The sequence below is a fragment of the Pantherophis guttatus genome, chromosome 2 (genome assembly GCF_059756535.1).
Source record: "Pantherophis guttatus breed Tessera chromosome 2, ASM5975653v1, whole genome shotgun sequence".
Classification (NCBI taxonomy): Eukaryota; Metazoa; Chordata; class Lepidosauria; order Squamata; family Colubridae; genus Pantherophis; species Pantherophis guttatus.
The window spans coordinates 226,051,442-226,171,080 of NC_142064.1; the positions used below are offsets into that span (position 1 = coordinate 226,051,442).

At 37.4% G+C, this 119,639-nt stretch overlaps 2 protein-coding genes and 2 long non-coding RNA genes across 5 annotated transcripts; 2 read left to right on the forward strand and 2 right to left on the reverse strand.

The window, feature by feature from the left end:
• The first annotated feature begins 547 nt into the window (after nucleotides 1-547).
• LOC117673867 (uncharacterized) lies at nucleotides 548-68,888 on the forward strand. Of its 2 annotated transcripts, XM_034431534.3 has the most exons (28): nucleotides 548-620; nucleotides 2,103-2,320; nucleotides 4,907-5,072; nucleotides 6,685-6,891; nucleotides 7,473-7,634; nucleotides 10,020-10,100; nucleotides 12,725-12,887; nucleotides 16,032-16,106; nucleotides 17,518-17,670; nucleotides 19,003-19,093; nucleotides 25,928-26,024; nucleotides 29,363-29,568; nucleotides 31,412-31,494; nucleotides 32,040-32,114; nucleotides 33,297-33,429; nucleotides 34,411-34,565; nucleotides 36,726-36,900; nucleotides 38,815-38,882; nucleotides 41,466-41,540; nucleotides 42,613-42,717; nucleotides 46,193-46,262; nucleotides 55,461-55,492; nucleotides 56,686-56,708; nucleotides 59,231-59,299; nucleotides 60,275-60,399; nucleotides 64,302-64,437; nucleotides 66,140-66,280; nucleotides 68,512-68,888. In XM_034431534.3, exons 1-28 carry the CDS (start codon nucleotides 595-597, stop codon nucleotides 68,636-68,638), a joined length of 3,237 nt encoding a protein of 1,078 aa, XP_034287425.2. In that variant the 5' UTR covers nucleotides 548-594; the 3' UTR covers nucleotides 68,639-68,888. The 2 variants fall into 2 exon arrangements, 1 of the variants encoding a protein (XP_034287425.2); XR_015732670.1 differs by lacking the exon at nucleotides 56,686-56,708.
• On the reverse strand, nucleotides 35,342-48,669 carry LOC117673869 (uncharacterized). The gene is made up of 3 exons (XR_015732671.1): nucleotides 48,590-48,669; nucleotides 38,823-38,868; nucleotides 35,342-35,380 (listed from the first exon to the last, which is right to left on the reverse strand). It is a non-coding gene; the product is annotated as an uncharacterized LOC117673869 (long non-coding RNA).
• Nucleotides 68,889-77,263: 8,375 nt separating the features above from the next.
• On the reverse strand, nucleotides 77,264-78,377 carry LOC117673870 (uncharacterized). The gene is made up of 2 exons (XR_004593595.3): nucleotides 78,129-78,377; nucleotides 77,264-77,850 (listed from the first exon to the last, which is right to left on the reverse strand). It is a non-coding gene; the product is annotated as an uncharacterized LOC117673870 (long non-coding RNA).
• On the forward strand, nucleotides 78,195-111,105 carry LOC117673868 (carbohydrate sulfotransferase 11). The gene is made up of 3 exons (XM_034431535.3): nucleotides 78,195-78,508; nucleotides 106,564-106,646; nucleotides 109,971-111,105. Exons 1-3 carry the CDS (start codon nucleotides 78,415-78,417, stop codon nucleotides 110,814-110,816), a joined length of 1,023 nt encoding a protein of 340 aa, XP_034287426.1. The 5' UTR covers nucleotides 78,195-78,414; the 3' UTR covers nucleotides 110,817-111,105.
• The last annotated feature ends 8,534 nt before the right edge of the window (nucleotides 111,106-119,639 follow it).

Genomic DNA, 119,639 nt, shown 5'->3' on the forward strand with positions numbered 1-119,639 from the left:
GTTTACCCTCCCATCAAAATGTATGTAATTATATGAATATATTGTCCAAGCCATTATTTTGAGATTAGTTTATCTTTCTGAATTGGTTAACAAAGTGTATCATATGCTCACCACAGAAAAACAGGTATGGGTGAAATGTAATGAAGGTAGCTGCTGTTGCCATGAATTCAATATTTTTTCCACAGATCTCAGGGATCCTTGGTGCTGTCTAAGCTTGGTTATTTTCTTGCAAGCGTTTCTTTACCCAGACTAGGTAACATCCTCAGTGCTAGCACTGAGAATCAGAGCACCAGAGACCCCTCATTTCAACCTTGATCTACAATATTCTCCTTCATTGGTATTACAGATCTCAATAATAAATTCTTTTAAAAACCATAAATGATCTGTAACTTCCCTATAATCCCATTATGACCCAGCACTGTGTTACACTATTTTTTCTTAAATTTCTGGATATCCACTTCAAATATCAAATCATAGTTGGTTTATTTTTATGTATATTTATGTAAGCTTATGCATATATTTATATTTCTTTCTGTCTTTTAGACTTGGAAGTTTAAAGAAAAGAAGCTCCCACTTGACTTTAATCCTATTCCAATGTATAACTACAGTCTTTTCCTTAGGTACATTATTTCTCTGAGCTTTGAACGACATATTACGTAGCTATGAGCTAAATCTCTGTATATGTGTTTTATTATATTTTGTCACAAATTATGTAACTTAAATATATGGGAATGCAGTATAATGCTGAGAAAGCTATGTCTAACCATAAGAATAGGAGACGAAATTAAATTCCTCTGGTCATGTTATATTCGCTAAGTGTGCAAAACATTTTGAATTTAGAACCACCATTTTGAGTATTCTGACTTTCAAAACAAATCCCGGGTTTTTCTCAGAGTCTTGTTCTGATCTTGCAGTTTGAATGTTGAGTACTATAAAGTCACTACAAAGCGGAGCCATTCCCAAACTTGATATTAGCTATTTCATGTATTCTGTTCCAGTGGTGAAATCTAAAATTTGTTACTACCGGTTCTGTGGGCGTGGCTTGGTGGGAGGGTAATGTGACTGGGTGGGCGTGGCCACTTTTAAAAAACTTTTAAAACCATTTTTTACATGTAAAACCATCTAAAAAATGCTTTCAAAAGGCTCTGACAATCCCAGCTGAGTTGCCTGATCGTCAGAGGGTTCTTAAAAAGCCCTCTGATGATCAGGCAACTCAGCTGGGATCGTCAGAGCTTGGATCATCAGAGCCATTTAAAAGAAAAAAACTTTTTTTCTTTTAAATGGCTCTGACGATCCCAGCTGAGTTGCCTTATCGGCAGGCAACTCAGCTGGGATGTCAGAACTTGGATCGTCAGAGCTTGGCTCTTCAGAGGCCAAGAGAAAGAAAAAGAAAAAAAGTGTCTGATGATCGCATGGCTCAGCTGGGCGTGGGGGGTGGGGGCAGGGATTTTTGCTACCGGTTCTCCGAACTGCCCGCCGCCATCGCTACCTACTTGCCCGGAGCCAGTCCGAACCGGGAGCATTTCACCCCTGTTCTGTTCTCTATGCAACACGTATACTTTTCAGAACATTTGTTTCATGCTTAGGACAAAAAACACTTGAGCTGTTTCAGATTTCGTTCTGTCAGAACACAATCAACTCAGCTCAGTTCTCACCAAATATTAGTGAGAAATTATTGGTATTGTTTTCTCATAAAACACTGTTTATAGGTTTGTAGAAAAATATGTTTTTTAAAAAATAATAACTTTTTTGTCATTGTACGTATATACACAGTGTACCCATACAACAAAATTCACTTAACGCCCAAAGACCAGGTCCAACACACATAACAATCCCCAAACACTCCCCCCACGCACCACAAATTCCCCACCCCTAAACCATCCAAACATCCACACAACAGACCAAGTAATGCTGTCCAACAGCTCACTGATGGTGGCCCTTTAGTTCATTGCTGAGTGCAATTATTTTACTGGTTAAAATGCTGGGACTCTTTCCTATCTGATTGAAAGAGTTCTCTTTTTTTGTTGTTAAGAAAAACAGATTTAAAGAATGTTTTACGGCATTTTCATAATTTGATATTTTGCAAATATTTTGAATTGTAGTACAGCATATCCACACATGGGGAAGAAATGGTGTACAAACATGGATTTTGATATCACTATGCAAAGATATTACTGCTTTTCTGAGGGCCACTTCTTCTGCTATGATATCAATGGGAAAATGCTACTTGAGATACTCAATGCACACGAACGTTCTATTCTCTCTTGTGTCTACTCATCTAATCTTAACATTTTGCTTACTTCTTCAAAAGGCAATGAAAGTAAGTTGGCACCTCAGTTATTTTAATCCACTTCTAATGATATTAACAGAAAGATGTTCATTAATATTATGGAATTTACACTACTTAAAATCAGCAATATCATAAAAACAGAATTTATATTTTAATGTCTTTAGTTACCTGTAATTTTTTTCAGAAAATTGTACAGGGTGACACTTCAAAAGATACTACTTTTTTATGCAATGAAGACTAGCAGATGTATAAAAATATATATGTAAGATTACCTTTAAAAGGATTTATATGCTTGGCATGGATTAGATTGAATTGATTTAATCTCAGCTGGAGCTAGTACCCAAATGTTTGAGCTTGCTTTCTCCAAAGAGAAATGTATTTGTTTGTTTGTTTACTTATTTATTTATTTATCCTTTTAACTGCCTGCTTCCCTCCCAAATTCCTTAATTCTCCTAACTATTCTATTAAACCCATGAAAGAAATTTGCAATTTTAAAAATCTGTTTTATTCTATAAATTCTAATGTGCAATTAATGCTTAAAAGGAATATATGTTACAGTTACCCCCTAAGAAGATGAGATTTCCTCCCATATATATTTTCCTGTAATTTGGAGATGGGGGGAAGGGTCATCTTACTTCCTGTGCTAAAAAGAGAAGAAGTTACTGAAAATAAAGAGCAAATTACGTACTTTTACTTGGAAAATTGTGGGTATTTTTTCAACATTAGTCTAAAGATTAACTCCTGCTTGGAAGAGGGAGCTGTCCTAATTATTATTAAGACTTTATTTAACATTTAAATAGGGTTCCTGTTTTTGTTTCTTCTATCCATTGATCTCTTCCTCTCACCTCAGCCCTAACCGGTTTTGTCCTGCCCCCCTGCTCCTTTTTGCCTTCCCTTCCCTGGACAGCTACTTCTTCCTCTCATCTCACCTGTATTGCTGCAGTTTCATTTCCACTTCCTTTTGGTAATTAATATATACAACAGGAAGGGAGAATGTAAGGAGGAGTATAAGGAGGGAGGAGACTATGCATATACCTGTGTATCTGTCTGTGAGAATAGTTTGAATATTAGAGAGAATGGCTGGTGTTGCAACCAAGTAGTTGTGCGTACAAGAATAATTCCTGCCATAGGCACAAGGAGTTCAATTTGAGGAGTCTGGCTTTTCAGGGAGGTTTCCACTGTGACTTGGAAAGGGGAAGGGTTGCTATCAGAGTTCAGTTCTGCATTCAAGAGTATCATTCGTACAGGGTACTTAACACTGCTTAATAAGGAAGGAGGTAGGCCTTGGATTTTTACTTCGCAAAAAATTTCAAGGAATAGCTAAGGGACACTCCATTGAGACACTCCATTCCTGCACCTACTCTTTGTCATGGGTTCTTTTAGGTATATCTAATTAAGTGGGCTCAAAACACAAAAGAGCCAATGCAACATTGGTTTCTAGACCACACACGCACACAAGCATTCACAAGCTATTACAGCACACCACAATTCTAGTCTTCTCTACTGCTGCTACTCCAACTACTCCTACTTGTGAGTCTTATTATTCCTACTCCTTGTGCATACTGCTAGAGAAAATTATCTCTTTCTAGCTGTTTCAGGCTTGTTTACATCTACAAGGCTGTTTTACAGCACAGTTTTCATAGCCAATTTGTAACACCAGCTGGGGAGAGGGCTTAAAGCAGCATGGGTGCTATCCATTTCTCTCACACCTTTGTCAAAATCCAAAAATGTTGTTAACTACAGTATTAGGGCCATAGAAACCTCTGATATGTTTTTTAATGAAATATTACTTATTAGCTACAGTTTTAATTCCTCAGAATTGACAGATACAAAAAAATATGTATTTTAATATTGAATACAATATCTGTTTCAAGAGTGAATGCCAATTTATTGTATTCTATTAAATGAAGACCATATATTTTAAAAGTGATGCATAAAACAAAAGGGTCATTAGTCATCATTTTTCCCCCATTGGCTTCAATACCTGTTGGTTAACATCAAAGCACATACAGTACAGGCCGGGCTGTGCTTTTAAGATACTGAGAGAAACAAGTTGAACAATCTATAATGCAAACTAGCTGTCAGCCCTGCTCTTCTTGTTTCTTCTTCTCCTTTATGTTCATTAATTGTAAGCATGATTAACTGAAGGAATTTCTTAACATGGAGGGAAAAGCATGAGATTTCTGTTTGCTTGGATGCTGACAACTTGCAAAGACATATGGTGAAATGATCTAGACTAATATTTCCCACTTGGACAATTTCCATATATATTGATTTCAGTTCCTGGATTTTTCAGCAATTAGTAGGTTGACTGGTGACATCTGTGCATTGACATCCAAATACACAGAAGTTGGCCAGGTTAGAAATAGTGACCTAGTTAGAGGTGCCATGCAATGGGTTTGGCAGTATGGAATAAAATATTCCTTCATGTTTTTCAAGGAGAAAATGTCTTATAAGATAAGCTAGCACCTTTTGCATTCATTGATTGTCATTCAAGTATTTATATACGGAAGTTTATTTCTTTGTTCAATGCATATAGTTGCCAATCTCACATACGTGGATTCCAACTTTATACCTGTAACTGAATCTATGTTTTTCTTATCTTTTTTAATCCAGTAAAATCTTGGAATGACCAAGGCTGCTTGCTCCATGTATTTCAAGGTCATTCCAAAACGGTTACAAAGCTTCTACTGCATCCAAACACTACTTCTTTATTTATCTCTGGATCTCTAGATGGATCAGTCAAACTCTGGTCATTTGATACTATGGATGCTTTTTACAGGTAGCTGGAAAAAACTTTTTTTTAAAAAAATCTACATATCTCCTGGGTTGAATCCAAAGACAATGTTATAAAGAAAGTTTCCTGAGCATCAGTCCATATGTTTCCTATATTAAAATATGCGCTCTAAAAAAAAATCAGGGTACTTCAGAGACTTTTTAAAAAAATCTATACCAACATTCACAGTGCTACAATTATGAGTATGCTTTGCAACTCTGGAACATGCAGAGAATGTCAGATTATCATTGTTTTCTCTTGCTATCTTGGAGGTAACCAGTATCCAAACTCTCCTTTGAACCCACTGTTAGTACATCAGTTTATGAGTTAACAAAAACTCTTCATTCCCTTTCAACAATTAAATAGCCTCTAAACTATACCTTAATTTTTAAAAGAAATACCAGTATGGGGTACCTTGCCAAAAAAACCACATATACATAAAACAAAACAAATAAACTGAAAGGTAAAAGCACGGGAATTTTTAAAATATAAACAAATGCTTTTAGATATGGTGATTTAGATATGGTGTGCATTGAGAAGCCTTTTGGTAGGAAAATGAAGGAAGAGCAGCTATAAAAATGCATATAAAAATATCAGGGTATAGAAATTCTGTTACAAAATACTGACTTCAATGGAGCCGTGGGGAGAGGATTGATTGCAGATAGTATTACCTGCTCTGATTTCAGATGAAAGTAAAATGGTGAAACTGAAGACAAGAATCAGGTTTATGGTGAAAAAAATAATCCTGGGAAAAGCAGGCAATTTTCATGAGCTAGGCAAATGTTATGGAAAATTTCACTGATAGAGCAAGAAATACAGAAAGAGTAAGCTGTACAAACATCAGGTTAGAAATGAGATAGTTTTGATGTCATCAAAGCAATTGAGACATTCTATTGGCAGTTTAAAAATATTCAGAAGGACTTAGGGTGACAGGATACCTTTGAATCAATTTTGTATCAGTTACATACAATAAGTAGGCTAGTATTAAGCTTTTAGTATATAAAATATAAATAGAATATAAAAATATAAATAGAATATAAATATTAAAGTAGTGCAAAGCAGGCTTCAAAGTAAGCTGGAGTTAACATAGATATGAGTACATATAAAGTTGTTTTGAATTAGTGTCCATAAAATAATTTTATTTTTATAAAGATGTGGGATTTTTCCCTTGCACAAGTCATTGTAAAACACCTCAGTGATGCATAACTATAGTAGCTTTCAGATGGAGTTAAAAATAAAAAATTTGCAGAATGTGTTCTGCATTTTTCTGTGTGATCTTCTGTGATTATACAGAAATTATTACAGTAATAATGTAATAATTTAATAAATTATGTAATGTTTTCATTTGTTGACAAAAGTACAGCCTTCTTCAAACAAATTACCTCAGGTATTTAGAATATAATTCCTATTCGTTTCAGCCTTTCTATTGATCAATGATGGGAGTTGTATTCTAAAACATCTATGAAGACTCTGGTTCAATTGTACAAATTATCATTTTATGAACATGTTAAATGTTGTTCTATCACACATTTGAAAGTGGTTGCTTCAGGAGTACATAATAGCTGACTTCCTTTTTTCTTCTTACATTTGGTCTATACTGCTATTCTTCTTCGTCCAGTTTATCCCTCTTCCAAGAAGGAATACTTTCGATTGGCACTATGGAAGATAAATTTCTTTACTGCTGCTCTGCTCGCAATGTTCATATTTATGATCTGAATTCATTCACCAGCTTTTGGAGTCATGTCAACAGCCCAGTAAATCACTTCCACATCTGTAGTGCTGTTGGGAAATCCAACAGGGTGGTGGCAATGGGTATTGATAACAGGTATGTTAAAACAATAATAAAACTGGCAATCTTCCTCTAAACCTTTTTATTTATTTATTAGTCATATTTCTATGCCGCCCACTCTCCGAGGACTTTGGGTGGCTTACACCAAAGACAGTATACTAAATAGCATATTGCCCCCAACAATCTGGGTCCTTATTTTACCCACCTCGGAAGGATGGAAGGCTGAGTCAACTTTGAGCCGGTGAGATTTGATCCGCTGATCTGCTGAACTAGCAGTCAGCTGAAGTAGCTGCAGTACTGCACTCTAACCACTGCGCCACCTCGGCCCAAACCTTTTTAGGATTTTTGTTAGATATTATTGTTTTTAATATGAACTAAACTCTGATAAGAACTGAAATAGTCCCCAAATAAGTACTCTTGTGGATAACAATAGCTGTTACAATGTTACCATATACTGTATAACTAAAACAAACTTCCCTAATTTATGACGATTGACTATATGGAAGCATTGTATGACAACAAAATCTTTATTTAAGATTTATTTTATGAATGTTATAACTGTGAAATGGTTTTTTAAATATAATTTTTACTAAATTTTCTCTTGTTTATTTTCAAAGTTTAAGAATATTCTCTGTTCAAACTGGGAAGAAATTATGCACTGTTTTGCCACCTCCTTATCCCCCTATGCTGCAGCCAGTTCTCAGCTTTACCTACAACAGGACTTGTGGAACTGTTTATTTTCTATTGACACCTTGTGAAATATGGATTTATACAGCAAGGTAATAAGACACCTCTATTTTAATAGCAATTGAAAATAGTTATTATTTTAGGAGAGGATAATGTGTTAGATGTGAAAAATGAGAAAAGTTGAAGTTGAACATAAAATATAGAATAAGACACAGAATAATAGAGTTGGAAGGGACCTTGGAGGTCTTCTAATCAATCCTCTATTCGAGCAGGAGACCCTATAGCATTTCAGACAAATGGCTGTCCAGTCTCTTTTTAAACACCTCTAGTGATGGAGCACCCACAGCTTCTGGAGGCAAGCTATTCTATTAGTTTATTGCTCTCACCATTTTGAAATTTCTCCTTAGTTCTAGCTTGCTTCTTTCCTTGGTTAGTTTCCATCCACTGTTTCTTGTTTTGGCTTTCAGTGCTTTGGAAATTAGTTTGACTCCCTCATCTTTGTAGGAGCCCCTCAAATATTGGAACAATGCTATTATTATTATTTTTTTAAAATTTGATTTATATGCCGCCCTTCTCCGGAGACTCAGGGAGGCTTACAATGCGCTAAGCAATAGCCTTCATCCTTTTGTATATTTATACGAAGTCAGCTTATTGCCCCCACAACTGGGTCCTCAATTTACCTACCTTAGAAAGGATGGAAAGCTGAGTCAACCTTGAGCCTGGCGAGATTCGAACCTGCAGTAATTGCAGGCAGCTGGTCTTAATAATAGGGTGCTTTAGACCACTGTACTACCAAGGATCTGAGAAACCAACAAGTGCATTACGTCTCTCCTAGTCCTAAATTTTGAAAACCTAAGAGGGAAAAATGGCAAATATTTTTTCTATAATTGAAAGTATAATATGTGGATGGAATTGATAGAATTAATTTATAGAAATGGGCCAAGAAACTTATAATATCAGAATGTTGTAGCTTTTATTTCAATGAAAAAGAAATACTCTTTGTTTTCCTGATATATTTCAGAACTAAAATGAAATACATGTACATTAGCTTTCAGCTTCAAGTGTCTTAGGAAGTAAAAACATTTTAACAAATGTAAACAAAGCAGTGGCAAAACATATGTGTTTGTTTTTGCATCTCCATTTTATAATTGTGTTGTGCCAATTGTGTCGTGTTGTGTTTTTAATTAATAAAAATAATTGAAACTGTTAATTTGTAAAAGAAAATTAATATATAAGAATATGAAGTTGCTTCCAATTCCATAGTAATATGCCATCTTGAAATCTATGATACTATTTATATATTTTTCCCAAGTATTCACAGTTCCAACTTTTGATTTTCAATTTGCATTTGAATATGGGAAAGAAATAAGGAAAATAACAAGATATCATCTGAACAACAAAACTATCATTAAACTGATTTAACTGAACAGTATTTTCTGATATCTTTGCTGTCTAATATATGTGCCTGCTTAGCTGAATAGTTAGGATGACCTTTTTTCTTAGGCGATCCTACCAGGTATATATATTCTTGACATACAGTCCCTGTATTCTCTAGTCATCCCCTCTAGGAATAACAGCCTTTCGTGATGAGATAGAATACCAGGACTTGAGAAGAGATAAATAGTAGCTTCATGCTTTTGGTTATAAAACAGTTCTAAACCAAAATTGTTGGCTAAGATAAGAAAATCATAATATTACTTTAAAATTAATTATAATTTTAATTCCCATTTGGTTTTTAGTCAGCCCTTCTGACTGGCCCCACTTCCCTATTCTTTTTAAACTGGAGCCTTTGGTTGTTATATAAAAATTATTGACAAAAATGGATTGGTTCTGACAATGTGCTCAATGAATATTAGTTTAAACCTCAGTTCTGATTATTTACAGATGATGTGCGTCCTTAATTCCTAAAAAACAGTTTGTATCAATTCTCAAAAGATCTTTTCTTTGCCCATTGGGTGAGATAAAAACAGCTTTGTAGTTTTTGAAGCGCTTGAAAAATAATATTTAAAGGGATGGGAGTTTCTGGCACAAAATTTGAAAAAACAAAACAGACTTTCAGTTTCTTGTATTGTGTTGCAATCTGAAGAACAGTTGATTGGATATTCATGTCAACATACAGTATGCAGCAACAGTTAAAGTGAGAACAGGGAATATATAGAGGACTATTTTTCCCCCATTGTTCATTCAAATGTGAAAAGCTAATGAAATCAATATCAAAAGATAACTCAAGTAATTTCCCAAATGAAATTATCCGACTTTTTTCTGCTTTCAGTGTCAAAGACAGGTTCCTATATTTCATCTTTATTGTTACGATAACAAACTTTTTAAAAAAACATTCAAAGCAGCATTTTGTATGCAATATATGTTTTTGGTGTGAATTGTTTGCTGTTCCTAATACAATAGATAATTTCAATCTAATCTTCGACCCATGATTATTGCTATTGGTATTATACACCTGAGGTTGGTTTTGATTTTAGGACTGATCCTGCTTGTAGAGCAGCAGTATGGACCACAAGGGAACTACAAGAACATTTACATCGAAAACACCCTTTAGCTTCGCAAGTATCTTTAATTTTTGTTGTAATTAAACCAAATTGTTGGACAGCTTCTTCATATGTTATAAAGACTTTCATGAAAAAAATTGGTTTGTTCAAAACAAGACATTTTGATGGTATTAATGCACAACATTAAAAATATTGGGTTTATATACATAACTCATTCTTCAAAACATACCATAATTTTGTTTCACAAATTTGTAATACTGTACAGTGATCTTTATGAAAATTATTTATTTATTGTATTTATAATTATAATTTTCTATTCAAAAAATGCAGAAGATAGCTAAGGATAAAAACATCTTTAAAATTAAAAATCATAGGTCTAGATAAACAGGAGAGTCTTGAATCTTTGGCAAAATAGTAGTAGCAATTAGTGGTATCTCTCAAGAAAATACATCCCTCAGAACTGGAGTAACAACCAAAAAATAAAAGCATTTTTAAGAGGGCTTCTCCAGATATCAGTATCAGACATGATTCCTTAGTCAAGTCCTAAGATATTTAGGTCAAAAGCAACATTATATATTGTGGCTAGAATAAAACTGAAAACAGTACAGGACTTTCAATATAGAGATAACATGTGCATAGTACTGTGTTAGTTAACAGCACACTGCATCCTTAGTATGTATCAGCATTAGAACATTACATATACCCCAGTGGTGAAATCTAAATTTTTATACTACTGGTTCTGTGGGCATGGCTTGGTGGGCGTGGCAGGGAAAGGATACTGCAAAATCTCCATTCCCACCCAACTCCAGGAGAAGGATATTGCAAAATCCCCATTCCCTCCCCACTCCTGGGGAAGGATATTGCAAAATCTCCATTCCCACCCCACTCTGGGGCTAGCCAGAGGTAGTCTTTGCTGGTTCTCCGAACTACTCAAAATTTCCGTTACTGGTTCTCCAGAACCTGCTGGATTTCACCCCCAATATACCCTCTTGGTGGTGGGATGTAAAATACTCTATATTGACTTGCAAAGTACTCTTTATGAAGAAAACATGATCTAATCCAATGGAAGAGAGTTGAATGCATGTAGGGATGTGAGGGTGTAGATTTAATTACAAATGAAAAGGCAAAAGTTTATGTCACCGTATATGAACTGTGATTTTAGGTCGTTTAAGGCTGTGCATGAAAGCTTAGAATTGTTATTTCTTATGCTTCAGTAATTGTTAATAATGGAAAAACTAGGTAGTTTCTGGTTCAGAAGGAAGATGGTCTGATCTTGTGATAGTCCCCATCAAATGGATTTCCAGAGAATAGAGACTGGGCTTTTTCAGAAAGCCTTTCATAATCACACAGTTGGAAAAAGATCTGAAGAATCAGAAAGAATGAACAAAGAAACAAAAAAAAGTCTCAGCACAGTGTTGTTGGAGAAAATTGTTAAGGCTACCTTATTTAGCTCTTTGGAGCAGCCAGATCAATGTTTAAGGTATCACAATCATTCAGTAACATCTTCTGGACATGGTCTGAAAGTAAAGAATGAAAATTGCTAATGGCTGATGCAAGCCCAGCTGACATTCTACAAAGAGATCAAAGATAACTAATAGGACTGCGTTCTCCTTATCCTTTTCACATCACAATGGCCAGAGCAATCTCAATCTTACATCCAAGCAGAAGCCTATTTTTGTTTTATAAAAATTAAAAAAAACATGAAAAAAGAGCTTTCCAATTACCTTTTTGGAGTAGCTATAAGACCGATCACAATCAGATCCGATCAACTGATTGTGTTGCCTGTGTAGAGATATAAATACTTACCTAAGAGAGTTGGCTGACTGGCTGGCTCTGTCAGTCATATCATGAAAATACAGTTATTATCTGAGAACTTAAGTAAATGATTGAAACATCTGATCAGAGCAGAAATAAAAATTAGAACTCTGGCTTAAAGTGTGCATCTGTTATCTTTGTAAGCAGTAAAGAAATCAGAACAAGTCATAAACCAAAGATTATACAAAGTAGTAATGATGGTTACATTTTTATATAGAGGAAATATTTTCTTTTTGAACTGTGCAAAGATTAACTAATCAGAACAAAGGATTTTAGAATAAATTTTTAAATTTTAATTTTGTTGATGGGGGAGAGTATGATAAACAATAGGGTAAATATGCCTCCAAGGAATAATATCTCAAAAGAAGAAAGTATTCATGAAAATGAAATAAGATTGATGCAGAGATTTTAACTAAAATACTGTATAAAGATGTTTCTCTTTGTCTACAAATGGCTGAAATAGAAATGATCCCTGACCATGGGCTACTACATTTCCCCATGCAACCTCTTAAAATAATAATAACGAATTATTTAATTTATATGCTGTAGACTCTCAACAACTCAGGGAAACAGCTTCTTTGGGAAGGGAAAAAGCTACTGCCTAACATGTTGAAATAGTAATTTGCAGGTGTCTGCTCAATTACTATTTCAACATGTTAGGCAGTAGCTTTTTCCCTTCCCAAAGAAGTTGTTTCATTGTAGAATTATGATGTAACAACTGATAATTAATAGTTTTGTCTGGTAAATGCATAACAACAATGATCAAAATCGCTTTATGAAAGCGTTGTCTCTTTTATACAAGTAAATTGACTTACAACTGATAGATACTTATTGATTAAAAGGTATCTTATATATCTTCCTAGATGTACTGAGAAAAATGGATATTTTCAACATACACAAAAAAGGAACTTTAGGACTTCAGTGAAATGTGAATGCCTCTGCAGCTTGTCCTCACCACTATGTTACTTGGTAGATGAAGGAATGGTGTATGCAGATAATGAGGAATTTCTGGTTCTCGGTATGCAGGTAAAAATCCAGCAGGATATAGATTTATGTATATTTGCTATTAGAATTTATTTGAAAATGATAACTTCGGCATGTTTCACAAATATTACAAATAAAAAAAAAATCCTCCTTAAATTACTGATCATTAAGAAGGTGGTACACACGATCAGAATTGTAAGATTCTGTTATTATAGTCAATCCTAATAAAAGTAATTTTAGTCTTCCTGTTGAATTGACTTTATAGTCTGGTTTACCTAATAGAGCTCACATATACTGATATACTCTAAAGCAGGAGTGTCAAACTCATGACCCGTGGGCCGGATGCGTCACATGCTGGCTCTGCCCCTGCCCAGTTTAGCAAAGGGGGAAAAGTTCCGATATGTCACATGACGCCACCGTGATGAAGCAACGTTGACACCTCTGCTCTAAAGTATCATCACGCATCAAATTATATTTTTCGAGAAAGTAATATGAGTCACGGTGTCTAATAAAGGTAAAGTATCAGATATAAAAATCAAAACTGGATCAGTGTGAGAGAAAAGATCCTAAACGAAAAGGCACGTTTAGTCTCATCTAACATATTGGTTGATATGAAAGGTGAAAAGTTGAATATGAAAGGAAATGGGCATTGAGACTGAGGAAAGTGAGCAAACTCACTCAAGGAGATGAAACGGAAAAAAAGGGGTGACCACTGCATGGAGATTATAAAATACTGTGTTTCCCGAAAATAAGACATGTCCGGATAATAAGCCCAATCGGGCTTTTCAGCGCATGTGATAATATAAGCCACCCCTACAAAATAAACCCCCCCACCAACTACTTACACGCATGCGCAGCCAGTCCTGCCATTTCCTCTGGTTGCTTGCTGCACAACCAAACGAGTTCAGGAGGCGAGGTCAGAGGGGGGGAGGGGGGACATGTCCTCCCCTCCCTGTTCTTCACATTGGCTGAGCGGCCCAACACGTCCCACCCTACCCCAATGGCAATAGCAGCCTGGCTGTTTCCCTTCCCCGCTGTCTTTTTATCAAGAGAGGTGGCAGGTGGGGTGGGGGAGAAGTGAGATGTGTGGACCAAGACATGGGTCCCCTTGCCGTCTCTTCTCCCCCCCTCGCTGGACAGGGCTCCTGCCCCTTACTTAGCCATCCTCCCCCTTTAGGGATGCAATTTGGGGGTGGCAGGTGGGGTAGGTGAGAAGTGGGACACAGGTCTTACCTTTCAAGCTCCGTCACTTTCCTCCCCGTTGTGTCCAGTGAAACACGCTATAAAAGAAAACCTTCTCGCGAGTTCAATCAAACTTCTCAAACTCACGAGGTTTTTTTTTAAAGGGGGCGGGTGACTAAGCAAGGGGCAGGAGCCCTGCCATGCCCAGCGAGGGGGGAGAAGAGACGACAAGGGGAGCCATGTCTCGGTCCACGCATCTCGCTTCTCCCCGACCCCACCTGCCACCCCTCTTGATAAAGAGAAGGTGAGGAAAGGAAACAGCTGTTGCCATTGGTGTGGGGTGGGATGTGTTGGGCCACTCAGCCAGTGCATAGAACAGGGAGGGGAGGTGACAGCAGCGATGGGACATCCAAACCCTTATTTGGGGGGGGGGGTGTCAAAAGAAAATAAGACCCTGTCTTATTTTGGGGAAAACACGGTAGTATCAGGCAGGCAGATAGCATTGACAAAATATGTCCATAGTATTGCAACCAAAATTATAAGCATCTGGAATTCAAAAAGCTATAAGGAATGATTTGAAGTGTTGGCTGTGTTTAGCCTGGAGAAGAGAAGAATATGTAGACACATGAATGCTATCTTCAAACATGTAAAGAATTGTGATATAGAAATGTTCAGGATTGTTCCAGAAGATAGGAGAAGAAACTGTGTTCAAACTGCAAGCAAGTAGATTTTAGCTTAATATCAGGGCGGGAAATCCTGTTGATAAGAGTTGTTGGGCAATGGAGCAGATTGCCATGAGAAATGGTGGGCTGTCTAATGATGGAAGTATTATTAAAAAGAGGCTGAATGCCCTATGCCAGAGATGCAATATTAGGGTTTGCCTAACTGGATTGCCAGAGTCCCTTCTAAACCTAACATTCTATGATTCTAGGGAACACTGTAATTTTTCTAGGGAATATTTAAAATTCATTCAATCATTTAAATTATGATGTTGAATTAATAAATCAAAGTTTATTGGGAAAATTAAAATTTAATAAAATTAAACTTAGATGTGTTGATTTAGATGAGTTTATTTATTGGCCATAAGTTTTCATAGTTTTATATTCCCTGTCTTTCATGCTAGGTGACAACCCGTAATTATATTTGAGATGTATTTTGAGCAAGTATAGTAATTAATTAAAGTTAGGTATAAATACATATTTTAGTTGGTTCAGGTATTCAGGCATTATCTAAAATGCAGTATGAAATGTTCAGTTTACTTGTTCAGTACCTTAAAAGAAACCTTTTAACAGTGTAATCAGTATACAAAATAAACTTACATACATCATTTTGGAATTACTGAAAGCAAGGATAAGCAACTCTGTATCTCATTCATTCATTAATATACATATGAAATGTGAAGTTACATTATTTCAATTTGCCACAGAGTTTTGTACAACATAAAATGTATCTCTATGTTATTGTAGAGTAGTTCTCTTATATTTTGATAGTTGTGACTCAAAGATTATTTTTTTTAAATCTGAGGTTGCACTTAAGATTTAGTCATTAGATTTTTATTTGGTGACTTTTATTAAACTGCAAATATCTATAACAAGGGCTTTGAACTTTTTCAGGCAGCAGTACTTGTAAGTTTAAAACTTCCCAGAATCCTTGATCAAGGGACAATACTCTAGACATAAAAAGTTGGCGGCATTTGAATGTTTTTACTTGCCATTAGTCTTTCCCATCAAATTCTTCAGAAATGCTAGAGTTCCATGAAACACCTTTGAAAAACCCTGATCTATAAAACATTTATTTTCAAGGATTTAAACATTCTAAGCAGTTTATTCATATAAAATGAATAACACAAAATCATTGCCTCCAGAACACAGTGCTATGATGAGAAAGCATCCCATAATACTCCCACAAAAAATTTCCATTTGTGAATTTCCATATATGTGTGTGTGTATGTTCATGTGGTATAGCAGATTTTCATCATATTGGGTATAATATTTCTTTTAAAAGGATGGAAGAATTCTATTTCTCCATACATCTGTTCAAAACTTGGTATATTATGAGATGGCTACTTACGAAGATCCTGTAAGTGCATCTTTCCTAATATTTCTTTTAATGTAATGCTAAATGTATGCATGTCAGGTACTGGACCCAACTGTTCCTCTTCATCATCAACCACCTCCAGACCTGGGGGCTGTTGACTCTCCATCTGAGAGCTGATGGATGGCCCAGGCTCCACTTCTGTCTCTCTCTCCCTCTGCCAGCTCCATTCCCTCTTCCCCCTCAAAGCTCCCAGATTGCCCTGATGCTGACCCTGACTCCCATGCCGCCTCCTCCTCTGATTCGGCTCTGAGGCCAGTGGCTGACAGGCCACAACAGATACATCAAAGCAGAGAAAGGAACAAAGGAAAATCCCATTGCAAGCATAATCCCAAGCCTCCCCCACTCCCACCAGAATGGCAAGGTCCCAATAGAGATCTATGGGACCTGAAACATATATTCAGTTTCTTGTTTCAAAATTAGTCAGTTTCTTGTTTTAAAATGCAATATATTGCCACTTAGAATTATAAATTTACATGATCATGATTTTCAAGTAAGGTTTGGTTGTGTGAAATGGATATCACTGGGATCTGCTATACTGGACAGATCTTCATCCATTTTGGAATGTTAAAAGCTGTGAGGAAAATTTCAGTATAGTTACGCAAAAATTACCATTTCAGTTATCAAAAGCTGCTACAAGAGTAATCCTACATGTTATAGTATCTTAATTTGCTGTGCCCTTTTGTAATAAAGGTTGAGATACAATTGTTTGATCTATGCACAGAAGGTTGCATATATACACAGTGATCTGTATTGCACCCAAAGGATTCCTTCAGAAGGGATTTTTTCAACCACAAAATTCCAATATTCATTAACACTTGTTTTACCAACTCCTAAAGTGTTATGAATTAAATCAAATCTGGCATGATTTTTTCCATGACTGGTACTTCTGGAATTCGGGAGTGGGGGGGGGGGTGGGGGGTTGTTACTGAAATTTCTAGAAATGGAAGTAAAAGGTTGTCTGATTCACTGAGTTTAAATGTCATGATAAGCATAAAATCAATAAAATGCTCCAGACCCTATCTGACATTTATTTGTTTCTATAAAAGGAATATTTATTTACAGGGCTTACATAGCCACTATCTCTTACAGTGGAATTTTGTGAATTTGGAAAGTCTACCAAGCAACCATTCTGGGTGAGCCCATGTGGTTTTAATAACAACAATAATAAAAATTTACAATCACATTTGTGAGTTTCAAATTTGTTTTGTAAGAATTTGATATTATTAAACCTGTATTTAAAAAAACTCATTCATTAAATATTAGTGTTTTGTTCCCAAAAACTATATAGAAATATTAACCTATTTAATCCAATAACTTTTCACATTTGCTTTTATTTTTAATTTATATAGTCACTTAGAAATTGTTTTTATTCAAAAATACTCTCAACATTTAGGTCATCCATTTGCAACATGATATAATCCATCACCAACTGGTAATCATGTGCCAGAAACCAAAATACAAATTGATTCACTACAGGAGTCTACCTGCTCTGGAACTGGTCTTTCAAGTTTATTTGCCGAATGATGCCACCGTTTTCACAAGGCTTGTGAGTAATAGGAATAGTTGTATAATATTGAGAGTGTAGAGTTGAATGGCATATCATTGAAAGAACTATACTTATTTATTCATTATTACTGCTTGTTTCTTTATGGTTCCTCTAATCACATTGTATGGATCCTATATGCTGTTGTTTGATATACAGTTGGGGCATCATATTTTGTTTGATATACTGGCTGGGGCATGTCGTGAGAATGGCTGATGGTTGGATTCCGAAAGATCTCTTGTATGGAGAATTAGTGCAGGGAAAGCGCCTCAGAGGGAGACCACAGCTGCGATATAAGGATACCTGCAAGAGGGACCTAAAGGCCCTGGGAATGGACATTAACAACTGAGAAACCTTGACCTCTGATCATTCAGCTTGGAGGCTAAAGACGCAGCATGGCCTTCTCCAATTCGAAGAGACACTTGTTCAGCAGGCTGAGGCAAAGAGGCAGTCCCGGAACCAGCGAAATCTGGGGGCTGGGCAGGGGACAGAATGTATCTGCCCTCAGTGTGGAAGGGATTGCCACTCTCGAATTGGCCTTTTTAGTCACACTAGATGCTGTTTTAGGACCTCTTTCCAGAGCACGATACCATTGTCTCTTGAGACTGAAGGATGCCAATGATGATGATATACAATATCTGGCTATATCTCTGCAGCTAGTCATATAGGAGAAAAAGGTTCTAATTGTGGAGGCATATGTGGAGATTTTTAAATATTTGTACTGAATTTATTATCCCAAGACTCTTGAATGATGAGCACTTCTATTACACACAAAGTAAAAAAAAAATGGTGAAAAAATGGTGAAAAAATGGTATAAAATAGATATGACCAGCTATCTTTCAGCTTTCACTATAGATGGAGACTTTTCCTAAAGTAATATCATTCTTGCCAAGTTGTCTTTTAGACATTCCCATCTAAAAAAAAGACATTCTTTTTTTAATCATGATTTTGGACTAATGATACTGAACTGCCTTTACTTTGCATAAAACAATGCTGTTAATAGTGAAAATGTGGAACAATACCAGAAAATATATGGGAAATGGCATGGAAAACACTTTTACTAATGTTTATATGCTTAACATTTCAGTTTCATGTACATAGTTGTTTTGATTCCTCTGTGTCAGGAAAGAGAAAAACCAGGAACAGAAGCTGTTTATCTGAAAACAGACCCATTTTTAATGTTTTTATTAGGTGAAAAAGCCATGATTTGAGAGCTATGATAAAGCTGTTGTTTATTCTGACCCCCCCCCCTTTTCTTTTTTTAATGTGGACTAAACTATAAACAAAGTAGGCAACTTTTGTGTTCAGCAAACTAAAATAATTCGCATATTTCAGGACAGATCACTTTTTATTGGCCTGAAATCTGGCATCGTGGATATTTTAAGTATTCTAGAGGAAAACGATGAAGTGACATTTCCTGAAAAAGGTATGAAATTCATTGTTAATCATTTAATGTACAAATAAATTAGAAGAATTAAAACACAAATCTCTGTATTATATATATATTTTTCTAGCATACACCACTAACACAGTTTTCCCCCTTACCTGGATACATGATTCTATGGCTGGGCTCAAAACAAACAAAGTAAGAAAAAAAGGAATAGTTTATTTATTTATTTATTATTTATTTATTTATTATTGCGATTTATATGCCGCCTTTCTCCCTAGGGACTCAAGGCGGCTTACAAAATGACAAATTCCAATACAAATCACAATGAAATAAATTAAAATCAACAACCCTATTAAAAACAGTTTAAAATTATAACAGTATATCCCCAAATGGATCAGTTGAATTGACGAAAGAGCCACGTCTTCAGCTCGCGATGGAAGGAAAGAAGGTCGAGGGATATCCTGAGCTTATGACAACAGTTAGAGTTCACATATGTTCAGTTAAGAACAGAGGATACCACATTAATGATTATCATGCTGTGTAAATCCATCTGATTGCAAATAGGTGGAGTTGATTGCTCCATTTATTTGCAGCAGATGCACAATTTAATTCACTTAGGTTGTCATAATAACAATCTAGTTTCTGTTCCTTGATGAGTTCTATCTGTAAATCAGATTCTTATTGTTTAGTTGGGCATCATGCCCAGAAAAGGCAACTTAAATATTGTGCAACCGTTATTTAAATCACAAGGCTCTTCAAATAGATAAAATGACTATTAAGTAAGTACATGAATGCAATATCTATAGTTAAATCCTCTGGGCCTAATTATTCTAGTTTTCTTTCATTTTTAGATCTAGTTTTGTCTGGTTGTCATATTATTGTTATAAGAGAAATATTCATTTGGCCCTTAATTGATAACTGCTGTATAGATCATACATATGTAATCCCCAAAAAAATCAGTCTCTGTTTTTTTTCTGATTAAATATTACTAGGAAGAGATGGGCTAAGCTGATGGTGATGCCAGAAAACTGAGTAATTTGTTCATAACTCACAAGACATCTTCCCTGAATTAATACCTTACTGTATAGTACAGTTCTTGTTGCCTATTTAATTCCACCCAGAAACATTCCAGTTAGGAATTCTGTAATCCTCTTCAAATATTTTACACAGTTTAACTTTTGTTGTCCAGATGCTTTCAAGTCTTCGTGACTTGTTGGACATCATGTTGCCAGACTATCAGTAACTGGAATTACAACTCCAGTTAATTAATATTTATTTTTCTTTTTTTATTTATTAAATCTTTTTGAATAAACGATTAAAAACAAAGAGGGAAATCCCAGTAGTTTACAAAGACATGATGTATCTCAACTATCTCATCCGTAACAATAAATATTAAATACTTATTTAAAATATGAAAGAATTTCTCTCCTGAGCAGTGTTTAAGCCCTAAATGAGGACCTACATTTTCTGCCTGGAAATTTTCTTCCTTTCTTCAGTATTTCTATTATATTATTATTCTGCAGCCAATTTCGGAACCCAGAAATGAAGACAGAGAGAGAACCCACAAGGATGCAATTAGCTAATGTTCTTTAGTTTTTAAAATGGGCACTTAGAATACATTCCAAGCTCCTTTTATTGTGAATCAGTTCTCATGAGAAACAGACCACTTAGGGATAATTTTGAAGATCAATCTTTAACTGGAACCAGAGCGTCTCTTGCTAGGACTGATATATTAACAATTAGAAAAGGGCACTTGAACAATTATGAAATATTTGTAATGGAGGAATGGTTGGTAAAGATGACAGAATTAACAAAAATGGCAAAATGATTTGTCTGATTAGAGAAACAACAGTAACCTCATTTATTAGTGAGTGGAAACCCCTTATGGTTTTTTTGCTGAAGAAAGAAAGAAAAAAGAAATATGTGAATGTATGGGTTTGATAACTAAGAAGAGCTAGATTATGGAACGAAGAAAATTATATGTAATCTTCAAGCAAGAGTTTCCTTGAGATGGGTGGCATATAAGTTTGATAAATAAATAAGGGAGCAAAATGTAAATGCATTTATAACTATTGTTAAAAAGGTAGGAGCTGTGTCTTTATCATCTTTTTCATTTTCTTTCTTATCCATTCATTATTTTTCTTTTCTCTATTTCCTCTTTAATGTTTGTAATGTTTTTACTTTGTTAAAAATTACTTTAATAAAAATTATAAAAGAAATGGTAAGACCACCAACAAAGAGACAGGTAGCTTTCCTATGTTTCCAGGAAGGCCTTTATTGTATAAAAATTTATTTCCTAATCTCTGCCGTATTATTTTTCACCAACCCTATGCCATGTTACAGAATGTGTGATATATACTGTATCTTTGAATAATTCCTGTACAGCCCTATGGGCAATTCTATTCTGCTTTTTTGCTTGAGCTTACAACAAAATTGTTAGCTGTTGCTGCCAGCTGCTCTTGTGAACTGCAAAATTATCTTTGCATGGTCTCTCAGTCTATCCTGAGGGAGGGAGGGAGGAAGGAAGGTGCTTGACCAGACACTGACTTGCTGTAGGCTTTCAGTATCTCTGCTGGTCTGATGAGGCTGCTGAACATTGCTACCCTTTCAGCTTATTTGCTATTTGTTGAAATTCAAGCCTGCTCCTTTTTTTACTATCAATCATCTCCTAAGTTGGCTGCTGCAAATTCTAATTTTCTGCTAACGAAACATACATTTTCTTAGGGGGGGGGAGGGGGGGAGGGAGATTCTATCAGAATTTTTCTTTTATAAATAGAAACTAGGTATGTTGAAACCAGGTGTGTTGCCTTAAAGTCAGTGGCCCCTGCTGGCCACTGGAAAGAGTTCCCTCCCCACTTATCTGTTTTTAGCTGTTTTTTTTTTTTAAATAAATATTAGATTTTGGAAAGAAAAACCTTGAAAATATGCTTTATATGCATCTCGATACTATGTAAAAGAGAAGAGTAATTGCTCTACATATGGAAATGAGGTACAATAAAGGGTTGATGGATAGTTCAGTGTTACTTCCTTTTAATTGAGTCATCTCTCACTATTTAGTCATCCCTCTGCACTCCCAATGCTTTCAAGGAAGACATAGGCCGCTGTAATTTATTGTCTCATTTAACTTTCCAATAGATTGTAATGGAAACAAGTGATATGTTTAAGAAGGCAGTTGAGTCAGTTTCCCATTTAATTTAATGCACAATTAGCACATGTACTGTTTATGAGTAATGTACTGCTACTACTGTTATGACAGTGTTAAATTCATAGCTTATTGCATGTTAAAAGGCTTTCCTGACAGAGTTTAATGTTAGCCAACTGCACCTGCCAGATACAGTATGTAAAAGCTACCACCATCACCAGGTTTGTAGCCTTTATTCTATGCAGAACATAATTGGCACATGGAAAGTACATGAAAAGAAAAGGTGTTTGATACCTTTCATGCAGTCGATGCTGTATTAAGATCAGTCTTTGCACAACAAGAATATGTTGTCTTTGGCCAGCATACTATGTAGCAAATTAAAAATGTAATGATAACAAACGTTGTAATTATAAATATTGCCATTGAGTTTTATCATTCATATATTCATCTCTTAACACAGAATATCTTTTTTTAAAAATTGATCTTCATCAGCTATCAGTTGGTCCAAAGTCAATATCTCTGCTTCCATCCAGTATTTCTATATGATCATTTTCCTCCCATATTTAAAATTGGGCTTCTCCAGAAAATTAATTTGGCATGGGAAAAAGGGTCAGATCTTTCTTTATTAGATGGTACATAACTTTCTAACTGATGTAATTGTTTCCAGAGACAGTAGAGTTTTAATATATTTAGATCCTGGCCATCCAACCAAAAGTGCTCTGTCTGCATGTACATTCCAAAGTTGCCCAAATTAGAAAATTAACACCAATTGTTGTTGGTTTTCAGTATTTACTGTAATGCTTGACAATCTGTAAGCATGATGATATAGCTCCAGTTTTGAAAAACTGATGAGGAAATTTGAAAATTTCCTCATCAATTGGTAATTGCACTTTCTGTAAAAATATTCTCAAAATTGAAGAAACCCACAGAAATTATTTTTTGAAAATATTTTCTAGATATTTAAACTGGAATGCCCGCAGAATATACATTAATTTAGGAATAATATTTATTTTCAGAATGTTCTCCTTTCCTCAAAGGGTTAAGATTGAATGACAAGAGACATCTATTGATTTCTGAAGAAATCATTCCACGTATTTTCTTTCTATGTTACTAACTGAACTATATCCTTTAGTACACACATACAGTATCTAAATGTTTAATGGATTTGGAACAAATATGGAATTCATATTCTTTAAATAGAAAGTAATCAAATGTTCACCTATTGACCCAATTTTGATTTGGATTGGTTAATACAATATTTAATGTTTAATTTAAATTTCCATTTAAATTTTATAGATTTTTTTCTTTTTCACCTCTAATAATTGGAATCATAGTGCTTTCTTTCATTTTAAATGATTAGCAAAGATCTTACCAGCTCTTTCTCCATTTTTCCAATATCTCTCATAAACATGTTAATATAAATTCTGTCTGCTGTAATAGTAGTTAATTCATATATTTTTTTCTATATTTCCCTTTAGACAGCTGTAGCTGGGCATCTACCATCTGTGTCCATAATGTTTCAGTTCATCTTTCAAATTATTTTCCCTTTTATTTTTAATCTTATTTTTGATGCATAAAGGATAATTCTACCTTGAAAATATGCTTTATATGCTTCTCATTTAAAAAAATATTGAATTCAAATCAAAAGCTTTATCAGTCAATAGGGAAACATTAAAACACTAATGTCTTGATACCTTAGTGGGTTTCTGAAATGCACATTTCAAAGCCATTGTACAATAGGGTGATAGAAGGTCAATGTTATTAAAAAGTAATGAAGCCTAATAAAATTCTGGAGGACATTTAAATAAAATAAAATGTAGCCTTTTAATTGCATGCCAGGAGTCTATTAAACTCAGTTCTTTCATATAAATCTTAATCTTCATATAAATCTTATAAATCTTACTAATGATTTTTTGGAGTGGCAGTATATTTCTTTCAATTTCAGTATCCAATATTTCATTGAAATTTAAATTTGATCCATAAACATTAACTATAATTACTGCAATATCTGTTATTTTAGCCCATAAAATTAAATAGTGTCAGTAATGACTTCTATATCAATTGGGAATCCAAGCCCATTAACGATTATCAGAGATAATATGTCTATTTTAACCTTGATCATTCCTTTTATTTTTAACAATCTTTATTTTTTTTCTAATTCCTTCAAATAATGTCCTAAAACTGGATTGCTTTTCAGATTTTTTTTTTATCACTTCTCATAAAATCCTTCAAAACTAGTCTCTTTTGTAAATACAGTATAGGGAAGTTATCTAGGTCGGTGTTTTTTGTTGTTATTTGCAAATCTCTTTTAATTACTAAGACATCAGCAGTGTAGCATATTTTTCCATATCATTCTTGCAGCCTGTCATTTTTAAATGCACTTTCAAATAAGTCTCTGACTTACCTGGAAAAAGCTGTTCTGTTTCCATGATATTCATGATATTTTTAAAAGACAGTCTATCTATAATGGCAATTATAATCTTAAAATTAACTTCTGTGAAAATTGTTCACAAGTATCCTTTAATATGTCCATTGTTTAATCATTTTTCTGTGTATCGGTAAGTCAAATGTAAGTGTTATTCTTCTTTAATTGTAAATTTTAGTTCCTTCTGATCCCTCTAGTATCTAACGTTGATAATCCCATCCTGTCATTTTTTTTTTTAATTCAAAAATACAGCAAGGATGGAAGGATTCTTAATTTCGAAAACTTATTTCAAATCCATCTGGACCCTTAGTCCATTTGTAACTTTCCAAAATTCCATGCTGTAATCACCCTTTTGCTATTTATTTCAAAAATGAATTTTTAAAATTCCTTAGACTTATATTTGAAAGTCTTTTTGCTAAGGATTGAAGGAAACTCATCCTGTATTATAAAACTTGTTGTAGGTTTCTATTAACTGAAAAATAGTTAAGAAACACTTTCTGAAAGTGGTTAAGAAATGAGGCTGGGCAAATCTTAATCACTGAGTTACATTTGGGAATCTTATGATTTCTCCTTTTTCTGGCAGACTTTGCTGGGTAGAATTCATTGTCATGTTGCTTCATGATCTTCACAATGCCATTCCTGCTCCTTCAGGGACACCTAATTTGCTATGAATTCTCAGAAGTTTTTATTTATAATATTTGCACCGTGTCTTGAAATAAAGCTTTCTTGGACAATTACGCTAAAATAACAGGCCACATGCATCTTTAGAGTTCGGGGAACAAATAACAACTGAAGTTAAAACTGTTGAGAACATTTGCTGATTAAAATAAGCAGAAACAGGGCTATACCAACAACTTTTCTGACCTAATTTAGGACAGACCCTAGCTCAAATAATTTTTAAATATTATCTTATATACCAGGAGTAATGCTTACGCATTGAAATACTCATTGGGAACTGTTTTGACATTGAAAGATGCATTACCAGGACTTACTGTATATAAGGAAAATTGAAGTGCTTGAAAAAAAAATCCGGTGATTTACAGTATGTTAAAGTGTAAGTGTGAATTGTTTTTTTTTTATTATCGAAGGGTATTCTTCGATACAGGGCACTCTCTGTAAATTTTAGTCATACTATGGTTTGTAGTATTATTGTACAAAACTAGCCATACAGCAATTAACCAATCTATAGAAACAGAGAAAAATCCTGTAGATAGTATTAAAATATGTTTTAAATGGCAGGTATATTCAAACTGTAGAATTATGTACGATAATTGAGAACTGATGCTTACGTTCTATCTTCAAGAGAAAATAGAAGAAAAAAATCTTCCGGCAACCTACCATGAGGGTCCTGTGATATCAGTGGATTCCTGCAAGAGTCTTTCTGTCTTTCTGAGTTGTGGGTAGGTAAATAAATCAATGTTGCCCTTCTATAAAATAAGGTCATAAAGTGATGAAATAGAGCAAAGATGATTGCAAACAAACCAGTGCCTCTTGTTTTTAAAAAAATGAAAGATTGGTACTCTGAAAAATAAAGCTTGGCAGGGTATTTGGTGGCTATTCCTTAATTTTCAATTTGGATTTTTGATTAGGAGGGCTGCCGCAGCTACTTCTAAAACATTCTTACTGCTATCCAGCAACGTGGTATTGCCTTTTCCTTTAGAACCTAACAAACTCTACATTATAGGAAGCACCCATGGCATCTTATCCAAAGCCTTTTCAAATCTAGTACTTACGTCGTATTTCAGAAGAGTTGCTTGTGTTTCATAACATCTCATTTTCAGTTTTATAGAAATGCATGGAATCGCATTGAGAAATTCTTTTTAGCTACATTTACTTAAGACATTTTATTTTTAATTCTACTTTTGTTGAAAAGTAGGATAATTGGCATGTCATGGGGTTCTTGAGCAAATGTTTCACTGAAGTCAAGATATATTGTGCCTATAACAACCCCATGATTTATCTGCCTAATTTGCATTTGGTTATTTTGTCCAATACTTTGCTGAAATCAAATATATTATGTCTGTAGTGTTCCAGTAACCCTTTAAGGAAGTTAATAAAATGTACACTGTTTAAAGGCAGATAAATGAGGGAAATCTACATATACAGTTAATTTAAAATAATAAAACAACACAATAAAGTTAATATGGCAAGATTTATAGTAACAAATTGAAGTTGATTTCTGGTATTTTTAATGTGTATCTTTATGACTTCCTCCAGAATCATCCAGGTTTTGATGCCTGAATGCAGTGGCAGATTGAGGCTTACTGGTGCCCTAAGCATTGGCAAATCTTGGTGCCCCCCTCCTTTCAATGAAGAACCAATCTTCATTGTTGTTGTTTTTTTCTTTCTCAACTTTGTGGTGCCCCCTTTGGGCCTGGTACCCTAAGCACGTGCTTAATCTGCTTAATGGTTAATACACCACTGCCTGAATTATTGGCCTGAGTTTGCCTTAATCCTCTATTTCCTCTTTGTTCTCCTCCAATCATGTGGCCAATTCTCCAGGATTTGTCCACGATTGGGCAGATTATAAATTAATTCCTCCATTGCTTTAGGATGCAATGCATTCAGTCAAGGAAGTTTCAAGTCATGCAGAGTAAAGAGGGATTACCTGATCAGATTTAATCACACTATCTTCACAATTTCCTGTTGGAGGTCTGAACTAAAAAAAATTGAATACCTCTGACTTTTTTTTAAATGACATATTAGTATTTTATATTCTTCACTGAGCAACTAGTATGCTGATTTTTTTTCATTTTTCTTTTTGAATATAAATTAAAGAAGCCATGTGTAACCACTGTGCAACTCGGCTCTTCCAATGAAATAAGCTAGAATTGTTTCGTGTTACAATGAGGAATTTAGGCAGAGTCTTAGATTCCTCTGTGAAATTCCATCTTATTTCTTCTCTTTGTTCCTCCATTAACACTGCTTCTTTGTGGCCTAACCCTCTTTACATTTTTTGTAGTTTTTTTTTGTTTTATTTCTAGACCTTCTTTAAGTTTTGTGTGTACAGTAATGTGTCTTCTGAATCCTCATTTTTTTTCCTCATAGGAATCAGATGCAGTTGTATTTTTATTATCTCCTCCTTTAGGAATTCCCATCCAGCTGAGAATCTTTTCTGATCTTGTTGCTCTTGCCTCTCTTTGTTCTTTTGCATCTTTTGACCTTTCTCCTTCTCTTATTGCTCTTTCTTCTTGTTCTTTTGTCCTCTCTCTTGTTTTCTCTTCTTTTTCTTTCACGGCTTCTTTTTGGTATCTGGTCTCTAAAAAAAAAAAAACCCAAGTCGAACAGCCTTATCCAACTGCTTATTCCAGGCAAAAAGTGAAAAACAAAAAAGTAAAAACAAAAGACAAAAGAGTAGCTACAAAAAGAAAAGAAAGAAACAACAATTACTTCAAAAGTAGTAAAGGTAAATAAAAAAATTAAAAAAAACTAACAAGTAATTCCATTACTTCAATTTGAAAAGATTTTTTCTTGTACAAACTTTCAAGAGACTCACTGTTCAGCTAGTCTTAAAAACAACACTCCCAGTGTGCCTCTCTTTCTTAAACATCACAGTTTCTTATCAGTCCAGCCAACCTTGTCAGGGTCAGCCTTATTCTTGTTTAAGTTATTTAGTTCAATGTCTTTTTTCTAGTGCCTCCAGATGGCGCTGCAGTTTATTTTCAGTCAGCAAAAAGAGAAAAAGTTTTTTAAACTAATTTCCTTCTGTCATTTCTATTTAATTCAATTCAAATTCATTTTAAGTTCATTTAATAATAAAAATACTCAATCAGGCTTTCTATCTTCTCCTATTTCCAAATCAGTTCTTTCAGTTCATTCAATTTTCCCCTTTCCTTGGACCTCCTCACTTTCTTCGCCACTATGATGCTAGAGGCAGAGAGCCGACACAGGCTCACTCTCCCCTCCTCTTTTTGTGTCGCTTCTTTTTACTTTGTGCTAATTCCAGGCGGTTATGAAAGGAACTGTATATATAAAAAGCCAATTTCTCACCCAGATGATCCACTCTGTCTTTTGCTTTCTCGCTTCAGTTGTGGCTGTCCCAGCTTCTTAGCAGCACTTATGGCCACTTTCTCAGCCATCCGGTATGAAAGGCTTCTCCCGATTAGCTAGGGAACTTGCAACTTCCCTGTGTTAGCCAGTCCGTGCTTCTCTTGTTCACTGTCCCTACAGGACAGTTTCGGTCAATAAAGACCCCAAATGGATGAGATATCAATGGTCCCCCAGGAGCTCCCGAAGCACACATGTTTCACCACGATGCTGGCCATGCCCCCGTCCCGAAAATGTGAACTGTATGTAGAAATGTAAAAAAAAAAAAATAGTCATTTTAATAAATTTAATCTGAAAGTTATTTGACAAAATTAAAAAAAAAATCATTTTATTTGAATTTTGAAAAGGAAGCATTTTTCTTTATTCATCTAAGGCAGGGCTGTCAAACTCCCGGCCCACAGGCCATATGTGTCACATGCTGGCCACACCCATGCCCGGTTTAGCGAAGGCGAAAAAAATCCCAATCATGTGACACCGCCATGACAACATGAGTTTGACACCCCTGATCTAAGGTATTGAACTATTCCCTCTGTAAAACACAGTTTTGGGATGAAATTTGATTACAAGCTAAATTGAAACAAAAATGTCTATACAGTTTGCTTCCTATGTATTTTAGTGGTATGTGAATTTTGCACTTAAGCATTTGCCTAAAAATAAATTCTGTATTATGATTATTTCTTTTATTTTCTAGTTCAGATGCTGCAATAAAACTATGGAATATTCACAAAGACCTAATAGCTGACATCACACTTGATAATACTTTAAGCACCGCCTGTTTCCTCAATAGTTCTGGTGATATTTTACTGGCTTTCAAAAATGATATTTATATCTTATATCACAGTAAAATGTTACACATTTTGAGAAGTAGTATCCAAACTGCCAGAGTTTCAGAAGCAGGTAAACTTAATTATGATATTAATTGAGTAGTGTTTTTTTTTAATCAATCTACCCCAACTCTTAATTCAGATGCATACATTACTACATTTAATGAAATTTAAGACTGTCTAATATTGCAGCCTCTTTGTGTCAAGTGATAAGTTGTTCTATGTGTTATTAGGGAATTCGTTATTTGGATTCTCAGATAGCTAAAGAATTTACACAAAAAATGGAGGTAACAACAAATTTTGGGAAATTTACAGAAATATGAACTGCAGAAAAATAATTACATGGAAGGGGAATTAAAAACATGAATAATGTTTGTGCATACCTACTGAACATGGAAGTTATTATACATAGCCTATTTCCAAAGACACCCCCTTACCCCACTTTGACACATAGCCATAAGATTGCAAGCATGGAAACTGTACATATCTCTGGGGGAACTGGAGGAGCTATTTCAGACGGCAAAGCCTCAACAGAGAAGTCGCACTTCCTGAGTCTGCAAGATGACATTTAATTGAAGGCACCTGGATACACCTATTCTCCCTGATTGTCCTGAATGGGAAGAAATAAGTAAAGACAGGTAATCAGGTCCCATGCCATGAAGGGCTTTACAGGTTTTGACCTGCATCTTGAATTGCATTTTGAAGCCAACTGGTAACCAATGCAGTTTGTAAAGCAATGTTGAGACATGGGGATAATGAAAAAAACCCATACTGCCCACACTGCATTTTGAACCAGCTGTTGCTTTGAGATGATCCTCAAGGATAGCCCCATGTAGAACATGTTGCAATTTTGAAGGGACAAGAACATAAATGATCTTTTTGGGAACTCTTCAAAGTTTCTTCAAGGATTACCTGCAAGTCCAGAGGACCCTCAATTACTTGCCTGCATTATTAATACCATTTTTGAATGCGTACTAGTTCAACAAAGCAAGTTATTTGCTGTGAAAATCCCAGTTGGCAAAATTGGGGGTTACCAAAACTCACAAACTAGTTCTTTCTTTATAAGAAGTGTTTCCAAGTGATTCATGCTTAATGCTACCCATCGAAAATATAATATTGCCATTCCACTTTTTTCCTTAGCAAGGGATGCAATAACTATTATTAGGAGAAATGATAGTTCCTTTCATGAGTAAAGTTCATGACACATTTACATATCTTTATAATATGAGCTATGAATAGTGAAGTTATTTGAAATAGTAACTCCTGGTTATGAGCATCTGCAGCAAACCAAGATTACATCAAAATGGTGACATACACCTGGTAATGTCATGATGCAAACCCCCTAGATTCTTTTAGATTCTTGTGTCATTGCAAGTCCTAAGTTGTGGTATTTTATCATGACATCTATTTTGTTACCTGCTCATACCCATGCTTCTGATTAAATGTAACAAAGGAAGGACAAAGTGCTTCATACTATTGAATATGAGAAGCTGAACTTATTTAAGGCTGGTCCAAATTTTATTACACGTAACCTATGTCTCCAAGAACTCAAAACGGCACCAGGTTTGGCAGGGTAAGGATTTAAGAAAAACAAATTGTGTTCGCTACTCATTTGAGCAAAGTACAGAAGAATATCAGTAATGCGTAGAAGAAAAACATGATATTATGAAGAGAGAGAAGTTCCCCAATGATGAGCTCCAGCATGAACCCGAAAGCTTGGAAGAATAAACCTTTGTTCCTGGTGACCAGCTCAGATTGGATCCTGCAACATTATCTGGGACATGTTCATTCACAAGAAAAGCAAATTAGGTTTCCTTGCTTAATTCTAATTTTTTTTAAAAAAATTAAGTGTTTTTTTTAAATAAAATACTTTATCATGTAGCGTACAAGTATCTCCATTGTGATCTCTTTTCTAGAATCCTATATTTTTGAAAGCCAGCTTTTAGATTATCAATACAAAATGGATGTCCCTAAATCGATTGAGATGGCTTCATATCTGGTATGTACTCTTTTGATATTACTTTAATCAGCTGAGCACCTGAAACCACACTGAGTATTAAAGTCATAGACCAGTAAACTAAACAGCATTTAATATTAGATGCAAAGTCTGCCACCCTCTGTTAGCTGTACTCTAGCATAATAACACCAAGGGGAAATTCTAGTTGTGGGATTTCTTTAGAATGTAAGTTTAGAATATGGTATTAACAAAAATATTTTTTCTGTATCATGTGTACAAGTATGTTCCTACATGATGTTTTCTGTTTTTTTAAATATTAAGAATTCAGTAGATGCTTAGCTTTATTTCTCATCATATTTCACTTTTCATACAGTGCAAATCACTTAATTCACTGAGAATTCAGTCCTTTACTCACCTTAGCATAAGCCTCATTTCATTAATTAAGAGGCAAAATATACAAGACAGCATTGTAAATCTTATGTATAAAACTTTCTAACACAGATATCAAATAGCTACATTTTCATGTATATTAAAAGTTATAGTGCCATAGGTATATTTACTGTTTTTGTTTGTTTTCTTTTGGTTAGGTGCCTTATAAGGGCTATGCCTTTACTGAAGATTTTACATCAGAGCTGGAGGTTTTGCCAGTGAAGAAAGGAATGGTAAGAATACAAATGGCCTGCAATATAAAGAAAAATTTGCTTCTATCCAGTCTTTATGTAGGCCTACAATATAAAGAAAAATATACTTCTATCCTATCTCTACAAGATTTGGCTAGTGTGATTTAATGAATAAAACTGTGAATGGATGAATTAATTAATGATAGTCTCAAAGCAATCAACTTCTTAAGAGTATAATGTAATTATAAAAGAAACAAAATTATTTCCTATTTTACTAGCTGTTTCTTATTATTTTATTGAAGATAGAAAGGAGTTTCAGGGGGGTGCTTTCTAAGTAGCTTTTGTTTTCTTATTTGTCTCATTAGGTGGCTTTTGTTTAGTCTACCTCAGTGAAGTTCTGAAAATAAACCTATATATATAGAAGGGAAAATCACTCACCCTGTAATCACAAAACCTCCAGAACCGTAAAGCCTACAAACTTGAAATTTGCCTCATATGTTCCTCTTGGCTTCTAGGTGCTCACTAAGAAAGGATTTTTTTTAAAGGACCATCAGAGCATTAGTATTTCCTATATTATTATAACACGCTCTGATGGTAATTAGTTAGACGTTCTACTCCCTCTCCCAACTTGAAAATAACTCTGGAGAGAAGGGGATAGCATAGGACAGGCTTCTGTGGGCCAAGGCTGAGGGAGAGAAGGGGAGAGGAGAGGCCAATCGTTAACTACTCATTAATTTTCAAGCTGTGTCGATTTACCGTATCAAGCCCGATCACATATTTTTGTAGTGAAGCACGGTTATCCAGCTAGTAAATCTATAAATGGAGTTCAGAAGGTTTACTTGAAGGAAGGGTGGGATATAAAGTAAAATATAATATCAGAGCTGTTAAATGTTTAATTATTAATCAGTGCAGCGCAACTTTAATAGAGTTGAGAATTAAAGGTCACACTTCTTTGCTTTTGAAGTTGTCATGATTATGTTGTGATGAATATAGCAGGAAAGGAAAAAAGAAAATACTTAAGGTAGCCTACCTTTCTAATAACAATTGCTAATGTATCATTTAGTGAGTCAAATCATAGTTTCTGTAGTGTTTAAAGGGTCCTACAAATAGTGTAAGATATATCCAAATTTGTTTGTATATAATTAATAAGCAATTAATAAAAGAAGTTTGATTTTTTTTAGCATATTACAATCCCAATTATATCTTTTTTTTTTCATCTCTTAGGGATTCTGGCAGATACCAGTAGCTCCCTCAATGATATACTTGTCTCCTTGTACCTCAGAGGCATCTTTAAAAATGTTTGATTTCCTTCTCCAAGCTAGAACTCATGACTTAGAAGAACAAGATAAAGCTAAAAGTAATGTTTTTGAGAATTAATACATTTCTGGCATGAGTATAATACCCATTATTTGAAAGCCATACATTTTCTGTCTTATGAAAACCTATCCCAGACCAACAAGCATACTTTTTGTAGCTTAACAATATCCTCATTTAGTTTGATTGGTGTGCACTAAAAGCTGAATAATGGAGAAAAATTGGGAACTATTATATATTATGATTAAATAATTGCCAGTGAAATGCCCTGGTGCAACACAAAAGGAAAAATCAATTGTACATTTCAACTTGATTATATATGCTTTGTTTTCTTAATCTCATTTATTTGTCCTTCCTATTCCTCCTTTTGCTGCAGTTTGTTTCCACTTTATAGTCTCTTCAGAGCACTATATAGGTAGAAAGATGCGCCCAGCAAGTTAGCTACTTATCACTAACCTGTGGTTCCCAATTCATCGTTTCTGAGTTGTAACAAATTATTGTGGTAGATCTAACAAAAATTGTTATTTCTAATTGTAAGAGGATATCTTGCTTGCTTTGGAAATAAAACAGGACTAGCAAAAGATTTTTGCATATTAAGTAGGACCTCCAAATTTTGTCAAATAAATGGTTGAAACTGTGTAAATTAGTATACTGCACTCCAAATTAGAAACTGAACAATATTTATATGTGTCGAATATTTCCTTTCACATAGTGCAGAGGGAAAGCAAACATCTAAGGTGGACACTGAAGCAGCTGCCATTTTAAGAGATAGAGGGCAGAAATACTATATATTACCTGCCTTTACATACTGTAGAACACTAGAGGTAGATAATTCAACACTACTTCAAATAAAGAAAGAGAGGATGGAATCAAACAAAACATTAACAATTTACTTTAGTTAAGGAACATTCAGTTTCAGTTTAAACTAGTAAAGCGTGCTTTTTCAGCCACAAATTTCTGATTTAAATGATAGAGACTAAATGTGTCGTCTCAACAGATAAGACAATTTGCTTTATTTCCACAGTGTATGAAAGAATGATTGTGACCAAAGATATGAAATATATGCCTGAGCCAAAACCTGAAACACCAGCAAGGTTGGAAATGCCCTTCTTCGGTGTTTCTCCAACTCCATCTTTTATTCAAGTGCCACTTGAGACAACTAAACAGGAAGAAGAGCAGGTTTTTGTGATATTTTGTATAGTTAATGTTAAAACATTACAGGAACAATTCTTTAAGCAAATAAGCTGCAGCTGAATATTTGTGTACCTTCTCCATTCCAGTTGCCATGTATGATTTTTGTTTGTTTTTATATTAACATATATATTTTATATGTTAAGTGTGATCAGAATTTCTTCAATTCTTCTGGATGATTCATGTTACCTGTGTGGAAAATAAGTTTCTCTCAAATCATCAAAAGACACTGAAGCTTCACACCCATTATTCTAGCAGTGATTTTGCCAGGGTCCTAGGACTGTTATCACATCTTTTATTAGAAAAAGCGAATAGCACATGACAACAACAATACCAATGCCTTTTCCCTACCATTTTGCTTTGCCCAAGCTAGTCATCCATTTCCTGCAGCATTACAGCTGTCAGCAAGAAGAAGATAGAATCCTAAACAGGGAATTCTTTGCAAATTAGTATCATGAACTACAGCTATGTTCAGTTCTGACTTTTCTTCCAGTGGGATTCTTTTCTTTCTTTTCCTTCTTTCATTCTCTCTTCAGTTTTCAGCCTATTTACCTTTTTGCTCCCTGAATTTTTGGTCCAATATTTTCCTTTTCCATTGTTTCTTCTTTTTATCTTTTCCCCTAATTCGCTGTCTCGCTTTTTTCTTCTAGTCCCCTTTCCATTTTCTTTTTACCATTTTCTTGTTCTAATTTTTGAGTTTATTGTATTTTTATTTATTTACTTTATTGCATTTTTATGCTGCCCATCTTCCCTACAAGGTGACTTATTTTCCACCATCTCAAAGCTTTGGAGTTCCATTTTCACTAAGGAGGCAAATTGGGTTAATGTCTTTATTTGTCTGGCAATTTTCTGGAGAGCAAAACATCTCCCTCTGGTTTTCCTTTTATATACAGGTAGTCCTCGACTTACAACCATAATTGAGCCAAAAATTTCTGTTGTTAAGTGAGACATTTGTGAAGCGAGTTTTGCCCCATTTTATGATTTTTCTTACCACAGTTAAGTGAATCACTGCAGTTGCTACGATAGTAATATGATAGTTAAATGAATCTGGCTCCCCCATTGACTTTGCTTGTCAGAAGGTCGCAAAAAGGGATCACATGACCCTGGGACACAGCAATGCTCTTTTTTGTTTTTGTAAAAGTTTATTTATTTTTATATTTTACACAAACAAACAAACAATGCATTTTTTCTGAACAGAGTTTTGGCCAAGTCACAAATTTATACAATTTTTAGTTATCTCCAACACAATTTATATATTTCACTTTTTGCCATAATAATCTTTCTCTCTAATTTTTATTTTCTTTTCCTTGTTTCTTCTAATAACCAATATTACCATTCGCCCTAATCTCTAATCTTAATCAAATTTAATTTTCCCTTACTTTCTCCAAGTTAAAACCCTTAAATTCGAAATCAATCATTTTTCTAATAGTTAACCTTAACTCTAAATCATCCTATTCAAATATTTCCCCATTGCATCTTTTTCACAACATAATATAATTTCCGGTATTTCCCTAAATTCCATTATTCCAATCACAAATATTTTTCTTTGTCAACTTATCCAAATATTACAATCCAATATCTTACTAAAAGTAACTTAAATATATAACATTACAATCATTCATTTCTTTTCCACTGCTTTTTCAAATATATATGTAACCTCTTCTTATTAAGCGATAAACCAACCATCTCATATATTAAACTTATTTGTATTTATAAGTCTTACTTCAGTTTAAACAGAATTAATTTTCAGCTTAATTTCAAATGTTTTAGTTAGTTTCATTATTACAATTAATACAATTGGGACAAAGCAATGCTCATAAGGATGAACCAGTTGCCAAGCATCTAAATTTTGATCATATGATCATGGGGATGCTGCAAAGATCGTAAGTGTGAAAAATGGTCATAAGTTACATTTTTCAGTGCCCCTGTAAGTTTGAATGGTCATTAAATGAACTGTTGTAAGTCAAGGACTATCTATTTGGGAAACTAAAAAAAAAAAAAGGGAATTGCTACATAAGCCTCATTAGCTGGATATTATAATATCAAGTTTATGTTACAGTCCTAGGATTGCCAGTATTTTCAGTCTTTCATTTTCAGTGGGTATTGTACTTCATTCGTGACATCTAATACTGCTTTATTGTTTTAAAGACAGTTGATAACGTGATTGCATTATCCATAGAGGAGCCATTAAAAGAAACTTCAGATAAAACACAGGAGCAAACTTGTGAAGAAGCTTCTCCAAAAGCAGCAGAAGCAGAAATCATTCCAAAGCAGCCTTATTGTTTGCATAAAAAGACAAAATCAGACCCAAATATTTGTAGATGTGAGTTTTCATTATCTACATGAAATCTCTAAAAATAATAGATATTATTTTGGGAGTCGGTGTTGAATTTTGTGGCCACATAACTGTGCTAACAGACGCATGTCAATATATCTGTTCTTTCCTGAAAAGTAAAAAGATGAGTTTTGGATTGGATGCCAAATATTTAATACATTTCCTTCTGAAATTTGTTTTTGCTTTATAGAGTTAAGGTAAAGAATGTAAGAATGTATTCTAATGCTGTAAGATATAATTCGGATTGAATTCATTGGGATGTCCTTCTAAATAAAACATATCAAAGTAATGCCGTATATCATTACAATAATTGTTATATATAATAGATAGATAGATAGATAGATAGATAGATAGATAGATAGATAGATAGATAGACTGTATAACAAGTGTTCTGTCCCCCGTCCTCACACAGACAAATGCAATATCAAACACACCTGCCAATAATTTATTGTATAAACAGATCAGAATTCCTGGCAGACGAGAGTTCTGGCATCTAACTGTAAAACGCCTGCCCAGTCCAATTAGTACTCCCAAAAAACAGGAGAGGCCTTTTCCAGTCCGTTTCCAGAGCAACAAATTATCCACAAGAGTTTAGTCCAAAATATATCTGAGCCGAAGTGCAGGATTCACGAAGTGACTCTTTAGAGTTTAAACTTTTGTCCGTCACAAAGCCTGCCAAGCAATCACACCCCCTTTTATCCCTTGTGGGGCGTGGCTCAGTGACTCAGTTCAATCCCTGGCCCTCCCACACCTCTTCCTTTGCTGCGCACGCTTCTCCCTCTGACGCTGCCTGGGATCAAGCCATCATTATCACTCTCTATCAATGGGTGCTCTGAAATGCCTTCCTCCTGGCCCATCCCAGGCTGTTCCTCCTGGCCTTCGGATGGAACCTGAGGCATTGCCAGAGAGGAGGGTCCTGGAGACGGAGGCCTTGTCAGTTCCTCCCCCTCACCTTCTGAGTCCTCTTCCTCCATGAGGACAGGCTCAGGAGTCGGAGTCACAACAACAAGTGAACTGTGTTCCACTTGTTATATATGTTATACTGCAGCATTTCCCTCCCACTAAAGCAGTTTTGGCACTCCAAAATAGTCTTGAGAAAAGAAGAGGAAGATTTAAAATGCTGCTTAGTCAGAAAAAGAAATTTAAAAACCCTCCAAATCATTAGAATTGAAGCCCCTGTGTTTGTAGGGATTCGTGCTTCATAATTAAAAGCCCATAGCTAGAGCTTGCATGAACAGAAGCATTATCAGAATTGCCAATTTCAGAAACTTCCAGGATCCCTGGACTGGCTCCTTGTTTTTCTGAACTCCATTTAATCATTGACCTTGATATTGTTGCCTCCACATTATCGATGCTCCAATTCCTGCTCTCGTTCAATTCTGTTACTGGATTTCAGTTTGACTCTCATTAGTTTGAAGAACTAACCATTCATAAATAAAGGATTTCTACTGATACCATTTTAAGACTCAAAATTTCCTTTGCCTTTTTATTATGCATGACATATTCAAACATTTTTTAAATATTTCGCCTTCCAATATAAAAGATTATTTGGATTATTGCTGGCAGAATGGGGCATTTTCTACATTTGTCCTATCTATTTTTTCCCTTTTGGAAGGCAAACCTTATTATTCTTGCTATTAGGAAGCTGAGTCACTGTCGTGTCCCCTGTCTTCAGGCCATGAATTACAAACAAGAAATTACGATGACCAGCTGGATTTACAGACAAATTTGGCCTATGATAGCATGTGTACCAATGGATTGTAGTTCGAAAAGCAACAGAAAAATAACTAACAATAATTTCTTCTATGGACATTTTTTAAGATGTTGCTATTTCCATATACTTGATACCTGCAAATAAAATTATTGCATTAGTTTTCACATTTTATTTTTCTTTTTGGTTAGATACTTACATCTATGAAGGAAAGTTGGAAAAGGATCCTGGAAAAGACAGACTGCCTAGGAGAGAAACGGTATCATCTCACAATATAAAATTACTTTAAAACTTACTGGCTTTAATAGGAGAATAAAACATTTCTGTAACTGTCACTTTAATAAATAAGCATGCTTAATTTGAGTTGTTATTATTATTGTTAAACATTTTTCTGATATGATTTTTCAGTAACTTACTATGAATACTTATTTTCCCAAAGATAAGGAATAATAAATTAGATTTAGTATTTACTGGGAAACTCCTCAGAGTCAGGAAGAAGAGATCAGTGGTGGGTTCCTCCCGGTTCGGTCCGGTTCGGCCGAGCCGGTAGTGGTGACGATATGATGTCACCGAACCGGTTCTCCCCCCTGCCCTCCCACCCCCCCACGTTATTCTTACCTTTTATTTGGTCCCACCCCCAATCTATTGTTGCCTCCTGAGTCCCAGCTGATGACTAGAGGGAAAAAAACTGTTTAAACTCTTGCCGCGGGGCTTCAAAGGGCCATCCTACAGCTGATCAGTGTTAAAAGCAAACAAATGAGTCAGGTCATAAGTGCGAGGACCTTCCAGAATGACTCTGACCAGCTAGCCACACCCACCTAGTCACATGACCTCCAAGCCACACCCACAAAATAAGCCACGCCCACAGAACCGGTAGTAAAAAAATTTAGAACCCACCCCTGGAAGAGATGCACAATGTTTCTAAAGTAAAGACTCAAATAATTAGAAAACAGCAAAGCCTACATCAGGAATAAGGCAAGAGAAGAAAGAGAAGCATCAGAAAAAAAGTAAAACAAGAACAAAAGAGCTACATTTGATCCCTCTGATCATTTTCTTTTTAACTATAGAGCAATCAGCCTTCTCTCTCCTAATGCCATCAAGATGCACGGGGTTAAAACTCCCAAAGTTAATCATGGCATAGGTCAGGAGTGTCAAACTTGAGACCCGTGAGTCAGATCCGGCCTGTAGGCCCGTCCTGGAAACAGCAAAGGACTGGCTCATGGTGCCTATGCCAGCGAAAACAGAGCTGAGGAATGCCACACGCAGGTCTCCTGGGCTCCGTTTCCGGCCACAATGGCCTCCTGCAGCCCTCTGCCAGTGAAAACAGAGCTTGGGAAGGCTGTGTGCAGCCCTCCCAGGCTCCGTTTTCACTGGCAGAGGACTGCAGGAGGCCGTTGTGGCTGGAAACGGAGCCTCAATGAGTGATGTTGAGCTGGCCGCACCCACCCTGGCTACGCCCCCCCCAGGTCAAACAAAACCCTGATGTGGCCCTCAATGATATTGAGTTTGACACCCCTGGCATAGATCATGGTCTATTTTAATATAACTGGAGAACACTAAGTTGTGTATCATAACACATTTTTGTGTTCAGAAGCATCATGGTAATATTTTATGTAAATCATAACAGAATGTTTATGTCAACATAAATTAATTAGTCTTCAAAGGTCATGGTTAACATTAGTTTTTGTCCTAATTGGATTTCATTGTATTATTCTGTCCTTGCTATGCAGGAAAGGCTGCTTATATTTAAGTTGCTATTGCTTTGCAACTTCATAGAGACAAGAGAATTAAATTAAATTTAAAAAGTTGTGATTGTGTTAACTGGACAGGAAGTGAATTCTTGAAAGATAAATTAAGCTCCCCATGCCCCACCCCCTCAGTCTTAAGAGAAAATCTTCTAAACTAGTATCTTGATTTTTTTAAATATAAAATTCATAGTTATATATACGTGTGTGTGTGTTGTGTGTGTGTATTATATAGTATATACATAATGGATCAAAAGCTTGCCTCTAGGATCCATCACGCATGCAGACTACTTCATGCTGCACTTATGCTGTATCATATGCGTGCCTCTGTAGTACTGGATTTGGAGGTTCCTGTATTTCAGAACATTCTTATGAATAGGTTAAATTTACATGGACTAGGAACGTTAGTTGAGGTTAGGCTACAAAGTGAAGTTAGTATTCTTGGTCCTTAGCTAAGGCTTACCAGGCAGGGGTGAAATGCTACCAGTTCGGACCGGTACTCCCAAACCAGTAGTAAAAAATGCTACCGTTTCGGGTGAACCGGTATTTCCAACAATCAGCTGGCCGACGATCAGCTGTGACGCACGATTTATATTAGCTAGGATTTCCTGTTTTCTAGTTAATCTACATCGCATGGCACAGCGGATTCCCCCCCTCGCTGTTCTACTTACCTTTGCAGACTCGGAAGGCTTCAAAATGTTCCTTTTTTAGTGCTGCATGGGCGCGCCTCAGGTGCGCATGTGCGCGCTCAGTAGCAGACTCACAGAACCGGTAGCAGACTTCAGAGGATTTCACCGCTGTTACCAAGTTGCATGTATTCAATTTCTTTATTAGTATAACCCATGGAATTTAACATTCAGGATTCTTTTTTCTTTCTTTGCTGTATCATTATAAATCAATTAATACCACCAGGGAATTGGGCACAGTTGCGTATATATAGTAAAATAATTTCGATGTTCAATTATGTAAATAGATTATTGGCCACAGCACAAAAACAAATAAGGAATCTATGACTTATTTCATTTTGTAATGATTAGATTTTTGATCCTGGTTATTGTTTGAATGCGGTTAATTAATTAAATGTATTTGCTTCCTAGTATCCTAAGGAGAAGATGCTGTTTGAAGAAAAGATCACATACTCAAGCTTGACAGAAATACAGAAAGGAGTGAAGGTCTTTGAGCTTTATTTTTTCCCCCCCAATACTTATATTTTGACTTCTGGAGGATTTTGCTCTTAGAACATAGCCTAGTTCAAGCCTGAACAAAAATGATTGCTCCTGAGAATCCAGACCTGATGACTGAGTGCTGCATCATTTTCTAGCATTAGCAGCTCTTTTGTGTCTCAAAATAGATACCAACAATTAAGATTATGCTGCTCAGCGCACTTATGTCATGTAACCCAAATATGGCAGCAGAAATGCAAATTTCTAATATAATAATGGAATGATTTTTTTCTCTTCTTTTCCCCAAAGCCACTCTGGTTCTGTCATTATGTCATGATTTACATCTTTTGGGGCCAATTTTCTCAAAGGAAATTTTACAAAAATGTTGCCCCTGCTTATAGTATTTTAAAGGCACAAATGCTGCCATCTGCTGGTGACAAGTGTGTATTTTCTAATTATAACAATGGTTTTGTTGCTTGGCTTTTTAGAACTATTGTCATTAAGTTTCTATCTTGTACTTTTAATATCATTTATTTCTTCTTCTTTTTGTAATTTATATAGCAACCATTTCCCTAGATTATTTGTACATTCAATTTCTTTTAGATTATTTTTACTTCAACTTGTCTCATTAAAATAAAGAACTGCTGATGTAAACGTTCAATTTGTCGTGTAATAGTTTGCTTTTCTGGGAATTTTTTTTAACTTCTCTTTATAATGTTTCTTTTTATAACAATGTTTCATTCAGTCTCCAGCTAAAGAAACTAATTTTCTTTTTGTGCTCTTTTCTGATGTGGCTATGTTAATTGATATTTTATAGTTTTCTATAAACAGTAGTGCTATCTGGGTTGATGTTAAAATCCTTTATCTTACCAAGCTTGAATGAATAAGAAAAAAATTATATATTAATTTTCCATATCCAAATTTGATAAGGCTATGCTGTATTTAAAAAATAAGTATTATATGCCTATATGGAACACTGTCTCCTGTCTCTAGGGCATAGATGTACTTGTTGATAAGGGCAGATGCTTGAAATATATAATTATTCTATTATTTCTATAATTATATTATATGAAATGTTTAGAAACAAGAGCACAAGAAGCATAAGTCAAGGAAGCTAGGCAAAAGAGGAAAAGTTCGTCTCATGAAGAAGTCACTGAACCATAGAAAACCTTTTTCTGCAACAATGGTAATTATTTTTCTATAAATAAATCTGGATTTTTATAAGGGAAATGCTTTTTGACATTATTGTTCTTTTTGCTCTTCTAACTGACCAATTGCTGATCACCCTTGTTTACTATCCACTGATCTCCCCTTATTCCTCTTTTCCATCTCCTTCATTGTTTGTCTACCACAAATTCTCTACAAGGTTTTTAAAAAGCTAACCAAGTGATTAAGTGAATGTTGAAATGTGTGCATTGCATTTGGAGGCCACAAAGAATATTTCAGTAATGTATGGAATTTTGTTCACAGAAAAAAACGTGCCAAACAAATCAACTTTAAGGTATTTCTAAGTGGGACTCAGCCAAATTGCGGATCAGATGCATTCCATGCTACTTATTTATTTAGAATTCACATTTTTAAATTTGCCAATATTTTTTTGACAGCTCTGAGCTTCCCATTCTCAATTTAGATGTCTAGGACAGGGTCTGCTATTATGTTGAAAGCAAAAAACAATGCCTCCTCTATTTTAAAATTAATCTAGCCCTTCTGTTCCATTAGATATACAGGAAAATGCATGAGGAAATAAATAGGACTTCAATAGTCCCTTCCCTTCCCTTCCCTTCCCTTCCCTTCCCTTCCCTTCCCTTCCCTCCCTCCCTCCCTCCCTCCCTCCCTCCCTCCTTCCTTCCTTCCTTCCTTCCTTCCTTCCTTCCTTCCTTCCTTCCCACCCACTCAATAAACAACTGAAAGCAGGGGTGTCAAAATGGTGGCCTGTGGGCCAGATGCATCATGCACAGGCCATGCTTACCCCAGCTCTGCAAATCGGGAAAATGTTGCAAAACGTCACGTGATGGCAATGTGATGTGGTGAATTTGACACCCGTGATTGAGAGTCTTTCTTAAAAAGAAGTATGAACATCAAAACAGAAAACTAACACATCAATAAAAACATTGCACCAGGGTCAAAGAAATGCCAAATACACACCATATTTTTACATATGGGCAGTGGTGGGATTCAAATAATTTAACAACCAGTTCTCCCAGGGTCAGGTTGGCTGTTGTGGGAGGCGTGGCCCATCCCTGTCCTCCAGCTCCACCGCACATGTGAGACTAGCCTCCCGTGATGGCCAACTTGACCCTGGGCAAATCGGTTGTTAAATTACACCCTCCCCCCAGCTATCAAACTGGATCCTGGGTTGCAATGGAGAAACGGGCAACGGAGTGGCTGGCACGAGGGAAGGAGGAGGAGCAATGAGAAGAAAGAGGGAAAGTGGCAGTGGTGAAATCTTCCCCGATTTGCCACCAGTTTGCTGCCCGCGCTGCGCGCCAAATGCAATGCACACCAAACGCATCCTGTTTGTGCATGTGCAGTGCGCATCAAACACACGCACACACATGCATAGTGTGCACCAAACTCACATTTCACATGGAAAAAGGAGGCTTGGGAAGGTAAATAGAATAGTGAGGGGGGGAACAGCTGTGTCACACGATTTAAATTCACTAGAAAGCAGGATCTCCTGCTTTCTAGCAATTTTAAATTGTGCAGCACAGCTGATCGTCGGAAATACCAGTTCGGAGGAACTAGTAGATTTTTTTTTACTACCGGTTCACCCAAACCGGTAGTTTTTATCACTACCAGTTTGCCCAAACCAGTGCAAACTGGTAGCATTTCATCGCTGGAAAGCAGCCCTCTCCTTCTCTCACGCTACCCACTCGGTTGCCCATTTCCATTGCACCGCAGTGCCCAGGATCCACTTTGATAGTGGGGGGTGGGTAATTTAACAACTGGTTCACTCAAACGGGTGAGAACCAGCTGAATCCCATCACTGCACATGGGAGACCCTCTAATTTAAAAGGGAAGATTGTTCTGCACAATGGACATCACAAAAGAGAATGCCATCTGACTGAAGCCCAGATAAATAAGTATCAATACAGTAGATCACCGCACTGCAGGTAAAGCATTCTTAATAGAACACAATAACCTGAAATGCCTGGATGGGAAGAAGTTTCTGAACTACTTAAAGCTTCATATGGGTAGTCCTTGACTTAGAACCACAGTTGGGACCAAGATTTCCATTGCTAAGTAAAGTGGTTATTAATTAAGTTGCACCCAATTTTACAATCTTCTTTGCTGTGGTTGTTAAGCAAATCATTGCAGTTGTTAAGTGAACCATGCCGTTGTTAAGCAAAGCTGGCTTCCCCCATTAACTTTGTCAGACCAGCAATATCACTTAAGCTTATATACCGCTTCACAGTGCTTTACAGCCCTCTCTAAGCGGTTTACAGAGTCAGCATATTGCCCCCAACAATCTGGGCCCTCATTTTACTGACCTCAGAAGGATGGAAGGCTGAGTCAACCTTGAGCCGTTGAGAATCCAACTGCCGCACTGCTGGCCACCAAATTAGCCTGCCCTACTGCATTCTAACCACTACTCCACCACAAATCTGGTTTGGAAGGTTGCAAATGGCAATCACATGACCCTGGGATGCTGCCAGCATTGTAAATATATGCTGGTTGCCAAGTGCCCAACTTTTGATCACATGACCATGTAGATATTTGACAGTTGAAAGTGCAAAGTTTGGTTATGAGTCACTCTTTTCAATGTCATTGTAGTGACGAACAATTACTAAATAAATGATTGTAAGTCAAGGGCTATCTGTAAATCTGCTGTAACATCTTAAACGAAGCTGCACATTTCTCCTGGCCTTAAGGGCATCCCCAATAAAACAAAATCCAGCCTTGAAGTTACCAAAGAAGATGACATCTTCCATACCAGGCGGACCTGATAACAGTTATTATTACCAATAGCCGTTGTGTTCTATCTGCATTGTAGCTCTCCGTGTAGAGTTGAAGACGATTGATTGCTTGCCTGGTATGTGCCTACCACGTGTATGTCTGTATATAGAAGACTTGTATATAAACCACTCTTTGTAATGACAAAACCTCTGTGTCCTGTATTTTGCTCCTGGGTTGTCTCAAAATTGTAGTCACGCTGTAAACACTCTGACATATTCATTATTGCTAAAGTGTCTCTGCTTGTAGAATCAAATGATAAGAAATTACTCCTGCACAAAATCTATAAAAGTTGCCATCCCATGATGCTGGTTGAATCTAGATACTGAGTCTTGAGCCCAGATAAACCGAATCCAGATATTTCTCTCTTGGGGTTGGGCTACTACTATGATCTCAAGTCTCCTCTTCCTACGGAGAGAATGGATAAGGGAATTGCAACCAAACAAACTCCAGAAAGCCCTTTTTCTAGAAATGACTGCATAATTGTTTCTTTTGTGGCAATTGACACCACACGACCACAACAATAAAGCATTAAACTATTACTTAAAATTTATTCCTAATTCTTCTCTTTCACACTCCTACCCACACAGTAATTTAATACAAGGAGTGTTCAGGAGATGGTGGGGAACAAATAACTATTTCACCTGTAGTGTCCATTTTGCTACGTTTGTTAAAGAAAAATAAACACCAATTTCTGTTGCTTCCAGGGTTCTGGAAGATCAAGAGACATCACTTGTAACATACGGCCTCGGTCAGCACACTCTGCAACTTACATTGGTAAGATCAGGTATTCCGAAACTAAATCAAATTTGTTTCTGTCAGGTCCAAGTCCAAAGATGACACAGTAAGATCTAATTGAGTCCAATCCTTTCTTTTCTTACACCAAATCATCCACAGTAATGGATAGAATCTTGCTTGTGCAGTCTCTTAATTTTGGCTGTTTTGTGTTGCCATCCCATCTCCCCGCCCCCACTTCTCCAGGTGCACATTCCATCACAGTTTTGTACAGAAAAAATGAAACAAAAAAGGGTGTAACAAATATTTTTCAAAATCAAAGTCACATTAATTTTAACAGCTATTGAATTAAGAATATATTTGAGGGATGTTAATTGTTTCATTCTATGCATTGTGAATTACAGTATAATTCTTATGCATAATATCATGGTTTCTTAAAGATATGCTAAATGGTATAGAATTGTTTCCTTCGTCCCATTGTCTGACTCAGAGGTAAATTTGTACAGTTAAGCACTGGAACCAAAAGAGGACCAAAAATAAGCAATATTTAGTAGCAAGAGGCTCAGGTATTTCATGATCCAAGATAAACTTCTTAATCCAATTGGTGGATCACAGTAGCTTGCATTTAACCTAACTTCAGTAAAGAAGTTCAGCTGATGGATCAGGAAGGCTGGCTGCTTATACATTCAATATATGCTTTCCCACACTTTACATTATCCATTGTGGAGCAACCAGAGCATCGGTTGACTAGGATTTAGGAAATTGATTTTTGGCAGCAGCAAAAATGATTAATCTTAAAAAACTGTGCTCCTTAAAGATTCCCTGGCACAGTTTTGCCCTGATGCCCATCTCTCATTGAGAGAAAGTTTAGTGGAAGATCTATGAGTGCCATTGCTTGGCATAATACTAAATATCACTTTAAGTTCAAATGCCGAATGGTACACGCTGCTCCAGAAATCCAGGCATCCGGAGAAAATCTGTGAAAAATCACTGATCTAATGGAAACTTTCTTCAGGGCAAGATGCTTTAAGTCTGTTAATTCCTCTGTACTGAAACACTATAAAATATTTTTGACAGGGAAAGAGGAGCTATAGTGGATAAATATTCAATGGGGTTGGAGATGGTGATGAAGGGAGTAGAAGGCAGGCGTGAAATGTAAAATTTGTTACTACCGGTTCTGTGGGCATGGCTTGGGGGAGGGGTGTAATGTGACGGTGGGCGTGGCCAACTTTTTTTTTTAACTTTTCAAAGCATTTTTTCTAATGCTTTGAAAAGCCTCTGCCGATCAGGCAACTCAGCTGGGATCGTCAGAGACTTTTCAAAGCATTTTTTTTACCACCTCTTCGGCCAATAGGTTGCAGAAAAAATGCTTTGAAAAGCCTCTGATGATCCCAGCTGAGCCGCGTGATCATCAGAGGCTTTTTTTTTTTTTTTACTTTTAAAAGCATTTTTTCGTCGGAAGAGGTTGTAGAAAAAATGCTTTTAAAAGTAAAAAAAAAAAAAAAAGCCTCTGATGATCGTGCGGCTCAGCTGGGCATGGGTGGGGGGGTGGGCGCAGGGATTTTTGCTACTGGTTCTCCGAACCACCTGCCGCCATTGCTACCAGATCGGGCAATCCGGTCCAAACCGGGAGCATTTCACCCCTGGTAGAAGGGTAACAGTAGTTAAGCCATGCAAGGTAGCAATCACCAGATAAAAACTGGCCTCTCTGAGAAAATACTTTCATTGCAGTTACCTTAAACAGCCAGAGTGTGGAGTACAAACTGCACAAACTGTTTTGGAAATGGGAAGTTAGTTCTTACATATTAGCTACCATTATGTGAAATGGTCCTTCTCTCTCAAACAGAAACATGATTGTCTGGAAAAGGTAGCTATATTTTCTTGCTGAATGAATCTGTAGTGAAAAGATTCTATAAACATCCTCAGAGTGAATTTTCTAATCTGCCTTTCTTAAGGCAATGTTAAGGCCTCTATGATCTAATAGAATAGATTCTTCTTTGGAAGAAAGTCCTAATTCTCATGATGTAGGCCACATCTAAAATTAGATTTTTACCAGTTGTAGCACTAAATGGTAGTTGCTTTAAAATCACCATCGCCAAGCAGTTTATATAACACAATTGCCTAATCCAGTAGCACCCTTATAATTGGCTACTAAAACAAAATTAACCATAGGACTTTTCTGTAACATTTGCGCACTGAGATTCCACAGTCAGTATTCCTTTATCACTGTTGTAGAGACTCATATCCTAAATATGGTAAGAATGTTATATATTAAAAGAAATGAGAAACAAGGAAATATGATTCTGATAAAAGCAGAAAGAAAGAACAATGCAACATTGATTTTGTTCTATTTAAAGCATTAATGTTACCTCTTTCCTGTTGGGAGTTAAAGGCAGCTAAGAACAGAAATGGTAATTTTTCTAAAAAGTCCTTGCAATTAAAAGGAACATTAAAAATCAAAATACAAAACTAATCAGTAGGAAATTACTAAAAGGATTAAAGCATACTCTTGACTGATTATAGTAGCATGTTAAAATTACTTGTTGAATAACTTGCTATAAAGAAAGTCTTCAACTTCATTTAGAAGATCTTTCATAAAATGGACATTCTAAAGGTGGTGTGTCCAGATTCTAAGTGCCAATGCTTTCTCTAGTACTAGCTGAGATTTTCTTCAGGTTGGTGGATATAATGTATGAAAAACTTCGGTATTCACACTTAACAAGTAGGTACCCAGGAGGTATTTATGATTAACTATCACACTGACACACATTCAGTGACATTGTTTGTACTATTGTGATGTAATATAATGTGTCTCATATTTATAAAATATTAAAATCTTTTAAACCTCCAGTTTGTCAGAAACATCTACAGGTAAAGCAATTGAAGTGTACTAAAATTGAAGTAAGGGGGGTTTTTTTCCCAAAAAAATTGAGGCTACATTTTTATTAGATTAATTACCATTTTCTGAAGGTTGGTGATTTATTTAGCACTTTGTGAACCCACTCTTTCAGAACTTATTATAGAATAACTCATTGGAGCTGACCGCATCTCTGTTAAACTGATGGCATTCTCTGTGATTAACATAAGGTGGAATAGTTTAAACTGTGCTGTGGGCAGCCCATTTACTTGCTATACTAATAATTAAATATAAAAGTTTTCTATCAACCAAATCAAAATTAGTTATACTATTGGCTTGGGCTTCTATAAGTAAAACGCCAAGGAGTTATGCAGGATCTCATATTGCTATCCTTTTATTGTAAATATTTCTAAATAGTAAAGTTATTTTATTAAGGTAAAGTACAAAAGATTATATAATTATATAAACCTGGCTAGAAAGAATATGCATATATATATATATATAGTGAAATCAGTGGAAAATGCAGGATTTCATTCTACCACGGGGACTTTTTATTATCTTATAAAAAAAACACTACTAAATAAATATTGCTTAAGTTACCTTAAGTTGCTTAAGTTACCTCATTTTGTTATCAACTCAAACTAGTCAGGAAATATAGCCAGATATGTTAAAACTTCTCACTATGTGTGTATTTTGCACACTACAAATTCAGTTCTTCAAGAGATATGCTAATATGTCTGAATAATATAGAAATGTCAACAGTAATGCTCAACTAGCTTTTAAAAATCTTTATTATGTTTTATCCTTATTTTGCCAACAGGACTGGACTAGCCTTCCTGCACTTTATAAAGATGTCAAATTCAACTTCTTTTGAGAGATTTTTAAATTATTATTTTGTTCTGGTGTTGTAAAAATATGACTTTGCAGATGTCTACATTCCATTATATATTCTGCTCTAGAGATATTTCTATAATATTATTCTATAAGTAAGAACCCCAAATGGGAAGATAAATTAGCAGAAGAGGAATGTGAGTCTATACCGGTATTTCTCATTTTTATAACAAGTATTGTCCTGCTTAAAAGAATAGAATAAGAAAAGCTTATAACAACAGAAAGGAAGGATGTAGTGCCATGATGGCAAACCTATGGCACGCGTGCCAGAGGTGGCATTCAGAACCCTCTCTGATGGCACGCGAGCCATCACCCCAGTTCAGCTCCGTCATGCATATGTGCATGCCTCCGGCTGGCCAGCTGGCCTTCAGATCTCTGCCATGCATGCATGGGGGCTGTGCACGAATGCGGAGGGAGGGCAACATGTGGGAGGTACGTGCGCATGCATGGGGGGGCAGGTGCATGCATGAGCTGCATGTGCATGCACAGGGGCAGGGTGCGTGCAGGGGGCCCTGCACATGTGCGGGGGGCCACATGCACAGGGGTTGTGCACACATTGCATTTGGGGAGTTCGGGTGCACATGCACATATTTGCCCGTGCGCGCTTTGCGCACTCAGTCCAGAAAAGGTTAGTCATCACTGATGTAGTGGAATTGATTGGTAATCATGCTTCTGTTGTTATTAGCTAGGGAGGTTTAAAAATATTGACTTGCCTAGGATTAACCTAAATTATTAGTGTCAAGGCCAAACTACAGCCATAGTTTTTATTTTAGCCAATTTTAGACTTGAGGTAAGGCAGAGTCCCTGAAATTAGTGGCTTCAGCTAGACTCTGAATGCAGATGACAAATGGCCTTGCTCTTTTGATCTATTTTGATCCAAAGACCAGGCTTCTAGTACTTTGAACAGTACTGATTGATCTAGAAGCTTCCCCTGCGGTTTGCCATAGGAATGGTGTTAAAAATCCTATCTAAAGAAAACTCTAGAGCACAGGTGTCAAACTCGCAACATCACGCTGCTATCATGTGACGTTTCATGATATTTTCCCCCTTTGTGGAGCTGGAGTGGGGATGGCCTGCTTGTGACTCATCTGGCCCATAGGCCGCCAGTTTGCCATCCCTGTAGAGCATAGACAAGAGGCATGCATAGTTCATATTAGCTCACTGGTTCACTGGACCTGTAATCTGAATTTTCTAGTTTAAGTCTTGCACATCATAAGGTTCTTTTCATGTTGGGCGTCTAGTTTTTCAATATCCATGGAATGGAATATTGTATGGCATCTTCTAGGTTTATTATGAAAGGACAGAAAATGAAGAATTTTACCATGCTGGAAGCATTTGGATTCTCACTGGATGTACCCATCTCTATACAATAAAAACGAGAGTGGTTGAGCAAAAGAAGAGAGTACTCTAACTTAATCCCCACAGGTTTCTGAACACATGGCTGCATTTGTGTATGGCTAAAGATAAGTCTGATAAGGATATTCAGGTGTAGCCAAGTGACTAAAGCTACAAAGATCAAAATGGTGCAAACAGTGGTATTCCCTGTGACACTCTATGGAAGCAAAAATTGGAATTCAAAAAAGCAACACCAGAAGATTACTGACACTGGTGAACTTTGGTGTTGGAGGGGTTGCCTGACAATACCATGAATAGGCAAGAATAGCAAACAAATGAATAATCACACAAAGCAACCTAAATTGGTCCCTAAGAGTTGACACAACCTGGCATATAATAAAAGATGGGTCAATTTTAGGATTGGTTATCTAAGATCCAGTGAATTCAATACACTTTAATCTAGTCATGACTAATCTGTATTCCATTTTGTTTTATTATACATATATTTGACAATACTGTGGACTGAATAACCCTTAACAAATGTAGGAAGCACTCTAAAATATCTCACTAATAAGCCTGCAAGTTTCTTGAGATCTAATCTAAAGCTTGTTTCTTGAGATCTCTTATCTACATAACCACACTGCACCTTAACCTGATTCTTATGCCATGTTGATGCTACCTGGTTTTTAAACTTGGTTTAAGAAACTTCAATGAAGATTGAGGTGCTTCAGAAGATATTCAGTCTGGGCTGACAGTACAAACTCTCCTGGAAGTTTCCCCCACAGCTGTGGCTCCTAAATTACCATGCCAGAAGAGCAGTTGTCAATCACTTTCTGTTGTATGGGTTGTGCTGACAGGATATACCCGTGTTTCCCCAAAAATAAGACCCTCTGTTATATTTTTTTGCCACCAGGTCTTATTTTCGGGTGGGAATGTATCCACTGAGTCACTTACATGCATCACCCCGGCCTCCTTTTCGCTGCCAGAGGCCTTCAAGAACTTCTTCTGTGGCCGGCAAGGCTTTCTTGATAACAGAGCTCTGGATCAATCCGGAGCTCTGTTATCAGCTGCAAAGGCCTTTAGGAAAGCCTTGCAGGCCTTGCCGGCTGCAGAAGAAATTAGCCGGCAAGGCAAGTGTTTGGGTGTGCGAGGCCTGGCTGCAACTGTCTGAAGGTAAGTAGTATGGCAGCTCCACCACCACCCCGCATCCCCACCCTAGCTTAATTTTTACCCATGCACCCTGGAGTGGGCGGGGTCTTAATTAGGGCTTGTTTTGTGGGCTAGAGCTTATATTGGGCAGATATGTAAAAATCAAGCTAGGACTTACTTTCGGGGTAGATCGTATTTTTGGGGAAACACGGTATATATGTTCTTACATCAGGGGTGAAATCCAGCAGGTTCTGACAAGTTCTGGAGAACCGGTAGCAGAAATTTTGAGTAGTTCGGAGAACCGGCAAATACCACCTCTGGCTCGGCCCAGAGTGGGTGGGAATGGGGATTTTGCAATATCCTTCCCCTGCCATGCCCACCAAGCCACACCACGCCCACCAAACCATGCCCACAGGAACCGGTAGTAAAAAATTTGGATTTCACCAAATTTTACATGTCTTACATGTGTGTGTATGTATTAATGTATGTCTCCAGATAGATATAAAAATATATGCCTAAAAAATTCTAATACAAACTTAAAAGTAAAAATTGTCATATAGGAAAGCACAACAAATTATCACCTTTAAAATAAAACTTCTTTTCTTGAATGTTCCCAGCTTTGCCTCAATGTGCTCTGCAGTTTCTGTTAAAGATACTAGGTTTTTTTAGCATAAACATTATTAAGGATTAAACAGATAAGACAAATACAAACACCTAATACAGTTAGTCTTCAATTTACAACAACAATTCGGACCAGAATGTCAATTGCTAAGCAAGGTAGTTGTTAAGTTAATCATGCCCAATTTTATGGACTTTTTTTTGCCATAGGTGTTAAGTGAATTAGTGCAGCTGTTACGTGAATCACCAGTCATTAAACGAATCCAGCTTCCCCCATTAACTTGTTGGAAAGCAACTGAGAAGGTCACAAATGGTAATCACATGACCCTAGGATGCTACAATTCTCAAAAATGAATGCTGGTGGCCAAAGCGCCCTAATTTTGTCATCTGACTGGGGATACTGCAACAGTCATAAGCATGAGGAATGGTTGTAAGTCAGTTTTTTTCAGTGCCATTTCAGTGCCACTGTAACTTTGAGTGGTTACTAAATGAATGGTTGTAAATTGAGGACTACCGATCCAAAAATACATAAAAGAAGAAAATATTTAGAAATTTCAGAACAGATACAATCCCACCCCAAAATACTGTACTATACTACTATACTATATTACTATATAGAATATACTCTGTGTGTGTATGTGTGTGTGTGAGTGTGTGTGTGTGTGTGTGTGTGTGTGTGTGTGTGTATATATATATATATATATATATATATATATATATATATATATATATATTTTCTCAGGTTTTCGCGGGTGTTTGTATGTAGGTCTTTGGTTATTCGGGTCTTCTCCCACGTAAAATTGGAAGTGTCTTGGCGACGTTTCGACGAAGTCTCATTCGTCATCTTCAGGCTGGTGTTCTCGGCTTCGTGCTTCCAGGAGCAATGTGAGATCGCAGCTGTCTCTTCCTTTTAACTCCTAGCAGTTAAAAGGAAGAAACAGCTGCGATCTCACATTGCTCCTGGAAGCACAAAACCGAGAACACCAGCCGAGAACACCAGCCTGAAGATGACGAATGAGACTTCGTCGAAACGTCGCCAAGACACTTCCAATTTTACGTGGGAGAAGACCCGAATAACCAAAGACCTACATATATATATATATATATATATATATATATATATATATATATATATATATATATATATATATATATATATACACACACACACACACACACACACACACACACACACACACACATATATATATTTGTGTGTGTGTGTATACCGGTTCTGTGGGCGTGGTTTGGTGGGGGGGTTAATGTGACTGAGTGGGCGTGGCCAACTTTCTTCTTTTTTTTACTTTTAAAAGCATTTTTTCAACAACCTTAAGAGGTTGCAGAAAAAAATACTTTTAAAAGCCTCTGACAATCCCAGATGAGCCATACGATCACCAGAGGCTTTTTTTTTTAACTTTTAAAAGCATTTTTTTGGCCAAAGAGGTTGTAGAAACAACCTCTTTGTTGTTTCTACAAAACATGGGGGGGGAGGCATGCAGGGATTTTTGCTACTGGTTCTCCAAACCACCCACTGCCATCGCTACTGGATCTGGCGATCCAGTCCGAACCGGGAGCATTTCACCCCTGGTATACAGTATATAGAATTTTTTATACCTCACTTCATTTTCTATATACCCATCTCTAAATCTTCAGTTAAAGGTCTTTCTCAATAGTATAATAGTTATAACTTTTACCTGAGAGGCAGAACTTCACTAGTTTGAAATCTCTTTGCTTGTGTTTTTTTTTGGGGGTTCCTTTTTATTGTTTGTTATTTTTCTTTTCCTGAGCTATGTATTTTACTCCTTTTTTTAAAAAAAAAATCAGACTTGTGACTTCATCCTTGAAAAGCAATGAAAGGATGTAAGGTGGACCATTTTTTAAAGTAAAAAATGACTAAAATGCATTATGCAAGGGAAAAAATTTTTTTTAAATGTCTGCTGTGGTTCAGACTGGAAATGTTATGCATCTCAAGCATCATGAGTATGGTTGTAGAAAAAAACCCTGTGACTGAAGCTGCAGCAGACCTTATTGGGGTCAAGGATGGCAAGTGAGGAGGAGACATTTTTATTCAAACAGCTAACGTGTAGTGCACTAGATAGTCCAGAAAACAAATTTTTCCATTGAAACAGGAAAGCATAGGCAAGATGGGTGAATAGGAGACAATACTGTCTATTTCTGTCTTCCAGAAAGAGTTTGTGGCCCACAATTATGATGGGGCAACCTGACACTGCAGGTACACTCTGGGTTTGCATTCAACCTAAGGAAACTTCAGATGCATAATAAATAAATTCCTAAGCAGAATGTTCAGATAGATAGCATGAAATTTCAATTTAGGACTAACAAATAAACATAATATTACATTCTAATATTTGTTTGTTTTTTTGTATTAGGACAAAAAATATTCCCTGCCCTTGGACCTCAGGTATGACATACTTAGCATGAATGTAACATTTAAAAGAAATTGATGTCATATTCAAATATTTGTGTATTGGATGTTATACTTTGAAACATTGGGACATTTGGGAGAAGGTTAACAATGCTTGGATACTGGTGATCTTTGAGCAAGTTTTCTTTTTACAATGACTAATCTAGGTAAAATTGTCAATATTTTAACAGAAGAGCTGGCATTTGTGACTGGCTTTTTATGTTTGACAGTTTGTCCTGTTTGCACTGATCAGAAATATAGTTTGTATAGTCTGTTTCTCATTGACCTACCAGCTTGGTCCATTGTTGTTGTTGTTTTTCATTTTAGATTGTTCCTAACTTAAGCATTCATGTTCCACTGGTAGTAAATTATTCCAGTAGTGATTGCTAAAATAGAGAATTCATTCTCTAAAATTATTGGAAATGTAATAATCAGGTCAGATCATTTTTTTTTTCTTAATGAAATGACAATATTTTAAAGCCCAACAGTTTCAGAAAATTATCTATAAAAGAATGACACACATTTTAAATGTTGAACGCTACATATTCTATAAAGTATACCAAGCTGGCTTTGTATAGGTTTACAGCTGCTAAGGTACTTCGTGCTTTTCACTAGTAATTAGATATAACGAGTCCTGTAAAATATGGTAAATTACACGGTGGGAATGTTCAATGTCAAAAATAACCTTGTGTTTTAAAAATAAATTGGATAAAGAATTCAGTGTGATTTGGAAACCAGTCCTGAATTATAATTCCACGTGGGTTTGTACTGCATCCAAAATTCAGTTCTTCTTTCTTAAGCTTTTGACAGGTATGTTTCTTTCTGATTTGTGAAGTATAGATTTTTGATTAGGCAAAATTCATTACAATCTTTCATTTTGCTTATAATTTAGACAATATGATTATTGCATATTATTTTGATTACTCTGAAGTTTTAAATGGGCATCCTGTATATTTCAGTATATAGAATAAAACCAGTCTTGCTTTGACATTTTTATTTTATCCTTCTAGACCTCTTTCTTAATTACTTTCTGCTTTTCCTGTTTTCCTGTTTGTTCTTCATTATGTTTTAAAATATTTAATAACATTTTAAAAAGATAATAAAATCTCTTCAGAAAATAACTGACATATCTATATATTTATATTCTAAACCTTAACTCAGATTTCATTTAGTATTTTTCTCTGCTTTAGGCATATTCACCTACTGAAAAAAGGTTTGTATAACGGAAAGAAAATATTGGGATATTGCAAATAATGTAAATAGATGAAATAGTAGGTGATCAAATCTCTTACTTCCTCAAACTTTGCTGTTTCTGGAAAAGTCTTTGGGGAGATATTCATTGGAAGCCTCTTATTTGTGTTTATTCCTATTGAAAAATGAATTAAAAGGACCGCCTACTACCACAAGCAGCCTCCCACCGGCCGGTACGCTCTCATAGAGAGGGGCTCCTCCAGGTGCCGTCAACTAAGCAATGTCGACTGGCGGCCCCAGGGGAAGGGCCTTCTCTGTGGGGGCACCCACTATCTGGAACGAGCTCCCCCCAGAGATACGGAGGATCCCGGATCTGCACACTTTCCTCCGTGCTCTTAAGACTCTCCTATTCCAGCAAGCCGGCCTGGCCTAATTTTCTCCCCTGTTTTAAAATTCTTTTAAATCGAAATTTTAATCTGTTTTAAATTATTGGGATTTTTAATTGTCTCGGGCTAAATTATTTAATCTGGTTTTAATTATGTCTTTTAACTTTTGTATCTATGTATTTTATTTTGTGCCTGTTCACCGCCCTGAGTCCTGAGTAGGGCGGTATATAAATCTAATAAACAAACAAATAAAACAAAAGAATTGGCATGACAAGAATTAGGGAAAGCATCATTCATTCATTCATTCATTCATTCATTCATTCATTCATTCAACATGTATTTATTTAACAATATTTTATGGCCACTCATCTTAACCAATATTACAAGCAAAGGCATAAAAACACAAAGAAAAATCAGAAACCAGATAGTTGAGGTATCCTTTTTTTAAAAAATCCTGTAGCACATAAAAGCTCACACATACTAGGCTCCGCTACAATTCTGTTTCCACAAACAGGGGAGGAGCTAGAACTTCATGGCCTTCTAGAATTTCAGGAGGTTAGGACCATACAAATTTCAGGGGGAAAATTGTTTCACAAGGCAAGTGCCATAACAGAGAAGGGGTCCTGGGTCCTACCAGATAACATTGTTTTACAGAAAGGAACCTGAGAGTGCCGACCCTGTCAGATCCTAGTACAATAGACAGAAATATTCAGACACAGGCAATCTTGCAATTAACCTGGTTCCATGCTGTGTAGGGCTTTAAGTGACAACCAGCATTTTGAATTGCACCCGGAAGCCTACTGAGAATCAATATAGCTCTCATAGAGGTGATATTACCTGGGTACACTATGGTATGCCAAAACTTCCATGTTCTGTCACATTGTGGATTAGCTGAGTGGTAGCCCCAGATAGATGACATTGCAGTAGTCTTGCATGTACAGGACTAAGGCATGAGTAACTGAACAGTCCTTTCCAGTCCAGGAACAGGCACAAGTGGTACACATTGATTTATACAAAGACCTCCTGACCATGGCTGTCCTTACTGTTCAAGAGCTGTGGGTCTCAGAGGACCTTCAGATTAACACAGCCACAGTTAATGATGGAAGGTTTCCAGATATCTGAGGAGTGGGGTGGCTAAAAGTCCTAACCTCTCAGTCTTGTTAGGTTCAGTCAAATCTGTCCAGGATCACACAATCTTAAGGCATGGGGAAACGCCTTCCAAGGCATCACTCAGACTGTCCAGGTGCAGATGTAACTTGGTATCATCAATTGATGATGCTAAACCTGGTGCTTCCAGATTACGTTTACCAGTGATTGCTTTAAATGAGAGTAGAGAGAAGGTTGAATCCTGCCGCATCCCACAGAACAGAAGACAAGGACTAGGCCTCCCCCCCTCACACACACACCAAATTGTGTATTGTCTATCTTATTGAATTTTCAGTGGTTATCATGTCAAGTTAATAAAGTTATACAGGTTTGATTTAGAACTTAAATAAAAATTTTCTGTAATCCATACTGGACAAAAAGTTTCTAAACCCCCAGAGAAAGGAGAAACTGGCTTTCATTTCTACTGTTCTAGCCAAACTCATTGTGGTTCTTGGTTTTTCCTGTCAAGTGTCTTGGTGCAGTGGCTCTGGGTCTGCTTTTTTTTTTTTTTTTTGCAGTGGTCTCTGTTTGAAATGATTTTGTCACATATATGGCTTTTGAGTTTATAGTTATTCCACTATAAATGCAATTTTCTTGGTATTTTATACTATGTTAAAATTATTGTATTGCCCTCGGAATTTATTAATGGCAGACATTTCTTGGCATTTTTGACACACTCTTTGTGAAGTTTACAAAACCTTTGATGTTAAATGAAACATACACATATTTTGTGGTAGCTATTATGATAATACTGAATTACTTGCAGACCAATGAAATCGTGCTGTTTAATACATTTAAAGTATTTAAGTTTAAAATGCAATGAGATACACACACACACATACAGGGTACACACACATACACACACACACGTTATAACTGGAAAATCGTGTTGAAGAAAAAGGTCCCTTGTATAGTTTATTAGTCCATTTTGCAAACTGTAGATTTGCTTTTTGATCTCCCTTAGCTGACTACCGTCCTAATAGTTCAAAATTATTATTATTATTTTTTGTAGGCCATTTTCAAGAAAGAAAACAGAACAGTGCAATGAAGGCTATAAATCCTCTAATGAAAAAGATATAAGGTACCCTTGTTATAAAACATATAAAGTGCCATTAATAACAATCACTGTTATTAATAATTAGATTTTCTCTTCTAGGATATGTTCAGTATAATTTATCCTAAATCATATAGCACATTAAAGAACAAATTCACAACCTAATACCGTAGTAACTAATCAAGCTAATAATAACTATAAAAATAAGCTGCCAATGTCATATCCAATGTTTCCTTTAATTTCTGATATGCTATGTGTGTCATATAATTGTACAAGTACAAACAGCACCTACCAGTAGTGGGTTTCACTTATCTTCACTACTGGTTCGGAACTGTGAGCTCGCGCATGGTGCAGAGCGTCCATGATGATGTCTGGGCAGCTGGGTAGAGTCTTCCGCTGCTGCTGCTACCAGTTCACCTGAACCGGGGCGAACCGGTAGAAACCCACCACTGGCACCTACCCCAAGATCTCCTGTTAAGCCAGAGCTTAGTTAAACTGAAGCGTTCCAAGGTAGCAAGCTAGTGCAGACTCATTTTCTGGAGTTTTATAGCAGCTAAAACTAATATTATTATTTTGGGAGAACTTAATATTGTGTATTCTCAACTTTTTCCTGAGTTTGTGCGGGTAGGATGAGAAATGAATGTATGTATACTTTCAAGACATCAAATGTCCTTTACATATGTGTAGCAGTAATGAGTTGTGTATAGTTTTTTGGGAAGACAAAGGCTATTGATAGTTATGACCTCCAAAATTTATACTCATCATTACAGTACATTTGTTATTGAAGGTATATATTATGGCCTTTTTGTTTTATGACTGTGAAAGTAAATTTTAAAAAAATCTAATTCCTAATATTGATTACTAAAAGGTTTGCTTGTAGTAGCAAAGCTCATAATAAATCTTTATTATAGCCCATTTGCAGGATCAGAAATCTTAAATGAACGATAGTCTAGAAAAATATAGATAAAATTCTGAGCTATTTATATCATGCCTTTTGTTTAGAGTGGTTTTCTTGAGGAAAGAAAATGAACGAATCCAGCAAGTGGAAGAACAAAGTTTGATACAAGAATTTGAAAGAAGATCATTTTCTCACAGATACTGTTTCACACCTAACAACTCTCAGCAATGTAAGGTTGATTATTTAATTAGCATAACAGGGCTAAATAAAGGGTTAGACCAGGAATCCAAAAAACATTCTGGAAAAAGATGAGAAGGCAAATCTTATCCACTTCATTGCCTGGTGAATTGCATCATGTGTTTAGGTCATCAGAATTGAGCTCAAGTTAAAAGATATTTTATATTTAAATGCAAAATTGCACCAAAAGGAATGACTCCTCCCTTTTTCCTAATGCTGACGTAGTAGCATTATTTTCTTAGTAAAACTATTTATAATGATCAGCATGAGTTTAAGGCATAATCAACCAAAAGTGAAATCATGAATTAGATTGAGGTGATGCTAAAGGATGAACAACACCAACAAAATTTTAATTGAATGTTTTTTCAAAGTCCTATTCTCAATTTTTCTTGTTGCTTAATGCTAGGCCACACAAAAACAATCAAAATTAGAAGTTATGACTCATTAAGTGTCAGCATGCCCTTAACTTAATTTATTTGCGGATGGCTTCTGCTCTAAATGACAACTAGGTTGAGCATATGGTTTACATGAGGCATGCAATTCTTCCATTCTACGTAATTACTGGCCACTTAAAGCCCAGTATACACCCTTTCCAGCACAACAGATGACATCAATAGAATATATTTTCCAACTAAAATAAACACTTCTTCCCTGGTATAATTTTAGTTATGCCACAATGTACCACAAAAGAGCGGTCCATGTTATTTCATTGATATCATTTAAATGTATGTATAACTTGAACCTCTGAAGTAGACTCCTTATGTTCATTGAGTAGCAAATTTATAAGTTTAGGCTACAAATGAATATTTAAACATGAGCAAAATAGTAGATAACTTACCTTTAACATATGCCTTTATAATTTGTCTTAGAAATCCAACTAACCAATGTTATCAACATGATGATGATTGTGTGCTTTGAGGTTGCAAACAGTCGGAATATTTTGTAACTGGTATAATGTTTATTTTTTACATGAAGACAAGCTAATTCTCCATGATTTCAAATTCTGCACTATTATGTTTTATTTAAATATGATGCCTTCAGGCAACAAATGCTTAGCCATAGAACATTCTGGTGTTCCTGACACCTAGTTAAGACTAAATGCTGGACAAATATGTACCTTATGAAGTTCTTTTGTCTGTCATCTTTAAACTAGGTCCAAAAAATCTCCCTATTGACAGGATATCTTTGTTAATAGGTGTATGTTATGACTGTGCTGTTTGAGGTCAACTGATCTAGCACAGATGAGACCTATTATAGAATTGCTGCCAACTCTGAAGTGAACCTGGCTGAAGCCATCTTGTGTTGCCTCGTAGTTGCCACAAAGCCTGAGAGGAGGAAGGGAGGGGGGAAGTAGATAGCCCGCCTAATAGTCAAAATAAATAGTTTTCCTGTGGGAACCAAGGTTATTGAAACAGGTGGCTAGTGAGGGAGGAAAGGAGCCTGCCAGCTCTATTCATTGGACAATGTGACCGGTGACACCTGGTGGGGGGGAGTTTTACTCTTGTGAAAACTGCAGGAACCTTTAGAGTTGGTTTTCACCAGCTGTGCCGATATGATGTATCCAATAAACATATTCTTTGAGGAATCTACCTGCCTTGGAATTCTTCTTTCAATGGATGTGTTACTTGGAATGCTGATAATTGCTTTTTATGATCTGTCAAATACAGTAGGTCCAAAACTGCATAATTCACCAGCTTGCCTCTTTAAGGCTAATTTAATTAATAAATGAATTAATGCCATTTTAACATAGTTTGTACTTGTTAGAATTCATTTATAAAATTAGTTTGGTGGGGTTTTCTTTATTAAAATGTTTCTAGAAAGTGAAAAACATAATAAAACAAAGACAATGGAACTATACAAGATTCCTTAAATATTTTGAAAACATTACAAAGGGCTTTGCATGCATTTCCTGATGCATTAGCTGGCATTTATTTGGAAGAACATCACTTTTCTAGATAAATAGATATCTCATGATATAGATATTAATACTTATATCCCTCTGGATAATTTTCACTTGGGATATAGAATCAATCCCACATTGATCATAATTGACTTCTAGCAAGACCGGGACAGGGGAAGTGCAACTCTCTTGGTCTTGCTTGATCTTTCACAGCCTTCCATAACATTAATCATAGTTTTGTTCTAAACTCACTGCAAGTAATGAGAGTGGGAGGGATTGATTTTCAGTGCTTTCCCACCTTCTTGAATGTGTGGTTCCAGTCAGTAGTGATGAGGAAAAAGAAATTCAAGGATCATGGACCTCTATTGTGGGGTTCTACAATGTTGGACAATTTCTCTCTTCCTATTTAACATGAATATGAAGCCACAGAGTGAAGTCATCAATTGCTGCACACTATACTGTGTACAGTACTTATATCATAAGTATACAGTGTATGATAATCAGTTCTATGTCTCAATTGCTGGCCAAACAGGAGATTTATTTATTTATTTGTTTGTTTGTTTGTTTGTTTGTTTGTTTGTTCGATTTATATGCTGCCCATTCTCCGGAGACTCAGGGCGGCTTACAATGCATTAAGCAATAGCCTTCATACTTTTTGTATATACCTGCTTAGTAGGGCTTTTTGCCCCCCCCCCAAGCGGTGTTCTATTTTATACAAAGTCAGCTTATTGCCCCCACAAACCGGGTCCTCATTTTATCTACCTCGGAAGGATGGAAGGCTGAGTCAACCTTGAGCCTGTGAGAATTGAACTCGCAGTAATTGCAGGCAGCTGGCAGCTAAGTGCTACTTTAAGAGTAATTTAGTCTGCTGCGCCACCAAGGCTCTTGGTTGGGATGCTTTCTTGATGTCTGAGATAGTTGGGTCTAGATAGGGATTTAGGTTCTATGTTATTAAGACAGAATGCCTGTGAATTCAAAAGGCAGTTCGGTCTAGTGGTTATGGTAGCAGGCATGAAGAACCATCTGAGTGACCTTTGGTCATTCACTCTCTCTCAGCCCAATTTACCTTACCCTAACGCTAACCCTCACAATGTTGTTATTGTTGTGGGGAAAATAGGACGAGAAAGGAGTATTTCTACATTGAGATATTTATAAAAATAATAAAGGTGGGATAAAATACCTTTTTAAAAAGCCTTATGATTCCACAGAAATTACATCTTTAATTCTGGATGGATTGAACTACTTCAATCCATCCAATTGAAGTAGTTGAGCAGCCTATAAGCTCATTAAATAATTATATAATTTTTAAAATTCCTGTCTCAAAGTTGTATGACACATTCTAAATATGCTGTGCTAGGGTGACTTTCCAGTCTTGAATACAATAGGGAATAAATAATAAATGCATTTATTCATTTTCATCCACATATTGCACAAATCAATGAAACCTTTTTCCAGTTTCAAATGTACAAAAATCAGCAATTTAATACATCAATTATTCAATAAAAAGAATAGTTAATAAAAGCAGTATACTATACTATTAAGAATCACTTATGCAAAGAAAAAAATGCTGAATATGTTTGAGCCTGATAGCAAAAAGACAGTTCAAGGTTAAGTTAGTCTTCTCATAGGACAATATGCCATAACAAAGTTGTCATGATCAAAGTAACTAAATATAAGCACTGTCTTAACTTAAATTGCTATCTTATTCTTCCTTATCATTTTGCGGGAACAATTCCCATTGAACTCAGGCTTAGTTGTGAGTAGGTAAGCATAAGACTGCTCTGTTGTATCAATGTATATAGCTTGATATCAGAAATTATGCTTTACAATGTCTGTGAATACATAGAAAAGAACCTTATAACTGAGGGAAACCATCACTGAGAAAGTTTATTGACCATAAGGTTAATTTAAAACAAGAATGTAAATTTAACAAATTATATATTACAACATTCCTAAACTTTTATACCTCTCTCTCTTTATTTCTGGTTGCCTAGATCAAACTTTAGATTATTCCAACATTGTATCTGAATCATTTTTTGCCCTGATGAAGCCTTTCAAAAAACTTCAAAGACGCCCATATACTGTGATGGAAGAAACTACCATTAACCTTCCTAGGGACTTCCCTTACAGGTAAATCGATAAATTATTTTTAAAATGTCAATTTTTTTTATTAAATGAATTCCTTTTAGTATAGTTTAAAATACCTTGGTCTAGTTCATATTAAGATTTCATCCATCTGAAAGTAGAGTAAATGCAGTTATTCCATGTATAGTGCAGCACTCAACTTTTGAATTTTATTCTGCCTTTTCATCCTTTCCTTTTGGGGTAAATTTGCCTTTGAGTAAATTTCCAGCATTGAGGGGATTTCTATCCTACTTTAACATCTGCAGTGGATACTGTATCATTTCCTGTCCAGCTAGATAACAGAAATCCTTCTGGAAATCACCAAGATGAGGAGAAAAAGAGTTGTTTGAAAAGGAATTACTTTAATAAACTTCTCTTATAGTGAAACTCAGGGTTTTGGGGGGTGGGGGTTATAAATAATTTTTCTCTGTATTATTTTGTTAATATCTTCTTGTACCCTTGGCTTTAGTAAAGATGAGCACACTTCAACCATATTTTTATTATTGATTCCTGTTTATGCTATTTTCTGTAATACTGCACTGCTGGAATACTTACCTCATTTTTAAAATGTTTTTCTTTGGGGAAGCTGGAAAAGAATCAAGAACCATCCTCACTGTGTGAAGTTTTAAAATCCTTAAAGTTCTGAAGCCTGCCAAATAGGTTATTCTATGTCCGTATATATACTAACCCAGGTTTAAAGAAACAGATGACAACAGACTTACTTCCTATTGCAGGCAGACACATTCTCTCTGGTAATATGATTGTTCCTGAGAGCAGAAATCTCTCCTGAGACTTAGCGAAGTAGGCTTTACAATTCTAGCTCATTTTTAACAAGGAAAAACATTGTAAAGATAGACAAAGCCCAGCATTTAGTTAATTGCATCTTAGCATGTAAAGAAACCCAAGATACGTGCTCTGTGTAAGTGTGCCTGGGAAGAAAAACAAAAGGAAATGACCTGAAATTAGCAAAAAGCAGGCAGAGAGACAAAGAGGGACCCAGAATAAATCTCTGTTGCTATCCCATTGTACTTTGTGCTCAGTAGCTTTCAAGATACCAAAAGATCAGTGCCACTGGATTAGCACTTTCACTTTAACCAAGTTTTGGGGGTTTTGAAAAATGTGGAAGAAGTTTTTAAATACATGATAATTGTAAAAGGAAAGGTATGGCTCTCTATCAGGGGTGAAATCCAGCAGGTTCTGACAGGTTCTGGAGAACCGGTAGTGGAAATTTTGAGTAGTTCGGAGAACCGGCAAATACCACCTCTGGCTAGCCCCCAAGTGAGGTGGGAATGGAGATTTTGCAATATCCTTCCCCCTGGAGTGGGGTGGGAATGGAGATTTTGCAATATCCTTTCCCTGCCACGCCCACCAAGCCACACCACACCATGCCCACCAAGCCACGCCCACAGAACCGGTAGTAAAAAAAATTTGGATTTCACCACTGTTCTCTATGGTATCTGTCTCTCTAATAAATTAGAAACAATGTATGGCAATTAGTAAGCTTTCTTTGGAATGTCTGAGAATATCCTACAGAAGACACACTGCATGTTGAAAACCTCATCCTAATCATGTCTCTTTGGAAGTATGTCCCTATGGAAGTGGACACAGGAATGCAAAATATTCAGACACGAGGATTGTATTAAATTGATACGCATTTTTGTCCTTAAATAATATATATTTAATTCAGTGTAATCTGTTATATTTATAGGCTGGCCTGGGGGACACCAACCACTCAAGATCTGAACATAAAACTCTATCATCCTAAACTGAAATTGAGAAAAGAACATGGAACAAGCAGAGTGGTTCAAGAAAAAGCTTTGCAACCAACCAGATCAATTCCAGACAAAGGGTATATTTGACAGATAACAGTTGCTATGATGCCAACACTCCTTTGTTAGCGATAGTGTTAATTGTGTCAGCATTGCATTTTCATTTGAAGACAAAGAGAGCAAAATTTTCAGTGTGGTCTTTCAATGCACTTTCAAGGTTTCTGTTGTGACCCAGGCCCAAGTAAGTAGTAGGAAAATCAGTCAGTGAAAAAACAAACAAACTTTATTCAAACAGCTGAGAATTACTTCATTCCCAGCGTCGTTCAACTAAATTAAAGCAAATTCCTCCCAACACAAATTCCTCAGTCCTATCGCAAACCTTGGTCCAATTAGGCAAACTGCCAAAGGCCTTTCTTGGCAAATGTTCAGAAGTCACAGATACAAAAATAAATACAAGACATAGACTAAGAAGAAGATGAAGCTACCAACGTTGTTTTCTGGCAAAGTCCAAACGCCATTGCTGGTCTGTTTTAAGCCTTATGGGAGGGGCCAATCATCTCTTGGCCCTACTCCCGAGTTGTCCTCTTTGCTTGAGCTGCTCTTGCCTTCTGGCAGCTCTTCTCATGCGTGCATTAGAAACAGGCTCCTCCTGTTCCTCTGCCTCATTCCTGTCAGGAGTCCGCACCTCACTCCCCGATGGCCCTGGCCCCATCTCTGCCTCTGACGCAGAGCCCTCATCCGGGCCTTCCCCAGCCTCCAGGACTGGCCCATGTTCTTCCTCAGCCTCATCACTGTCTGACTCCGCTGCCAGCTCCGCAGACTGCTGGCGGACCACAACAGTTTCATAGATTTTTAAGTAAAAGGTGAAAGATTCTAAAATCTTCCAATTTTAGAAGAATGCTGTTTTAAGATTGCTACTAAAATCTGAACATTTTAAGATGAACTGAGCAGATAGATATCATCCATGTTTATTACATTTTCCCACAGTAGTCAGGTTTTTTTTTTTTTTTGATACAGCCAAAAGGGCAGAGTTGGTTCTCTATAATGGTAGACTTCTTGCCTTGATAAAAATGGCAGATTTGGTGCTAGTTTCACAGAGCCAGCAAATAACAGGATCTTTGGGCAGTCTTTTGATTTCATAGATGCATCTATGGCTCCAGAGTAAAAAATAAAATAAAAATTAATCATAATAAATGTTATCCTGCATAATATGCAAGGTTTACCACTGGAATAATGTGATATATTACCATGGTTGTGCAGAATTTTCAGAGCTGCTATTGCTAATGTAATAAAGAGATAAACATTTTAAAAAATCTCCATATTCACTAGTTTAGCAGATTTACTGTTTCTTCTATTGGAAAATTGAGTGGGAACAGTAAAAAATATGAAAATCAATAGAAGGAAAAACAAGCATTGAACTGGAATTGAATTGGCAAGTGTATCCTTGCGCAATAAATATGCTGTAAATTCCAAATGTCTATCCTTTTAAAAAAGTTATTTCTGAGAGGATGCCAAAATAGTGATTTTTAAAGAAAATAAAGACCATGCATTATGGTCCATGGGCAGTCTGAAATCAGAATGCAAAGACCTCTTGTTGGTTTTGTTCCTGAAGAACAGACTGTCAGCAGTAAAACAATGAGGCACGTCATTGGGCCCTGGTTTTTACTTCTACTACTTCTATAATTCTAAGTGAGCATAAATCAACATGAAATTATGAGTGACACATGAAAATGAACAGCAACATTTATCTAAGGAGCTAAAGAAGAAGCACAAGTTTTGTTGTCTTACACTTACACAAAGGCCGATCTCAAAATTTCCAATTGGTGAAGAAGTAAACCCAACAATTTTAATTTTTTTTTTTACATCCAGCTATTCTACCATTCCGTTTCCTTGAACGTAGCAAAAAATTGTTATACGGTCTATAAAACGTGAAACACTTGATCATCCTTTTGATGTTTGTAATTTTACTTGAAACATAAACTGTTTACTTTGTTTATGGAGATTCTCAGTCATCCAGGTCATGGTTGTCCCAACGGTGCTTTTTTTTCAAGAGGCAACTGGACTTTCCAGTTTTTCTTTGAAGACGTTTTGCTTCTCATCCAAGAAGCTTCTTCAGCTCTGTTTACTTTGTTAACTTTTGAAGTTCTAGTCAGTTCACCATAGTTAAGAACTATTTTTTCCTTGATTAAGGCCACATTTGGCCATGAATCCATGGTGGGGGCTTCATTCTAAAAAAAATTATTGAATGTTTAATTAATATTTCAATACAGTTAATATGGTCACTGACTAATTTCTTTCTTCCATTCTTCAGGAGATACATCTTAGTGAACGACCCAAATTCATCACCTTCCATTCCGTCTATGAGTTCACTGGAAAGCAGGTTGCTCAGTGCTCGTTTCCCTGGACAGAAAGAAAAGATTCTTCGTTCTCTCTTCTGAGATATGCGGGAAGCCAAGTAGTCTCGTCCATTTCTTTCACCAGCTTCGTTGTAGTGAATGAGCCATTTTCAACATCTTTACTTCTTGCATACCTTCACTAGATAGTAATGCATATGTAAAAGCACATTCTTCCTCCATTCCCCCACCCCACCCCAAACCAATGTAATAGTGCATTCTCCCTTTATAGTATTTGAACAAATTAACCTGGTTTGATTAGCCATGCAATAACACCAGCATCTGAGTCTCCACATTTCATTGTGTAGCGTGAATTATTTTTATGATGTACTTTTTGCAGCTTCTAATCTATTCTTATATGAATATTTTGTCAATGAAGTGGTTTTTGAAGGAGTAACAGCAGAGCAAAATATCCCCCCCCCCAATATGGTATGTACTTCACTTTCTTGTACCTGCAAAGACAAGGTTAACTCTCTGTGCTGTTTCTGTAGCCACATCAACATGTTTTTTGGTAAACTGGTGATCTGTTCATTCATGGTCCAATCCTTCTTGAGGATTAATTAGTAGCTATGTTAACTAGTTCTAGTTTTTAGTTACTACTAAGTGAGATGTAGGGCTAGGATTAGGTTTAGTGAATCCTGAAAGGGGAGTCACTTTTAAATTGAGACAGCTCGCAAACTGCGGAAGCCTGCATATACAGATTTCTTACCCTCTTATCAATGCATTGGAACCTATTCCTTAAACTGTCTAGTTTTACTTTAATTCAAGAGATGTGAGTTGGTAGCAAACCTTAAATAAGACCATACTCGTAAGATCTTTAATTAAAATACCTGGTATAAAAGCAAAGATAATGTAATTTTGCTAAACCAATAAATAATTAATTTAAAACTACTCTTTGGCCAATATTTCCCTTTTCCTTGTGTAAGATTTTGTCTTTTAGTTGCCTTCTAAACTCCAGTTTTCAGAGTTCTTCTAGTATAATCAATAAATGTGGTCTCTTCATATCTTGGATTGTGCCTTTGAGCTACTTTTTACAACACTTGGCACCCTCTTTGAAAGCAGCAATGTTTCGAGGCTGGAAATACATAACATTAGTATAAGCCGCAATATAAGCTCAATCATTTTAAAATCAAATACTCTACTCATTTCAACAAGCCAGAATAAAATACACACAAACATGAACTAACCTAAGACAATTTTCACTTCAGTATAAGGCAGCTGCTTCCTTGGGCTTGAACAGAATGACCAGATATCCATTGACTCTGAAAGATGGGAGGAGAACTCTAAAATTTAAACTCTGGGTCATCAATCTATATGCGCTCTTTGATTTTTATATAGACAGATCTTCTATGTGAATATGAGTTTATTTTTTATCCGCAGTAATAATGATTAAAAAGCATCTAACTGAGCTAGAAATTTGCTGCAGAAAAACAAATCTTTGGATAAAGTCATGGGCAAACAATGTTCCAATCTCCAACCTACCTTTTTAGGGAAGGTGGTAGAGAAAGTGGTTGGACTTCAGCTCCAGAGGATTGTGGAGAAGGCAGATGATTTGGACTCATTTCAGTTGGGTTTCAAGCTGGGATTCAATATGAAGAAAGCATTAACTATGGTCCTCGATGACTTGTGGTAAAGCTGAGAAGGTTGTGGTACATCTCTCCTTGTATTCCCTAATGTCTCAGCTGCTTTTGTTGCCATAAACCATGGTATTCTTTCAGATCAATTTTAGGGTTAGGGGTTGGGGGTAGGAAGCATTGTTTTAGGATGGTTCTCTTTTTTCTGTGGCTGGTTTCAGTTGGGTTGACAGGAGGGGAGTGTTTGCACCCATGATCCCTCACTTGCGGGGTGCTGCAAGGTTCAACATTCTCTCCCTTTCTGTTTTAATATCAACATTAAACCACTGTGTGAAGTGGCTTCCACTAGTTTGGGTTCAGAATATCGTGATGTTAATAGTGGTGGGTTTCAGTTGGTTCGGGCAAACTGGTAGTTAAATTGCTGGCTGGCACCCACCCCACCCCTTCCAGGAGTTCCCACGCGCTCCATTTTGGCTACCAGGTAAGTGCAGGGAGGCCCCAATGGTATTCAATCCATTTAGTTTTGGTTTGTTTGAGCAGTCAAAATTCCTTCACAAACCAATAGCCATAGCTAAGTGTACAGCAAGCAGAAAAGCAATTTCCCATCACCCTTTGAACCCAATGCTTGGTGGAGCAAGAAATAAAGGAGGCAAGCTAGAAGGTTAGTGGTTTCCTCAAGTCATGGTTGAAGATTATCTTAGAGGAGAAAGGAGAAATATGTCGAGTGGGATTGAGAGCAGAACAAACCCATTTCTCTGCATAAGGGTCTGCAATGGAGCTATGAGTTATGAAAGATTTTGGCATTCTTGTGCCAGAACTGCTTTGTGTTTTTGCTTTAACCTCTCAAAGCTTTAACTGTAGGAAATTAGGCATTTTTCATATGTAATTTCAAAAATTTAAATGCTGGCAGAAGCTTTTCCTACTTTTTTCCAATCTTGCAAACCTTTAGGACTTTCCCCATTTATCTCTAACCTATTTGCCTATTTTCTCCAATATAGAGTTGGTCAGCAGTGGGAATAGAGGTTAATGTCCTTGGGGTTGCTGTACACAGTCTTGCCTGCCATCATTTTGTGTATTACAGTTCTGAAACTGATGGAAAATTCGTTATGCACTGGGCTGGAACACTCACAAAATTAAAAAAAGTTGTCTGTGAGCATTTGCATAGATTCACTTTATGAACCCATTTATATCCCATTCCATTCTTCAAATATTCCCCTTTAAAAGAAATGTGTAAAAGTAAAATCTTTAATGTGTTTTTGTCTGCATCAAGGAGGGGGTGACACCAAGCTTTGCTGCCTTCTTTGCAGCAAAATACAAGGCTGCTTCAAACAGGTGAATGTATCTCTCATTGAGAAGATTTCTGCAATCTGTGATTATTTGTCATCCCTGCAATGGCTGTGCTCTGCAGATTCAAGGAGCAACCATTGCTAGTTGAAAGTGAAGTAGCAAACAGTCTGTACAAGGCAGACATCTCTCTTGGAAATGTGCAACATTATAAGTCCAAACTTCCAGACTGCATCAAATTCTTTCAATGGATATTTGATGTTGGATTTTTGTCCAATTAACGGCATGTAGTAATTACTGTACAAAAAAATCCCCCAAATTCAGGACTTCTATTGTATTGCTAACCTAGAACGAGACAACATGCATAGCCTTCATCTCAAGCTATTGTTAGTTTAAACAATATCCTTAATGTTGCTTGCCGGTGGGTTTCCACTTTCAACCTCATTCACAGGATTAGCTAAAAGAAAAGGTCTGTTTTTATTTATTTTTAAAGCAAAAGATGCTTCATTTTGCAGAGATACTCTGTTACTAGAGTTGTTTAGGCTGAGAAACACTACTCTAGAGCAGTGATGGGCTGCAACCGGTTTAACAACTGGTTCAGTAAGCGCACGCTTCATGCGCCCACATTCACTTTATGTGCATGCGCACCTAGAGCACTTGCGGCAGTGCTAAAATTGGAGGTTTTTAAAACTCAGCTGCTTACCTTCTAAGTCAGCCCTTGTAAGTAGAACAGCTGAGGTACGGAAATTAGCTGTAATGCGTGATTCAGATAAGCTAGAAACAAGGAAATAAAGGACAGGATAGGGCAGGGGCAGTTGGGCGGGGCCAGCTGGTCATCGGAACTACCAGTTCGCCTGAACTGGTCTGAACCGGCTGAATCCCACTCCTGCTCTAGAGCGATTTAGGCTATTTCAATAGTAATTGAAACGGGCCATAATAGCTCTGCCTTGGTGCAAGCTTATTTTCTGCATTGTATCTGCTAAAAGACCTGCTAAAATTTTTAATGGTGGAGATGTAGAGAATGGCAGTGAGAATGACGGGAGGTGGTGGTTGTGGTAAATACAGTATTAGGAGAAGCAACTTGGGAAACTTAGTAATTTCAGCAGGGACAAAAAACAACTGCCAGAAGTATTATAGCACTTGCAAAGTATCTGGAGAAGTGTCTTACAGGAGAAAGTCAAGACATATTCTGTATTATCCCTGATTGATGTTTTTCTGGTCTTGGAATAACTGTCTAGAGTTATAGGAAAGCAGATTCCAGTTGAATGTTAAGAGTACTGTCTTACATGTAAAAGCAATTTGGGAATGAAATCACTACCATAAAGGTAGTTGGCTTCTTTTCACTAAAAAGATTCAACGTTCAGACCTACTGTGAAAGTTCTGATTTGGATCCTTACAATAAGCAAAAGATTGAACTGAATTATCCAAACCATGCCTTTCCACACCACATTTTTAAGAGTTCTTTGGGAATGATTTGAAACTCATTTTCCCCAAAGAAAATATTTGATGCTACACACAGGTAATCCTCGACTTGCGACCATTTGTTTAGTGTCTGTTCAAAGCAGGGGTGAAATCTACTTACCTTCCCAACCAGTTCGGAAGTGTGTGCATGTGTGCGTCACATGCGCACGTGGACCCTCTGCTCATGCGCAGAAACCTTCTGTGCATGCGCAGAGGGTAAAAAACTGGTTACTTCTTGGTTAAAACCAGGAAGTAATGATGACAGGGAGGGTGGGCGGAGCCTTGTGCCGCCATCGCTATCGGTTCTCTGAATCACCGGCCGCCATTGTTACCGGTTCAGCTGAACCGGTTTGAACCGGGAGCATTTCACCCCTGGTTCAAAGTTATAACTTTGAATTTTGACCATCTTTCACATTTATGACCATGGCAGCATCCCATGATCACAGGATCAAAATTCACACACCTGGCAACTGGCAAATATTTATGACGGTTGCAGTGTCCCAGGATCATGAGATCACCTTTTGCAACCTTTTGACAAGCAAAATCAATGGGGAAACCAGATTCACTTCACTTAACCATGTTACTAACTTAACAACTATAGTGATTCACTTAACAAGTGGCAACAAAGTCATCAAATGGGGGCAAAACTCACTTAAAAACTGTCTCGCTTAGCAATTGGACTAAATTGTGGTCGTGAGTTGAGGTCTATCTTAGTAATTACTTTACCCAGTTTATGTTATTAATATCCTGTTTTGCATTTTTTTAAATACACAAATAATTTGACAAACAGATGCTTCTGTTTAAAACGAGGATTAATTCCCTGAAATCTTTTAATCAGAGACACATATAAAGGGAAATTGTTAGCACAATCAAACATTTTTATACTCAGAAGCAATGAAGAGTGATCAGATAGATACAAGGGTGTCAAACTGACAGCCCGCGGGCCAAAGATGTTACACGCAGGCCACGCCCACCCCAGCTCCACCAAGAAAAAATGTCACGCTACATCATGTGATGGCAATGTGACATGGTGAGTTTAAGATCTATCTCCTGTGAGATAGAACAAGCACTGATATTTAAAACCTTACCATATTTTACAAGTGCACAAAACCTCAGAGATAGGGAGAAGCATGGCTGACTTTGAGAAAATAGTTTTAGCTTCTCTGTTGAACCGACATGGTATATTAAGCACCCAGAGAAAGTAAAAGAGGAGAAAGAGGAAATTGCATTTACCATACATGGAAGACAGTGGCAGAAGGAAACAAGGCGATTAAGCTGCTTGTAAAAAGGGTGAAAGTTAGAGAGGAAATCAATAAAATCAGGTTAGAATTCAGAGAAAGGAGAAGTCACAGGGGAAACTTCTTTGTTCACTGATAATTGAATCAATGTGCTGCATCAAGTCTTCTACAGCAGGGATTGGCAAATTCCCAGTAATGTGGTTAATAGGATCAGCATGTGTATCTCCTTTAACTCAGTAAGCAATGGAAGAAGAAGAAAAAACATTTACAGAGCCTTTGAACCCAGCTCATCATCTCCTTTCCCTAGCTATTTTTCCCTTATTTTTTCATTTTTTAAATTTTTATTACTGCCTGATTGCATTTTATTAAAATATTTGCTTTTTTGTTTTGCTTGTTTATTTGTTTTAATCTTTGATTTAATGGGTAAATATTTTTAGTTATCCTTGTAACCAAGAATGAAATGGGTATTAAATCCAAGATTTAAATCCACCAAAATACACAAATTTTGGTGCATTTAAATCTTGGGTTTAAATTAAATGGGTTTTCAAGGGCTTTGGGGTTTCAACAATAACATTCGCATCGTTGAATGAAAATGAAGAGAGAATTTGCTTGATAGCACAGGAAGAAGAGAAGAATGTAAACGGGATTACCATGAGTGCATTTACTTCAGAAAAATGCTTTGAGAGCTGACTGTCATGAAAAGAAAATAATGCTAAAGTAAAGCCATTGAAATAAAAGGGTCAAGGTTTTTCTTTTTTTTTCCTTTTCAAATGTCTTAACAAATAAAGCTTTTGAGGGCTACTGAAGCCATAGCTTTTCATTCAAATCAAGGAATTCTGTTTCTCGGGTTTATGAAGTCTGCATGGATTTTCTCAATTTAGGAATCAAAACTTAAAAATATACTGTGCATGTCTGTGCATGCACAAAAACATCTTAGGATGTTATTCATGTTCTACAATATGCATCTGTAAAGCCTCACCATTTCACACAGACAAAAACTTCTATTTGTATTCCTTTTGCGAAATTGAAAGTTTAGTGTAGAAGATTTAGGATGGGCAACTTTAAGACCTGTAAACCAGAGATGGGCGTCACATACTGTAGCAACCGGTTCACCAAGCACCGGAAATGTGCAAATGCGTCTCTGTGCATACATAACACGGCAATTCACTTGTGCATGCCATCCGCATACGTGTCGCATCAAAAACACAGTGGTATAGAACGGGATTGGGCCCAGGTAGGTGGGTGACCCACCCGCAGGTCGCCACTACTGGTTCGACCAAACTGGTCCAAACCGGCTGAATACCACCTCTGCTGTAGATTTCAACTCCCAACACCCAACTTCATGCTGGGTGGGGTAGTCTGGGAGTTGAAGTCCACAAGTCTTAAAGACACCAAGGTTGAAACCTCCTCACTCCCACCTCAGTTTAGAATATTGTTTCAACTCTCCTTCCTAGTAGCCTTTTCAGTACTGTGGTCCCATCAGATGAAAGAGTATCGTAGAAACTTTCATATCTGTTCATATCTACTCTGTTTCCAATTTAAACTGAAATGTGATTGGGGAAATGGAATTATAAAAACAAGTTTAAACAGATACCTTCCCTGAACTTCATTGCAAATTCAAGCCTCCAAAAAATGAGTATAAAGCAAGACACCTTGAAAAAGCAAGAGAAAATGTAGAAAGGTTATTTCTTTGTATGCAGCAGAGGTTTACATTGTTCAAATAGCACTTAGACTTATATACCACTCCACAGTGCTTTACATCATTCTCTGAGCAGTTTACAAAGTCAGTATATTGCCTCGAACAATCTGGGTCCTCATTTTACCCACCTCAGAAAGATGGAAGGCTGAGTCAACCTTGAGCTAGTCAACTTTGTAAGAATGTTCTTAGCAAATTCAAATAGTCTTTTTAACACAATTAGCTTCCTATTTCTCTTTTCCCCTACCAATAAAAGTCACTATCATGATGAATGGCTTGTTAGCAAATTCTTAGCACCTATTAGTGATTACTGCACTGCATTAGCTGTGCAGTGCACTGCATCTGAATTAGCAGGACATACAGAGAAGCATGTTGGCTTGCAATTAGTTTCTACAGTAGAGATCCTAGGATTTGTCTTGTAGTATTGTCCTTACCTTCAGTAGGGTTGGTTCTTGTTCCTTTTGTGCTCATGAGTGAGTTTTGGCCACTTATTTGGGTTTCTTGGATGAATTCTACATGAAATATCTTTACAAATATTCATGTAACAGAGTTAATAAAGGTTTGTAGAACCTGCCTATGCAAGTATATCTGCTGTCAGACAAAAACCTTTTGAACTGGGATTTTATCACTAGTAACAGATAAAAAGCTGCAGGAATTAATTGTGCGTAGGGTGGGAATTAAGACTGTATATCAGAGTATGTTTCTGCCTGCTTTATTAACAGGAAGTGAGAGGTGTATGTTTGAAGAATTGTAAAAGCAAGGTGACTGCACTGAGAATGGGATACATACCGGTATATTTAAAAATTAAAGATATTCTCAAACTGAAGTTGACTCCTCATCTGCAACCTTGACATTCCTCAGAGAACTCTAATCAAAGTGTTACAAAGGCCCAATCATGTTTTGCTTCCAAACCCAGCCTAAGGTCTGACATTCTGAGATATTCTCTTAGTAACTACATGGGCTCATCCATCTTGGTTTGTTTTTTTTATTTTTACAATACTCCAAGTTGCTTTGTCTCTTGCCTTTCCCAGAATTTTCATTTCCCCAGTTTTGCCTCTAGCCCTAGGATTTCCCAGTGGTTTCCCAAGGCTTAGCCAAGGCTTGATAAGTACTGCCCTCTGCTGCAAATAGTAGTTCTAAACCTTAGAATTATTTAAAAGAGAAAGGGGAAAAAATCAAAACACCTTCCAGGGACAGTCTATAGAGTTTATGGCATTTAAATTATCTCAGATTCAACTCTAAGGATCTCTACATAGGAGTTGGGAAGACTCTGATATTTTCTAAAAATCTGGGGACCACCCACCCAACAAGGTTGAGAATAGTAAGTCTCAAGGGCCATCAGGCTTAACTCCATAGGCAGCAGAGCCTTACACCGTGTTACTTTGTAACAGAAAAGGCACTTTGGGGACAGACAGTATAGAATAGAATAGAATTTTTGATTGGCCAATTATTATGTGATTGGATACACAAGGAATTTATCTTTGTGCATACGCTCTCAGTGTACATAAAAGCGCTCTCACTGTACATAAAAGAAAAGATACGTCGAGAATCATAAGGTACAACACTTAATGAGTCATAGGGAACAAATAAGCAATCAGGAAACAATATCAATATAAATCGTAAGGATGCAAGCAACAAAATTACAGTCATACAGTGATAAGCGGAAGGAGATGGGTTGGTGGAACGATGAGAAGATTAATAGTAGTGCAGACTTAGTAAATAGTTTGACAGTGTTGAGGGAATTATTTGTTTAGCGGAGTTTAGCAGACAGGATAGTCCATGGATTGAGCTGCCAAGGGCTAAGAGAAATTACATCTCTCAAATACTGAGCCAGGAAACTCCAAGCATTGGGAAGACAGCGAGGCAATTCTTTCCTATAGGGGATAAGGTTATTCTCCCAAACTAATTACCAGACGCGTAGCTTATTCAGTTGCCTTTAAAAGAAACTCTTTGCATGCTCAGGAACGGTCTAGCCTTCCTTCCTTTATCCCGGAGTCTGGATTCCTGCATTAAAAAAGAATTTTTAAAAAAGTCGGAGCCGGGTTTCCAAACCCACAACCTGAAAAAACAAACGGTATTACAAGCCCGGTGTGACTTTGCCTGCGTATTGTGACACCCCTCTTCAGTCGGACTGATCCACGGGACAGGAAGACGGAGGGGGGGGCCGCCTTTCCGCTTTCCCCACCGGTCGCGTGTCCTAAACTTTTTCTTCGCTTTTCCCCGCTCAAAGATATCAGGCACACACACACACACAAAATACACACCGAAAGGAAGAGCCTTACCAAGGAAAGCATCTCCTTCTCCTCTCGCTCTTTCGAGCCTCACTCCCCGGCCCGCTTACTTAGTACGGCCCTATCCGGTGAAGAGGTTTTCCCCCTCTTGGCCGGGGGGAGCTTTTGGGCTCGCGAGCCAAGAGGAGGTTGGAAGCGGCTGAGCCTGGGCTGCCAGCCGCTGGGAGCGGAGCCGGACAAGCCTGGCCATGAGGAGCTGGCGTCGCTCCTCGCGATTTCCCCGAACTTCTTCCAAGCTCTGATCCCGTGGGGGGTGGGATGCGGCGCAGGGACGAAGATGAGAAAAAGCAGGGTGTACCGCATGGTCTTGGCCACTTGCTTGGGCTCTTTGCTCCTGGTCATCTTCTACTTCCAGAGCAGCCTGAACCCGGGTGAGTTAAACATTTACCCCGCAGTCCCGTCCCGTCCACCTTTTTTTTTTCCGCCTCGGCGCCGTAAGCAAAGGAATGTTCTTTCAGGAGGGGAGGCGGGTGGTGGGGGGGCAGCGCTCTCTCTCTCTCTCTCTTTTTTCCCACCCAGCCCCCAAATTGAAACAATGAAGAGACTCGTGGCACTAGTAGCCTCTTTATTCTCGCCTTTTATTCCTGGCGTTAAGTTCTTCCCCAGAGAGACCCAACAACACACCTAGGTTATAAGGTAGCCTCGGGAGACCCGCTTCGTGGCTTTCGCTGCAAAAGGCTTTGCGTCAGATCATTCTCCATCCCCCCACACACACCTTCTTCCCCCTCCCCGCACCCCGGCCAAGCTGTCCCGGACTGGAATGGGACAACAACTCGCCACAGGCCAACTTTCGCCACAGGACAAACTCACCACAGCCAACTTTGCTGTGGGACAATTTTAACAATTCAGTTTAATTATTTAAAATAAATCCATTTTTTTTAAAAAAAAAATTGCCATTCACTTTTCATTCTGTCCTTCCTTTTGCATCCTTTCTTTAATGATTCTATTCCACCATTTCTTTGATATTGGTATAAGTCTTGTCCCGACCTGTGGCAAATTGTTTACAGATCCCTCCCGGAGAGGTTTTTCTTACCTCCTTTTGGTTAATTGTGACTCAGATGCAGACAAAGCAGGTTTCCCATTCCTAAGGCGGCAGAGCGTAACACGCTTTTATTGCGGTTAATTAATGACTTTATTAGGGACTTTGTTTGTGATGGTTATCTTTGAAAGTATCGTTGACAGATAGAAAAAAAATAACATAATATTGATACAGGCTACCGTCCGTAGCTTTTACAGGTAGTCCTCGACTTACAACAGTTCGTTTAGTGCCTGTTCAAAGTTACAACCGCACTGTAAAAAGTGACTTATGTTTTTCACACTTAACGACCGTTGCAGCATTCCCATGGTCACAGGGTCAAAACTTGGATGCTTAGGAACTGGTTCATATTGATGACTATTGCTGTGTCCCAAGATCATGGGAGCACTTTCTGCAACCATCTGACCAGCAAAATTAATGGGGAAGCCAGATTCACTTTACAACTGCGGCAAGAAAAGTCGTAAAATGAGGCAACCCCCTCGTAAGAAATGCCTCACTTAGCACCATAAATTTTGGGCTCAATTGTGGTTGTAAGTCGAGGACTACCTGTACTTGAATGTTAAATGGGTATGATTTCTGAGAATAACTAGGAACGAGAGGGCTTCAGGGCAGAGGGAAAAAATATTGAGAGGTGTCAAGCAGTGAAATACTTTTCAGTCTGCTGGCTGCCATGAAAAGATTTTAGTGGTTTTATTTTCATGCCGAGACATGAACCAGTAGGATTAATTGATTTTCAACAGGTAACTGAGTTAACATCTGGAGAAGAACTTCTGATACAAAATTGTACTTATGGAGCGTAGAGGTTTCCAGGTGTCTGGGGTTCTTTGGAGAGTACAAGAAGGACAACAATATAGATCATATTAGCATATCATCTTAAAAACCCAATTAACTTTGTGACTTATTTCAAAGTGGTTTCAAGTTTAGGTTTCTTAATAGTGTACCCATAAAGGACATTGAAAACAATTTGCATAAAATACATTGGAGGCTGATGGGCTTGAAAGATGTGAAGATAAGTCAAGGCTTGATAGTACAGTGGTCTACGCACCCTGTTATTAACACAGCTGCCTGTAATTTCTGCTGGTTCGAATCTCTCCAAGGCTCAAGGTTGACTCAGCCTTCCATCCTTTCTAAGGTAGGTGAAATGAGGACCCAGTTTGTGGGGGCAATAAGCTAACTTTGTATAAAATATACAAAAGTATGAAGGCTATTGCTTAACGCATTGTAAGCCGCCCTGAGTCTCCGGAGAAGGGCGGCATATAAATCAAATTAAAAAAAAAAAAGGCTTCAGTTTAACTGACTTCAGTTAAAGGAGTAAGTGGTGAAATCAGCTGGCCTTTCCTTTAGGTTCATATGCTAACTTTTCTGAACTAAAACTCAGTTCATCTTAATATTGTGCAAATCAGTTGTGAGGAACATTGGTAAGCAAGTACAAATTTACTGTGATTGATAAGTAAGTAGAGTCATTGAAGTGACTCCAGGAGAACTCCTAAGATAACAAATTTTAGCTACATTCACTCGACTGGTGGTTGCACATTTTAACAGTGGAGTGTGACATATAGAATGTGCTTGCTGCAACTGAGATGTGTTTAAAAACTTACTTCAGCATAAGTGGCCCAGAGTATCTGTAGTGGAGATAGAATTAGAATAGAAATCCAGCTATTCCTATATAGGCCTTAATTTCTTGGATTCTAAGCATTTTTAATGCCTGTCCTAAGAGTATGGTACTCCTCTTCTTACAGATCTTACAGTTTTTAGCAACCTACATCCATTTATAATGTAGTTCTTAATATCACTGTGGCACCAAATTTAATTAGTAGGAGGGGGGAATATGTTCACCGCCTTAGGTTATTTATAAAAATAATAAAGACGAGATACAAATAAAATAAAATCTTGGAGGCAAAGCAGTACAGATGGGAAGGAACTGAAATGCATAGAAGTATCCACGTGCCAGACAGATATCCTTCTTGATCACGTATGACCATGCTGTCTTCAGCTGCTCTGGACTCATAGGTAATAACAGCTGTGGTTTGCTGTGGCAGTGGGAATACTAAAGAAAAGATTCCCTGGAAAGAAAGCCCAATTAGAAGCTCTCAAGTAGGAAAGCAGTTCCAGTTTTCTTCCTCTAGTCTGTTCCCTTGATCCTAGTTTACCTCTTCATCAACATTCCTGTGAATCACCTAAGTGAGACTGGCTGTGCAGAAACTCAACTGAAAAAGTTTCCCAGAAGTTTACCTAAATGGAGCTCGGAATATGCTGACAGAAGCTTCTTTCACAGATGCTTGGCTTTAACTGGATGGGGCTTGTGACACAAATAGAAAAAGTTGGAACTCACTCATATATTTATTTTCTGGACTCTATCCCTCCCTTCCTACTTTATATACTGAGAGAGATCCGCTGCATAGAGAAATGCATTTTTCAATTGGACTTAATAATACTCAACTTTGTATTTGTTCCATTAATTTTACTGAGACTTAAGCACAGGTGCCACATTCCCTACTGTTTAGGAGGTCCATTCAGTTTGTTGGTGATTATTCTCCATTATGTTTAGGATGGTAGGAAGTATGAATTTCCTCTGAAGACCAAAGCCCATATAACTAAAAAAAAGAGATTGAATGAGCAACTCTTCTTTATATAGCGATTCAAAAGAAAGTCAGTATAGTTTATCTTCATCTTAAAAATGCATGAAACTATATAGCTTTGGTATTACAACTTTCTTGATTCCCATGGTATTTTTCATTATGTTACGGCATCTAAGACTTTGAATTAGCAATTTTATTTGCTTTCGGAAAGTTAGTTTATTTAAGGGAAAATCATGACAAAACCTTTGGATGAAGACATGAATGAATTTCCATTGATTTAATTGATTCTTTTATAAAGCAGAAATAACTTGGATCTCATATAATGGGATCCAAGTATTCAGGAGTTCCAAGTATTGGCAAGAGGTTATGAATTGGAAAAAACATTTCTGTACAGCTCTAACAAATTAAAACCTGATTTATTTCTATGCCAGATAACTAGCAGATTGATCTATCTATTAATTCAATTCATCATTTGGCTACTCATTCAAGAGGTGCCAAGTTTAGAGAAGCCATCCTTCCCCCCTGACCCCCACCTTCCTTTTGGTTCTTGGAAGTATATTGTTTCTTCATTTTAGAAATGTCCATGTGACTCAAAAAAACAACTATTTCTCAAGAATATCTTAGCAGTTACCAGGATTGTGCTGATGTATATAAGTGTTGACCTTTTTTAGCACTGTAAATTGGAAGTAACATGTTTAGTATACTGTATTAATGAGAAGAATATAATTATTTGGTTGGATGTTATACAATGTGAACAACGTGTTGTGGGATTGGTATATGTTTAAAAAATACTATTGGTCTGTCTTCGGAAGTTCTGCAGTTTGGAGAAGATTGTATTTTGGAATGATAAAATAACAGATCTGGAAGGAACCGTAAGGTTCATATAGTGCCATGATGGTACACGTGCTGAAAGTGGCACACAGAGCCATCTCTCCGGGCATGCCAGCTACAAGCTCGCGGGCCAGATGCGTCATGTGCTGGCCCTGGCCCCATCCGGTTTAGCAAAGGGGGGGGGGAAATCCCGATACATCATGTGATGCCGCTGTGATGCTGCAAGTTTGACACCCCTGACCTAGGCTAAGCTTAGGCTAGGCTATGAAATGTTTATGGAAAAACTACAAGCAGATTCCTTGTGGCTAATTCTGTCAATTATTTATAGCCATCATGATCTCTTACAGACTTTTCTATGAATACATCTAACTGTTCCTAGTGCCTTCCAAATTGAGGCCATTTTGAAGTGCTGAGTTCTAATTACATTTTGCAATGTTCTTCTATATCTTTTTAAAGTCTCAGTTTCTGTTGAAGGAGTGGTAATTCTAATCCTAATTGAAGTACCCAGGGAAAACTTCCCAATTTTTAATCCCTTTAAAATGAACTCTGAATGAATAAAATGACATGGTTCAAGAGAAACACTCTTTCAATAGTTCTCATTGGATGAATCTGATTTTAAGAATGCTTATATCCTATTCTTGTATTTGACAGGTGATCCATCCCCAATGCCAGGGTGGATTTGATTTAAATCGAGTTGATTTAAATCACAATTTAAATCATGATTTAAATCACTAGTAAAAAGGCTTGATTTAAATCAACTCGATTTAAATCATAATTTTTAAAGAGCAACTGTCATCTCTGCTACTCCTTTGACCCACTGTTGACTCACTGATAGTCCCAGTGTTGCAGAATATACAGCCTTATGCTACATAACTAAGCTCCATTTCATGCTGAATAAACTAAATTATTTATGTATCTTAAATAGAAAACTATCTTATAATAGATTTTTACCCCAAGTTTTTTATTAAAATAAATTCAATAAAAATCAAAAAAATCCAATTTAAATAAAAAAAATCAAAATCATTGATTTTTATCCACCCTGCCCAGTGCATAATTTAAGATGTTACCCACATTAGTTTCACTAGCAAATCTGATGGCTGTCAATGTTTAAAAGAATAGTGATTATTAGAGATTGATAAAAGGTTTGGAACAGGCTAAACTGGTGTAAAAGGTGAAGCTTAATTTGTACAAGAATGTAGTTGCATTTGTTTAATAAGGCTTTATTTATATGGATTTATTCAGTTAATTTAACCCTACCTTGTTTGCAGGAGTTTGTATTCCACCCTCAATGTTTTACCATAGTAATAAGTTACTTGAAAGTTTCTGTGCCCTTCTGTGCCCAGTTGAACCTTTGTGTACCTAATCCCATTCCACCTGGAGACCTCTAGTCTTTCTCATCCCGAGTAGTGTTAAGATGTGTAGATTTCACATCTCAGAATTCTAGCAATGATACTTCCAGTTGAGGAATTCAGTAACAGTAACAGAGCTGGAAGGGTCCTTGGAGGTCATCTAGTCCAACGCCCTGCTCACGCAGGAGACCTGTACTAGGGACTCGAACCACCAAACTGCTGACCTTTCTGATTGACAAGCTCAGTGTCTTAGCCACTGAGCCACCTAGTCAGGTTCTGCAAGTAAAGATTCACCCTCCCTGCCCCACCCATAAGAGCTTTCTTTTATGAAAGAAAATTTTTATTTCTTTCATAAAAGCTTTTCTTTGGGTGGAGGTGCCTTTTGCTGAACCAGAGGGCAAGGGAAAGGAACAAGCCAAAAACACACAGTAGAAGATAAGAGTAAAGAGTTAAAGTTTTCCTGCCTCTCCAGACCCCTTTCTCCTGAGTCACAGAGGTGGTGTAAAACTAAGGCAGAGGCATTATTTTAAATCTTATCCAAGTCCCTAGTTTTTAAGGGTTGACTATGCTGTGGTTTTATAGATGTGGCTTCTGTTTAGCTAACACACAGCATATGAAGCAAAAAAAAAAAATGGAATTATGGCTCTACTTTGATGGTTTAGAGCTCAAGAAAATATCAGTTTTGTCCCTTTAAATGTAAACTAAGAATCAAGCTCTTTTTTATATATCAGTTACTGTATGTCCTTACTAGTTTTCACAGCACTTGTGTTGTTTTTTGTTCTAATGGTTTTTAGCAAGGACATAGTTTTCCCCTGCAATATTATTTCAGAGTGTGATAGCGTGATCAAGGCAAAACTAAGTTATCTGAGATAATTTATGCTGTGCAACTTTAATTTGCTTGCAAACTTGGTACATAAACACCCCCCATCAAACTGAATTGACAGAATGAAATTGTCAAATTGACAGAACGATGTCCTATCCGTATTATACATTTCCTGTAGTGACAATATGCCTAGAAATATTACAATATTACAAAACTGTAATTTGCCTACAGTTCCACGTATGTCTGATAGATAATGCACAATTTTCTCAACATTGTATTATTGAGGATCAAAAACTATTTTTTTCATCTGTTCTTTCACAAATATAAAGTTACATTGTTGGTTGTTGATTTACTGTTGATTTTGTAGCAGTGCGACAACTGATCCTAATCTAGCTTTCATTCATCTTTTGATGATTCAAAATTACTCAGGGCCATTTCTTTGTGTGTGTTTCAACATCCATGGGCAAAGAATTGATGTGGGCATAAGAGAAGAGATAATTCTATATTCATCAATTTAGATGCCCTGGGGAAAGGTATGGGAATATCTAATTCTGCAGCACTTCTGTTTTTCATAATATAAATGTTACTAACTCTTTGATTGCAAATATCTCACTTATCTCTTTAGATGGAAGAATTTGGGAGGAAAACAGCAGGAGTCTAAAATTGTTTGCTTTGAAACTAAATGTGGAAATTCAGCCAGCAGTTGGCTGGCTTTGCAAAATTTAGTGTTTACACATTTTGCATGCTTCAGAATATTAGATACTTCTATTTCCTGTGAGGGTTATTTTTAAAAATATCACCTTCTCTAACCCTTCCTCTTTTTTTGTCATGAAGAAGTTCCTCACTTCTGGGAAAATATAACAACTATTGTCTCTTGCCTTTTTTGCAATTTTCTGTCTCTGTATTGTGCAAGTTACACATTTATTTATTTATTTAATTTCAGCTCTGGGACTAGAAATGCCAGCTTCAGATTAAAAAAAATATGCGTCAAAAGGGAAGGCTGATGCCACTTTTACAACACATTTTGATGTTTTTCAAAAGATGAAATGAGAATAGAGTCTTTTCAGAAATGTTTGGCGTTCTGTTACTAGTACCCTGTTTCCCCGAAAATAAGATCCAACTGGAAAATAAATCCTAGCATGATTTTTCAGGATGCTCGTAATATAAGCCCTACCCCCAAAATAAGCCCCAGTTAAGATTGTCAGCCAGATGGGTGCATTTAGTACCATATTTTCCCCAAAATAAGACCTAACCAGAAAATAAGCCCTAATGCGTCTTTTGGAGCAAAAATTAATATAAGACCCGATCTTATTTTCAGGGAAACACGGTACCATTATTTTTGGCAGTTATAAACAATCACTCTGAGACCTTTGGAATAAAATTGTCTTTAAAGCGAAGGAAGTTGGTGACAGGAACACCTATGCTGTTCACATGGCAGATTGTTAGGTTTGAACAAGGAGGACTTTGGAATGTAGGTTGTTCCTCTTATTCAGGAGATGGGAATCTTCATTTGCCCAAGAGTTATACAGTCCTTGACCTATGGCCACAATTTGGACCTGGAAAATTCATAAATTCAGTTAGTCAAAATTCAGTTAGTGTTAGGAACAGAATTTGTTCTTAACCAGGAACTGCCTGTAACAAAAGCAGTTAGATCCCTTCCTCACGGACTGTCTCCTTCTGCAGTCCCCAACTTACGACCGCAATGAAACCCCAAATTTCTATTGCTAAGCAAGGCAGTTATTAATAGCAATAGCATTTAGACTTATGTACTGCTTCACAGTGCTTTACAGCCCTCTCTAAGTGGTTCACAAAGTCAGTATATTGCCCCCAACAAATCGTCATTTTACTGACCTCAGAAGGATGGAAGGCTCAGTCAAACTTGAGCTGGTCAGGATCAAACTTCTGGCAGTGGGGAGAGTTTGCCTGCATTTAACCACTGTGCCAGTGGTTGCACCCCATATTATGACTTCTTTTTAATCACAGTTATTAAGCAAATCACTGCAGTTAAGTGAATCATGTGGTCATTAAGCAAATCTGGGTTCTCCCATTGATTTTACTTGTTGGAAGCCAGCTGGGAAGGTTGCAAATGATAATTACCTAACCCCAGGACAGTGTAATGGTCATAAATACACCAGAGGTGGGTTTCAGCAGGTTCTGACCAATTCTGGAGAACCGGTAGCGGAAATTTTGAGTAGTTCACAGAACCGGTAGTAAAAATTCTGACTAGCCCCACTCCATCTATTCTCTGCCTCCCAAGTCCCAGCTGATCAGGAGGAAATGGGGATTTTGCAGTATTCTTCCCCTGGAGGGGGGTGGAAATGGAGATTTTACAGTATCCTTTCCCTGCCATGCCCACCAAGCCATGCCACGCCCATCAAGCCACACCACAGAACCGGTACTAAAAAAAATTGAAACCCACCACTGAAATACATGCCAAATTTTGATTGCGTGTCCATGGGGAATGCTAGTGATCAAGTGGCAAGAGAGGAAACTTTTTATTTGATAGGATTTGGGGGATGACTGGAAAAAACTGCTGGGCATAAACTTTAGTTTTCTCTGAGAGTTCTGTTTCAGCATTGCAAATGGTAAGGATAAGAAAGGGATCTGTTTTTACTTGTGTGTTTTTCTCTCTGCACGTTTTGCTTGCAACAGCTGTTTGAACTGTGCTGTTTTGTTGCTGTGTTTGAGCTGGATTAAATCTTCCCCAAAGGTGAAATTCTTCTTTTCTGCAATATATATATATATATTTATACCTCCCAGGCTTGGAAACTGTTTGGTTGGCTCCAAATAGAAAAATGCCAGGGATAAACAGAAATCTATTTTATGCATCTCTTGGAACCTTCCCTCGATTTTTCTGGCTGTTGGTCAGGTACTCACCCAGTTCAATCCATATGATGCAAGTTTGGAAAAAAGAAATTGCGGGTTCCACCTTGGCTTCAGTTGCCCCATCTGGGTATGCCGTCCGCAGAAACACATTTGTTGAATGCCTGCTCCAGTTTCTTTCTGGCAGCAAGGAACAGCTGACCTTTTCTTTTGAGTGCATAGAACCAAATGAGTGTTAAGTAAATGGCCGCAGGAGCTTTTCCAGGGCCCATCAGTTGTATCAAGAACCTGACTCTTTCTTTAGCACTCCAACCATTAGTGAGAGATGCTCCTTTTGTTGCTGTTAAGAGAGGCTTTATTATAAGCATATAGTCACTTTATACGCTTCAAGCTAATGTTAAAAAAAGCTAAAGAAGGTAGAAAAGCAGTTTGACCTAGTGCACCAGTGTCAAACTCGCGATGGTATGTTGCCATCATGTGACGTATCATGACTTTTTTCCCCTTCGTGGAGCTGGGGTGCGCGTGGCCTACTTTGACACAGCTGGCCCACGGACTGCTAGTTTGATACCACTGATCTAGCGGTTAAGGCACCAAGCTAGAAACTGGGAGACTGAGAGTTCTAGTCCCACCTTAGGCATGAGAGTCCACCTAGAAACTTTGAACCAATCACTCTCTCTCAAACCAACTCATGTCGCAGGACTGTTGTTGTGGGGAAAATAGGAAGAAGTACAGGTAGTCCTCAAGTTACCACCAACATTTTGTTGTTAAGTGAGAAATTTGTTAAGTGGATTTTGCTCCACTTTTCTTTCCACATTTATTAAGTGAATCACTGCAGTTGATAAGCTAGTAACCCGGTTGTTAAGTAAACCTGGCTTTCCCACTGAGTTAGCTTGTCAGAAGGTTTGCAAAAGGTGATCATAGGATCCTGGGACACTGCAACAGTCATAAATATGAACCAGTTGCCAAGTGTCTGAATTTTGATCACATGATCATGGGGATGCTGCAAATGTCGTAACTGTGAAAAACAGTCATAAGTCACATTTTTCAATGCCGTTGTACCTTTGAATGATCACCAAACAAACTGTTGTAAGTCGGTGAGCACCTGTATTAGATATGTTCACCACCTTGAGTTACTTATAAAAATAATAGAAATAGAATGACTGTGGCAAAAGAAAGCAAAGGCGATACTAATAGTAATGGGTGCCTTGGGCGTGATCCCAAAACAATTGGAGCACCACCTGAACACCATCGGCACTGACAAATTCACCATCAGTCAATTGCAAAGGGACAGCTTATCTCCTTTGACGATTTCTGTAACACGGTCAAACATCCACATCTGCCTATCCCAAGTCCTTAGGAAGGATAGTAGGCAGGCAAAAATGCTTTCAAAAGTCATAGGGAATACTCCCCTGAATCCTTCCCAAAATGTCTGGTTATTTCCCGCCCGCCTCCTCCTCCTCTTTGGAGTCAGGCATTGACTATAAATATATCAACTGCATTTAATTGATTTTACATGAATTAAATATAAATGAAATCAAGTCAAGTGTACTTTACATCCTAGCCCTGTCCTAGCTCCTACTTTTTCTTAAAATCCGGAAAAATGAGTTTAACTATCAAACTATTTTTAAAAAGCTTAAATTTCATCAGAAGCTAGGCTCCTATTTTCTCACATTTCCCCTTATTGCACCTGTGTATGGTTTGCCAATTGCACAGTGGCAGATAGGACAGCGCTCCAGAGGGTTAACATCATTGCCCAGAGGATCGTTGGTTGCCCTCTCCCCTCTTTGGAAGAGCTTTATAGCTCCCGCTGCCTTAAGAAAGTTCAAAACATTCTTAAAGATCCATCTCCTCCTGGGCATCTTTTTTTTGAACTATTACCATCTGGCAGACAGTACAGGATAATAAAACAAGGACAAATAGGCTGAAAAACAGCTTCTATCCCAGGGCAGTAACTATACTGAATTCTACTGTATAGTGCAATATTAATGCAGTTTCAGGGGTTTTCAATCCAATTGTATAGAATGTGAAGGATATGTGTTTGTGTTTTATTTTTATAGTTATAATGTACACTGAAGATGGCATTTAATTTCGTTGTATGAGGTGCAATGACAATAAACTAAACTAAATAAGAATCTGGAAACAGGATTTGTAATTGGTTTGCTTCTTTTGATTTAACAACCAAGTGGCAAGTAAGGATCCAGGTTTTAATATACCATAAAATCTTGATTTTATGAATCAAGTTGAAAAAAGGGTATGGCATATTTAAGAGCTTGACAGGCTGGCTTTGACATCACCTGAATTGTGGAGCTGGGATTTTGATTTTGGGTTCTTGATTGTTGCTTTTTCTGGGTGATTTACCTACCTACCTAATTGCTTTTCCGATATCGTTTTTGTTTTCTGAAACAAAAACAGTCTAGAAATTGTGCTTCTCGTGTTAATATTTGCTGCCAAATATCTTCACATGGAGATTAATATGAGGGCTACATTAAAGAAGGTTTGGGGGATTCTAAATGTATTTGAAACCATAACATTAAGTAGAAATGGTAAATCTCTGGCAAAAGATATTTTTGTATGTTCAAGCTTTGATCTGCCCAACTGAAGTATGAATGGCCATTTTTCCCAATTTTATAATATTGTAGGGGATTCTATGTTACCATTTCCTCCCTGGTTTTCTATCAGTTTGAATGTATGTTTATTGGGTACAAAAAAAGAATACTGTGATAGCATATATATGCCACCTCATAGCATTTTACAGCACACTCTGAGTTGGTTTACAATGTTAGCATTATTTTCATATAGCCCCCAACAATCTCATTTTACGACCTTGGAAGGATGGAAGGCTGAGTCAGCCTTAGGACCCATCAGGATTGAACTCCAGGCTGTGGGCAGAGTTGATCAAATATAATGTGATAGTGGCAGTTTTTCAAATATATTGCAGAATAAGTTATCATAAGCCAAAGTCCATTTTGTCAAATGCCAGAAATGGTCATGGAAAAGGGTACATACAGATTTTTTAAAAAGGACTGTTTTAAACTTTTGTAGATTTTCCAGGGAATCCTGGAAGAATGTTGAGTACAGTGCTTAAATCTCTAGTTCCCTCAAAAGCTGTCGTGTTGGACTGTGAGTTATATTATTTTATTTTTATAAGCCTTTCCATTTCTTCTTCAACAATGATGAAATCCTAGCTTAAATAGAAGGGAATAAGATAAGTTGGAAAGATATGAAAAATTGTGCTGTATCTCCATTCTTCCATTGTCCGGGAACTGTACCGTGAACTGGAATTCATCAGTTCCAGATGTGGAATTGGCAGGCAAACTAGAAACAAACCCGTTCAGGCACGTGTTGCCCTCTGAGAATGTCAAGCTTGAGCAATACATCATAAGGGAAATCTATTTCTCTTATTTGTTGATGTGTGTGACGTTCCTGGAGCTAATTTATAATGTACGAAAGCAGTCATGTGAAATATTAGCACAGCCTGAGAATGGACAAATGGTCACATTTACTCCAGAAAAAGCTCAGGATTCATTAGGTCAGTTTGAACACTATTTGCAGATTGTCATTTGAAGCAGTAGGTGACATACCCTTGTATAGCGTGGCTCCATGAAACAAAGCATACATTATGCTGCTACTTCCCACATTGTATAGAGGATAGTATCCTTCATTTATAATTCAACCATATTTTTCCATTACTATTTCTCTTTTTTCTGTCTCTCATTGGACAAAGTCTTGACTATTTTGAGAAGGGCAGAAGAAGGATGCATTGTCCATAAATGTAGAGCTTCTTTGTGTTACTCTTCTATCATTCTGTGTGTTTGGTTCAATTGTGGGGTCCTTGGTGCTCTCTGAGCTTGGTTGTTTCATTACTCAACTTGTTAACATCATCAGTACTAAAAGGGAGTGGGCTTTGCTCTCTCTCTGTCTCTAGGGCAAGTGGCTTGCCCTATCAATGTTGGTGAGAGTGTTCTTGGTGGTTCCTTGATTAGATTGTTGTTTACTGTTTGGTTATTTGTCTGGTTTGGTAGTTTTTTAATTGGAGCATTGTTTACTTCTTTGATCTGGCATTAAACCTGTTTGTTTTAAATAAGCACGGTTCTTCTGCAGGAATATGCAGATGAATTTATCCGAGTTCATTACCTTTTTTAGATGGGTTTGTATTAAAATTTGTTGCACATCTCATGTAAAATGAAAGATTTAATATGAGTATCTTTTTCTTTCTTGCTCCTTCCTTCGGATAGGAAGCTGTTTAAAGCACTTTTGCATTCTGAGTCAATTTGTTTAAGAGGCTTTTGTAAAACAATCTTCTAGTTCTTTCTCTTAGGGATCCTAAGGGATTAAAAACAAAAAATAAAAACAAAATTGGAGTTCCTCTCTATATGTTACTGTTGGTTAATCACCTATTTGCTCTCAGAACAATGCTGGACTTTGTCAAGCTTTAGTTAATAGAATTAAATTCAGTCTAGTCTTACATCTTCTGTATTGGAACTTGGCAGGCTCTTATTATGCATGTCTGGATTTTTCACTGCATGCATTATAAACTCTTGCTCTGCTCCCCATTTTGACTTTTTTTTTTTTTAGACATTTGGCCATGATGAGTATAAATGAAAATACCATTAAACACAGACTTATCTTCACTTGCAATTTTTAGTGGGTAGATGGGGGCAGCCAGGCAGGCATGCCAACCTCCAAATATCTGGAACAACCATGGCCTGGATGACTGAGAATCTCTACAGACTTTTATGCATCTGAAGGTATTTTGTTCGCGTCTAATATTTTTAATCAGTCAAGCTGCCCTCTTACCCCTACATTTTTAAAGAGAAACTATTTCTGTGCTGTACACTATGGCAAACACAGTACAACCTGTTACAACAAGCTATCATTAACCCTTCCTCAAAAGAACAGAAACAATAAAACAATCCCTTTCCTTCTCCACCCTTCTTATTCATTACCAATTATGCTACTCAGATGTCTATCGTTGTGGAATTTCCAGGCGGTTTGAGAATATATTTTAGCAGTTGAGGCTTCTAATCCCAGATAAACTCCATATAGCTTGATTCTATTTTAATTCGTTCACAATTCCTTTTAAATAGAACAAAATAAGAAAACAATTAGAATTTCATAGAGGCCAAGTTCAGAGCAAACAAATGAAGTCCAGGTAACGTCAGGTCAATCCTGGGGTAATCCTGGATAATGTCAGTGCTTAATGATAGGATTTTGAGCCTTGTGAGATTGATAGAATGATTGTTAAGGAGAAAACTGGGATGGTTATTGGACAGTTTCTGAGCAGAGTGAGACATTGATAAGGAGCTTTTCTTTTGTTTGCAGAAATTTGGCTTTAAAATTGGTGGAAAGTAAAAAAAAGTCTTTATTCTTCTGACTGTCTTGCAAAACCAACAAGGGGTTTAAGGATAGTCTGATGCTCTGTCCAACCAGAGACATTTTCTTTTAAAAAAGGGGGCAATCTATGGCTTCTCTAATTGTTAAGCTATATAGTCTCTTGCTTGCAAATATTTAAACATCTAAAAGTAGTGAGAAAAACGTGTGTAGAAAAAGAACATTTAACATATGCTCTATTTATCCTTTGACAAAAGGCAAATCCAGGCAGCTACTAAAATTCTGTTCTCTCTCATCTAATATGAAGAAAGAACAGAAATAGCCCTGAGCCACAATAATAGCACTATCTGAAGAATTAAAGTCAGTCTAAGTAAAATCAGAATGGGATTAAGCTTGTATCCTCCGTACATAGCTGCAGGAGCAGCTTTACTGTTTAAGTCATGGTGAAGCATGCTAGAATTTTTTCCCCTAACTGAAATTTCTGCAAACTCATTGGGACATTGTAGGATCAGCTACGTTTGCACCACAAAATGTATATACGTATGTACCTATGTATAAAATGTTTCTGCTCCATATGGTTGCACAACATATACAGAGGGACATACCATTATGCAACAGAATGGATTTCCATGACTCTAACCATGTCCAGGTATTCCTTTCCTTTAGAATTACAGCATAATTCTCAATAAATCTGTCTAGATTTTGGGTTAGACATTTCTTCTTCCTTATTAAAGGTAAAGGTAAAGGTTCCCCTCACATATATGTGCTAGTCGTTCCCGACTCTAGGGGGCGGTGTTCATCTCCATTTCAAAGCTGAAGAGCCAGTGCTGTCTGAAGACATCTCCGTGGTCATGTGGCCAGAATGACTAAATGCCAAAGCGACACGGAACGCTGTTATCTTCCCACCAAAGGTGGTCCCTATTTTTCTACTTGCATTTTTTACGTGCTTTCAAATTGCTAGGTTGGCAGAAGCAGGGACAAGTAACGGGAGCTCACCTTGTTACGCGGCACTAGGGATTTGAACCGCTGAACTGCCGACCTTATATCGACAAGCTCAGCATCTTAGCCACTGAGCCACCACATCCCTTATTACTTATTACATTATTACTTATTACTTCCTTATTACAGGTTAGTTATTGGTGGGAAAATAAGAGCATGTATGCTAGAATTGTGAATGGTTAAATTTAGGATTTGTGCACTTTTGATCCAAATTAAAAAGATTTTCAGATGTGCATTAATACTAGTACAGCATTAATAGGAAATACTGAGTTCCTGGAACTGACCTGCTTAAGCAAATGTATCTTGATTGTAAACTTGATAGCTGTCCTCAAATTCTCAAAGCACAATTACGAAGCAATAAAGATGTAAATCCATGAACCTGCTCAATGCAGTATAATAATGATATACAATGTGCTTGTTTTTAGACATGTAAGCACCAATATCTGCTAGCCTTTTCATACTTCTCAGCTTCCTTGGCAGTGCTTCCTTTGTTAGGAGAAGAAAGACTGATTCTCCACTTAGAAGAAACAAAAATAGTTATTTTGGAAAGCCTGGTCATCAGACTTCCAGGGAAGCAATTATAGACTGAAGACAATTCTGAAAAGTAGTGCTGATGGCCACAGTGGAAACTAGACTGCCAATTTCTCTTCAGACAAAGGATTTGAGATTGCCCACAAGTGCTCCAGGCAGCTGCTCCTTATGAGGAGATTATCAGGCAGTAGTCTCTGGTGGGTTTAGAGATCTGGAGACAAGATAATAACCATCTTGTTCAAACTGTGGTGAGTGCCATGATCCCCATTCAGGACCGAGATTCTGAATCTGAAGGAGCTGCTCCAGCTGAAACTGTGGAATGTTAGCCTCAGGAGATACCAAGTCAAGAGCCATAGGAACCATCTGTACAGATGGGATAGTCGGATGAGGATGACATAAGCCTCCCAGCTTTGCTACCCAGCAAGTAGAGAGGCAGGCAGAGCATAGCAAAAACATTCCATGAGGCCACTTGCTAAGCAACAGAATAAACTTTTTTGATGAATCACAGCTGGCTGCATCTGATTTAAGTGGCAACCCTGACCCATGTTCTCTTGGCTGGCAACAAATCTGATTTCCATTTCTTGCACAACATTCCTATGAATCTTGATCATGTAAGAAACCTTCTGACCTCTGGACTAGCTGACAACCTGGTTTGGCTGTTAGAACCCTGTATTGGATTTGGATTATTCTTCTGTATGCTCCTATTAAAAGCAAACTGTATGTATGTGTGCATGTATGTATTACATATACATAGTACCAGTGGTTCAGGGAGGTTACTCTTTTTTTATTGAAGCTTGCCCACCCCAATGCCACCAAATGTGCTGAACTGCAGAGCCCTTCCTTACAAACTAGCATAGCTATCCCTGGATGGGAAACCTGTGAGAATAGTAGAAATTATGGTCTCCACACATCAGAAGGTGGTTAAGGTGATGGCCTAAAAACCAGTAGACTGTGATTTCTAGTTCCATCTTAGGCAGGAATACTGGCTACCTCCTCATAGGGTTGTTGACGTGGGAAAAATAGGAGTAAGAAAAACTACTAGGTATGTTAGCTTTGAGTCGTGTACAAAGAAACAAAGGGAAAAATCTAATAAATAAAATCTGGATGGCAGCCATTTGAGGGAAATTGACCTAACCTATTCTTCATCTGGAAACATTTCTTTCCAGATCACTAAGTATCTTAACTTCTAAGTCCCTGTTGCCCATTCTCACCCGTGGACTTAACAGTTTGTCCTTAACAGTAATACTTACTTCTTCTTTTTTTAAATAAAGTTTTATTAATTTTAAAATTAATAAAATAAAATAATTAAAATAAATAAATAAATTAAAATTAATTTATTAATTTTATTAATTTATTAATTTTCTACTATTACATTTATTTAGTGCTTAATAAACATGTTTATTAAACACTAAAGAAATGTAATAGTAGTGATACTTATTTTTATCCAGTTGCACCCAAAACCACATTTCTGTACCACATCCACTGCTATATTTTATTTCAAAAAGAAAAACTATTTAGAGTCCACTTTTAGTAGCAAAATAGCCTTCCAATGCATCTTCAGATAATTGACATAAACTGTAATTGATAATACACTTCAAACTACTTGGCCGTTGGTAAACTCCAACTAAGATCAATATTAAGATCGAGCAAATATCTTCTGCTCAAAATATCAGTTGGCCAATAACAATTACTTCAACAATCCAAATCTATTTATAGCAATGTTATAGAAAACATCTGCCAAAGCCTCTGTTGTAATGCTATAGATGAAGACATCTATTTGCAATTTGTGCCCTTGTATTTAATGTCTTATTTCATGCTTTTCCCAGCTAACCACCTGCTTTTTTTGCTATGAGGTCCTGGCTGATTTAAGTATCTCTGTTGGTCTTATAGAGCGTGGGTGTCAAACTCACAATGTCACGTCATCATGTGACGTATTGTGACTTTCTACCCCTTTGCTAAACCGGGTGAGGGTGTGGCCAGCATGTGACACATCCAGACCACCGGCCATGAGTTTGACACCCCTGTTATAGAAGAATGGGGATTTGAACCAGAGTTCTCATGGTGCCAATCCACCGAAAGCAGTACCTGTGTGTATGCATGTGTCTGCACATACATATACAAATGGCTTCATGGGACATAAACAGCACTTTGAATTGGACCCCATCCCAACCGGCAACCCAATGTAGCCCCTATAGCAGTGATGGCGAAGGGAGTGCGAGCATGCATCTGGGCCATAACCCGTAAGAGGAACTGCCCAGGGTGCATGTGCGCACCAGAAAATGAACATCCAGTTTCAGTCAGCTATTCTTCTGGGTTTCTGGTGCACATGCACACACGATGATCAGCTGCCTGGCGAGCATGCTCACTCAGGAAAACGGAAGACCTATTCTTCTAGTTTCCGGCACTGCAGCATGTAAAAAGGCCAGCTGATCATCGTGCCAGAAACCTGGAAGAGGAATGGACGACGCTGCGTGTGCCGGGCCCCGTGGTTCCGTGTGCCATTTCGGGCACCTGTGCCATAGGTTCGCCATCACAGCCCTATAGTTTAGAGAACACACTGCAATACTGGGTTTCCTCAGTGAGAAAGTGGGTGAGTCAATTCTCCACTATCTGTAGCTTTCAATAATTGATTAGAGTAGCTCAAAGATTATTAGCATTCCTTTCTCTTAAAAAAAACTTCATTCCCCTATTTACACACAAGTCTTTTTCTGTTGGATTTGCTACTTGTTATTTCCATTGAAACCATTTAAAAACAATACTTAATACATTATTAACAAATACTCTTTCCCACAAATGAATTTTCACTCCCCTTTCCTGGGTAGAGAGTATGAACCAATGAGTCATCAAATCTATAGATGTATGCTTGATCAGAAGCGTAATTTCATAGTCAGGGAGTAACTCTGCTAAATTTCTTACCATCTATAGGATCTCCAGGAATTCAGAAGAAGCCAAACTATTTCTAGGCAGGGGAGAGTTGGCAAAAGGAAGGATGAGCTTGCTTTAATGGAGTATACGTAACTGTTTTCCTTTAATAAAGTTAACAAGGAAACAGTTTGTTAGGGAAGGAACATTTTGTGGTCAATAAGCTTCTAATTCCAAAAGCTGTCTTATTATTCATATGTGCATGTGCTCAAAAGAGAGCAAAGCAAAAACTGGACTGATTCATAGATTTATGCGAAATGGGCTGCTCAGTGCCGCTCAAAGTTTAATTTATTTGATTCAAACTTGCACAGCTTTCATATCCAATTGCCTACACCCTCAATGACTTCTGAATTGGAAGTGAATTTGTGTTTATTCAATACTGGTTTATTTCATGCCAGAACAGCTGTCTCTAAATTCAGAGGCTTCTTTATTTATTGCCTTCATATAATCCATCCAATATTGAAATTGCTTGCATTCTCTTTTGTCTTGCAAATAACAGTCAATTTTTTCCCCTTACTGCACTGAATCTTTTTCATTGCCAAAATTTATAGGTGATGAACACTGTGGACAGTTTGTGATTAGTTTGTGATTATTGTATGTACCAGACCCATCCAGGGAAAAGAGAAATGTGAATCTCCTAAATTGTAAAATATTGCTCCATGTGATATATGTTATGTATTTATTCACAGACATTGCATTATGTTTATTGATCTTTAGTAAAGTAGAAAATTGCAACACAGCCAACTTAGAGTTTCTTGGGAAAATGAAGAGGAAAGTGTTCATTGCTGAGCCATATCGAACTATATGGATAATCACTGGAGGTACCAGCCAGATACTTCTTTCTTGCTTCTATGGAATGTGCAGAAGGACCTCCCAAGGATGCCTCTGAACTTGAGGCAATGGTGCAATTAGGGCTGGGCTCAATCCAAGAATGGCGAAGGCCCTAAAAAGACCATCTGAGCCAGAGCAACTGAAGGGTGCTGTGGCAGAATGATAGATGACACTGCTGCAACTCCCAATTCTTTTTTTATTAAATTTATAATCACAGGCCAAGAAGGTTATGCAGTTCCAGTTCCTTATTTTTAGTTTTAAGCTTTTACTTTGTTCTATCATTTATCCCCCACATAAATGTGGTAGGGCTATAGAGATTGGTTTGTTTTATTCCTGTGGGCATATGGTATTATGATTTCAGTGACTTAAAACATGAAACTTCACATAATCAATACATGCTTTAAAAATAATCAGGATTGGTCTTTCTTGTCTTTTTATAATACAGGGATTAAAAATCAGGGTGGATAAGAAAACAATAAAGCTTGTATGCAGCATAGTTGCACATGGCCATCTATGGTTCACTGCTAAATTATTTTAAGCATCAAAACCACGGGTGTCAAACTCCGTCACGTCACGTGTCATGACGTTTTTTGCCTTTGTGGAGCCGGGGTGGGAGTGATGCATCCAGCCTGTGGGCCACCAGTTTAACACCCCTTCTAAACTGTCTTACTGCATATTTTTACTTGAATGATCTTTTCATTCTTTTTGCTCAACGATTTATTTCTGATCCCCCCCACCCTATTGTGATGCTGGGAAATGAACCTGGAATTGTCTGCATACAAAACACACACTTTACCTTTACATTTAATGATAGGCTGGTTTGAAATACAATGGCCGTACCTTCCTCAAAGGCTCAGGCAAAATGCAACAATTTATTAAGGATGGTTTTTTAATGACTTAATTCCAACAGAGAAGGCCATTTTCTCTCCTCCTATCTTCCACTGACTGTTGCATTCTAAAAGGCCAACTCAAGCTAAGGCATAAAAGTAAACAGCCAATAAATGCAGTTTTCCTCTTCAAAGTAACACTCTTTCCCAAAACAGCAACGGAGTACTGTAATAAGGAGGAAAAAATATTTTGAGTCATTTCTCAAGATCTCCATTTCTGAATAATTATTGACCAGAGCTATAATTTATGCTTTTAAAGCAACTGTATAATTTTCAACATCTTTTTATATCTTGTGTAAACGCAACCAAAAGAGGACGAGATGGCTGAATACAGTAGGTGGCGGAGAGATTAACATTTTGTACATGCTACAGATGGGACGCTTTCATTTTGCACCTCCTTTGAACTTCCCTGAGATTATGATGATCCACTCAAAGTCAATGCTTTTAAATAACATAGTGGATTCTGATGATAGAATGAGGCAGTTAAAATTAAAATTTAGAGATTCAGTTTATTTAATCTGCTGTTCGTGCTTAATATATTTTCACAGATGGTGACAAATCTCATTCCCTGAAGTTCCCTGTGAATGAAGTGTTGACTACAAACTGCAGATATACTTTCTGCTTTTATACTTCCATCTTTTGGGATGAATCTAACTATCTGTCAATTCCATGGAAAGAAAAGATTCAGACATGATTGACCCATGTTGTGCAATTCTCTTGGCCTATTTCCGTGCCTTTCTCATGCTTAGTTGGAAAGGAAAGAGAGGAAGTTGAAAACTTGGGTTAATAGGGAGAAAACTGGAGTACAGCTGTAACTGATTCTCCCCTCCGAAGCAAGGCAGGGAACTAGATTGAAAACTTGGACTTGGATTTCTTGATTGGATAATACCAGCACCGAATATAATATTGGGGTCTTGTGGAAAAGTTAAAGGGTGACCATCTCCATCTATTTAGGTGTATTCAGAATGCTGGGTCAGAAAATGATAGTAAGGGGAAAGATTAGAGAGGTGTTTACTCCAAGCTCGTATGCTGGGTGCTAAAGCTATCCCAAAATATCTGGTTTCAGATAGTTAATGGCACACGAAGCTCTTTTCTAAATTCAGGCTCTCGAAGGCTACCCGAGAACATTCATTTTTTGTCCTTTACCCCATTCAGTCAGATTAATAACTCATCCAGTTTAGCTTCAGATTGATTTCCTTCCTATTCTTGAAAGAGAATGATAGGAACCAACTGGCAGCCCATTTCAAGACCTTGGTTTAAAGTGATTATTGCTGTCCAATTGTTAGGGGATGATAACACTGCTGATTAATAGAATTTGACTTCAACTTGGAACCTCCTTCTTTCCCCAATATGCAAGATTGATGGCAGGGGTGGTGAGCAAGCTGTTCAACATTCATGAAAAACATGAAATCAGCTAAAGCGGTCTTTTTTTTTTATTGTGTATTAGCAACTATTAGTTGTTTTTATTAAACAATTTCCCAACAATTATTCTTTTTTCCCCAATTCTATGTGTCTACCTAATTTCATTCATTTTACAAAATTTTTAGAGATTAATGAACAATGTGTTTTAAATGTACAAATGTAATGAATTAATGTACATTAATGCAAAATTCCTATGGGTCAATGTCTTTTTTACTTTAAATGGAAAATTCTAATTGTTTTGGTTCTCCAAAATATTTATAAAGCAAGATGTTGCATAAAACAAGTTGTTTAGGGAGAGGAAGGAAAGAAATCGGGGGACGGAGGTTTCCATTAAAACAATAGAAGTAGTTATTACAGTTTTTTATTAGTTATTACATTTTTTAAAATTCCATATTTATTATTTTAAAAGTAATTCAAGGCAGTGAATATACCTAACATACCTTCCTCCTCTTGTTTTTCCCTATAACCAGAGGTGGGTTTCAGCAGGTTCTGACCAGTTCTGGAGAACCGGTAGTGGACATTTTGAGTAGTTCAGAGAACCAGTAGTAAAAATTATGACTGGCCCTGCCCCCATCTATTCTCTGCCTCCCAAGTCCCAGATGATTGAGAGGAAATGGGGATTTTGCAGTAACCTTCCCCTGGAGTGGGGTGGGAATGGAGATTTTACAGTATCCTTCCCCAGCCACGCCCACCAAGCCATGCCACGCCCACCAAGCCACGCCCACAGAACTGGTAGTAAAAAAATTTGAAACCCACCACTGCCCACAACAATGACAACCTGTGAAGTGGGTTAGGCTGAGAGAGAGTGACTGGTCCAAGGTCACCCAGCTGACTTTCCTAACTATGGTGGGACTAAAATTCACACACTCCTGGTTTCTAAGCCAGCTACATGCAGAATATCTGACTTCAAAACATTCAGTTCTCTGTCCCACCCCTTTCAAAATTTGCTAAATCATGCCAGGTGAAAAGGCCTAGAAATGTTGAAAGTATTCAGAATCTTAAAATTTTGGTTAGGTTTGATATACAGACGTATGGATTTTTATTGTTGTGCTTTTAGCCACAGTGAGCCTGTTTGCTTCTCAAGCATTGTTGATTGCTTTCGTTTCTCTTCTTGTATATATGTAAAGTGGATCTGACAGCATCATGTGTCTGTGTGATTTGTGTGGTTGTTTTGGTTTATGCCTTCAGAGATGAGTAACATCTCTCTCATCAAGAATGATAAAACTCATTTGAGGAGCTCTAGTTAGTGTGGCCAGTGGTGAATAATTTTAAGGATTCTGGATCAGTAACAGTTGGAGGATCACAAGTTCTCATCCATAGATTAGGGAAAGGCAGTCTATCAGTGGAACAGCATGTTCCTGGATACAAAACATCATTACTCTCAGAGCAGTAGTTTTCAGACTTTACAACTTTTGAGATGTGTGGACTTTTAACTCCCAGAATTCCCCAGCCGACTGTCTGGGGAATTCTGGGAGCTGAAGTCCACATATCTTAAAGTTGCTGAGTTTGAAAACCACTGTTCTAGATGTAGGCCTATTAAAATGATTGAAAGATAATGCCTGTCTCTGTTGGTGATTGATCCAGATCAAACACCCTTCTATATTTTGGACTGAACAAATATTGATTATACATGGTGAGTATACATGGAGTATGAGAAAAGAGTAATGTATGAAATGGGTATAAGTGTTTGTTCTGGTTAGATCTCAATACTGAAACGTGCTTTTTTGCCCCCAATCTATGGTCAGAGATGGGTGTGGTACTTCAATCCGTCTGAAGAGCAACAGATGGCTGGAAATGATAGGTATTGTGGTTGGAAATAGATGCTTTCATCCCCTCATGGGCTGGAAAAAGAGGACTTGCCTGAAGAGCTAGAATTTCAATGGAAAATGTAGGTTTTATTCTGTTAAACTCATTTCGTTGTGGGCAAGAATAGCAGTTGCTTGCAATACCCCACTTCCTTCTTCACTATGGTAGAGCTAGATGGGGAAGAGGCTTGTTCATACCACTTAAACCCTAGCCCTCAAATTGATTTCCTGTTAAGTTCATTGCATCAGCTCTCCTTTCCTGTTCCTTTAGCAGCAACCTGCCTTGTGAACAGATTCGTTGCTTGCCCCAACTAACGACTCCTGCTGAAGGAGCTTGTTTCATCAGCTCTTCTGTGACATGCAAGGGGGAGAGCAGCCTAACTTTTTGGTTTATGTGGTTGAGCTAAATTTCTTTTCTGCTGCTCTCTGATACTGATAGAAGCACTTATCACCAATCTTTGTTTCCTCTTTCCTTAACAGCTATACAGTAGTTAGAAAGTTGCAGTTTCCAGGTGCCCATCAACAGTCTCTACAGATAGGGTTTCCCAAATCTTGCGGTCTACCTTCCTTGAGTATAATATCTCTTTGTACTTTACAAAAAATGGTGCCAACAGAGGCAGCAACTCTGGACAGCAGTTATGAAGTGATAAATGAAAGCCAGTTCTGTTCTAATATTATTATTAGGGCCATCACCCCTGAGTTGCAAAAACCTGATGAGTAGCAAATTAGATCTTGGCTTTCATTTAACGGTCATCCAGATCTTTTGCAGTGATTCTAATATTATCATGGTACTCATGAGGAAAGGAAGCACAGACCTGGATATATGCCATAGATTCTATAATGGATAACAGTTATCAATATATTTGGGGTATAAGACTAACACTGACACATTACATTTTTAGTGAGAAACCCTATCCTCATAGCATTTATAGGAGCAATCCTTAACATCTTTTTGGTGGAGCTGCCTTGACAGATGTCTCTTTTCCAATGCAAGCCATTGTACACAGCAGGTCCGAAACTTCAAAGTGGGACACAAAGGAGTCAGATGGTTTCTTGTGGTTTGAACAGACTCTTAGCAAGACATTGCATAACAACATCACTTTGTTGTAAGAGCAGATGCAATGGGTTGGGCAATTATTCCTGGAAGCTGCCACTTGTTGAATTGTAACCATGAAAAGTTTCAGCACACATATGTTTTTGAGATATCTCTGCCTTAAAAGAGAATAGCAAGAGTAAAGAAAAGAAAAGGGAGCAGAGGAACCTCTGAATTGTTCAGCATGGATCCTATAGAGAAGTTGTGTTGAACTAATTCAGAAAATACTTCAATTGAAAAAGAAATAACAATGTTAAGAAAACTGTTTCAAAAAAGAAACTTAGTAAATACCACCATCCTCTGATCCACTTGGTTTTTGAGGCTATTGGTTTGACTTATTTATCAAAGGAGTTTGTGAATATGTTGTATGCTCCTTGTACAACAGTTCCACACACTTTTGATTTTTTCAATAATTTTGCACAAAGTATGCTATGAGGTACAGATAGTCCTTGACTTACAACAGTTCATTTAGTGACCGCTCAAAGTTACAACAGCACTGAAAAAAGTAATTTATGACTATTTCTCACACTTATGACCTTTGTAGCAGCCCCATGGTCATCTGATCAAAATTCAGTTGCTTGACAACTTGTTCATACTTATGGCTGTTGCTGTGTCCCAAAATTGTGTGATCCCCTTTTGTAAACCTTTTAACAAGCAAAATCAGTGGGGAAGCCGTGTTCTAATTTATCAACTGCAGTAATTCATTTAACAACGGTGGCAAGAAAGGTCATAAAATGGGGCAAACTCACTTAACAAATGTCTCACTTAACAACAGAAATTTTGAGCTCAATTGTCATAAGTTGAGCACATTGTATTAAACTGTACATTTTCTTAGGCACTTGCAGAACAAGATAGAGGCAGATAAATAGCAGAAAGAAAACACGATGTTGAGTTTTTAATAGTGTTTTTAGATGCAGAAAGACTGGATGCAGAGACTAAAGGCACCTTAGCAGAAAGTTAGATATATGAAGTGAGAGTCAAGTAAAGTTTTGGGGAAAGAATCACACAATAGAAAGAATCAGACAAGAAAGAGCAGACCAAATTTTTCAAGAAGAGCAGAATAAATTTGAGTGTATTGCTATCTCTTACTCTAAGCAAAGCTGACTAGATAAATTCTAGCAGAAGAATGAGGCACGAACAGTGTTCTTAAGTATTCTCAGTTTCCAGAACTCATTGATCAGCAACTCATGTCAAATTAAAGACCCAATTACACGATATAACTCTTCTCTTCCAGTTTTGTCTTTTTTCTTTAATTGTAATCTTTAGTTCTCTCTGGTTCCCTTTATTCATTCACCAGTTCCTTTGGTTCCAACACCAATTATTATGTTTTTTTTAAATTTAAAACAAAAACATTTTCCCAATGTTGTTGGGAAATTATAAACAATGTTGTTTATAATTAATTCCAAAATCTTATTTCAAATTTACTTGTAACTTTTTTTAAAATCAAGTTTAATCACACTTTTGCCGTTTATTAATTTTTATGTAAAGTTCTTAAATTTGTAAAAACTTTCTTTTGCTAAGAATTGAAGGAAATTCACCTAGTGCCCTCAAACCCATCAATCTAAAAGTTTACAATAACTGAAAAACAGTTGATAAGCAATTTCTAATGCGATTAGAAAAGGAAGTATACAAACTCAATGTCCTTTCAAAAGCACTGACCACATTTTGAGCAAGATGGCCATTTCCTGATCTCCCAGGGCTCTATGCCTGCCAGAGAAGTAACTGTCTGTAGCAGTTGAGGATGATCTTGTCCAGAGAAAAATAATTGAAGAACTGGTCTACTCACTGCCTCTTCATTCTGCCATGATCGTAGGCTCTGCTTTTCACAGAACTGTCTTCAATCTACCCCTTCTTTCTCTTCCCAGAGTAATTTGGGGCTCATGCAGCACTTCAGTAAATTATTAAATAAGTAAATGAAAGTTGAAGAATAAAAACATGCAAATTTGGAAAAATGTAACTATTCTTGGACTTCAGTGGTGAACTGAAGACTTTACTTTTAGCAGAGTTGATGACTGTGATGAAAAATGGAGCTGTTGAATGAATTAGGTCCCCAAACTCCTGTCCAGATGAAGAAGAGGACTTAGATTCTCTCTGTGATGAGACTAGCTGTCTCTGGCAGATTTTAGATTTTACAGGTCTGGCAGCGAGGTCAATCAGTTTTACCTAAGCTATAGTTTCTTTAAGTTTCATTACACTGGATGATTTTCCTTCAACCTGCAGCAAAAAAAACTTTATATAAATTTAAAACTTAAAGAAAAACTTTTTATTTAGAAATAAGCAACAAAAGGTAATTCGGAAAGCTCTTAAATGGCATAAGGAATCAGATTGACCGGAAGTAAGATTTTGAAAAACATAAGAATAGTTCCTGTAGTCTGTTTAAAATCTTACTAAAATATATGAAAATGTTGATTTTAAGTGTAAAAAAAATCTCTCCCTGGGAAAATGTGCTGAATGGGAGAAAAACATGATAACAGGAGACCTTGAAGGCTGGTTACCAGAGACAACCAGAAAGATTATAAAGGAGAAGGCCGCTAATATCGAATGGAAAATTATTTTAACTCAGGAAGGATTCAAAGATATTTGGCAACAATGTACCCAGAACTTTCTCTTTAGAGAATCATATAATAATAATTTTTTACTGAAAATTGAACATACAAAGATAAAATTATTATTGAAAAAAAGCAAAACCTAAACTATTCTTTATAATTAGTTTTGGGAGAGAAACAAGGCAGAGAACAAGTGAGATAATACTATTATTAGATCAACTAAAACTGCACATATAAGCATACAGTTTAACCAAGTGCTCTTTGAGAATGTTCCCACTTTGGTGCTTCCTGTGGATTTTCCTTTGTCTCAGCAATCTAAAGATACTGTGCAGCTATTCTGTCTTTTCCCCCTTCTATCTTTTTTCCTAATACTTTTTGAGGAGGAAGACAGACAGGACAGTCAGAAAAGGCAGGTGATGTCATTTAGATATTTGGTAAAGTTCCATCATGAGGACAGGGTGGTTGTGCAGCAATAGACTAATTTAAATGAATACTCTTCCCATCCTTAATTTTTTGTATTCCTTCTCTAAGTATGACTAACCCTGTACTTTTCATGAAATAGAGAATCTTTGCCATGCATTTTTAAAATCTCTCCTCCTCCCCATTTTTCCTTTCCAGCTGCAGAAGACAGAATACTGAGGATCAGCTGGCACGGGAAATCTGGTCGAAGTCCACTTCAGACTCTTTACAAGGGTGACCAGGTAAATGGGCTTCAAAAAGCAAAGTGGTTGTATACAGTATGAAGGAAGGGAACAGGCTATTTTTTAATTTATTTATTAAATGTACATGCTGCCCATCTTGGCAATGAAAGTGACTCCAGGCGGCTTTCAGTGCAATAAAATAGAAATATAAAATGCAATTATTAAAGAGGATGATGTTGTCCATTCAGTAGTGTCCAACTCTTGGCGATTCTATGGGCCAGGTTTCTCTACATCTTCCAAACTCCTTTGAGTTGTTCTATGCTCTGACGGATATCAGCTTTGAGGGATGTCAGCATCTCTTTTTTTTTAATACCTGCCAAACCATCTATTATATTGCTAAGTGATGTTGATAACCTCCTTGTCCTAGAATGAGTTGACTTCTCTAGAAGGCCTATTTTTTTTGTTTTAGAAATTCAATCATTCCCGATCCATTCTGCTTGTCATTTTTTTTTTTTCAAACCAAAATTGGGAGATACTAACTCTCTTTGGGTCAGAAATAAGGGCTGGTTATAACTGAGAAAATGATTAAAGGAACACATACACAGAGGAGTAATATATCCAGAATAATAAACTTATCTACATGTATAAAGAATATCACAAAAGCAAATGCTTATCTATTTTGCCAATTTTAAGAGTTTTACTTTAGAACTGTAAACTCAACCCTAAAATAATTCTCCTGCTAGGCATCTTAAAATTCTACTGGATACTGCAGCCTTCTACAAACAGAAAAGTATATTGTGCTTCCTGAAGTTCTCCAGAAGTTCCTACTATGAAGTGTTTGTGGTCTCAGAACTCTATTAGTACTTTGACATGAATTCTGCCTAATTCTGCCTCCATCATGGAAGTTGGTAATCCTGGCTGATGTAAAACAAAGTATGGCATCACTGAATAACAATCTGCAATACCTTTTACATATCTTCTGGTTCACTGAGCAATGATGAATACAAATAGAACTTCAAATAAACTTTTTGTGCAATAGCATAACAGGTGGATAGCACTTGGATGGGAGATTGCTGGGTGCCTCCAGGGCAGTAAATTATACTGGGAAGCAGGGAAAAAAATCATCTGTAAGAAAGAGAGAGCAAACCACTTTCATAGTCTGCCAAGAAAACTACATGGGCCTCTCTATGAAGTGACTTAAAATGCAGAAATATCTTATATTCAGTATCTAAAAAGTGGTAAAATATGGGGGAAATGAAGGGACAATAAAAACAGTTAAAATCCTATGACATTTCCAATAATGAAATACATAATCCTGAGATAATGTAGGCAAAGGATTAGACAAAATATTCCCTGTGACACCTCTCTGAATACCTGCCCATCTTCCTACCTTGCCTGCCTTCCTTTTTAAAGACTCTTTTAATGAGAAGTAAGGATTAATGAGAAGTAAGGATGCAGTGGCTCAGTGGCTAAGATGCTGAGCTTGTCGATCAAAAGGTCGGCAGTTCAGTGGTTCGAATCCCTAGTGCCGCGTAACGGGGTGAGCTCCCGTTAATTGTCCCAGCTTCTGCCAATCTAGCAGTTTGAAAGCATGTAAAAAATGTAAGTAGAAAAATAGGGACCACCTTTGGTGGGAAGGTAACAGCTTTCTGTGCACCTTTGGCGTTTAGTCATGCCGGCCACATGACCATGGAGACGTCTTCGGACAGCACTGGCTTTTTGGCTTTGAAACAGATATGAGCACCGCCCCCTAGAGTCTGGAACAACTAGCACATATGTGCGAGGGGATCTTTACCTTTACCTTTTAAGGATTTAAATAGGTGGGCTGTAAAGCAGCAAACCAAACTGTAGCATTATCTTTACTTCCAGCAACGCTATGAAAAAATAAAATGGCGGATAATCATATCTCAGTTCTTTGGTTATAAGTGTGCCCATCTGCTTTTTTGGAGGGAGGGGAGAGCAGTATTCTAGAGAGTTGGGGGGTGGGCTGGCAGGCAAATCTTACCTGTTTGCCTTCCAATTTAAAGCTGCTTTGTAATTGGCTGCAGCCATTGTCTTATAAAAAGAATGTGCCCCGCCACCAAAAGTCATTAAATGAGAGCGCCCATGTCATATGTGCTCAGCGTTTTAAATGTGCCCACCCACCCCTGACTTAGCTTGTGCGCATCCAAAGAAGTGTATTTATGAACTTTATGGCATACTAAATGTGCTCATCTGTCTCTCTTTATGAATATAGCACAGACGGTGTAAACAGCTTGCTGAAAGGGTAACTTTATATGTTTAGTCAAACTGCAAATAAGCACTTTGTTTTAACTATAATTGGGAGGAAGGAAAAAGGTTTTACCCTTATAAACAGATGCTGCTTTATGTTTTTATAAGGAAGGTTCAAAAGATATCCAAAGTCCACCCATGAATAATATCTTTCCTAGAACCAAAACGTTGCAAAAGACCCTAGAGAAGTTTCAGGGATTGTCATGAACTTTTCATTAGGTGAAGTGCTACAAAATGTCCTAGAGACAGGGAAGAATTATTACTATTATTATTATTTTTAAATCCACCATTAGCCAGAAGTTACAGGAAATCAAGAATAAACTCCAAGAAAGAAAAGAATTTTCTGAATTTGTTGTTAGTCATACCTTCAAGAGCCAAGCTGCAATCCCTGGTGACCTGAGGCACCCTTTTCTCTTAGGAAAGGTTTCCAATTATGGGAAGAAATGAAACTTTGAATAGCCAAGGTCTAATCATGGAGATAGACCTACATTTACTGCATTTTGATTCAGGAGTATTTTGCTTTGCAAAGAGCACTCAGCTGGACATTTGATGTAGGCCTTTGATGATCCAGCATACCAAACTAATGCATTTTTAACACTGTTCATTTCTATCATTCTATATGATTGGTTGATTGATCAAGGAAAGGAAAGAAGCAATTGAGTCCATTCAGAGGACATGCCAATATTGTTCGGAAACCTTGAAAGAGCTGATGACAAACAGCATGGGAGTAGTTTCATTCTGAATGTACATTTTGATTAATACATTTTGGATTATAAATAAACCCCTCTCCTCAACATAGACAGATACATTCAATTGAAATAACAATCATAGAAGCAATTAAGTTCAACATAAAATGGAACATGTTTAGATTGAAAATGAGACCCACTATGGGAAAATTGGTTCAATAATCTACTTTCTAAACTGATCCTTACCAATCTGATGACCTAGAGTCTGTGGGCTCCAAATCTCAGATTTTGACTTTCTAGTTGGGAATTTTGAGGTTACAGTCATGTTCCAATTGAAAGACCCTCAAGTTTACCCAGTTTTACTTTCTGTTAATCTTTAAATCCCCACTATTATTCCCCCTTACATCCTCGTCTTATGTCTCCTCAGTTTCAGCAGTCCTCCCTGCAGGCAACTCATCATGACAGGAGGGAGCTGCTAAGCAGTATGTGCCATCGTTACACCCGCAAGCGACGCCTCCTAACTCCAGATGACTTGCGGCACCTGGTGGTGGATGATGTCCATGAGATGCTCTACTGCTATGTCCCCAAGGTGGCTTGCACTAATTGGAAGAGGGTCCTGATGGTCTTGACAGGGAAGGGCAAGTACCAGGACCCCCTGGAAATCCCAGCACATGAAGCTCATGTACCAGCCAATCTCCGCACTCTCTCCGAGTACAGCACTCCTGAGATCAACTACCGCTTGCGCAACTACCTCAAGTTCATCTTTGTACGGGAGCCTCTGGAACGGTTGGTTTCAGCCTACCGAAACAAATTCACCCGTAGCTACAACACAGCATTCCATAAGCGCTACGGGACCAAGATAATCCGGCGGCACCGTCAGAACCCTAGCAGCGAAGCCCTGGAAAACGGCCACAATGTGCGTTTTGAAGAGTTTGTGTACTATCTGTTGGATCCAAAGACCCAGCGCGAGGAGCCTTTCAATGAGCATTGGGAGCGAGTGCACTCCCTTTGCCATCCATGCATTATCCACTATGATATCATTGGCAAGTATGAGACCTTGGCTGACGATGCCAACTATATCTTGCAATTGGTTGGGGCTGATGCAGGCATCAAGTTCCCCTCCTCTTCAAAGGCCGCCAGAACCAACAATAACCTGACTGCAAAGTTCTTCAAGAACATCAGCCCCTTCTACCAAAGAAGATTATTTAATTTATACAAGATGGATTACTTGCTCTTCAATTACACCATCCCTTCTTATTTACATCTACGATGAGGCTGGGGACATTCCCTTTCCTCATCATTTCTGCTGTCAACCAACAGAGATGGATATGAGATGCTTGCAGGTCTACCTTTTTTGTTTTATGTTTTATCAGCACACAGAGTTCTCTCCGCCTTTTGTTCCTGTTTCAGTAGACAGAATCTACCATGGTTTGTCTATCCTTTCTCCTGTTCTTAATCAAACAGCATTTGTTTCTAGGAAGCACTGGAACTATGTCCTTTTGTCAGGAGGTGGGATAATCTGTGTGGAAGTAGGAAACATAATAAAATGTTCATGCATTTAATGTGTTCAATTATAATCCCCACAAACTTCTCCACAGTGAGGGAGGAAAGGGGAATATGAGCCAGAAGTGTCTATTTGTGAACAGTTACTTGGTGTGAGGCAAAATTGTCTACGAGATAAGCGTCTTCTGTGTGTCTCCCCCTTTTACCATCCTTACAGCTGGTGTTTCAGAGAACTCTTATTTTCTCAGAAAAAGAAGCCCTCTGCATTTTCCCATTGAGTTCTGCTCCCATGCAGTTTCCATCAATTTGCACTGGAGTGCTGCTTAGTGGATTGCCCACTTGTCTCTGCAGATTTGTCTATGTGAGAAAATCTTGACCAAAAGAAATATTTAATTATTTGCCTTGGCTTTTTCTTTTTTTCATGTGAATATGTATTGGGGATGTGCAAAAATGGTTGTGGTGTCCTGTTTTATGTAGGCCTAATCAAACTATTAGGGGACGCAGTCGTTCAGTGGCTAAGACGCTGAGCGTGTCGATCAGAAGGTCGGCAATTCAGCGGTTCGAATCCCTATTGCTGCGTAATGGGATGAGCTCCCATTACTCGTCCCAGCTTCTGCCAACCTAGCAGTTCGAAAGCACATAAAAAATGCAAGTAGAAAAATAGGGACTACTTTGGTGGGAAGGTAACAGTGTTCCGTGCACCTTCGGCGTCGAATCATGCTAGCCACATGACCACGGAGACGTCTTCGGACAGCACTGCCTCTTCGGCTTTGAAACGGAGATGAGCACCACCCCTAGAGCCAGAAATAACTACCACACATGTGCAGAGGAACTTTTACTATTACCTTTAATCAAATTATGCTCCAGCACCAAGGTCTTCGGTTTAATTAGTGGGTTCTTATCCAGGTGAGAGAAATGAACTCCCACAGAACTATATTTTTATAGGTCAATCTCAATTCCTGAGATAGCCAAGCTGTCTCAGGAATTCTGGGAGTTGAAGTCCACAGGTTGTAAAAGGGCCACATTTGCCCACCCCTGTTATAGGTGATACCAAAGACTGGAAGGACAATGGGCCTGGGCAGTGTCCACTGGACTAGAATTCTTATATATGAAACTGGATTGATCTCAAAGAGTGTTTTAAGAAGAGAACAGATTGTCCTTCTGGAATAGCCCCCCCACCCCACCCCCTATCCCCGGGATATGTTTGACCTATCTTCTCTTACCAATATGACAGCACTTATGGGTGATAATGGGAATCTGGCACATTTGGAGGGCACTGGATTGTGAAAGCCAAACAGAGCATTGATCATAGATCCTGCTTTGCCTTTAAACAGTATCCCCCAGAAGACATATCTTGAGTTAATCATGAACGGTGCCTTCTCTGTAGAGCATTGCTATATTGTCTCAGTCAAGTCACGTTTTCTATCTAAAATAGCTCTCTCCTTTTTTTAAGCGGAAGGATCTATTTTACTGCAGAAATCAGGGTACGGCTTGAGAGTCAGAGATCGCAGGTGGAATTGGGCCGTAGAGAGAGAAAAACAGAAATGTAACTGGTAAAATTGAAGTCTTGTACTTGAAACAGCAATCCTAGAAGACTACATTTAACTCAGTCCATATGAACGGCTTTTGTAAGTTGGCATTTTTGTCTCTACATGGTTACATTTCTACGTATACCAAAATATTATCCCCTCATTTATGTAAATCGGCTGGAAGTGGAGTTTTTGTACAACAGCATCCCAGAATTGGGTTCCTTCTGGATGTGTTAGCTCAGGGGTCCTCAAACTTGGCAGCTTTAAGACTTGTGGACTTCAACTCCTAGAATTCTCCAGCCAGCTATGGCAATGCTCACGTGCCCACTGATATGGCTCCGTGTGCCACCTGTGGCACCCGTGCCATAGGTTCGCCATCATGGAATTAGATCTAACTTTACTGTAAGGTTACATTAACAGAATCTTGCAAGTCTGAAAATACCTCTCTTCCCCCCTCCCCTTTACAATACAAGAAACTAAGGAGGGTTCCTTTTGAGATATTTGCCTCACTCTGGTTCCTTCTGTAGATTTAGCTGTCTCTTATCTAACTATTGCCTAATCTGTTACTCTGTCTCCTGTCTCCCAAAGTCATTCATGCATACCATTGCATCCAGTTTGCAATCTCTGGGATATGTAGCTAGCATATTGTTAGCTGGGGATTCTGCAAATTTGATCCCAGCATATAGGAGAGGCACCAGCTTGGGAAGGGTATTTACTTTGTAAGTATGTAATGACTATACGTTAACATGTAACCAGTGGTGCTGTTTGTTTTTGGGGTTTGCCACTTTCCCATTCCTTGCTGTGACAACTAATTAATTAGATTTAAAATACCAATGAATTAGAAATCCATATTATTTAAAAATTGAACTAGGTAGTTGTAGTAATCTTCTCAAAAGATTGTCCAAAAGCATCAGGAACAAAACTAAATGTGTGCCAATATACAAAAATCAGTGAAGTATGAGAAGAAAACTTTGTTACCTAGTGATTAAACTTACTTTAAAAAATAAACATAGCTAGGACTATTATGTTATTTAGATAAAAATTCCATTGGCATATTTACTTCTAGTAAATTGATATTTATTCTTGTTCTGGACACATGTTTCTGATAAAGTGAACAGATCCACCCAAAATTGTTTCCATTGGTGAAATAGCCTGCACTCTTCTCTCTTCCTCCCTGGGAAATCATACTGAAGTGAATAGGATTTACCTCTGAGTAGGCAACTGAGGAACGCAGTGGCTCAGTGGCTAAGACGCTGAGCTTGTTGATCAGAAAGGTGGGCAGTTTGAATCCCTAGTGCTGCGTAACGGAATGAGGTCCCGTTACTTGTCCCAGCTTCTGCCAACCTAGCAGTTGGAAAGCACGTAAAAAATGCAAGTAGTAAAATAGGGACCACTTTGGTGGGAAGGTAACAGCGTTCCGTGCACCTTTGGCATTTAGTCATGCCGGCCACATGATCACAGAGACGTCTTTGGGCAGCGCTGGCTCTTCGGCTTTGAAACGGAGATGAGCACCGCCCCCTAGAGCCGGGAACGACTAGCATGCATGTGCGGGGGGGGGGGACTTTGCCTTTATCCAATAGATTTTAGTTTAGTAAGTAAAGATTTTACTATTGGACATAGAAAAAAACAGCAGGACCCGTATATGCTGAGGGACATTGCAGATTCATTTTGCTTTTTTTATGACTAGCTTGTGATTTGGTTGGTGTTTTTTTAAATCTAACATTTTTTCTTTTTATCTCAGCGGTAGCTTATCAGTTATTCCAACTTGTGAAGATAAAATGGAGTGGGGAATGGAGAACCCTATTCATCACTTTTGAAATTCTAGCAGAAAAACGGAATACAAATGCAATAAGACATAACAATAATATAACCAGGGGAAATAGTTAACATGCAGAATATAAATATAAACTGCATCGGGAAACATAAACTAATTTTAATAGCGCAAATGTTTTAAGCAAGTGACACTCTAAAAGCACACAAACCACCAAGAACCATCATGGATTGAAAGTCACCATTGCAGAAGAGGCCTAGCTGCTTCACCTCCAAATATTTGATATTAATGGAGGGATAGTGAAACTTCAGATACTGATCTCAGAGGTTCAGGCAGGTTATGTCTTGATTTATATATTTTAGCTGAAGCTAATATTGAACCAATATGATCAGAAAGATGACATGGGATTGTAAGAAATGGTTAGTTTATTCTGGCCTATGTATTTTTGTCCTGTAAGCAACAGGCTGTTTCTGTCATATGCATTGAATTACACTGAATTAGAAAGTGATTAGGGTTTGTTTAATATCTTTGAGCCAGTATTGATTCCTGCCAAGTGGCTTGTCAAGTCCCTGCAGTTTTCTTGGCATGATTTTTTTTTCCAGAAGTGGTTTGCCATTGCTTCTTTCCTGAGGCTGAGAGAGTGTGACAGGCCCAATGTCAATCAGCTGTCTTAGTGCCTAAGGCACAGACAAGAATTCTCAATCTTCAGGTTTCTAGCCTGGTGCTTTTAACCACAATCTCATAAATTGATTCAGATGGGAGTGCAAAATACCCATTTCAAGTGAGTATGTTGTTGATTTTGAATTTGGGGTGGCTGTTTCAATAGTTTTGGAAGTAGTTCAGCCTTGAAATATTTCTAGACTGAAGAAAACAGCCTATTTCTTCACATGAATCTGTTATTTGTTCTGCAAGTAAAATGTTTCAAACAACAAGCCATTCCAATTAAAAATGTGCAGTTCTACTGCAAATACATCTGCACATTGCCACCCAATGAAAAATAGAGGTAATGAAATGCAAAAAGAAAAAGAAAAGAAAAAGTCACATCTTGTGGTAATAGCATTCACATGTTTATTCTGAAAGAAATCTTAAAAGCTCAGAGAAGTTTATTGGTTATATTTATGGGATGAACTGAACTAAACTGAACTCCTGAACTGAAAACTAATTTAGCAGGTTGTGCGATCCTTGCATGAGATTTTAGAATTCCATTTCTAATTAGGTTGAATAAACCATGACTAATTTCGGGCAAGCATGTCCTGTGAAGGCAACTATTGAATGTGCATGGGGGATGGCATTATTTATTTTGTTGCTCAGATATGTTGCTACTCTTCATTCTGACTGCCTCTAAGAAGGGAATAGGATAAACAAATTTTGGAAATGAATGATGGCATCAGCCATAGTAGAGCCACGGTGGCGCAGTGGTTAGAGTGCAGTACTGCAGGTTACTTCTGCTGACTGCTGGCTGCCTGCAATTTGGCAGTTCAAATCTCACCAGGTTCAAGGTTGACTCAGCCTTCCATCCTTCTGAGGTCGGTAAAATGAGGACCCAGATTGTTGGGGCCAATATGCTGACTCTAAACCGCTTAGAGAGGGCTGTAAAGCACTGTGAAGCAGTAGTCTAAGTGCTATTGGTATCCACCAGTGACAGGCCCAAACTTAACCCCCCACCCCCTCCCCAAATGTGCTGTCCCACAAAGTTTTCACAAGGTTATGGAAACTCATCAGGGAAATGTAGGGCTGTGTCCAGGAGGACAAGCTATTCTCCATTGGGAAGGCTCAAGTACAGGGTCTCTGCTGCTGGAAATATTCTACATTAAGACACATACACAACACACTCATACACACCAGGTAATCCAATCTATCAAGTGTCACTTGTCATTGTTCTTGGCACATAGCAATAGATTGGTGCTCCTCTTGGCTTGGAAAGGAAAGGGTCGGAAGAGCAATTTTGTCCCATCTTTGCAACTTGCCAGTGGAAGGAGCCCCAGACTTCTTCCCTTAGTTCCACTAAGACCTAAGATATCCATTTATGTTGGATAACACAAGTGAAAAGAAACTATACATTTCAGGGTTTCTCCCAGTGGCTCCGATTTTTTTTGTAAGCCTTGGGCTCCTTTTTCTTTCTGAGTATTGCATTAGCTTTCTTATTTATTAAAATTATTTATGTGTTAGAATTAGATGATATCCACCTTTTCCTGCCGGAGCTCAAGGTGAAGTACATTAGGCACTCCATAGCCATGCCAAAAATCTAGTCACAATTTTATGTCTCTTTGCTACCATCCAGTGGTCTTATAAACTACTGCAGCTCAGATTTGGTATGCCCAGCATAGGTAGCACTTTCCTTTCCTTTCCCTTTTCCTCCCTTCAACAACTCCTCCCTGGGTAGGTTGTGCTGAAAGTGCATGATTGACCTAAATCTTACATGACTGATGGTGGACTTGAACGTGGATCTTCCTTATCCCAGAGTAACATCTTGAGTCCTTTGCTGGTCTTTAAAGTCTTCCCAAAGCTCTTCTGGTGTTTCCAGGCAAGGCTGTTACCACACAGCAACCTTCCCTCAAGGATGGAACTTTATAGGCCATCCAGATGTCATCATTTTCCACTTGTAATTTAATTTTACCCTTTCTTTTAGCTGTTCTCTTACCACACACAAATTTGTTAAGGAAGAATGGAGTAATTATACGGTGCCTTTTGACTTGTCCATCTGGAAACATGCTTTTACTGTTATGGTTTTTACAGGTGATTTTTGTTCAATATTCCTATGGTTAAATATAAGTTTCTGGTACTTTTAATATCTAGAAGCCATATAGAGCTATAAGGACATCTTAAGGTCAAAGTGGTGAACTGCAGCTATTTAAAGAGGAATGTAATGATTCTTTTTGCAATATACCTTTTTTTTCTTAAATGTTTTGCTTTTTGCACATCGCCTGATGAAGAGTTCTGGAGAACGTAAAAGCTTGCAAAAATATTTGTGTTAATTTTATTTAATCTTAATAAATATCTTACCCATAATGGATTGGGGTTCTTTTTTTCTTTCTTAAATTGACCAACACTGCTTTTTCAGTTATGTGTTTATTTTATTTTTTAAATGTGATTTACTATTTTGTAATTACAGGTTTGTTCTCTGCTAGATTCCTTTCCAGTATTGAAACTGGGAAGTCTCACCATTTCCACTTAACAAGCTATCAAACATTTCTATGAGAGTAATTATTGGATGACAAGCATATCATAACAACACACTTCAACAAGACATTTTTTTAAAAAATGTGGGATGCTTGCTATTTGGATTGTGTGGTATTCTCAATTCCATTCAGGAGGAATGCTTTGAGAAGTGTGGAGCTATGGGATCCTAGAAACTGGGGCATCTGATTTCATGCATCAGAAAGAGATGCTGCATTGATGTGCTCATACATTCAAACCACCTTTTCCAAACTGAATTCAAAGCACTGCATAACCCTACTTGCTTTGCAGTTGAACAGAATAGAAAAAAAGAAAAAAAAACCAGGGAAAAAATAGGCACCATCTTGTTTAGCATTACCAAACATGCTGAACACGTACTTCCAACAATGTACATGTAGGGACTATTATTGAAAGGGGAAATAATTCATGTTGCTGTTTGGTTGCTTAAACCAGTCTTTTCCAGTATGATATCTTCCAGATGTGATGAGACTACACCTCATTGAATTTTCAGATAACCCTGCTTGTGCTTGCTGGCAATTTTAAGAACTACCGTAATTTCATCACATCTAGAGAGCATCAAATTAGGGAGGACTATCTTAGATACTTCATTTAGCACAAAGAGATGCAACAAAACTGTGCAGCACTTTGATTTCAGAGCAAAAAATGCGTCCCATCCTGGCTGAGCTCACACATAGAATTTGCTGTTGACTCCTTGGAAAACTTACATGTTTTCAGGGATGATGGTCCATAACTCCTTTTTTGTCTGTTTTTGCCACCAGTACTTGCCACTGGTGGGGGTATTTGGTTGCTGTTCTCTCTAGATGAGATTGTATTTTGTTTGGTAATTGTTAATTGTATTCTTGATTGTTAATACAAAATTGTATTTTGTATATGCTCTGCGAACCCACCCAGAGGTTGGGTTGGCAGAGCATATACAAGAGTTGGGTGGCCTAGAAATATTATAATATATTTAATCGATAATCAGCCCTTTAACTCTGGAATTCCTTCCAGTTGTTTCGATGTGAATGCTGTGTGATTGATGAACATCAATGGTGCAGTTCTCACCATGCTGAAGTTGAAAACAAATGAAAATTCTACTTCCTAAAGAAAGTTTAAATTGTTAAAGACACAATAACAATCTCCCAACAGAAAAGAAAAAACATTGTAGCACCCCTATTTATTTAAGCAATGAGCACTGGCCATGATGTATGAATGCAATATACCTATGATCAGGGGTGGGTTCTACTTACCTTTACTACCGGTTCGCATCACGCCTGCTTCTGCGCATGCGCAGATCACCTATGATGGCGTCCGGGTCAATGGGCGGAGGCTCCTGCCGGTTTTACTACCGGTTCTTGTGAACTGGTCTGAACCGGGGGCAACCCACCACTGCCCATGATCGTCCTTCCATCACCACCACCACCCTTCCAGATATGTTGACAATGTCCCAAGAGCACCAAAAAGATTACTCATGCTTTGTTCTAGAGGACTGAGGTTTAATAAACAAAAGTTTCACAGCTTTTTGATCATGGAACAAAATGCATTTAAAGCAATTTAGCATAGAAAAAGGATATGCAAATATAAGTAGATTTCTGAAAGTTTTGAAACGGATCAACATTCTGTTTCTGACTTGTTTTAACACTTGTTTAACAAAAGGACCAACAAAATGAACCTTTAAACGTAGGAAAGAATTGCAAGCTCAGTTCAGAACTAGCATTCCAAACCAATATGTTAGTTAATGCTCTAAGCCAGGGGTTTGGTTTCCCTGGACCAGTATCGCTTTGGTGGTGGTGATGGAGGAGGAGGAGGAATGGTTTCACACACACAACCTAAACCCCATGCATGTGCAAATGAAGCTTTGTGCACTCACCTGCCACTTTGGCAGCCCAGTTCCTAAAGGGCTATGTTCTGCCCCAACTCCGGATCCCAAGGTGTGTGACACACACCAAGCTCCAAAAACTCCCTTTATTACAAACAGAACCCTTTCAAAATGCAGGCTTTCAGTGCAAATGTCCTTATCGATCTGCTATAAAGTACAAAGAATAAACAAAGTCCGACAAAGGTTGGCAACCAGCCCAGAAACCAAGATGTGATAAGAAACTCACTCTCCAAAATG

Excerpts from the sequence above, each read along its gene's own strand:
- LOC117673867 (XM_034431534.3), top strand. The coding sequence starts at position 595 with ATGTATAACTACAGTCTTTTCCTTAG. Across the intron at positions 6,892-7,472 it reads GCAATGGGTATTGATAACAG|TTTAAGAATATTCTCTGTTC; the intron begins GTATGTTAAAAC and ends TTATTTTCAAAG. Across the intron at positions 64,438-66,139 it reads CCTAGGGACTTCCCTTACAG|GCTGGCCTGGGGGACACCAA; the intron begins GTAAATCGATAA and ends TTATATTTATAG.
- LOC117673868 (XM_034431535.3), top strand. The coding sequence starts at position 78,415 with ATGAGAAAAAGCAGGGTGTACCGCATGGTCTTGGCCACTTGCTTGGGC. Across the intron at positions 78,509-106,563 it reads CCAGAGCAGCCTGAACCCGG|CTGCAGAAGACAGAATACTG; the intron begins GTGAGTTAAACA and ends TTTCCTTTCCAG. Across the intron at positions 106,647-109,970 it reads CTCTTTACAAGGGTGACCAG|TTTCAGCAGTCCTCCCTGCA; the intron begins GTAAATGGGCTT and ends ATGTCTCCTCAG.